The sequence below is a fragment of the Helianthus annuus genome, chromosome 10, assembly GCF_002127325.2.
Source record: "Helianthus annuus cultivar XRQ/B chromosome 10, HanXRQr2.0-SUNRISE, whole genome shotgun sequence".
NCBI classification, from domain to species: Eukaryota; Viridiplantae; Streptophyta; class Magnoliopsida; order Asterales; family Asteraceae; genus Helianthus; species Helianthus annuus.
Window position 1 is genome coordinate 566,572 of NC_035442.2, and position 143,505 is coordinate 710,076.

Genomic DNA, 143,505 nt, shown 5'->3' on the forward strand with positions numbered 1-143,505 from the left:
GCTTCAATTAAAATATCAACTGTATAACGTTAATTAAGACATGTACTGCAAATTAAAGCAATCATATAAGGTAGCATAAATATATGCCCAAAATAGTGAAACTTGTAAAGCTAAGCATCTAGAACTCACCTAGGAGTTCACTTCGTAGTGTTAGTAATGTAAGTGAAATGTAACTTCCCATGCGAGCCACAACTTTCAAACAAGCATACTTTTCACCACATAAACGTTTCACCCACCATGACATTACGTTATTACATAGTCTTCGTTGCAACATACTTTTTGTTACGTGTAACATTTCGTTGGTTCTTACATATCACTGGGGGCATACTATTTGTTGGAAGGCTTGACAAAATGTACCCGGAACCCTAATGTACAACAATGGTGGCTGTGCTAAATTTGGCCCTGATTGATGTCAAGATCCAAACTTTATCACTTGAAATGCATTATAATCGATCTATGCATTAAACATCAAAAGCACGTAACATTTTATGTGATTTTCACCTTAAAATCGAGAGGGGTGAAAACTGATCTTCAAAACTTAAACTTGACCGAAAACATGCTATTTTCAAGCTCAAACAAAGAAACCAGCTTTATAATTTGAAACAAAACACACAACCCATTAGGTTTGCGTCTTGTTTCGAGGGGCTCTCTCTCTTGAAATGATGAAGGTGAAAATGAGGGGAATATTGAGTATGCCCCCTTCCGTGATAGGATTTATTAGGTAAGATTTACCATATATAATTATTTTTCCATGTATTTTGGCTTTCATACTTTTAAGCCCAAGTCTAACTTATTATTAAAGTCAAAATTGGGGCATCACATCCTATAACATTATGTATAATTTCATCTACTCTAAGAACTAATTACAAAATAATGCATAAAATCTCAATATTTGGGTTGATCTTTTGTAAGAACCTTCCATTGGTATCGTTGCATGTCATCATCAGTTGGAACTTCATTCTTCAGTAGAAACCTCAGTAGCCGTAATAAGTTAATGATCTGTGACACCCCAGGAAAACCTGTGAGCGATACAACTTACCTAGCTTCCTCAGTGTGTACGTACCAAATTTCGGGACGAAATTTCTTTTAAGTTGGGGATAATGTGACAACTCGTAATTCGAACCTACTTTGTGTAACGTTATGTGATTATGTGAACCTTATTTAATGAATGTTATGTTGATATGTGCATTGTGTAATATGTGTATATATATTAGTCGAGCCCAAACCGCACAACCGCCACTCGAGCGCACAAGGCCATTTGGGCCGTATAGCTTGTAACCGAAACCATTAGGCAGCCAAGTTGGGTTCGGCCCATCTTGATTGTTCACATAACATTAGGAAGTTGTAACCACCTCACACTTTTACCAAACATCACCTCACACACACAAAACCCTAGCTTTCCTCTCTCTCTCTCGCTCAAACCCGACGGCCATCACCTCGAAGACTTTCTTGTTCGTTGTACGGATCACCTAGTTCCAATCGGTTAGTGTGTTTATGATTGTGTTCATGATTGATTGATGTTATGTTTCATATGTGTAATTGCTCATGTTCATGCAAATTGGATTGTTCTTGATGTATATACCGAATGATTTTAATCGGCCGTATGATTATCATGATTGATTATGTTGTTGAAAGATAGTGTTCTTGATAATCGGATCACATGTATACTTGATAATGTTCATACGATTTGGATTGCATGACCTAGAGTTAGAACCGAACACCTAGTAATCGGCTGTGATATGATATAAAACGGATGTATGTTAATGATTGTGTTTGGTGTTCATGTTATGATTAGGTTTAGGGTTCTTATGAATTGCTAGTAAATGGTTTGGTTTGATCGATCATTAGTTTGGATAGAATCTTTGATTGTGTTAATTGATGAATTGTAAGTTTGGAAACTGTTAAAAGCTTGTAACCGATTTGCTAAATTACGGGATCTCATAACTGATTTCATAAAGTTCCAATTATGCAAGTCAATCGCACAAACATGTGAGATCGTACAAGATTCACCCCAGATCGCACAAGGGATGAATCGCACGAGTACCAGTCACACAAGAATAGTGCAACAGATTATACACATGGTACTGCTTAGCTTTGCATGATCGCACAACACCCTGTTGATCGCACAAGTTAGTGCCGATCGCACAAGGGGTTGGGCCACACACTGTTATGGAATTATGTTACACTACTGGGCCGAGCAGCCCAATCTCCAATCGTACAATCCAATCCGGATCGCACAAGGCCTTTACATGGGCCGAGTATTTTATGTTTGGACTCCTCTTATGTTGGGCTTAATTATAATTGGGACGTGCATGCTATTGGACTACTTATGTAGTTGGGCCGGGATTTGTTGGATCGCACAACATGTTGTGAATCGGACAACATGTTGGGCCGATTTCTTTTGGGCTTATTTTAAATCGTACAAGTTGAAGTTGTTACATAACTGTTAAAATGCTGCCATGTTCTATACGTGCTCGAAACGTGTTAACTTGTGTGAAACCTATACGTGCATTACTTGAGTCAAAACCTGACTTGTGTGGTAACCCTGTTAGGACGTGGTTGACCACCCTTAGTTCAAGAACCTTTTTGTGTATCTGCCGAGCAAACCAAGGTGAGTTCACACAGCCAAGGCATGGGATTCCCGGGTTGGGAATTGGGTTGGATTATTTGAAATGGATAATTACTCGTACTTACGCAAACGCTAGACTATAGACCATCGTCCTCAGGTTAGTCAGGGCACTTACGTAAAACCTACGTAACCTAGTATCTACCATTGTCTCCCGGGTCGGGAGGACACTTACGTAAAACCTACGTAAACTAATACCTACTACTGTCTTCCGGGTCGGAAGGACACTTACGTAAATCCTACGTAAACCCCACACGTACCACTGTCCTCGGGGAAGGGCACTCACGTAAATCCTACGTGACCTAGTACGTATTCCTGTTCTCGGTTTAAGAAGAACACATGGTTGCAAATAGTCTAGTAAGTACAAACATGGGAAGCCCCCATTAGTAAGGATAAACGTGGGAATCCCCCACTAGTAATACATATGACCATGGGAAACCCCCACCATTAGTACATACATGCATGGGAAGCCCCCACTAGATGAACATACAAATTACTGTTATGAACTTACTTTCTGTGAACTCGCTCAACTAGTTGTTGACTCTCTGCTGCATGCCTTGCAGGACCTTAGGTATTTATGGAGCTTGCACAAGGAGGAGCAGGTCGTTGTGGGCATGGATCATGAATGCTTAATAAAACACTTATGACATTTCGTACATTATTATTTATGTTGGGTTTACCTACATGCTTCCGCTACTTAAACAAAGTTTGGTTTTGAACATCAATCATGTCGTGATGAATTACATTATCTACTTTTATTATTAAATGCTATGTTTGATATGATTGATGGCTTGATCCTGGTCATGTCACGCCTCCAAGCGGTGGTACTCCGCGGGTGGATTTTGGGGGTGTGACAGATTGGTATCAGAGCCATTGGTTATAGAGAACTTGGTTTTAATATGGGAAAAACGTTTTTATTAAAACCAGACTATAACCCGAACAGTGCTCTCAACGATCCACAACGACGCTTCGCTCCACGTGCAAGACTCGACATCCTAGGTAATATGGTTTATGTTTATTACCTGCTTGCTAGAAGTACATAGAACTTTGCTCGTAGTACGCTTAGATACACATGACACTATTGCCTGAGAACACCTACGTGCTTACACTTTTCTGTCATCGCACTACTCGCGAACCATTCTCACTTACGCTACTTTTACTTTGAAGAACATGTCTGGACGAATTAACATGACTCAAGCCCAGTTGACGGCTCTCATCAACGAACAAGTTGCTGCGGCATTTGCAGCCGCACAAGCAGGAGGTATATCCTGTAGTCTTAGCACACACTAGGGTCTTTAGATCCTACACTCCTAAACCAACTCTCGTGTTTAAACTTTGTCCTATTCGTACACAATAGGTCAACCCGCACAGCAACCTGTCTGCACATTCAAGAACTTCATGGACTGTCGTCCAAGCACGTTCAATGGCACGGAAGGAGCAGTGGGACTACTCCATTGGTTTGAGAAGCTCGAGTCGGTATTCGAGATGTGTGAATGCCCTGAGGCTCGCAGGGTCAAGTACGCCACTGGTACTTTAGAAGGAATCGCGCTAACCTGGTGGAACGCGCAAGTTCAGATTCTTGGGTTGGCAGCTGCTAACGCCACCCCATGGAACGATTTTAAGGAACTTATCAAAAGGGAATACTGCACGCGTGACGACATCCACAAGTTGGAAGTGGAGTTTTACCATTTGAAAATGACGGGGTCAGAGATTGAAGCTTATACGAAACGGTCAAACGAACTGGCCATCCTGTGTCCAACCATGGTAGACCCTCCAATCAAGCGCATCGAATTGTACCTCAAGGGTCTAGCCTCAGAGATTCAGAGCCATGTTACGTCGGCTAACCTCGACAATATCCAAGACATCCAGCGTCTTGCTCATCGCCTCACGGATCAGGCGGTGGAACAGAACAAGTTGCCCAAACGCATCAGTGCTACCAATTCGGCCGCTACTCCCACTACCCCCAGTGACAGCAAAAGAAAGTGGGATGGGGATTCTAGCAAAGGTTCAGCAACAGTTCAGTCTCAAGCTCAGCAGCAGAAGACTGACCACTACCAGAGTCCTAGTCAGCAATCCTCTGGTGGTCATAGACAGAGAAGATATCAAGGGTTTCACCCCAAGTGTCACAACTGCAACAGACATCACAGCGGCCAGTGCAACAAGGGTCGTTGTCAAAGGTGTCTCAAGATGGGTCACGAGGCTAAAGACTGTAGGAGCCCACGGCCTGCAAATCAAAACCAGCAACCGCAACAACCAGCTCCACAGAACCCACAGCAGCAGCAGCCACCGCGTGGAAACCGGGGATGTTTCCAGTGTGGAGCCGAAGGTCATTACAAACGTGATTGCCCTCAACTGAACCAGAACCAGAATCGCAACAACAACAATCACCAGGGCAATGGTAACAACGGTGGGAACAACAACAACAATGGCAACGAGGCAAGGGGTCGAGCTTTCATGCTGGGGCGAGGAGACGCAATGAACGATCCCAATGTGGTTATGGGTAAGTTTCTCCTCGACGATATTTATGTTACTGTTTTATTTGATTCGGGTGCGGATACAAGTTATATATCTGTGAAAGCCAGTAAATTGTTAAAACGTGCACCAACACCCCTAAGCACCAAGCATGTAGTAGAACTAGCTAATGGTAAGAGTTTAGAAGCCACGCAGGTAGTCAAGGGTTGTAGTATTGTCTTAGCTGGTCAAGCTTTCTCCATCGACCTTATTCCCATAGTTTTGGGTTGTTTCGATATCGTTAAAGGGATGGATTGGTTATCCCAACATCAGGCAGAAATCTTATGCAGCGAGAAGATCATTCGTATTCCCCGTTCTGGTCAAGAACCTCTCGAAGTTCAAGGCGACAAGAGTGGTGCTGTGGTTGGCATCATCTCTTTCTTGAAGGCTCGGAAATGTTTGCGGAAGGGTCACACCGCTATTTTGGCACTCGTTACTGACACATCAGCAAAAGAAAAGAAGTTGGAGGATATTCCAGTAGTACGCGATTTTCCTCAGGTGTTCCCTGAAGATTTACCTGGCTTACCGCCTCATCGTCAGGTCGAATTTCAAATCGAGCTCGCTCCAGGAGCAGCACTGTGACAACTGTGCTCTGTAATCATCGTATTATGTAAAACAATGTCCGTTATCAATAAAACAATATGCTTTGGTGTTATTATGTGTTTTAGTGTTAATATATGTGTATTTGTGTTTGACAATTTTACAATTTGATTCGATTCCGATTTCAAGCTTTAGATCACCTTCTGGAAGGTTATACGCAAACTGGTGCTTAAACGCAATCAGTTTAACGCAACGTACACTCCGGAACTGTGACGTAAGCTAAACATACCCTAAATATCCCTTTCATAACTTAGAAATAAGTTTTGAAGGATTCGGTATGGCGAAAACATGTTTATTTAAATTAGAGAACTAATTACGACAAAACTGCGAAGCGAACATTGGTAACCGCCCGGATAATATTTAAATCCAGAAGATATTCTGTTATGATTGAAATTTTATTCTTAATCAGGTTCATTTTGAAAAATGAATTAAAACGCTTAAGAATGATTATTTTTTTTTCAAGTTTAAGCGCGTACTGCGTGTTTCTGCGCGACACAGTGCTTATACTGCAGAACGCGGACAACGCAGCCAGTCTCAGCAACTGAAATTTATTTCAGTAATATTTTTGGCGAGTTTATTTTTATAGAAAAACAAAAATAATTTAGAACGCCATAAACCGGGATTTAAACGCTAGATAAAATACCCGGTACCCGATTAAACACCTACTTCTATCTAATTTACCATCAAAATTACACATGGACCCCCTTCCCCCCTTGGAATTCACGGTCACATATATGTGGCCCCACCAAAATATTTGCAAGATCTCTAAATATTTTATTTGATCTTTGTTGGACAAGTGGTGATGCATGCTACTTCCATATCTTTCCATATCTCCTATTTATATCTTCATATCAAGCAAGATCAAATTCAATCTCCTTCACTCTCTCTCTCCCTTGAACCGTTCACACCACCACCTCCCATCTTCATCCTTTCTTCAACCTTGTTCTTCATATTCAAGCTCATTTCTAGCCATCTTCAAGTTAGTATGAAGATCTAAAGGGTTTTTCCAAGGTGCATTCAAGTAATTTCAAGCTTTCTATCATCAAAATCTCATCCCATAACCTACTTGAATCTTGAAGGTATAACACTAATGTTAAAATCATACTTTAGATTCTTGGTTGTTCTTGATGATTTGAAGTTTCTCTTGAATCTTAGGATTTTCACTAAACTTGAAATCTAAAAGAAATGGTCTTGAAACAAATAAAAATGGTGGTGATATATATGTATGTATAACCGTACATATATATGTGTGTGTATGAGTCTTGATGTTTGATTTCTTGTTAAGTACTTGTTTATGTTGTTGCTTGTTCTTGAATAATAGTAAAATGCAAGTGATTGATGATCTATATATGATATGTTAAGTGTTCAAGTATATCAGCAAATAAGCATGAATATAGCACATATTTGATGCATCTAAACTCATATAAAATGTTGATATGCTTTAGACACTTGTACATGTGAAGATATGTTGATTTAAAGCTCAAGAGATGATGAAAAATGGTTATATGACAAAAATGTTTTAGATCAGGTTACAACCACTAAAAATGACCTTATTTGGTGTAATATAATGGCATAAAACTTTGACATAGGTTTGGTAGCATTGCATGTTGTACATATAGCTTAAAAAGTGATAAAATATGTGAAATTTGCATGAATTATATGCTCTATTTAAGACCTGCACTATTGTGAGTATAACCATTATTTTATTCAGTAAATAACATGGGTTATGTCAAAATTTCAAGTCGTTTCGATTTGGGACGGTTCGGGTAACGTTTGATGCAAAACTATGCGGTAAAACGGTTAAAAATCGCCTTTTCGGAGGATTTTTATTAAACTGTTTTTGATCAGTAACCAAACTGACATTTTTGATATAAAAACAAGTATTTTAACTTATACTAAGTTTACTTGGTGTTCGGTTAGTCATACGTGACTTCCGACGCTCAAAAATGTTACCGAAACGCTAAAATAAGTGTTTTTCGACATAACTAGAATGGGTTGTTCATAAGTAAATTTAATGTGTCACAATGTGCTATGTGTTTTACAATATGGGTATGATGATGTGTTAGTGTTGACAAGATTATGCGTATTACGCTTGAGTATATGTATATATACAAATACACTAAAATAATCAAAAATAATAACTTTTCGATAAAACTCAAAGTTATGTGAAAATTCTAAGTATCGGAGAAACTTCGGTATTTATGTGAATTTTGATTTTTAAAATCATCCTTACTTTATTTAGGACGCATAAACAATTTGAGGGATTGTGTTAACATTTAAAAACGCACCCAAGGTGAGTACATAGTTCCCCTATTTTACTATTTTCAATTGTTTTGGGGTGATTCATATGTACCAAACGAATTTCAAAGCTTAAACGATGATTTCAAAAACGATTAAGGTGGTTTATGCAAAACTAATAACGATTTCGATAAGGTGTACATGACTTGTTGGTTGTAATTACATAACGAATGACATTCATTAGCATTGATCAAGCCGACCAGTATTAGGTTATGGTACCATAGGATCTGACAAATCCCGTTATTGCACTGCTCCCATGGTTATGTGTGGGGGTTGTGGGTAACGACTGAATCTGATGATTGTTAACTTACCCTTTGGTGGTTTGTTAATACGAAACGAGTTGAACAATAAACGAGTCACACAGGTTTGAATGTTGTTAGCGAGACGACCAAAAGTAGTTTCACTATTAAAACGAATACGATTTTGGGACGAGTTAAACGATTTGAAACGAGATACACGAGGTGAAACGAGTAAACGATTTGGGAACGACTTGGAAACGATGTTAAACGATTTCGATAAGCGATTGGTTTTTGGTTAAGTGTTTGGATAACGAGACGGGTGTAATGTGGTGAAAACATGGTAGATACGCCGATGGTACTTCTTATATATAAGTGTTTTCATCATATTACGTATCGTGGCGTTATTTAGTTCACTTGGGTAAACGATTTTGAAACGATATCACACAACGATGTTTTTCTAAGAGATATAAACTATGCGAGTTTTTAACGAGTTTTTACAAGATGTTTTACAAGTTGGTGTTCTAAAGCAAAGGTTTTTGGGTTAAGGATCATGGCTACGAGGTTTTATAAACTATAACCCACTTGATTCGAGTTGGTCAATTAAGTTGCAATATTATACTCTTTTCAAAACAAAGTTTTTAATAAAGTATTGCAACACTTAAACTAGCCATGAATTCGACACTCCTATAAAACCTATGTACTCGCCAGCATTTCTTTGCTGACTAAGTTTTTACATATGTTTCAGGTGTTGATACTTGAATGACTGCTAGGATGCATGCGTCACATAGGATCTGGACGAGGCCTTAGTGACATAATAACTATGATTGACAATATAAAACTTTTTTATTCTATGTTAAGACAATGCAATGCTTAATATTATCAATAAAACGAAACACTTTTTGTATCCATGGTTGTGAAACGATTGCTTCTGTTACAACACTCCCCGATGTTTCCGCCACGGTTTGTTGTCCTACGTGGTCGGGGTGTGACAGAAGAAAGTTGGTATCAGAGCCAATGGTTATAGGGAATTAGGTTATTAGTAATGCTTTGACCTAGACTATAACTTTAGGACCCTAACACAAGTTTACTTGTGTTTAGATTTTAAAACAAAACCGTCACCTATCCTTAGGTGATAACCACAACGAGAACACAAATCCGAATCTGCTTCGAAAATAAATCATCCGTTCGAGGATGATTGATTACTAGGTTTTGAACCCTCTGTTATATGGTTTTGAACCCTTCCAATTTGATTCATATTTGGCTTAGTGCCTTTTGAATTTTCAAAATCTCGTCAAAGTTTGGGTTAAAATAATGTGAACACGTGCAAACTGGAAGAGTGAATGCCTGTACCCTGAGTTTTCTGTCTAAGGCTAGAGTGTTCGTACAAATCCACATAATCGGACCAGTCACTCTTACCTGGGAACTCTTGGGGTGAGTGTTCACTTATAGGCGAGCATGTCTTCGCGATGCATTATTTTGATTCATTTACTTTGATTAGTCACTGCGTGCCGTTTGTTTGTTCGAGGTAACGAACAAATGATCGCATTCCTTGTGTTTTGTCGATACATCTTTCGCTTTTCCTAATTATCAACCTTACTCGTTTCTCATATTTCCTTGTTAGACAATGCCTCCACGACGTGAAGCACAGTCTTTCACCATTGAAGAAATCGCAGCCCTGGTCTCTCAGCAAGTAGCTGCTGTGCTTCCCGGTGTTGTAACTCAAGTTCACAAGATATACAACAATAACAATAATAACAACAACAATGCGCAGTGTAATTTCAAGAACTTCAATTCCGCTAAACCTCTAAAGTTTTCTGGGTCGCAAGGAGCAACTGCGCTCCTACAGTGGTTCGAGAGTATTGAGAACACATTCAGGCATGTGCAGTGTCCGAATGCACGTAAGGTTGAATTTGCTTCAAGCGTGTTTGAGAAGAGAGCGCTTACCTGGTGGAATGGTATTATGCGCGATAGGGGTGCCGAAGTGGCGTTGGCACAAACATGGGATGAGCTTCGGGCTCTCATGATGAGAGAGTTCTGTCCCCGTCACGAGATTCGAGCTTTGGAGCGAGAGTTTGACGATTTAAAACAAGATGGGGCTGAGCATCGTGCGTATACGGATCGCTTTGAGGAACTCAGTCTATTGTGTCCCACCATGGTTACCCCACCAGACAAAGCAATCGAAAGATATATTGATGGTCTACCCGATTCTATGCTGGATATTGTGACCGCTGTTAAACCCACTACCCTTCGTCAAGCGATCGAGTTATCTGCTACCTTGACTGAATCCCAAGTCAGAAAGGGTAAACTCACCCGCAAGGGTGACAAGAAGAAATCATCTGATTCTGCTAAAGACAAGAAGAAGGGTAAAGGTAAAGAAGGTGAGTCGTCGAAGAAATCAAGGAAGCGAAAGGGTGCACATAACTTTGCTGTTACGACTCAGGCTGAACAGAATGCACCGGCTCAACCTCCTGCGAAAAAGGCGTATGCTGGTACCGCACCTCATTGTGCTCGCTGCAACGGTCATCATGTTGCACAACAAGCTTGTAGACAATGCACAACGTGTGGTAAGCTTGGGCATCTGGCCAACGTCTGTCGTTCGGGTCAGAATCAGATTGTTCAGAATCAAGCTCCAGTTCAGGGGAATGCTGCTAGATTCCCACCGGGTTCATGTTTTAATTGTGGAGAGTTTGGCCACTTCCGCAACAACTGTCCGAGGCTGGCAAATGCTAACGCGAATCCGAATGCGAACGTCAACGCCAATGTGAATCCTGCTCGAGGGCGAGCATACAATTTGAATGCAAACGAAGCGAGGGCCGACAACGAGGTTGTCAACGGTACGTTTCTTGTTAATAATCAACCCGCATCTATTCTTTTTGATTCTGGTGCCGATCGAAGTTTTGTTTCGTTATCTTTTGAACCTTTGCTTGCGATACCTAGAACTAAATTAAGGAAACCTTTATCTGTCGAAGTTGCTACTGGTAAACCTCTTGTTCTCGATTCTGTTATTCGTGAATGTCAGTTGAACCTTGATAACCACCTTTTTCCTATTGACCTCACGCCAATGCAACTTGGGAGCTTCGACATCATCGTTGGAATGGATTGGTTAACCAAACACCACGCTGAGGTGGTTTGTTTCGATAAGATTGTTCGTATTCCTCTTCCGTCTGGCGATGTTTTAGAAGTTCGTGGAGAGAAGCCATCTGGCGGTTTGAAGCTTATGTCGTGTACAAAGGCCCAAAGATATTTAAGAAAGGGATATGTTGCTTTTCTAGCACATTTCACCGAGGAGAGAAGCAAAAGTAAGAGTATCCAGGATATTCCGATTGTTCGGGATTATCCATAGGTGTTTCCCGATGAACTGCCTGGTTTGCCTCCAGTTCGTCAAGTTGAGTTTCATATCGACCTTGTACCTAATGCCAACCCGATTGCGAAAGCACCTTATCATCTTGCACCGTCAGAGACGCAAGAGTTATCGAAACAGCTTCAAGAGTTATCTGATAAAGGATTCATCCGTCCGAGTTATTCACCTTGGGGAGCTCCTGTCCTCTTCGTGAAAAAGAAAGATGGGTCTTTTCGAATGTGTATCGATTATCGTGAGCTTGATAAGCTTACCATCAATTATCGATATCCCCTACCTCGAATTGATGATCTCTTTGACCAGCTGCAAGGTGCTTCGTGTTTTTCTAAGATCGATCTGCGTTCTGGGTATCATCAACTTCGTGTTCTCGAAGAAGATATTCCCAAAACTGCTTTCCGCACGAGATATGGGCATTACGAGTTCACAGTCATGCCTTTTGGCTTGACGAATGCTCCAGCTATCTTTATGGACTTAATGAATAAGGTCTGTAAACCTTATTTAGATAGGTTCATTATTGTGTTCATCGACGATATCCTCATTTATTCGAAGACTCGAGCCGATCACGAGCAACACCTTCGCTTAATGTTGGAACTCCTTAAGAAGGAACAACTTTTCGCTAAATTCTCCAAGTGTGAATTCTGGCTTAAAGAAGTTCAGTTTCTAGGTCATATAGTCAACGAGCAGGGTATTCATGTGGATCCATCCAAGATTGTTGCTATTAAGGATTGGAGTACGCCAACGACACCTACAGAGATTCGATCTTTTCTAGGTCTTGCTGGTTATTATCGTCGATTCATTTCTAATTTCTCGAAGATTGCGGTTCCACTCACAGCTTTGACTCAGAAGAATAAGCCTTTTGAGTGGGGACCCAAGCAAGAAGAAGCGTTCCAAACGCCGAAGCAGAAATTATGTAATGCTCCTGTTCTATCTCTGCCCGAGGGAAACGATGATTTCGTTGTCTATTGCGATGCATCCAACTTAGGCCTTGGTTGCGTCCTCATGCAACGAGGTAAAGTTATTGCATATGCATCTCGACAGCTGAAAATCCACGAGAAGAACTATACGACTCATGATCTCGAGTTAGGAGCTGTGGTTTTCGCGCTTAAGATCTGGAGACACTACCTCTATGGAACGAAGTGTGTGGTTTTCACAGACCACAAAAGTCTTCAGCATATTCTTAATCAGAAAGAGCTGAACATGAGGCAACGACGTTGGGTTGAACTCTTGAACGATTACGATTACGAAATTCGCTACCATCCTGGTAAGGCGAATGTCGTGGCCGATGCGCTTAGTCGAAAAGAGCGAGTCAAGCTTCATTCTGTTCAAACACTATCTGATCTTCAATCTCGTGTTCTTCAAGCTCAGCAATTTTGTGTTTCACAGAAGTTGATGGTTATGGAATTACCACATCAGCTTGAGCTTAAACTCGAGGCAAAAAGCGATGGTTTGCTTTATTTCAAGGATCGTTTGTGGGTCCCGAAACAAGACGATCTCCGCACCCTAGTGATGGACGAATCTCACAAGTCCCGATATTCTATCCATCCTGGTGCTGATAAAATGTACAAGGATCTTCGTACTAAGTTCTGGTGGCCTGGTATGAAGAAAGATGTTGCCTTGTATGTATCGAAATGCCTAACTTGTCTTAATGTCAAGGCTGAACATCAACGACCTTCTGGTTTGCTTGTACAACCAGAGATACCGGTTTGGAAGTGGGAGAGCCTTGCGATGGATCTCATCACTAAATTACCGCGTACATCTAAAGGTCATGATGCTATTTGGGTTGTTATCGATCGATTAACGAAGTCAGCTCATTTTCTCCCGATTCGCGAGGATCTATCTGCTGATAAACTTGCAAAGATTTATGTTGATGAGATTATTTCACGACATGGTGTTCCTTTGGATATCATTTCCGATCGTGATGCTCGATTTTCATCTCATTTCTGGAAAACCATGCAATCTGCTATGGGAACCCAACTAAATCTAAGCACTGCTTATCATCCCCAAACAGATGGTCAATCTGAGAGGACGATTCAAATTTTGGAGGATATGCTTAGAGCATGCGTAATAGACTTTGGTGGTAATTGGGATTCTCATCTGCCGATGATCGAGTTCTCTTACAACAATAGTTATCATGCTAGCATCAAAATGGCACCATTCGAAGCTCTCTACGGTCGAAAATGTCGTTCACCTGTCTGTTGGAACGAGACCGGTGAAGCTCAGCTTACTGGACCTGAGCTCGTTCTGGAAACAACGGACAAAATCAAGAAAATTCGCGATAATCTTGTGACAGCTAGAAGCCGTCAAAAGAGTTATGCGGATTTAGGACGCAGGCCCTTAGAATTTCAAGTCGGAGACCGTGTCCTACTCAAGGTTTCACCTTGGAAAGGAGTCGTGAGATTTGGAAAGAAAGGAAAACTTGCACCTCGATATGTGGGACCATTCAAGATCGTGGAAAGAATTGGGAAAGTTGCCTATCGACTAGAGCTACCTCCAGAGCTTGGAAATATTCATCCAACTTTCCATGTGTCCAATCTGCGAAAGTGTTTAGCTGATGCTGATCTTCACATACCTCTCGACGAGATTCAAATCGATAAAACAATGCACTTTGTCGAGAGACCCGTGGAGATAGTGGACCGTACTTTCAAGCAGTTGAAGGACAAACGGATTCATTTGGTTAAAGTTCGTTGGGAGTCCAAACGTGGCCCAGAATTTACTTGGGAACGTAAGGACCAGATGATGACCAAATATCCACATTTGTTTTCACAAGCTTCCTCTAGTTAAAATTTCGGGACGAAATTTCCTGAAGTAGGGGAGACTGTGACAATTGTGCTCTGTAATCATCGTATTATGTAAAACAATGTCCGTTATCAATAAAACAATATGCTTTGGTGTTATTATGTGTTTTAGTGTTAATATATGTGTATTTGTGTTTGACAATTTTACAATTTGATTCGATTCCGATTTCAAGCTTTAGATCACCTTCTGGAAGGTTATACGCAAACTGGTGCTTAAACGCAATCAGTTTAACGCAACGTACACTCCGGAACTGTGACGTAAGCTAAACATACCCTAAATATCCCTTTCATAACTTAGAAATAAGTTTCGAAGGATTCGGTATGGCGAAAACATGTTTATTTGAATTAGAGAACTAATTACGACAAAACTGCGAAGCGAACATTGGTAACCGCCCGGATAATATTTAAATCCAGAAGATATTCTGTTATGATTGAAATTTTATTCTTAATCAGGTTCATTTTGAAAAATGAATTAAAACGCTTAAGAATGATTATTTTTTTTTCAAGTTTAAGCGCGTACTGCGTGTTTCTGCGCGACACAGTGCTTATACTGCAGAACGCGGACAACGCAGCCAGTCTCAGCAACTGAAATTTATTTCAGTAATATTTTTGGCGAGTTTATTTTTATAGAAAAACAAAAATAATTTAGAACACCATAAACCGGGATTTAAACGCTAGATAAAATACCCGGTACCCGATTAAACACCTACTTCTATCTAATTTACCATCAAAATTACACATGGACCCCCTTCCCCCCTTGGAATTCACGGTCACATATATGTGGCCCCACCAAAATATTTGCAAGATCTCTAAATATTTTATTTGATCTTTGTTGGACAAGTGGTGATGCATGCTACTTCCATATCTTTCCATATCTCCTATTTATATCTTCATATCAAGCAAGATCAAATTCAATCTCCTTCACTCTCTCTCTCCCTTGAACCGTTCACACCACCACCTCCCATCTTCATCCTTTCTTCAACCTTGTTCTTCATATTCAAGCTCATTTCTAGCCATCTTCAAGTTAGTATGAAGATCTAAAGGGTTTTTCCAAGGTGAATTCAAGTAATTTCAAGCTTTCTATCATCAAAATCTCATCCCATAACCTACTTGAATCTTGAAGGTATAACACTAATGTTAAAATCATACTTTAGATTCTTGGTTGTTCTTGATGATTTGAAGTTTCTCTTGAATCTTGGGATTTTCACTAAACTTGAAATCTAAAAGAAATGGTCTTGAAACAAATAAAAATGGTGGTGATATATATGTATGTATAACCGTACATATATATGTGTGTGTATGAGTCTTGATGTTTGATTTCTTGTTAAGTACTTGTTTATGTTGTTGCTTGTTCTTGAATAATAGTAAAATGCAAGTGATTGATGATCTATATATGATATGTTAAGTGTTCAAGTATATCAGCAAATAAGCATGAATATAGCACATATTTGATGCATCTAAACTCATATAAAATGTTGATATGCTTTAGACACTTGTACATGTGAAGATATGTTGATTTAAAGCTCAAGAGATGATGAAAAATGGTTATATGACAAAAATGTTTTAGATCAGGTTACAACCACTAAAAATGACCTTATTTGGTGTAATATAATGGCATAAAACTTTGACATAGGTTTGGTAGCATTGCATGTTGTACATATAGCTTAAAAAGTGATAAAATATGTGAAATTTGCATGAATTATATGCTCTATTTAAGACCTGCACTATTGTGAGTATAACCATTATTTTATTTAGTAAATAACATGGGTTGTGTCAAAATTTCAAGTCGTTTCGATTTGGGACGGTTCGGGTAACGTTTGATGCAAAACTATGCGGTAAAACGGTTAAAAATCGCCTTTTCGGAGGATTTTTATTAAACTGTTTTTGATCAGTAACCAAACTGACATTTTTGATATAAAAACAAGTATTTTAACTTATACTAAGTTTACTTGGTGTTCGGTTAGTCATACGTGACTTCCGACGCTCCAAAATGTTACCGAAACGCTAAAATAAGTGTTTTTCGACATAACTAGAATGGGTTGTTCATAAGTAAATTTAATGTGTCACAATGTGCTATGTGTTTTACAATATGGGTATGATGATGTGTTAGTGTTGACAAGATTATGCGTATTACGCTTGAGTATATGTATATATACAAATACACTAAAATAATCAAAAATAATAACTTTTCGATAAAACTCAAAGTTATGTGAAAATTCTAAGTATCGGAGAAACTTCGGTATTTATGTGAATTTTGATTTTTAAAATCATCCTTACTTTATTTAGGACGCATAAACAATTTGAGGGATTGTGTTAACATTTAAAAACGCACCCAAGGTGAGTACATAGTTCCCCTATTTTACTATTTTCAATTGTTTTGGGGTGATTCATATGTACCAAACGAATTTCAAAGCTTAAACGATGATTTCAAAAACGATTAAGGTGGTTTATGCAAAACTAATAACGATTTCGATAAGGTGTACACGACTTGTTGGTTGTAATTACATAACGAATGACATTCATTAGCATTGATCAAGCCGACCAGTATTAGGTTATGGTACCATAGGATCTGACAAATCCCGTTATTGCACTGCTCCCATGGTTATGTGTGGGGGTTGTGGGTAACGACTGAATCTGATGATTGTTAACTTACCCTTTGGTGGTTTGTTAATACGAAACGAGTTGAACAATAAACGAGTCACACAGGTTTGAATGTTGTTAGCGAGACGACCAAAAGTAGTTTCACTATTAAAACGAATACGATTTTGGGACGAGTTAAACGATTTGAAACGAGATACACGAGGTGAAACGAGTAAACGATTTGGGAACGACTTGGAAACGATGTTAAACGATTTCGATAAGCGATTGGTTTTTGGTTAAGTGTTTGGATAACGAGACGGGTGTAATGTGGTGAAAACATGGTAGATACGCCGATGGTACTTCTTATATATAAGTGTTTTCATCATATTACGTATCGTGGCGTTATTTAGTTCACTTGGGTAAACGATTTTGAAACGATATCACACAACGATGTTTTTCTAAGAGATATAAACTATGCGAGTTTTTAACGAGTTTTTACAAGATGTTTTACAAGTTGGTGTTCTAAAGCAAAGGTTTTTGGGTTAAGGATCATGGCTACGAGGTTTTATAAACTATAACCCACTTGATTCGAGTTGGTCAATTAAGTTGCAATATTATACTCTTTTCAAAACAAAGTTTTTAATAAAGTATTGCAACACTTAAACTAGCCATGAATTCGACACTCCTATAAAACCTATGTACTCGCCAGCATTTCTTTGCTGACTAAGTTTTTACATATGTTTCAGGTGTTGATACTTGAATGACTGCTAGGATGCATGCATCACATAGGATCTGGACGAGGCCTTAGTGACATAATAACTATGATTGACAATATAAAACTTTTTTATTCTATGTTAAGACAATGCAATGCTTAATATTATCAATAAAACGAAACACTTTTTGTATCCATGGTTGTGAAACGATTGCTTCTGTTACAACACTCCCCGATGTTTCCGCCACGGTTTGTTGTCCTACGTGGTCGGGGTGTGACAGAAGAAAGTTGGTATCAGAGCCAATGGTTATAGGGAATTAGGTTATTAGTAATGCTTTGACCTAGACTATAACTTTAGGACCCTAACACAAGTTTACTTGTGTTTAGATTTTAAAACAAAACCGTCACCTATCCTTAGGTGATAACCACAACGAGAACACAAATCCGAATCTGCTTCGAAAATAAATCATCCGTTCGAGGATGATTGATTACTAGGTTTTGAACCCTCTGTTATATGGTTTTGAACCCTTCCAATTTGATTCATATTTGGCTTAGTGCCTTTTGAATTTTCAAAATCTCGTCAAAGTTTGGGTTAAAATAATGTGAACACGTGCAAACTGGAAGAGTGAATGCCTGTACCCTGAGTTTTCTGTCTAAGGCTAGAGTGTTCGTACAAATCCACATAATCGGACCAGTCACTCTTACCTGGGAACTCTTGGGGTGAGTGTTCACTTATAGGCGAGCATGTCTTCGCGATGCATTATTTTGATTCATTTACTTTGATTAGTCACTGCGTGCCGTTTGTTTGTTCGAGGTAACGAACAATTGATCGCATTCCTTGTGTTTTGTCGATACATCTTTCGCTTTTCCTAATTATCAACCTTACTCGTTTCTCATATTTCCTTGTTAGACAATGCCTCCACGACGTGAAGCACAGTCTTTCACCATTGAAGAAATCGCAGCCCTGGTCTCTCAGCAAGTAGCTGCTGTGCTTCCCGGTGTTGTAACTCAAGTTCACGAGATATACAACAATAACAATAATAACAACAACAATACGCAGTGTAATTTCAAGAACTTCAATTCCGCTAAACCTCTAAAGTTTTCTGGGTCGCAAGGAGCAACTGCGCTCCTACAGTGGTTCGAGAGTATTGAGAACACATTCAGGCATGTGCAGTGTCCGAATGCACGTAAGGTTGAATTTGCTTCAAGCGTGTTTGAGAAGAGAGCGCTTACCTGGTGGAATGGTATTATGCGCGATAGGGGTGCCGAAGTGGCGTTGGCACAAACATGGGATGAGCTTCGGGCTCTCATGATGAGAGAGTTCTGTCCCCGTCACGAGATTCGAGCTTTGGAGCGAGAGTTTGACGATTTAAAACAAGATGGGGCTGAGCATCGTGCGTATACGGATCGCTTTGAGGAACTCAGTCTATTGTGTCCCACCATGGTTACCCCACCAGACAAAGCAATCGAAAGATATATTGATGGTCTACCCGATTCTATGCTGGATATTGTGACCGCTGTTAAACCCACTACCCTTCGTCAAGCGATCGAGTTATCTGCTACCTTGACTGAATCCCAAGTCAGAAAGGGTAAACTCACCCGCAAGGGTGACAAGAAGAAATCATCTGATTCTGCTAAAGACAAGAAGAAGGGTAAAGGTAAAGAAGGTGAGTCGTCGAAGAAATCAAGGAAGCGAAAGGGTGCACATAACTTTGCTGTTACGACTCAGGCTGAACAGAATGCACCGGCTCAACCTCCTGCGAAAAAGGCGTATGCTGGTACCGCACCTCATTGTGCTCGCTGCAACGGTCATCATGTTGCACAACAAGCTTGTAGACAATGCACAACGTGTGGTAAGCTTGGGCATCTGGCCAACGTCTGTCGTTCGGGTCAGAATCAGATTGTTCAGAATCAAGCTCCAGTTCAGGGGAATGCTGCTAGATTCCCACCGGGTTCATGTTTTAATTGTGGAGAGTTTGGCCACTTCCGCAACAACTGTCCGAGGCTGGCAAATGCTAACGCGAATCCGAATGCGAACGTCAACGCCAATGTGAATCCTGCTCGAGGGCGAGCATACAATTTGAATGCAAACGAAGCGAGGGCCGACAACGAGGTTGTCAACGGTACGTTTCTTGTTAATAATCAACCCGCATCTATTCTTTTTGATTCTGGTGCCGATCGAAGTTTTGTTTCGTTATCTTTTGAACCTTTGCTTGCGATACCTAGAACTAAATTAAGGAAACCTTTATCTGTCGAAGTTGCTACTGGTAAACCTCTTGTTCTCGATTCTGTTATTCGTGAATGTCAGTTGAACCTTGATAACCACCTTTTTCCTATTGACCTCACGCCAATGCAACTTGGGAGCTTCGACATCATCGTTGGAATGGATTGGTTAACCAAACACCACGCTGAGGTGGTTTGTTTCGATAAGATTGTTCGTATTCCTCTTCCGTCTGGCGATGTTTTAGAAGTTCGTGGAGAGAAGCCATCTGGCGGTTTGAAGCTTATGTCGTGTACAAAGGCCCAAAGATATTTAAGAAAGGGATATGTTGCTTTTCTAGCACATTTCACCGAGGAGAGAAGCAAAAGTAAGAGTATCCAGGATATTCCGATTGTTCGGGATTATCCATAGGTGTTTCCCGATGAACTGCCTGGTTTGCCTCCAGTTCGTCAAGTTGAGTTTCATATCGACCTTGTACCTAATGCCAACCCGATTGCGAAAGCACCTTATCATCTTGCACCGTCAGAGATGCAAGAGTTATCGAAACAGCTTCAAGAGTTATCTGATAAAGGATTCATCCGTCCGAGTTATTCACCTTGGGGAGCTCCTGTCCTCTTCGTGAAAAAGAAAGATGGGTCTTTTCGAATGTGTATCGATTATCGTGAGCTTGATAAGCTTACCATCAATTATCGATATCCCCTACCTCGAATTGATGATCTCTTTGACCAGCTGCAAGGTGCTTCGTGTTTTTCTAAGATCGATCTGCGTTCTGGGTATCATCAACTTCGTGTTCTCGAAGAAGATATTCCCAAAACTGCTTTCCGCACGAGATATGGGCATTACGAGTTCACAGTCATGCCTTTTGGCTTGACGAATGCTCCAGCTATCTTTATGGACTTAATGAATAAGGTCTGTAAACCTTATTTAGATAGGTTCATTATTGTGTTCATCGACGATATCCTCATTTATTCGAAGACTCGAGCCGATCACGAGCAACACCTTCGCTTAATGTTGGAACTCCTTAAGAAGGAACAACTTTTCGCTAAATTCTCCAAGTGTGAATTCTGGCTTAAAGAAGTTCAGTTTCTAGGTCATATAGTCAACGAGCAGGGTATTCATGTGGATCCATCCAAGATTGTTGCTATTAAGGATTGGAGTACGCCAACGACACCTACAGAGATTCGATCTTTTCTAGGTCTTGCTGGTTATTATCGTCGATTCATTTCTAATTTCTCGAAGATTGCGGTTCCACTCACAGCTTTGACTCAGAAGAATAAGCCTTTTGAGTGGGGACCCAAGCAAGAAGAAGCGTTCCAAACGCTGAAGCAGAAATTATGTAATGCTCCTGTTCTATCTCTGCCCGAGGGAAACGATGATTTCGTTGTCTATTGCGATGCATCCAACTTAGGCCTTGGTTGCGTCCTCATGCAACGAGGTAAAGTTATTGCATATGCATCTCGACAGCTGAAAATCCACGAGAAGAACTATACGACTCATGATCTCGAGTTAGGAGCTGTGGTTTTCGCGCTTAAGATCTGGAGACACTACCTCTATGGAACGAAGTGTGTGGTTTTCACAGACCACAAAAGTCTTCAGCATATTCTTAATCAGAAAGAGCTGAACATGAGGCAACGACGTTGGGTTGAACTCTTGAACGATTACGATTGCGAAATTCGCTACCATCCTGGTAAGGCGAATGTCGTGGCCGATGCGCTTAGTCGAAAAGAGCGAGTCAAGCTTCATTCTGTTCAAACACTATCTGATCTTCAATCTCGTGTTCTTCAAGCTCAGCAATTTTGTGTTTCACAGAAGTTGATGGTTATGGAATTACCACATCAGCTTGAGCTTAAACTCGAGGCAAAAAGCGATGGTTTGCTTTATTTCAAGGATCGTTTGTGGGTCCCGAAACAAGACGATCTCCGCACCCTAGTGATGGACGAATCTCACAAGTCCCGATATTCTATCCATCCTGGTGCTGATAAAATGTACAAGGATCTTCGTACTAAGTTCTGGTGGCCTGGTATGAAGAAAGATGTTGCCTTGTATGTATCGAAATGCCTAACTTGTCTTAATGTCAAGGCTGAACATCAACGACCTTCTGTTTGCTTGTACAACCAGAGATACCGGTTTGGAAGTGGGAGAGCCTTGCGATGGATCTCATCACTAAATTACCGCGTACATCTAAAGGTCATGATGCTATTTGGGTTGTTATCGATCGATTAACGAAGTCAGCTCATTTTCTCCCGATTCGCGAGGATCTATCTGCTGATAAACTTGCAAAGATTTATGTTGATGAGATTATTTCACGACATGGTGTTCCTTTGGATATCATTTCCGATCGTGATGCTCGATTTTCATCTCATTTCTGGAAAACCATGCAATCTGCTATGGGAACCCAACTAAATCTAAGCACTGCTTATCATCCCCAAACAGATGGTCAATCTGAGAGGACGATTCAAACTTTGGAGGATATGCTTAGAGCATGCGTAATAGACTTTGGTGGTAATTGGGATTCTCATCTGCCGATGATCGAGTTCTCTTACAACAATAGTTATCATGCTAGCATCAAAATGGCACCATTCGAAGCTCTCTACGGTCAAAAATGTCGTTCACCTGTCTGTTGGAACGAGACCGGTGAAGCTCAGCTTACTGGACCTGAGCTCGTTCTGGAAACAACGGACAAAATCAAGAAAATTCGCGATAATCTTGTGACAGCTAGAAGCCGTCAAAAGAGTTATGCGGATTTAGGACGCAGGCCCTTAGAATTTCAAGTCGGAGACCGTGTCCTACTCAAGGTTTCACCTTGGAAAGGAGTCGTGAGATTTGGAAAGAAAGGAAAACTTGCACCTCGATATGTGGGACCATTCAAGATCGTGGAAAGAATTGGGAAAGTTGCCTATCGACTAGAGCTACCTCCAGAGCTTGGAAATATTCATCCAACTTTCCATGTGTCCAATCTGCGAAAGTGTTTAGCTGATGCTGATCTTCACATACCTCTCGACGAGATTCAAATCGATAAAACAATGCACTTTGTCGAGAGACCCGTGGAGATAGTGGACCGTACTTTCAAGCAGTTGAAGGACAAACGGATTCATTTGGTTAAAGTTCGTTGGGAGTCCAAACGTGGCCCCACCAAAATATTTGCAAGATCTCTAAATATATGTCGATCCACCAAAATATTTGCAAGATCTCTAAATATTTTATTTGATCTTTGTTGGACAAGTGGTGATGCATGCTACTTCCATATCTTTCCATATCTCCTATTTATATCTTCATATCAAGCAAGATCAAATTCAATCTCCTTCACTCTCTCTCTCCCTTGAACCGTTCACACCACCACCTCCCATCTTCATCCTTTCTTCAACCTTGTTCTTCATATTCAAGCTCATTTCTAGCCATATTCAAGTTAGTATGAAGATCTAAAGGGTTTTTCCAAGGTGCATTCAAGTAATTTCAAGCTTTCTATCATCAAAATCTCATCCCATAACCTACTTGAATCTTGAAGGTATAACACTAATGTTAAAATCATACTTTAGATTCTTGGTTGTTCTTGATGATTTGAAGTTTCTCTTGAATCTTGGGATTTTCACTAAACTTGAAATCTAAAAGAAATGGTCTTGAAACAAATAAAAATGGTGGTGATATATATGTATGTATAACCGTACATATATATGTGTGTGTATGAGTCTTGATGTTTGATTTCTTGTTAAGTACTTGTTTATGTTGTTGCTTGTTCTTGAATAATAGTAAAATGCAAGTGATTGATGATCTATATATGATATGTTAAGTGTTCAAGTATATCAGCAAATAAGCATGAATATAGCACATATTTGATGCATCTAAACTCATATAAAATGTTGATATGCTTTAGACACTTGTACATGTGAAGATATGTTGATTTAAAGCTCAAGAGATGATGAAAAATGGTTATATGACAAAAATGTTTTAGATCAGGTTACAACCACTAAAAATGACCTTATTTGGTGTAATATAATGGCATAAAACTTTGACATAGGTTTGGTAGCATTGCATGTTGTACATATAGCTTAAAAAGTGATAAAATATGTGAAATTTGCATGAATTATATGCTCTATTTAAGACCTGCACTATTGTGAGTATAACCATTATTTTATTTAGTAAATAACATGGGTTGTGTCAAAATTTCAAGTCGTTTCGATTTGGGACGGTTCGGGTAACGTTTGATGCAAAACTATGCGGTAAAACGGTTAAAAATCGCCTTTTCGGAGGATTTTTATTAAACTGTTTTTGATCTGTAACCAAACTGACATTTTTGATATAAAAACAAGTATTTTAACTTATACTAAGTTTACTTGGTGTTCGGTTAGTCATACGTGACTTCCGACGCTCCAAAATGTTACCGAAACGCTAAAATAAGTGTTTTTCGACATAACTAGAATGGGTTGTTCATAAGTAAATTTAATGTGTCACAATGTGCTATGTGTTTTACAATATGGGTATGATGATGTGTTAGTGTTGACAAGATTATGCGTATTACGCTTGAGTATATGTATATATACAAATACACTAAAATAATCAAAAATAATAACTTTTCGATAAAACTCAAAGTTATGTGAAAATTCTAAGTATCGGAGAAACTTCGGTATTTATGTGAATTTTGATTTTTAAAATCATCCTTACTTTATTTAGGACGCATAAACAATTTGAGGGATTGTGTTAACATTTAAAAACGCACCCAAGGTGAGTACATAGTTCCCCTATTTTACTATTTTCAATTGTTTTGGGGTGATTCATATGTACCAAACGAATTTCAAAGCTTAAACGATGATTTCAAAAACGATTAAGGTGGTTTATGCAAAACTAATAACGATTTCGATAAGGTGTACACGACTTGTTGGTTGTAATTACATAACGAATGACATTCATTAGCATTGATCAAGCCGACCAGTATTAGGTTATGGTACCATAGGATCTGACAAATCCCGTTATTGCACTGCTCCCATGGTTATGTGTGGGGGTTGTGGGTAACGACTGAATCTGATGATTGTTAACTTACCCTTTGGTGGTTTGTTAATACGAAACAAGTTGAACAATAAACGAGTCACACAGGTTTGAATGTTGTTAGCGAGACGACCAAAAGTAGTTTCACTATTAAAACGAATACGATTTTGGGACGAGTTAAACGATTTGAAACGAGATACACGAGGTGAAACGAGTAAACGATTTGGGAACGACTTGGAAACGATGTTAAACGATTTCGATAAGCGATTGGTTTTTGGTTAAGTGTTTGGATAACGAGACGGGTGTAATGTGGTGAAAACATGGTAGATACGCCGATGGTACTTCTTATATATAAGTGTTTTCATCATATTACGTATCGTGGCGTTATTTAGTTCACTTGGGTAAACGATTTTGAAACGATATCACACAACGATGTTTTTCTAAGAGATATAAACTATGCGAGTTTTTAACGAGTTTTTACAAGATGTTTTACAAGTTGGTGTTCTAAAGCAAAGGTTTTTGGGTTAAGGATCATGGCTACGAGGTTTTATAAACTATAACCCACTTGATTCGAGTTGGTCAATTAAGTTGCAATATTATACTCTTTTCAAAACAAAGTTTTTAATAAAGTATTGCAACACTTAAACTAGCCATGAATTCGACACTCCTATAAAACCTATGTACTCGCCAGCATTTCTTTGCTGACTAAGTTTTTACATATGTTTCAGGTGTTGATACTTGAATGACTGCTAGGATGCATGCGTCACATAGGATCTGGACGAGGCCTTAGTGACATAATAACTATGATTGACAATATAAAACTTGTTTATTCTATGTTAAGACAATGCAATGCTTAATATTATCAATAAAACGAAACACTTTTTGTACCCATGGTTGTGAAACGATTGCTTCTGTTACAGCACTCCCCGATGTTTCCGCCACGGTTTGTTGTCCTACGTGGTCGGGGTGTGACAAGCACCCATAGCTAGAGCACCGTATCGATTAGCTCCAACTGAACTGGAAGAACTGTCGAAGCAACTGCAAGAGCTCTTGGAAAAGGGCTTTATTCGTCCAAGCTCTTCGCCTTGGGGAGCTCCAGTGTTATTCGTGAAAAAGAAGGACGGTACCTTCAGGATGTGCATAGACTACCGGGAACTCAACAAGGTAACGGTGAAGAACCGTTATCCTCTTCCACGTATAGACGACTTATTCGACCAGTTGCAAGGGTCGTGTTACTACTCCAAGATAAACTTGAGGTCAGGTTACCATCAGCTGAGAGTCCGGGATGAGGACGTTTCCAAAACCGCATTCAGAACTCGCTACGGCCACTACGAGTTTCTTGTCATGCCGTTCGGGTTAACGAACGCGCCTGCCGTATTTATGGATCTTATGAACAGGGTGTGCAAACCCTACTTAGATAGATTTGTGATAGTGTTTATTGACGACATCCTGATCTACTCCAAGAGTCAGGAGGAACACGAGCAGCATCTACGACTTATTTTGGAACTCCTACGAAAGGAACAGCTGTATGCTAAACTTTCGAAATGTGACTTCTGGCTTCGTGAAGTCCACTTTCTAGGCCACGTAGTACACAAGGATGGGATCCATGTCGATCCATCCAAGGTAGATTCGATCAGAAACTGGCCTGCACCTCGTACACCAACGGAAATACGCCAATTCTTGGGTTTGGCGGGATATTACAGACGGTTCATCAAGGACTTCTCAAAGATTGCTCAGCCGCTTACACTACTGACACAGAAGGGTGTCACCTACCGTTGGGGTAATACTCAGGAAACTGCTTTTCAGCACTTAAAGGATAGACTTTGCAGTGCACCTATCCTCTTATTGCCAGAAGGCACGGACGATTTTGTAGTTTATTGTGATGCATCCATCCAGGGTCTTGGATGTGTGTTAATGCAGCGCGACAAGGTCATTGCTTACGCTTCGCGCCAACTCAAGGTTCATGAACGAAACTACACGACGCACGATTTAGAGCTGGGAGCTGTTGTTTTTGCACTTAAGATATGGCGACACTACCTGTACGGTACCAAGTGCACAATTTACACCGATCACAGGAGTCTCGAGCATATTCTTAAGCAGAAGGATTTGAACATGCGTCAACGACGATGGGTCGAGTTACTCAACGATTATGAATGTGCCATCAAGTACCATCCAGGCAAGGCCAATGTTGTGGCTGACGCTCTCAGTCGAAAGGACACTCTACCTAGACGCGTACGAGCCTTGCAGCTCACTATTCAGTTCAGTCTTCCTGCACAGATACGAACGGCTCAGATGGAAGCACTAAAGCCCGAAAACGTCAAGGCTGAAGCCTTACGCGGCTCAAGGCAGCAAATGGAACAAAAGGAAGACGGCGCCTACTATGTAACAGGGCGTATTTGGGTCCCACTTTATGGCGGTTTACGAGAGCTTGTGATGGACGAAGCACACAAGTCTCGCTACTCGGTACATCCAGGGTCGGATAAAATGTACCACGATCTCAAAACAACATACTGGTGGCCTAGCATGAAAGCCCACATCGCTACTTACGTCGGCAAGTGTTTGACCTGTGCAAAAGTCAAAGTGGAATATCAGAAACCAGCGGGCTTACTTCAGCAAACCAAGATACCGCAATGGAAATGGGAAGAAATTTCCATGGATTTTGTTACATGCCTACCCAGATCCCAGCGTGGGAATGATACTATATGGGTGATCGTGGATCGACTCACCAAGTCTGCATACTTCCTGGCTATAAAGGAAACGGATAAGTTCTCCACTCTCGTAGACGTTTATCTTAAGGAAGTTGTTTCGAGGCACGGGGTGCCCACCTCTATCATTTCGGATCGGGATGCATGATTCACGTCAGAGCTATGGCAAGCAATGCACAAATCTTTTGGATCACGGTTAGACATGAGCACAGCATATCATCCTCAGACGGATGGGCAGTCTGAGCGAATGATCCAGACTCTTGAAGACATGCTTCGGGCATGTGTTATTGATTTCGGCAACGGCTGGGAAAAGCATCTCCCTTTGGTGGAGTTTTCGTATTATAACAGTTATCACACCAGCATACAAGCCGCTCCAATCGAGGCATTGTACGGACGTAAATGCCGGTCACCTCTCTGTTGGGCAGAGGTGGGGGATAGTCAGATCACGGGTCCAGAGATTGTAGTGGACGCCACGGAAAGGATTGCACAGATACGACAACGCATGGCGGCAGCACGCGACCGTCAGAAAGTCTACGCGGACAAGCGTAGGAAGCCTTTGGAATTTCAGGTCGGGGACCGGGTTTTACTTAAAGTCTCACCCTGGAAGGGTGTGGTACGTTTTGGCAAACGGGGCAAACTAAATCCACGGTACGTCGGACCATTTGAAATCATTGAGAAAATAGGCAAAGTGGCCTACAAGCTAAACCTACCAGCTGAACTCGGTGCAGTTCACAATGTATTTCACGTGTCGAATCTGAAGAAGTGCATGTCAGATGAGACCCTCATAGTTCCTTTTAAGGAACTCACTATCGACGAGCGGTTGCAGTTCGTCGAGGAGCCAGTTGAAATCACGGACCGGGATGTTAAGGTCCTCAAAAACAAGAGAATCCCTCTTGTTCGAGTTCGTTGGAACTCCAAACGTGGCCCAGAGTACACCTGGGAACGCGAAGACCAGATGACAGAAAAGTATCCCCAGTTATTCGAAACCAATGCAACCACTACTGAGGCTGAAGCTACTACTGCGGAATTTCGGGACGAAATTCCAGATCAACGGGGGGAGGATGTGACACCCCAGGAAAACCTGTGAGCGATACAACTTACCTAGCTTCCTCAGTGTGTACGTACCAAATTTCAGGACGAAATTTCTTTTAAATTGGGGATAATGTGACAACTCGTAATTCGAACCTACTTTGTGTAACGTTATGTGATTATGTGAACCTTATTTAATGAATGTTATGTTGATATGTGCATTGTGTAATATGTGTATATATATTAGTCGAGCCCAAACCGCACAACCGCCACTCGAGCGCACAAGGCCATTTGGGCCGTATAGCTTGTAACCGAAACCATTAGGCAGCCAAGTTGGGTTCGGCCCATCTTGATTGTTCACATAACATTAGGAAGTTGTAACCACCTCACACTTTTACCAAACATCACCTCACACACACAAAACCCTAGTTTTCCTCTCTCTCTCTCGCTCAAACCCGACGGCCATCACCTCGAAGACTTTCTTGTTCGTTGTACGGATCACCTACTTCCAATCGGTTAGTGTGTTTATGATTGTGTTCATGATTGATTGATGTTATGTTTCATATGTGTAATTGCTCATGTTCATGCAAATCGGATTGTTCTTAATGTATGTGTACCGAATGATTTTAATCGGCCGTATGATTATCATGATTGATTATGTTGTTGAAAGATAGTGTTCTTGATAATCGGATCACATGTATACTTGATAATGTTCATACGATTTGGATTGCATGACCTAGAGTTAGAACCGAACACCTAGTAATCGGCTGTGATATGATATAAAACGGATGTATGTTAATGATTGTGTTTGGTGTTCATGTTATGATTAGGTTTAGGGTTCTTATGAATTGCTAGTAAACGGTTTGGTTTGATCGATCATTAGTTTGGATAGAATCTTTGATTGTGTTAATTGATGAATTGTAAGTTTGGAAACTGTTAAAAGCTTGTAACCGATTTGCTAAATTACGGGATCTCATAACTGATTTCATAAAGTTCCAATTATGCAAGTCAATCGCACAAACATGTGAGGTCGTACAAGATTCACCCCAGATCGCACAAGGGATGAATCGCACGAGTACCAGTCGCACAAGAATAGTGCAACAGATTATACACATGGTACTGCTTAGCTTTGCATGATCGCACAACACCCTGTTGATCGCACAAGTTAGTGCCGATCGCACAAGGGGTTGGGCCACACACTGTTATGGAATTATGTTACACTACTGGGCCGAGCAGCCCAATCTCCAATCGTACAATCCAATCCGGATCGCACAAGGCCTTTACATGGGCCGAGTATTTTATGTTTGGACTCCTCTTATGTTGGGCTTAATTATAATTGGGCCGTGCATGCTATTGGACTACTTATGTAGTTGGGCCGGGATTTGTTGGATCGCACAACATGTTGTGAATCGCACAACATGTTGGGCCGATTTCTTTTGGGCTTATTTTAAATCGTACAAGTTGAAGTTGTTACATAACTGTTAAAATGCTGCCATGTTCTATACGTGCTCAAAACGTGTTAACTTGTGTGAAACCTATACGTGCATTACTTGAAGTCAAAACCTGACTTGTGTGGTAACCCTGTTAGGACGTGGTTGACCACCCTTAGTTCAAGAACCTTTTTGTGTATCTGCCGAGCAAACCAAGGTGAGTTCACACAGCCAAGGCATGGGATTCCCGGGTTGGGAATTGGGTTGGATTATTTGAAATGGATAATTACTCGTACTTACGCAAACGCTAGACTATAGACCATCGTCCTTAGGTTAGTCAGGGCACTTACGTAAAACCTACGTAACCTAGTATCTACCATTGTCTCCCGGGTCGGGAGGACACTTACGTAAAACCTACGTAAACTAATACCTACTACTGTCTTCCGGGTCGGAAGGACACTTACGTAAATCCTACGTAAACCCCACACGTACCACTGTCCTCGGGGAAGGGCACTCACGTAAATCCTACGTGACCTAGTACGTATTCCTGTTCTCGGTTTAAGAAGAACACATGGTTGCAAATAGTCTAGTAAGTACAAACATGGGAAGCCCCCATTAGTAAGGATAAACGTGGGAATCCCCCACTAGTAATACATATGACCATGGGAAACCCCCACCATTAGTACATACATGCATGGGAAGCCCCCACTAGATGAACATACAAATTACTGTTATGAACTTACTTTCTGTGAACTCGCTCAACTAGTTGTTGACTCTCTGCTGCATGCCTTGCAGGACCTTAGGTATTTATGGAGCTTGCACAAGGAGGAGCAGGTCGTTATGGGCATGGATCATGAATGCTTAATAAAACACTTATGACATTTCGTACATTATTATTAATGTTGGGTTTACCTACATGCTTCCGCTACTTAAACAAAGTTTGGTTTTGAACATCAATCATGTCGTGATGAATTACATTATCTACTTTTATTATTAAATGCTATGTTTGATATGATTGATGGCTTGATCCTGGTCATGTCACGCCTCCAAGCGGTGGTACTCCGCGGGTGGATTTTGGGGGTGTGACATGATCAGTGCCAACTTGTCTTCATTCTCCAATCTCTATTGATTGTTGAGTTTGTATAGTGTATTTCTAATAAATTATTTTATTTTATATATTCGATATACCATATTTTTGTTTATGTTCATTAGATTATTGTTACTAAGAACTCCTCGACCTAGGTAGCAGCTTAGATGAAACAGTGTCATTCTTACTTTATGAATCCCTGGACTATTTCTTGGGGATTTAGGCTACTTTTCAGATGGTCGCCCACACTTATCTTAGCAGCAATACTTACTTGATTACAACTCATTGGTCTAGGTCATCTCTTAACCCTTTATTCACATATGTATCTCGTGCATGGGTGATGCGTGTGTAGTGTAATATATTTTAGGTGTATATTTTAAGCCCTTTTTACACTTTTTAGCCAAGTTTTAAATTTATAAAACACGATATATACTAATACTAAACACACATATGGGCAAGTGCACCCATCGTGAGCGTAGTATAGTGTTGGTATGATACCGAGGTCGTCCAAGGACATAAGAGCTTTTAGTACCGGTTTATCCTCAACGTCTAATCAAATCAAAACTTAGAAAAGGGTTTTTAAACTAGGAAAATAAAGCTAACTAAAATGCTGAAAATAAAAATAAAAGTAAAAACAGATAGACAAGATGAATCACTTGGATCCGACTCGTGTGTAGCGTAACCTTTGATTATTTCCGCACTTTTGCACTTTTTAAGAGATTATCTTAGTTATTGTAGTAGGCCCCTCTTTTGTAGGTGACGTTACCCTCAACCCAGTAGTTTGAGTCAGCAAGGATACAATCCTAAAGGGTCGGATTATTGAAAGATAATTAATTAAGTTATTAATGCATAATGAGGTAGGCCCCACTTTTGAAGGTGACGTTACCCTCGGCTAAGTAGTCTGAGTCAGCAGGGATACAGTCCTAAATAGCCGGGTTAAAGTTTTAATAGTAGTTTACTTATGAGGGGATAAAAGAGTTTGGACCCCCGCCATCCAATACCGGTGGGTATTGAAGGAGGTCCTACTAAATTTGACCCAGGTCCTTTGCAGGATCTATACACTGAACAATTGCAAGACTCTTACCAAACCATTCCCTTAACCCCCGACCAGGTAGCCAACATATCTCCATATAGACCGTGGAGATATGAATGGTGAAAATCTTTTATTTTATATAAACAGTAAAATAATGCCAAGACACCACGGACAAACGATAAGGAAGAACACCTTCAACATAAGAAACTAGTTATTAAAGTCATTAATACATAACCAAATAAAAAGTGCGAAAAGATTAAAAATAAAAAGTATTACACTAAACACTTGTCTTCACCAAGTGATGTAAGAGACTTAGGCAAACATGGCCTTTCATTGTCAAGAACTCTTACGATCAATCTTGGATCCCGAGACGACTCACACACTCTATGATGGACAATGGATGATGGTGGTGGATGATGGTGTTGTGATGGTGGTGGGTGGTGGGTGAAGTGTGAGAGAGGTGGTGTGCCAAGGGATGGTTTGCAAATGAGCCAAGCACCCCTATTTATGCATTAGTTGACCACGCCCCCGTGTCCACTGGGCATGCCCCCGTGTGCAGAAGCGTATCTGTACTATCAAGATTTCCTCATATTCTGCGAAGCTTAGAGTTAACCACCGCCCCGTGTCCGCTGGGCACGCCCCCATGGTGGGTGATAGAAGCTTCTACAGCTTTATCTTTTCTGCTGACACTTGGGCACGCCCCCGTGCTCACTGAGCACGGGGCGTGTTCAGCCTTCTGTTCTCTTGTTTAGCTTGGGAAGATGCTGTCGGGAGACCGGGCATGCCACGTTTGTTCCTTTTCTTGTATTTATGTTAGATTTTGCTGCCTTTTTGCTCCTTTTGTTCATTTGAGCCCTTTTAATGTTAAAAATACAAAAGAAAGACAAAAACATACTTTTTCCAACATTAGTACTAAAAAAGGGTTAGTTTTATGCCACAATTGATGTAATTTATGTGTTGCATTTTGTGCACATCAAATACCCCCACACTTGAATCTTTGCTTGTCCTCAAGCACAACTCTTTATAATGTGGCTTTACACTCCCAAATGGAATGGGTAGAAGAGAAGGTTTTTGGGCTTGTCATAGAGTGTCGGGATTTCCAAGATTCTTTATTAAGTTTTATTTTTATTTATTTACAATCCTATTCGTCATGATTTATTAAAAACATTACATAAGATAAATTACTTATTAGGGCATAACACGCCTTTTTAAAATTCCATTTATATACAAGTTCACATACCTCACGGGGGATCACTCAACACTCGGCCGAAGACGTATTTTAGTGAATCACTCGAGAGTGGCATGGAACTTACTTCTACCATAAGCTTGCCAAGCAATCAATCCTCCTCCTTTTTAACTATACACCTTTGTAAATATCAAGAGGACTTTTGGGTGAAGGGTTAGGCTTGGGCTAAAGGTGGGTGGTTGGGTTAGTGGTTAGTAAAAGGGCGAAAAGCGTAAAAGGCGTCGGTTTTTTGAGGACTTTTTATTTTTCATAACTTTTTTATTTTGATGAAGCATTTCTTTCAAACAAAGTTATTTTTGGTAAAATTGTCTGTTTATTTCTTGTGGCTTCATCATCATTTTTTTTTTTTTTTGATAAGGAAGAATAACCAAGTCATAGAAAAACGGAGCTTTGTTACTAAAATAAAGGGTTTAAAATGAAAAAGAGTTTAGGTGGGTAAAAAGGGTGTTTGGTTTGGGTTAAGAAATGAAAAGGTTTAGGCTCAAAGGGGTTAACTAGGGGGATTTTGGGTAGGTGGTAAAAAAAAGAAAAATAATGGTGTAGAAATAAAAAAGGTTAGTCCTAATGCCTCCATCATTTACTTACTTGGGTTTAAGTTGGTAAGGACCGGGAATGTATTGTCGTGGCAAGTTCTAGAGTTGTAAGAACCAAGCGACTATTCAAATAAGAAACGAAAAATGAGCATTTAGTTTAAAGATATGTATTTGTATGCTCAATAAAGGCTCAAAACTCACTTTTTGTGGGAATGGGTTTTTATGTGATCAAGTATATATATAATCAAATTTTAACTAAACTTGTCATGCCGTTTCATAATTTTCTTATGTTGGTTCTTTTTATCACGACGCTATCAGTTGTAAATTTGTAAAAATATAACCTTTTCAGAATTTGAAATTCCAAATTAAAGCTAGACAAGTAAAAAAATGAATAAGTTTTGAAAAAAAATTGGGGTGATTAGCGGTTCCAATAGAGTTTTGTGTAAGGCTTGTTAACTAGGACTTGCAAGATTCAAGGTTTTAGCATCCCCCCCCCCCAATTAAATTACACATTATCCTCAATGTGTCCCAAAAATAAATTTTTAGGTTGATTGAATGTGTAAAAAGGTGTAAAAAGCAAAATTTTATGTTACTGGGCGTCTGGACACGGCCCCGTGGTGTCCGGGCACGGCCCCGTGTTCAGATCGCCAGTAACAAAAGTTTGTAAAAAGAAACAGAAGCCTGGACACGTGGGCGTGTTCAGCGAGCACGCCCCGTGTCCAGTTACCTGAACTGGGCATTTTCTGCAGACTGTGCAGCACGGGGCCGTGTTGGGCGGGCACGGCCCATGCTGAACTTGCTGTAATGAAGAAAAATTGTCGGGAAGCTCTGTTTTCGTACATGGGGTGTTGGTTCATATTTCCCTTGTTATCCTTCACCATCCCGAGTGTGTTTTATCCATTACAACATCATCCAAACACCAAATTAACTAAAAACCATCATTCATTAAACCATAGAGAGAATTACATAATATTCCTAATAAGCTGAAATTCTAGATAAATGGGTCAATGATAACATAAGAAGTCTAAACCAAGAAGTGCTAGCCTACAATTTATTCTAGTAGCAAAATTTCCGAAAAGATAATTCTCTCGGTTCGAAGCGGCTTGAAGAACTTCCTCCTCCGGATTATGGGTTCCTCAAACGTCGGCGAGCCATTCTTCTATCTCCCTTGGGAGAAGGAAGGCGGGCTCGTTGGCATCGGTTTGAGGGGGTGTAACTTCCACCGGGACATCTTGCAAGTTTTCAAAAGAAGGCTCCGCGGGAATGTCATCCCATCCAGTGGGGTTGTTGACTCCTAATGCTAGGTTCCAATCCTCTTGAGGGAGGATTGGTTCCATAGGAGGTGTTACAAGGATGTTTAACCTCTGGTGCAAGAGGTTAATCTCTTGAAAACTGTTTTCCAGCCCCACCGTAAGATAGTTTATACGGTCTATAAGGACCTCCTCCACCGAAGTCATCTCGTCCAGAGCTTCACGTAATGCCATTACGTAGCGTACGAGAGTTGCTTCAAGTGAAGACCTTCTTTCCCTTCGACTGTTTCGGGAATGTGCAGAGGAAGTTCCAATGTTTTGACTTGACATTCTACGAAAACAAACCAAAGAAATAGTTCATTTTGATGAAACAGTACATTGGAACGGCCCCGTGCTCAATGAGCACGGCCCCGTGTTCATCTTTCTGCTGATTTTTGGAGCAAGGAATCTTGGAGTTTTAAATTATTTTTCCAACTTATGAAGCATTTTTTAGCAGAAATAACTTAAAACAATGTTATACAACTTATTTTTACCAAGATTCTTTGAACAAAAACCCACAAACATCACAATAAAGCTTGGAATCATGGTGATCTCAAGCTTTAATGGAGGTGTTGAAGCAAGAAAGATGAAGAAGAAGGTAATGGATAAATGAGGAAAGGACAAGAGGGTTGTTAGAACCTTCTTTTAGAAAATACCTATGATAGTATGTGAGAAGATCCTTTCAAATCTCTATCCCTGGATGGTCCAAATGTGCAGGATTCTTGGCTACATTTATAGAAAACGACAGCACGCTGGACACGGCCCCGTGTCCAGGCAAGATCCTGACACATTTTGTCCGTATTCTGACAAAAAGTCAGAAAGGAATCTTTTGGTGGACACGGGGGCGTGTTGACCTGGGCACGGCCCCGTGTCGAGAGGTTGTTTTATGAAGTTTGTCTATTTCTAAGGGACTTATCCGTATCGGGTTGTTCCTTACTTGATGGAACAACCCCAAAGTGCCTAAGATACCTTAATTGCTCTAGATTAAGACGAGAACGCAAGAGGTTGTCGGTGAGGGTGATTCCTATGCTAAATGTAGGTGGACAAGTCCAACCCTTTCTCGGGCTCTCGTTAAAGAAGGTGTATGCCGAATCGCTCAGGTCTATGTATGCACCGAAAGAAGTCGATGGAGAGTCCTTCACGGCACAGGGACGACTATCGCCTAAGTCTTTGCTAGAGTTGAAGGTAATATCGGGAACAACGAAGTTGTTTTTTTTTCTAATGCGATCCCAACAATACTTCTTGGGTATTGTCTTGAGATGAATTAAGGAAATCCATCTTAAGTTCTTTTAACCAATTAAGAATTAGATCTTCTAATTGAAATAGTTCATCAAGAAGTATTTCTCCTAGTAGGTCCGGTTGAGAGCACTCGAGGGAGTGATAGGGATTATTTTTACTTTCGCCCCTCTTAAGGCTACAGGAAAACGATATGTCTATATAATGGGGCTTATAGTTTAGAAAATAACATTCTAATTCTTTATGGGAGCCACCACATAATTGACACCACGTACCATAAGAGCGCCGAAAGTAAAAATTATCATTATCACTCATGTTTGTGTCAGAAGTTACCAACCGTCGGGATCTTACGGTTCTGTTTTCAGTAACTGAATCTTGGGCACGGGGCGTGTTGAGTGGGCACGGCCCCGTGTTCAGCTTACTGTCTGACGTAAAACAGGATTGCCAGTTCCAAAGATTGGGCACGGGGTGTGTTCAGCGGGCACGGCCCGTGCTGAGCTCTGCAGAAGCTGAAAAATTAAGAAAATACTAAAAAAAACAGAAAAATTAGAAAAAATGATTAGGCCGTTGATTCCTAACTTTCTTAAAATCCTTGTTTCCCCGGCAACTGCGCCAAAAACTTGATGCGTGTGTAGTGTAATATATTTTAGGTGTATATTTTAAGCCCTTTTTACACTTTTTAGCCAAGTTTTAAATTTATAAAACACGATATTTACTAACACTAAACAAACATATGGGCAAGTGCACCCATCGTGAGCGTAGTATAGTGTTGGTAAGATACCAAGGTCGTCCAAGGACACAAGAGCTTTTATTACCAGTTTATCCTCAACGTCTAATCAAATCAAAAGTTAGAAAAAAGTTTTTAAACTAGGAAAATAAAGCTAACTAAAATGCTGAAAATAAAAATAAAAGTAAAAACAGATAGACAAGATGAATCACTTGGATCCGACTCGTGTGTAGCGTAACCTTTGATTATTTTAGCACTTTTGCACTTTTTAAGAGATTATCTTAGTTATTGTAGTAGGCCCCTCTTTTGAAGGTGACGTTACCCTCAACCCAGTAGTTTGAGTAAGTAAGGATACAATCCTAAAGGGTCGGATTATTGAAAGATAATTAATTAAGTTATTAATGCATAATGTGGTAGGCCCCTCTTTTGAAGGTGACGTTACCCTCGGCTAAGTAGTCTGAGTCAGCAGGGATACAGTCCTAAATAGCTGGGTTAAAGTTTTAATAGTAGTTTACTTATGAGGGGATCAAAGAGTTTGGACCCCCGTCATCAATACCGGTGGGTATTAAACGAGGTCCTACTAAATTTGACCCAGGTCATTTGCAGGATCTATACACTGAACAATAGCAAGACTCTTACCGAACCGTTCCCTTAACCCCCGACCAGGTAGCCAACATATCTGCATATAGACCGTGGAGATATGAATGGTGAAAATCTTTTATTTTATATAGACAGTAAAATAATGCCAAGACACCACGGACAAACGATAAGGAAGAACTCCTTCAACATAAGAAACTAGTTATTAAAGTCATTAATACAAAACCAAATAAAAAGTGCGAAAAGTTTAAAAATAAAAAGTATTACACTAAACACTTGTCTTCACCAAGTGATGTAAAAGACTTAGGCAAACATGGCCTTTGATTGTCAAGAACTCTTACGATCAATCTTGGATCCCGAGACGATTGACACACTCTATGATGGACAATGGATGATGGTGGTGGATGATGGTGTTGTGATGATGGTGGGTGGTGGGTGAAGTGTGAGAGAGGTGGTGTGCCAAGGGATGGTTTGCAAATGAGCCAAGCACCCCTATTTATAGCATGAACAGTAGCTCGGGCATGGCCCTGTGTCCATTGGGCATAGAGATGGGCATAATAACCGGTTCCAAACCCGACCCGTTAGAACCTACCCGGAACCGGTTCCAGTCCCAACCCGGTATAAAGCATACCCGGTTCCGGGTTTAAAAAACCCGATGGTTCCTACCCGGTTCCTTTTTTTAAAAAAAAACATAAGTTCCATACCCGGTTCCAACCCGTACCCGGTTCCTACCCGTACCCGGTGTCCATGCATACCCAGTTCCTACCCGTACCCGGTTCCTATTCGTACCCGCTTTGCATGCCTACCCGGTGCCACTTTAATTTTTGAAGTTTAATAAAGCTGGGCTTGATTGTTTCAAGTTTACAAGCGCACATAACAGATTATTACTTAATTCAGATTCAGCTGCCAGACCCATCAAGCAAAGCCCATCTCTCCCTAATCGATTCTAACGGTAATAATCATCATTTAATACAAATCTGACCGTTGGAACCGGTTCTAACGGTAATAATCACAATTCAGCCAATAGCCAGTACCCGGTTCTGCCTATAAAAAGTTTGCAATTTTTTTAAGATTATCACACATCAATTCTCCCTAATCTTCTATCTTATTCTATAATGGCTACCAAAAATTCCAAAGTTACAAACTCCAAATCCGTCAACAATGGTGATCAATCCGCTCCATTTGTCGTTGGAACATTATCCCACAATCGAAATATTGAGGTGTGGTGTAATTGGGACTTGGTCGAGTTGAGTGATGGTTCGCAAAAGGCCCAATGCAAACATTGTGGCTCCTTGTTAAGCAAGGACTCTAACTCAACGTTAACCAAGCATGTTAAGAAGTATTGTAAGGCATTAAAGGAGGCGACACCCGGTCAAGTGCAACTCTCAAAAGACGGTACGATATTCCGTTATGAACATAACGTAACTCGCGATAGGATGGCCAAGTTGGTGATTAAAAAAGTGTTGCCGTTTGGACACTTTGACGACCCCGATCTTACCAATCTTATTAGAGAGACGCTTCAACCACGCTATAAACACGTAAGTCGTCGTACTTTAAAACGCCATTGTTTGAAGTTATGGGAAAATGCTAGAAAAGATTTAATTGTTTGTTTTAAAAATTTAAAAACTAGTGTTAACTTAACTAGTGATGTGTGGTCGGCTCCACATGGTTTACCCGAATCGTACATTTGTGTCACCGCCCATTGGGTAGATCCCGATACATGGCAAATGATGAAGCGTACGATTGCTTTTGACGAGTTTCCTTCTCCTCATACGGGAGAAAATATTTATAAAATTATAAACACCACAATAATAAAATATTCTTTAGAAGATAAAATTTTTTCAATATCATTTGACAATGCTTCAAACAACACATTGGCGATCGAAAAATTAAAGTTGAAGTATAAACCGATTGTTGATGGTGCATTTTATCACACTCGTTGTGTTGCACATATTATTAATTTAGTTGTGCAAACCGGGTTAAAAGATAAATTTGTTTCGGATTTTATTAAAGCTTTTAGAGTTATGCTACAAGATGTTTTCAAAAGTGGAAAAGAAAGATATCAAGATTATAAAAAACTTTGTAAAGATGTTAACCAAAAAATGATTGGACCTAATTGGGATATACCAACTCATTGGAATTCAACTTGTCATATGTTTGAAATGGCTTTAAAACAAATGGGCACTTTAAAAACATTTCATACAACTTTAAGTGATGATTACCAAGTCGACCCTTTTCCCGACATTAGTTGGTCAAATATTAAAACATTAAGTACTTTTTTAAAAGTTTTTAAAACATCAACAACGATGATTTCGGGTGTGTATTATCCTACAAGTTCTAGAGTTTTATCCGAATTGTATTTGATAGCAACGAACTTTAAAAACTTTGAAAATTCAAGCGACATGTTGAGGAACATGTTGAAACCTATGATTGAAAATTTTTAAAAATATTTTTTGGATTTACCACCCGTTTTTCTATGTGCCGCCACTTTAAATCCAATTTTAAACATGCCGGGTGTTGAAGCTATTATTGAAGAGATTTACGACAAGTTGGATATGCACGAGGAGGATCCAACATTAAAAGATAAAGTTAAAGAATCTTTCAATTCGAATTTGTCTAAACTTTATGACCATTATTTAAAAAAGTATGGTGACAAAAATCATACGAATTTGTTTACATCTCGGTCTTCGACCTCAAACGATGAAACGGTTAGCGACCCTATTATAACAATGTTGAATGTCGTGAGAGATGAAACGGCAAAACAACAAAGGGGTAGTGAACCATCAAGCGAACTCGGTAGATACAAAATAACTTCTTACTCGCATACTATGACCTCCGAGGAATACAATAACTTTGATATTTTGTCATGGTGGAAATCAAAAGAATCGGAATTCCCGATTTTAGCCACCATGGCTCGTGATATACTAACGGTCCAAGCTTCCACGGTAGCTTCGGAAAGTGTTTTTTCTCTTAGTGGTAGGGTGTTATCTATTCGAAGGACAAGACTAACACCGGAATTGTTAGAGATGGCAATTTGTTTAAAAGATCATTTGGACGTCGTTGACCGTGTACAAGATAAAACAAGTCTAGAAGACGAAGTGGAATTGGAGCACAACATTATTGACGAAGAGGAGGACGATTCAACCGAAGTAGAGAGTAACGATTCGGACGACGATTGCACCGAAGTGCCCGTACCAAAGCGTCCCGCAAGTGAAAGTGTCGCACCCGCCACTACTAAACGGTCGAAAAAATAAACCGGTTCTGTTAATTTGTAATTCGGTTCCTGTTAATTTGTAATTCGGTTCTGTTTGTTTTTAATGTAATCGGTTCAACTGTTTTTCACAATGACTTTTTTTTAATGTAATCGGTTCAACTGTTTAACATCAAACATAATGATAATTGAAAGTTTTTCCATAAAGTTTATAAAAAACATAAAACATAAACATCATACATAATCTTAAACCAAACAAACCGGTTACATAAAACACCTAAACTTTAGACGAGCCGGTCCCGGAGCCTTCACCCTTTTCACTTTTTTTCGCCTTTGTCAAAGGACAATGTTTCTCGGTGTGCTTCTTTAGCGTCGAGTTAGCCGACGCCTTCATAAATTTGCCGCAACCTTTGCATCTTGCCATCTCGTGGCTATCGGACATTAAACATAAATCAAAGTTTTTCCATATTGTCGGGTTCCTTTTTGTTTCCAACACCATAACTACTTCATCGTTGCATGCCATATCTCTAATCCCTTAGCACTGCTGTGTATGAAAATGAAAGTTGAAACTATGATTTTGGTAGAGTTTGAAAGTATGAAAATATGAAATTGAAACATTGAGTTAAATAAAAAAATCGGTTATAATACGACAACCGGTTCCAGTAATTCCGAATTCCAACATATTGCTTTTAATATTGATTTGACTGGACATGCAGAGAGCATCCGGTTCCATGCATCATGTCGGCTTTTTCTTCACATATACGACAGAACCGGTTCCGACCCGACCCGATTCCATACTACCCGTAACCGGGTACAATAGGTTATGGTTTTTTGGGCAAATACCCGGGTATGAACCTGAACCGGGTTTGAGAGGAACCGGGTACTGTCAACTTTGAGAGGGACCGGGTACGGGTAGGAACAGGTTCCGAGTTTTAAAAATACCCGATTATGCCCATCTCTAATTGGGCACGGCCCCGTGTCCATCCTCATTCTCTTTCTTCATTAATTGCAGTTTGTCTGCATTAGTTGACCACGCCCCCGTGTCCACTGGGCACGCCCCCGTATGCAGAAGCGTATCTGTACTATCAAGATTTCCTCAGATTCTGTGAATCTTAGAGTTGACCACGGCCCCGTGTCCGCTGGGCACACCCCCGTGGTGGGTGATAGAAGCTTCTACAGTTTTGTCTTCTCTGCTGACACTTGGGCACGCCCCCGTGCTCACTGAGCACGGGGCGTGTTCAGCCTTCTGTTCTCTTGTTTTGCTTGGGAGAATGCTGTCGGGAGGCCGGGCATGCCACGTTTGTTCCTTTTCTTGTATTTATGTTAGATTTTGCTGCCTTTTTGCTACTTTTGTTCATTTGAGCCCTTTTAATCCTAAAAATACAAAAGGAAGACAAAAACACACTTTTTCCAACATTAGTACTAAAAAAAAGGGGTTAGTTTTATGCCACAATTGATGTAATTTATATGTTGCATTTTGTGCACATCAATGGGTGATCCAAGGGTTCCTATGGGTGATCCGTTGTTATGTCGCAACACAGTTGGTGCTCTTTAATATATAGTGTTGAGTCGGCTAGAGATTACATATGATGTGAGTAAGACGTCTCATTTTCTTCCGAGACCTATAGAACATCACTAGATAACCGTTAAGATGATTCTACATTATCTTAAAGGTACTTCTTTTCATGGATTGACTATTAGTTGATCCATGCTTATACTAATTCAGAATAGGTTAGGTTTCCGAATATTGATGGTTTACGACTATATATTGTGTGTTTCTAGGACCTAATCTTATAAAATTTGAGTTCTAAGAAGCAACAAAAGGTGTGGCTCGTTCTAGCACTGAGGTTTAGAATCGGGCATATTGTAGAAGCTCATATTTTTGCTGAGCCTTATTGGATTAGGTCATTGATTCATGAGCGACTCCTTTTCTTTGTTGCTCGGTGCTACATTTTTAGCAACACATCTATGTTTCATCGGCGAAGAAAGCATCTAAAAATTGATTTACACTTCATATTTGTGACATGGTTATTACGCTAACACTCCGAGGTTGATATGTTCCTACAGCCGCCATGCTTGCTAACAAATTGGCGAAGGGTGAATTAGTCTTAACTAGTTTATCTATTTTTTCGGTCCAAGTTTCAGTTCGCTGACGTGTTTAGCTTGTGAGGAGATGTGAGAAAATCAATTAGTGTGTTATTGTATTTACATTAGTTACCTTTTGTTTACCTTTTGTTAGTAGTTTGTTGGCACGGGGCGTGTTGAGTGGGCACGGCCCCGTGTTCAGCTTACTCTCTGACGTAAAACAGGATTTCCAGTTCCAAAGGTTGGGCACGGGGCGTGTTCAGCAGGCACGGCCCATGCTGAGCTCTGCAGAAGCTGAAAAATTAAGAAAATCCTAAAAAACAGAAAAATTAGAAAAAATGATTAGACCGTTGATTCCTAACTTTCTTAAAATCCGTGTGTCCCCGGCAACAGCGCCAAAAACTTGATGCGTGTGTAGTGTAATATATTTTAGGTGTATATTTTAAGCCCTTTTTAAACTTTTTAGCCAAGTTTTAAATTTATAAAACACGATATTTACTAACACTAAACACACATATGGGCAAGTGCATCCATCGTAAGCGTAGTATAGTGTTGGTAAGATACTGAGGTCGTCCAAGGACACAAGAGCTTTTAGTACCGGTTTATCCTCAACGTCTAATCAAATCAAAACTTAGAAAAAGGTTTTAAAACTAGGAAAATAAAGCTAACTAAAATGCTGAAAATAAAAATAAAAGTAAAAACAGATAGACAAGATGAATCACTTGGATCCGACTCGTGTGTAGCGTAACCTTTGATTATTTCCGCACTTTTGCACTTTTTAAGAGATTATCTTAGTTATTGTAGTAGTCCCCTCTTTTGAAGGTGACGTTACCCTCAATCCAGTAGTTTGAGTTAGCAAGGATACAATCCTAAAGGGTCGGATTATTGAAAGATAATTAATTAAGTTATTAATACATAATGTGGTAGGCCCCTCTTTTGAAAGTGACGTTACCCTCGGCTAAGTAGTCTGAGTCAGTAGGGATACAGTCCTAAATAGTCGGGTTAAAGTTTTAATAGTAGTTTACTTATGAGGGTATCAAAGAGTTTGGACCCCCGCCATCCAATACCGGTGGGTATTAAAGGAGGTCCTACTAAATTTGACACAGGTCCTTTGCAGGATCTATACACTGAACAATAGCAAGACTCTTACCAAACCATTCCCTTAACCCCCGAGCAGGTAGCCAACATATCTCCATATAGACCGTGGAGATATGAATGGTGAAAATCTTTTATTTTATATAAACAGTAAAATAATGCCAAGACACCACGGACAAACGATAAGGAAGAACACCTTCAACATAAGAAACTAGTTATTAAAGTCATTAATACATAACCAAATAAAAAGTGCGAAAAGATTAAAAATAAAAAGTATTACACTAAACACTTGTCTTCACCAAGTGATGTAAGAGACTTAGACAAACATGGCCTTTGATTGTCAAGAACTCTTACGATCAATCTTGGATCCCGAGACGACTCACACACTCTATGATGGACAATGGATGATGGTGGTGGATGATGGTGTTGTGATGGTGGTGGGTGGTGGGTGAAGTGTGAGAGAGGTGGTATGCCAAGGGATGGTTTGCAAATGAGCCAAGCACCCCTATTTATTGCCTGAACAGTAGCTCGGGCACGGCCCCGTGTCCATCCTCCTTCTCTTTCTTCATTAATTGCAGTTTGTCTGCATTAGTTGATCACGCCCCCATGTGCAGAAGCATATCTGTACTATCAAGATTTCCTCAGATTCTGCGAATCTTAGAGTTGACCACGTCCCCGTGTCCGCTGGGCACGGCCCCGTGGTGGGTGATAGAAGCTTCTACACCTTTGTCTTTTCTGCTGACACTTGGGCACGCCCCCGTGCTCACTGAGCACGGGGCGTGTTCAGCCTTCTGTTCTCTTGTTTTGCTTGGGAAGATGCTGTCGGGAGGCCGGGCATGCCACGTTTGTTCCTTTTCTTGTATTTATGTTAGATTTTGCTGCCTTTTTGCTCATTTTGTTCATTTGAGCCCTTTTAATCCTAAAAATACAAAAGGAAGACAAAAACACACTTTTTCCAACATTAGTACTAAAAAATTGGTTAGTTTTATGCCACAATTGATGTAATTTACATGTTGCATTTTGTGCACATCAATGGGTGATCCAAGGGTTCCTATGGGTGATCCATTGTTATATCGCAACACAGTTGGTGCTCTTTAATATATAGTGTTAAGTCGTCTAGAGATTTCATATGATGTGAGTAAGACGTCTCATTTTCTTCCGAGACCTATAGAACATCACTAGATAACCGTTAAGATGATTCTACACTATCTTAAAGGTACTTCTTTTCATGGATTGACTATTAGTTGATCCATGCTTATACTAATTCAGAATAGGTTAGGTTTCCGAATATTGATGGTTTACGACTATATATTGTGTGTTTCTAGGACCTAATCTTATAAAATTTGAGTTCTAAGAAGCAACAAAAGGTGTGGCTCGTTCTAGCACTGAGGTTTAGAATCGGGCATATTGTAGAAGCTCATATTTTTTGCTGAGCCTTATTCGATTAGGTCATTGATTCATGAGCGACTCCTTTTCTTTGTTGCTCGGTGCTACATTTTTAGCAACACATCTATGTTTCATCGGCGAAGAAAGCATCTAAAAATTGATTTACACTTCATATTTGTGACATGGTTATTACGCTAACACTCCGGGGTTGATATGTTCCTACAGCTGTCATGCTTGCTAACAAATTGGCGAAGGGTGAATTAGTCTTAACTAGTTTATCTATTTTTTCGGTCCAAGTTTCAGTTCGCTAACGTGTTTAGCTTGTGAGGAGATGTGAAAAAATCAATTAGGGTGTTATTGTATTTACATTAGTTACCTTTAGTTTACCTTTGTTAGTAGTTTGTTGGTTAAAGTAGTTGGTTTATGTTATATATAAATAGTTAAATGTGCATATCGGATTGAAGTGTGAAAAACCAGTGTTTTCAGACCTGGACCGGGCGGCCAGTCGGACCGGGAACCGGAGGTTGAGTCGGTCCGGGTCATGGTATCGGGCCGGAAATGCATTGAACCGGAGTTGAACCGGCGACCCGGCGGTTGGACCGGGAAACCGGCCGGTCGGACCGGTTTTTAGAAGGGTTTGACCGGTTTTTTATATATTTTTTAAGATGTAACTCTATTAATTTTTATAATATTTACGATACCTTCCGATTCTTACGTCTGGTCCGATCGAACCATTGAACCGGTAAGAAGACTGATTCGACGTCCGGTCCGGTTCTGAAAACATTGTGAAAAACAACACAAAGTTGGACTTTTAAACATGACTGAATCATTGGTGGTGTGACATGAAAAAGTAAATGTAAAATAAAAAAGAGGAGAATAAATAATATAATTAGAGGTGAGGTGTGGGTTTGGAAGGAAGGGGTCCTGAGGTGAAGAAACAAAATCCAGCTAGCTATAATTGTCTGTGCCAACTTCTCAGATGACAAAAATGGTAGCAGCAACAAGCAGTGCCTCAGCAATGCAGTTACCAGCCCCCCACTTCACCTCTGCATCCGACACACATAAAGACAAACCCATCCTATTCAATCATTGTATACACACGTATTACTATTATAAATAAATGGATATGGTTATGAATGTATCATGTATGTATGTGTTCCTACTTGTGATGTGTGTGTAAAAGACATATTATAGGGGGGTTTAACGGTAGCCCCCGACTCAAAACATTTGCACCCTTAACTAATTAATGTTGCTTTTGAGTAACAAACACTCCATACTAAATAACTTTTAGTTTAATATTAGCAAAACATGCATATATATATATATATATATATATATATATATATATATATATATATATATATAGGATTAGGTTCAAACGTGAACAAAATCCCAAGAGTGAACTGCGTGAACTAATCTGGGCCCTTTATTTTTATGATCTTGAGATTAAAGTTAGTGGCATGATGGTAATTATTTGGTTAATTTTTTCCATTTAATTAAATACAAAAAGGGTATATATGTAATTTCCATATTGAATTGATTGCATAAAGCCCGTTTCTCTCTCACAAATCATCATATTCAAACTTTATCAACATCTAACTTTCTCTCTCCCCTTCATCATATCGCATAAACTTTCTTTAATAAACTTCTCTCACACATACAAACACACACAGTCCAGATCTAGATCTACGAGGCAGTTGATAATTATTTTTTCTTCCAGCAAGAATCCTCGAACCACATGGGGGCCAACACACATATAAATTACACATTGCAATTCATACCCTCATAGCCATCTCCTGATTATCACAAAACCCTGTTTTCCGATTATCACCATCTCCGGTAATACCTCACCCACCATTCACCGTGAACCCACAACCAACTACCGCCGACACCTTCGATTCACCTCCGGCGACTTCCGAGCGACCATTCACCATCCCCGATTAACATCAAGTTTCAAAGCTTTTTTTAGTTTTCAGCATTAAGTGAATCAGGTATGAAAGTTTATATGTTTTTATTGTTTTATAGAGATGATTATTCGTATGTGATTGGGAATTTTGAAGATTGTTATTTGGTATTTAAGCTGGTTATTGAAAAACTATGTTTGAGTTCAGAGATGGTCAGGGGCTTTAAGAATTTCGATAATTTCGATATACTTTTGATTTTTTTGGATGAAGAAGAATGGTTGTGATTATATAGGGATAAATTTTAATGGATCTCGGTTTCAGTGCTAATCGGATTCATCATTTTTCGGTTTTTTTTTTGCATATTTTTGGTTTCGTTATTAGCTAGTTTTAGGGTGAAATAAATAGGTTTGAATAGGCTGACTATCTGTTTATGCATACGATTAGTCCAAATTGCTATTGAGATGATGGATTTTCTTTTATTCCTTAATGAATTTACTTATTTTGCAGAATCATGTCACGCTACCATGAAGATGATGAATATGTGGCAGATGAATATGAAATGGAAGATTTAGATGATAATATGGATTATGAGACTAATGACAGAGATATTGGTTCAGACTTTGATGGGGATGAGTACGAGTACATGGTTTGTTTTAAATCCCTTGGAATTTATACACATAATGTTAAAATAATGTTCAAAATAATGTTAAGTTTCAATACACTGCTTAATATATTTGTTACATTGATTAATAATATCAAATATACTGTAGATTAATAAGATATTTGTAATTGCATTTTTTTTAATTGGGCTGTGTTTACTTTTGAGTCATTCTCATCAAAATTAATATAACTAATTTGTTTTTGCAAAATAGGTTGGATGGATTTATGGTTCACTTACAGAGGATATCCTTACGGGCTTCAAGATGCATTGCCACGGTCGGGTTTATCAGTATATTATGTTCCGAAGAGGGTTGCATCAAGGTTTCTGCTCCCATTAATCTTTCGGATTGTCTTCACCAAGTTCTTAGGAGGGCTGAGTTTTTTGTTCAATTTTTTGATGTTACACATGTGTATTCTGATTTTGCTCTGTTTTAGTGTGATGTACATGTGTATTTTGATTTTGCCCTCTTTTTAATGCGATGTGTACATGTGTATTGAATGTTGATGTACACCTGTGAATTACTGTACACATATGTACGATGCTGAGTACACATGTGTACTGTTCTATTTATATCCAAGTACACATGTGTATACCGTTGAAAGATGAAGGTTACCTGGATCTTAAAAATCAAAATTTGAATTCTTGTGATGAAATCTGAAATAAAAATTAAAATTGAAATCTGGTGATTTGTTGTTTGTTTTGATAATTATCTTATTAATAAATAAAACATAATGTGGATAATGAATTTAAATTAGGAAAGATGTAACTTAATTCAATTATTAAAATAATGATTTAAATCTAATTTTTTATATAATTACAATCCTACCCTTAACAACTAAAAAGGAAATCAAGGGTCCAGATCTGTTCACGCAGTTCACTCTTGGGAGGTTGTTCACGCTGGAACCCTACCCTATATATATATATATATATATATATATATATATATATATATATATATATATATATATATATATATATATATATAATATATATAGTGGAACTTGGTTTTCCTAGTGTTTCATTCAAACTGTGTATAATTAAATAAGTCTTTGGGTCCATCTATATTATATTAAGTTAACTGAAGATAATGTTAATGTTATATAATATTATATGTTTTTATATCTATATTTTAAGGGTTGGAGCATTACAAGTCGTTTTTTTCTTTCATTGTTCTGTAAAAACAATTTGACACATAAGATACTTGAATTAATAGTTCTTCATATACATTTACTTGTGCATTATTTTTTCTAGTACAATATATTAGGTTAAAGAGTATAAACTCAAATCTGATTCGCATGTCATTTGTTATAGGCAAACAAAAATGTATTTTATAGAGAATCGGATACTCAAATATCAGTTGTGTAGCATTAATTATGAAGGATAACTGAATGATATGTGTGTACAAAATACATATATGTGAATTTTGTTAATTGCAAAGAAAGAATTAAAAAAATTGCAAAGCACGGACGTGAATTTGGTTAGGTTTGACGGATGTGGAGAATAAGTTGATTGCCCACATGGGCTTGACGCTCCTGATTCAAATGATGCACAAGTCTAAGTTAATAATGTTTTCGAATTATGGAAGTCTAATAATCAGGTTATAAAATTCATACGTGAATTCAGATAATCTAATTGTTGATCGCATAAATACATGTGAAAAGGAAAAGAAAAACAAAAAACAAAAGATGGTAAAAAGCTACTTACACTTGACTATTAGTAAGCATGGTGTTTTCCTTATTTTTATTTGGGATGAATCTCCACTTTCAAAGGAACTATAATATAATTTAACGTTGCCTTTGCATATTATGATATTGTATTTTATATACCTTCAAGTTTGTTGTTTATATAACTAATGTTAAATTCTTTAGAGGAAAAAAAGTGAAAAAAAAATAATTTGAAATTCCTATTAGGATACCTACCTAAGCCTTGGCTAGTTTGCTAATTGTATACATCTAACTCTTGTTTTTGTAAGAAGTCATCTAAACCTTTATATGATTTGATTATTAGCTTAAAATTGCTTATGAAACCTTATTGAATATTGAAAATACTAAAGAAATAGAATTACTAGGACAGGAACATTATGAGTATTCTATCCCCTAGTATGCTCTCTCACCATAATCTTTTTCTTAAAATTTTGCAATTCTTTTTAAATACAAAATACACAAACAATTATACATGTAATTTTAGCCGGAGAAGTGTTTTTGTTGTGTAACTTTAAAAGAAAGACTCAAAAGATTGATGAATAAAAAAAAATGGATTTTTTTAGGTGTGTTCTTGCTCATACATGATTAGGATAAAGAAGACATTAGTAAGGAACAGCAAGAAAATACATGGAGATGGTGATAATTATCATGTCTAGAAGGTTGTGATTGAAGTTGATGAACGAAAACTTGCGCTAATGAAAATTTAATGATCCAAGTATAACAATCGTTTTGACAAGCAATATGAAGTTAATCCTTAGTTGCAAGTTGATTTTCATTTGAATTAACTTGTTGGGACTCATTTAGTGCTTAATTCATTTGAATTAACACGTTGGATTGTCTTAGCTAGCTAGGTTCATAACCTTTATGCTATAAGCTTGTGGTTTTAAGTTTGTTTGTTTATTTATTTATTTATATTTTTCTACTTATTATTATTAGTATACATTTAGCTGGCTCATGAATGATGTCGACATGTAAACGAATGTTACTTCCCTGGCTCATAAGGGTGGAGGGCCGTTCCTTTCATGGGCCCTAGTCCCCCTCTAATCTTGTATTGACATGTTATTTTTACCTTAAATTACTTCAACACCGTTAAATCAAAAGCACTACTCTTTTTATCTACCCTAGAACCAACGGTCATACCCATTTACCATTCACATAGCTTATAAACTTAACCCGCCCAAAATACCTTAGAGATTAACGACGGTATACCCGCCTAAGATAAGCAATCGATCTTGACCCTTAAGGTAAGTAACCTAGACCCCTTACTCCCATGATTCCCCTCCACCTAAATTCTTTTCCACTTTAAAAAGAAACTCATCGGATAAAAAGGCAAGTTATCTATTTATTTATAATTAGCTTATGTGGAAGACGTATGCTTTAAACACTAATCACATTAATGCAAAAATAAAAAATGTGAGTCGTGTCGAAGAACACGCAAAAATTAAAAAGAGCCTAGAGTCGAACCAATGGGACATGATAGAGATAGACTTCCCAAAAATAATCAATCTGCAGCCGCCCCATTCTCATTTCCATTCACTATACCACCGTTTTAGTATTATAATAATAATAATAAATATAAAGTTCCACATGACCTAAAATATAAAAGCATTCATGTTATCTCTTCTTATAATAAATTTGATTGTGGCATCTCTCTTTTAAATATTATATATCCCTTCAACTCATGTTTAATTTATGAAAAAAAAAAATCTACAACTTATTTTATTTTTATAAAGTAACGCTTGTATACATCAAATATATAAAAGCACCTCATTATTGATTCTTTTGGGTACCCCCACATTGAGATTTTTCTTTATTCTTTTTTCTTTATTAGTATTCAAAAAAATGAGTCTGTTTTAGCTAAGCTATTATGAGTAAATTAATAGGCCGGTGTATTTAAATTTGAAAGTTTATCATCTAGAGTGAGCTGAGCACTTTTAGTAGGAGGCATATGTTTACGTACGTAGGTGAGTTTATTATTAAAGAAAAGCAGCTACATGCTATATATATATAGATCGTAAAATCAGCTGGCACACTATTTTCTTTTCACTAACATACATACATTATATATGTGTCTTTGTTTTGTTATCAAACTTAATTATTTGTCTAACTAAAAGAAGAAGAAGAAGAAGAAGAAGAAAATAGTAATGACTGACTATATATGGAAGTACGGATACATTGAATTTGAGTTGCTGCTGCTATATATAATTGGCCCTTTCTGTTTTGATATATATACACGTTTCTTTCTACAGGGTGTGGTTATGATTCTTATGGTACCCTCCACGTCAGCACCATGTCACTCATTTTTAATCCACCATTCAAAATCACTACCCTAAGGTGTGGTCATAACTCAAACCACTATTCTTTTATTTTAATTTATTTTTGTGAAAAAGGAAAAGGAAATATTGAAAAAGGAAAGGAGGCTCATGGTTGTTATGGTTTAATCAATATCAACCATGGTGGATGAGGTAAGGTGGTGGTGTAGCAATTTATTAATGGTCCTACATGACGATTGATGACCTAAACATGCCCCCAAGAGAAGCTATATAAGGTATGGTTCAACAATATATATAGCTTAGCTTAGCTAGTCAAAAAGGAAAAGATTGTAGATTATTAAAGCAGTGTTTGAATGCAAGTGTTGAGTGGTAGCTTTTCATCTACTCTTAATTATACATACATACATACATACATACGTGTCAACATCGGGTCGATTCTCTAAACTCATTATTGGTCGGTCACATGTAAGCAGCGACACAACATTAAGTCAAACAAACAATCAAACGACCGACCGACTTCCTAATAATTTTTAAACACGCGTAAGATCATCCTAACCTAAATACGGATTGCTTGCTTTACTTCCAACCCAAGTTTAAAGAAAGCAAAAGTAAAGTGGTTTGTTTGACTTTCAGGGTTTGACTGTAGCTGTGGTCGGTCGGTTTCCAATATCATTTTATCACATCATATACCTTTAGTTGGTGTTAAAGTTCAACACCGCCACTTTTTATTTAAAATATATATGTCTTCATTAAGTAGCTGCTACATTACATGTGTTGAGCAACAAAATCTGTGCTATATTAGGTAAATAACTTTGTACTATCATTGTTTGTTTGTTTGTTTGGTACAAAAGAACCGTCTGTTGAGCCATGCACATCAACCAATGGCCCATGCTTACAAGCTTATCACTTCAATATTATATATTTTCATTAACCATTCTTTGCTCACAATAAGTAAATGCTAACAACACCCTTCCATCATATCATATACTTAACTCACTCACTCACTATAAAATCTACAAGCAAACTAAAAATATGGCTGGCAATTCTAACACGAACACGATAACATGACACGGACCTACAAGAAGTTAACAAGTTTCGTGTACATAACAGATCGGCAAAATAAGACATGTTTAATTTCATGTCGTGTTTGTGTTTACCTATTTCATGTTTGTGTCTATCGTCTTCGTGTCTTAACAGGTCATGTTCATGTCTTAACAGGTAACGTCAGGCACGATATGACCTGTTAAGACTTAAAACCATTATACAATACCTGTTAAGACATGTTAATGGCTAAATATCAAACACGTAGTAATAGGTCGTGTTCATGTCTTAACATGTCGTGTTCGTGTCTTAACAGGTTGTATGATTCGTTGGTAAATTTTTCGTGTCTTAACAGGTCGTTTCGTTTAACCTGTTTATTACCAGATTCGTTCATGTTCGTGTTTGGAAAATCTGACACAATAAGATTTCACGTCGTGTTCATGTTTACCTGTTTCAGGTTCGTGTCTTATCGTGTTGGAGTCTTAACAGGTCGAATTGACACGATATGTCATCCCTAACTAAAAACAACTTAATCCTACCCCTACCTGATCCATCTACACAAGCATATATATACACCAGACCATACATCCTAAATCAAAACAAACCTATAAATTCCGGCAAGTAAAAGTATGGTGGTTAAAAGTGATAGCAGTAAGTACCTTGACACCCAAACCTTACAACTCACAATGATTACATGCTTGCTAATAATAAAAAAAAACAAGTTAAGATCTGTTTCTAATCCTCAACATCATCATCATCATCATCATCATCATCTTCTTCCTCTGGAAGCTGTATTTCATCCGCATCCTCAACGCCTCCTCCTCCTCCTCCGTCTTCAACTGCAAACCATACAAACTCAAAACCACATTTTATGTTTCAATCTACACCTTATATAACAATGATTGCCTTACCAGAAAACCACTTCATTAACATCAGCTGACACATCTTTTTCTTAATACTAACAATCAGTAACTGGATCATTTAATGATCCAAAAAAAAAAGAAAGCAAACAATTCATACCTCTGGAAACTGAAGATTCTGCCACCTCACTGTCATCAAGAACATATGGAAGTTCTAGAAACTCTAGCAAAGCTTCTGTTTGAGGATTACGATTATGCCCTACATACAAACACAATACTTTCTGAATACACAACCTGTTTTATAACTCAAAACACAGGTACTTTAGTTAATAAGATATATACCAGAAAAGGAACCACTAGCACCAGTCTCAAAAGAATTATAGCATGGAACCGTGCGCACAAACTCAAAAGGTTTAGTCCCTCTAGATTGCAGCTTACTTCTAACCCACTGACGACTATCTTCCATGTCAACTTGTTTACCCCTACAACAGCCACCACAAAGTCAACTACTTTTTGTGCAGATAATTTTTAGAAAAAAAGGTCATTCGATGACATTACCCAAAATACGATCTTTTCATAGTCAGAGGAAAAATAGAATTGTATCTACGAGTTATTGCTAGCCACTCTTCATCATACTGAATCTCATATGGCCCAGGCTCCGATTCAACTTCAATAATCTAAAAAAATCAGAAATCACAAAAATTAGAATACATAGAAAATATAGTTATGTCAAGTCGGGGTGTGAATTTCTAACACGACACGAACATAACACAAAATTCGTGGATTCTGGATTAGTCTAAACAAATTCGGGTCAGTTTCTGGTCGACCCCTTAAACATGTTTAGTTAAACGGGTCACATTTGTGTCAGCCCATCTGATTCGTGGGTTGACCCTTTAATTCATATATTTATTTTTTACTTTAATATGTGTTTTTGTGTAATAGCATAAACTATTTAGGTAATTTTAATGCCAAAATTAAAAGCTTATAATAAATTGGCAGTTTAACATAATTGCTTACTGATATATGCAAGTAAATTTGTGATTTTAGAGTATAAAAGATAAAATGCCATTTTCGTCCCTGAGGTTTGGCCATTTTGCGACTTCCGTCCAAATGTTTGTTTTTCGCATCTGGATCCAAAAGGTTTGAAATCTTGTTATTTTCATCCGGCTCGTTAACTCCATCCAATAAAAGATGTTGGACCTCAATTAAACCCTATTAGAGACTATTGGGTCCAAACAAATACCCAAATCTGAGCTGATTGGGCTGAAGCGTCACTTCAAACACATGGCGCTTCGGGCTTAAAGCGCGCTTCAAAACACATCACGTGATTTGTTGCTTCAGAGCAAAAAAAAAGTGATATTCCTAACGATTCATCGCCTCACGCTTTAAGCTTGCTTTTTTAAACCAAGAATGAGCGAACACAAATTTGAGCTCAAATGCTCAACTTTATTGAATATGTGCATTTTGCTTCTTATTGAATTCGAAATTGGTTAGTAAGTGGATTAACTTCAGTGATATAGACATCTTATATGTCCAATTTAAGATACACAAAATATTTTCGCCCTGATTGATAGAAAATGCGGAATTGAGGGCAAAAAAATAAATTCCCCATGATTAAGTAAAACTTTAATCTACTTATCTCAAACAATGATCTGATTGCTAAGATAGTCACTAATATTCTAATTACAATTAAAAAAACCTTTTAAGATTAATTGCAATCAATACGATAATTTTAAAATTTAACTTTTTAGCTCATCTTGACTCAAACCCCCATCCTAACCCTTTTTAATTGACCCATCCTGACCCATCTCCCAAACCAATCCAACTTGCCCATTTTGACACCGCTAGAAAAAAAAAAAACAAATAAACAAACAAACAGGAACCCAAAAATCAATTTTCTTGATATCAACCAGGAAAATAAACATCATCATAAAATCAATCAATTCAAACTCATTGATCCAACCAGGAAAACAAAAATATGAAGCCAGATGTTAATTTTGTTAAAAACGACAAAATATTGAAATTTGAGCAGCCATTTAAGGTTAGCTATTGAAACAGATAAAACTGGAGCCAAACTGAAACTGAACAAACAGAGAGTCACAAAACGAATATAGCAACAGAACACACCAACTGATACAAATGTACTTTGGATAAAACAGATAAGACAAATCATCCAGGAGCGTACTTTCAGTTCCACAAAAACTCAAAAATATCTTTTGAACAAAACAATGGACCTGCCCGTGGGGATGTTGAGCAAGTTATAACATGTAACTGAAGCCTGAAGAGTTTCGTTTATATTCATACTAACAATCTATGTAAATCAAATTCTTGTCAGTTAGGTTTTGATATTATGTTATTATATGAACTACATCATGTCTAATTTACTAGGGTGCACACTAAAGCTGAAATCTCAACTACATCCTTATACTACCCCATGGTTATAAAAGCACATCAATCACCACATATTAAACTGTAGGTTTGATTTCATTTTTTGACTATATGCTTGGTTTTAAAAAGCGCGCCTAGGCGCAAGGCGCAGGGCCTGGGGCTTTTTTGCTTCTCGCCTTGTGTAATTACAGGAAGCGACCAAAAGGCACATTTTTTGATGTTTTTTTGTGGGCTTTTTGGCCTGAGGGGCGCGCCTCTTGTAACTTAGGCGTTTTACTGCATAAAAATGTTGTACCTTGGGTTTTTCGACTTGTACATGTAATTAAAATGGTATAAAAGCCTTACTTATAGCTATATTTTGGTTAAAGGAAGCTAAAAACCTATGGGATATGTATGGGATATATAAAAAAATTATATAAACATGAAAACATCTTGCGCCTCGGGTACGAAAAGCCCACCGGTTTTGCGCTTTGCGCTTCGCGCCTCAGTTTTAAACCTCGTCGCTTTTGTGCACCTCTCACTTTTTAAAACCAAGACTATATGACATACATCTATCATGCAATTGCGGCCATGAACCTAGCACAGCAGTTTCTCCAGAAATCCACAATTTAGCGGTTTTACGGTAAGCATAACAAATTGGCTTATTAATATTGGTTTTATACATGTGTGATAATTCTCCAACCCAAATGCAAAGCTACTGATGAACTATTTTGATGTGGGCACTACCATAAATAGTGCGACTTAGTTTCTATATTATACTTTATTCATCATCTTTGTATGTACAGATGTGTGCACAATGATCATATCTTACTTTTGGAAATATCAATGCACAAATCCATGTGTTTAAACGAGGGTTTGATTTTATGGAGTGGAGAACCATAACCCTTTAAACGAGGGTTTGATTTTATGGATCACAGAAAGCCAGTTGCCACTAGGTGTAGCGAATGAAATATTTGGGCCCGTTAAGAATCCTTATTATATTATTAGATACAACTCAGAAACCGAAATCCCTACTGGGAGAAAACAAGGCTGCTTGATCTCCTTTGTTACTGAATTTGCAGATTATGCTCTAAATAGCAATAAAATCTTTACAAAATAGGGTATGACGCATCGGGTGTAAATGATGAAGAGTTGTCTGAAGATTTAGAGTTTTCTGATGACGAGAAAGAGACCGAGTACAAGAAAATGCTAAAAATATCAAAAAGGGGATCAAATAATCATAATATGAAAAGGCATAAGAAGTCAAGACACAGAAATGGTGATTCGCAAGTCAACAGTTGCTCTTCTGGTGTACCCACCAATGGAGTTTGGCCAAACGGGTTGTCGTCTACCAAGCCTCAAAATAACGGGCTTCCTTGTAATTACAACCATTTATGCAACAGGGTTTTATTCAAAATCTTGGCGTGCCGAGTTTACCTCAGTTATTGGGTTAACGGGTTGAGTTCGTGTCAAGCCGCAAATATACGTGCCATGTTCGGGTTCATGTGTCTGACACGATTTCCGTGTTCATGTAATCTTTTTGGGTTCGTGTCACGTTCGACCTACGAACGAACCTGACCAGTGTAGCAGCCAGCCCTAATGTCACAAAAAAAAACCAAGAAAAAATGTAAAACCGTACCTGCAAAAATTTTCGTCCAGGGATACACTTATCGAGTGCAAGAAATTTTGTTACGGGACCTTCATCGCCGTGTTGAACTAAAGCAGCAAATTTGCAATGCAGGTGAGCCGAGAACCAGTAAGGCGGTTTTAACTTTTCTAGCAACTCTGCAGCAGGTTTACTTCCCAAAGTTCTATCCTGAATCTGTACACAAGCTTTAACAGGATTACATGATTAATACTGGCAACCTAACAACCACAATTGTAGGTACCTAACATAATATAGTTACCTCCTCCTTGAAATAAGGCTTATCGCGTACAAGACGTTTCCAGTTTCCATGGTCAGTGATACCAACGGGCCAATCATGTGAAACAAATATATCGACAGGTTCTTCAATTTGCATGAGTTTGTGAACATCGTACTCGCGTACATGGTATACTGACTTGATATCCCTATCATTATATGGAGGCCTTTCGAAATGTCCTGTTTATGAATGATAAAATTTATACTAGTTTGCTTGGTTTTAAAAAGCGACGAGGTCTAAAACCGAGGCGTGAAGCGCAAAAGCGGCGGGCTTTTCGTACCCAAGGCGCAAAGTGATTATATATTTTTTTATATATATCCCATAGGTTTTAAGCATCCCTTATCCAAAATATAGCTATAAATGAGGTTTATATATGATTTTACCTATAAGTACAAGTCAAAAAACCTATTGTACAATAGTTTGATGTTCAAAAACAGCATAGAAACAGCCTATGTACATGAGGCGCACGCCTCAGGCCTGAAAAACCACCCAAATTTGCGCAGTTACAATATAGCGTGAATAGTTGTACATTTTTGTAGCTTTTAACACTTTACACAATTCATGCAGGCAATTAACTAACCTAAATGATAATGGTTAGACTTGTAAATTCCAGAAAGACCACCAATGCGAACACTTCCAAACTTGACGACGCCTGCAAATCCCAAGAAGTATATATGTGGTGCTGCCCATCCTCCATAGTATCTACATTAGTAGCTAATATGTTAGCGATCTACTCATCTTCAGCAGCATATCAATAAAATGTCATTAATAGCCTTCTTCAATAGATTACCAGGCAAGAATTATAAGAAATTTAAAAAAAAGAGAGAGAAATGCCAAAATCGTCCCCCAGGTTTGGGCGCTTTTGCGTGTTACATCCAAAATATATTTTTTTTTGTAACTGGGCCCTGAGGTTTGAACTTTATTTCCATTTCCATCCAAATGACTAACCCAGTTGGCCAGTTAAAATGTAGCATTAACTCAGGGGCAATTTACCCATTTATTCTATGGTTTTTTTATTTATTTAGATTTAATTGCCCGGAAGGTCCCTGTGGTTTCACGTTTTTTCACGTTTAGTCCCCACCTTTTAAAAATAGCAGGTATGCTCCCTATGGTTTGTTATTTTATTACTCGGATAGTCCCTGAGTAGATGTAAATTAGTTTGGAAATAGCAGGTATGCTCCCTATGGTTTGTCATTTTGTTACTCGGATAGTCCCCTGAGTAAATGTGAAAACTGGGGTCTCTATACTTCTATGTCAAAATCAGGTTAGAAGCTTATTCCTCTGTCTCCCTTTAATTTGGGTTTAATTTTCACCTTTTCAGTTTGATTTCATTGTGAAACAGGAGCATACAGAAGCTGCCGGTTTATACTTTTTAAGGTGAGACCTCATGTTTTTGTATAATTATATATATAAAATAATGTAGTTTATAAAGTTCTTGATACCATATTTAAATCAAAAAATCAATATTGAAAGCTGTGTTTTTTAATAATCAGTGTTTTAATCTTCATATCCAGGTGTGTAATATTGGTATTTAGTGATTTGTTTTATAAACTTATGCTTTATGGGGCTAAATTGAATCACTTTGTGTTGTTTCATTGTCTTTAAAATTTTGCATACAAGGTGCTCGATGAAAGGTATGTGTCAAAGTTCTCCTGAGTATAGGAAGAGTACAGGAAGTGACGGTCGTGGAGTAATAGGTCAGTTAATTTGGAGACTTTATGTGAATACATGTTACCACAAAATGATTTTTTTAATTTTTTTTTTTTTTGTTTTCTTGTTGTGGATTAGGTGTGTTGGAGGCTAATTTTGTAGAACCAGCTCATGGTAAACAAGGATTCGAGCGCACCATTGTTCTTTCAAGACTTGAAACACGTCTTATTCAGATGCAGAACACATATTGGTATGCTCTATATGATGATTACTCACATATGTAAGGCCTGTGAGGTGGATAATTTGAACCGTGTATTATGAATTGCCTATCTGGGTTATGTTTATCACTACCGGGTCAAACAGGCAGAACAAAAAAGACAAGATTAAACAGGAAATTGGTTAAATGGGTTGAGCGTCTTACCCAACGTGTACTTTTAACACATAAAACCTCTTAAATCAGTCTATTACAAAGTTTAGGTTATTAGTGAATGGTTTAAAATATTCAAGATGGGTTACATTTGCTTCAGTTTCGGAGGTAATTACTATATGTATAGCAGCCGTTTTTCAAAGCAAGTTTTTTGCTTTATTTATTTTGACAGGTTGGGTAATGGTTTATAATGGTCTCATTTTCAGTACGGGTCAAGCATTCTTCTTAGTTAATGTGCTAAAAACCTGTTTTTTTAAGGTTGTCGGAGAGGTGTGCCCAAAGTTGTTACCAAATGTCTTGTGTGAGTACCTATATGATTTATCCGAGAAGTTCATGAGTTTCGCCAGGTATATATACATACGCCTTTTCTGAAGTGTGTTTCTGAAGTCAGTTATATGGTAAGTTTGCCTCATAGTTGTCAATAGCGGCTATAGCGACCGCTATAGCGCGCTATGTAGCGAAGCGACCAAGTGTCGCTATTTGGGTCATAGCGACCAATAGCGTGAATAGCAACAGTTAGGGTTTTTTTTTTTTTTTTTTTTTGATGTAAATAGCAATTAGATATAGCTATAAAATAGCTGGATTTATAGGTTTTTGTTAAATTTACGTGTAAAATAGCATATATACCAAGGTATTTTGATGTAATATACATATAAAAATTTTCAAAATTCTTTTTTCTACTGTATCGCTATTTATAAAATAGCGGTCGCTATTTGTCCCTATTCGCTATGTAGCATATAGGTCCCTTGTCGCTATTCGCTATTAACAACTATGGTTTGCCTTTTCTACCTTTCAATTTGCGTATAGTCAATAGGTTATGAACATATAATTTGGCAGTGATGTTATTTTAGATTACTTACTTAGTGGCCTTGCTGGATGTATAAAAGTTTAAAACCACGTTACTCTATAAAAATCAACCCTATTGGGATTTTCTTTTATATATATACCAGAAAAATGTTGGCATGGCTGAATGATTTGAAAGTTAGTTGGTTTCTCTAATTATTATCAAATAATTAAAAAAAAAAGACTTCCCCAAACTTTTAAATAATTTTGTTTTAAGTTTTATTCTTCATGTAAGTAAGGCCTATTTATTTTTTTGCTTTATAGCCTCTGTTGGTGGCCCACGTCAGCAATTTAGATTGGTTGGAAAAATTGTAAGTTCGATCTATTTAGATTATTAACTTGATAAATGAAAATAAGGTTCTAAAGGGTTTATGGTATCTTCATCATGAGAAATAGGGAAATAGGGATGAGAATTTGGTAAATTTCAGGTACCATACCATTTGAGTACGAATACCCACTTTTTGGCGTTTTCGAGATCGGTATTTTTGGTTCAGTATGGTATTCATCGATTTCTACCTTCAAATACCAGTAGTGTACCGAACCTTTTTGGTACCGGTACCCAATTTTGGCGATTTCGATTTCTCTTTATGGAAGGGTGTCTTTTCAACAGTGGTTCATGCTAAAGATCTCAAAACTCAGAAGAAGTAGCTATAAAAATCATACGCAACAATCATATAATTCGTAACCTTTATATCTAATTAGCGATGCACTAAAGTATAAAGCGTTGATCAGTTTTATTTGTCTGTCTGTTTTAAACAGGTATAAAGCTGGTTTAGAAGAGTTGGTGATATTGAAGAAATTAGTCGGTGCTAATCTGGAGGACAGACGTCATTGCGTTCGGTTTCTTTCCAGTTTCAAGTACCGGAATCATCTTTGTTTAGTTTTTGAATCTCTACGTATGAATCTTCGTGAAGTTTGGTCGTAAAATTAACTGATGTAAGGGCCTATGCTTTTCATCGCTCTAAACATCTTAGAAACTCTAGAGTCCTTCATACGGACATCAAGCCTGACAGCATGCAGGTTAGTACTTTTGAACTTGCGTTTTTATTTTTTATCTTGTCACTTTTGCTATTGAAGATGTCACGTGTGTCTGTTGGGAATTTGGATCCAAGGATGAAATTGGACCCTCAGTATCAATATTAGAATAGCAAAGTGGGTAAAAAGTTATGGATTTGTTTAAGTTTACTCAGAGTGGATCGACTGTTTTTGGTGAATTTATCATAATTTGGTTTGGTGAAAATGATATAAGAAGTATCTGGGAATGAGGTAATTAGAAAAGGAGGGTTACTTTGCCACTTTGGATCACGATAGATTTGAATTAAGTATCAGCTGTGGTGTAGAAAGCAAGATCATTAGCCTTAGCTACCTTGTATAGGGGAAGTATATTGTACGCCGCGAAGGACTCCTCTCTTATTCAGAATTTCTAAAATGGATATGAAAATGATTAAAACTTCTTATATCTGATGCGCAGAGCCACATACATTATTGTTATAAATTTGCCATCAAAGACAAGTCATATGTGTCCCGGGCGTTCACTTATGATGTAAGTTTGTTTTCTTTACTCTGAATCGATATATAATAATCTTATTCTGAGTTTGTTGCATTTGTGTTTTAGGTAAAAAAGTTCTACCTGGAGGATGTACTTTTTCTTATGAAAACAAATGCTCGTTCTCTTGACCCCACTTCAGAAACAAACATTAGCGAGAAATCCAATTAATCGAAGAGTACAAACGTGCCCTTGATGAGGCTATTAATATAGCTTGGTCAAGTGATGAGCTGGAATCCTTATTAGACATTGTTTCAATGGGTCAGCATTCGGTGACAGGTGTCACACCGTTAATGGTCTTTGCTAGAAAAGGACGAGACGGTGATATCTGCATGCTTCTTTCCTTTGGTGCTAATTGTCATTTACGAGATAAAGAAGGAAAAACCGCGCTGTCATGGGCCGAACAAGCGGATTTGACAATTTTTAGTTTATCGGAAAACATGAGTGAAGTAACTTTTACGTTGTAACCTACAGTTGGAGCTGAGCTGATGCAGATGAAGATAAAATTGAATTGCTACTAAAGGAAGTCAAGGGTAAAGATATCACAAAGCTAATTGCTTCCGGAAGGGAAAAGCTGGCTTCGGTTCCATCCGGTGGTGGTGGTGTTGCAGTTGCCGCTGCAACTGGTGGCGGTGCCGCACCTGCTGTCGCCGCTGCTGAGACAAACAAAGAAGAGAAAGAAGAATCTGATGATGTAAGCTTCTTTTACTTTGTCTTTGATCCTGATTCAATTTAGTCGGTTTTTTTGGATCATTCGCTTACTTTTTTTGTTTATTTTTTCAAGACATGGGATTCGGTTTGTTCGACTAAGTGATTCAGCCACCGTGTGAGAAGCATGCTTTCATTTTGTTATGTTCGTGTATGTTCACTTTGTTTTGTCATAAAGTATTGGTGTTTTTTAGACATTGCAAAATTTTTGGATTTCCAAATTTTGTTAGTTAAAGATATTATGGTTGCACATATTTCTAAAGTGTTTTTTGGGCAACTGGAGGAGTCTACCTTTTCTCTTTTTGTCTATTTATTTAAGATTATTTTCAACTATCTTTTCCAAAATTTTAAGACTCTAAATCTGTACTTCATGTCTATAAAATTATGTAATTAAAACTAAAAATGTTTTTTTGTTAAAAAAGAACTAAAAATTAAAAAAAAAATCTCAATAATTATCTTCGTTTTCATCACCATCATTATCAAATGTCTTTCACAACCTAGCAAGATTACAGAAACTATTGTCTGTTCTCTTTGTGTTTGGAACCTTTTGCAGAAACCTAGCTGCTTATGAGACACTGATTTGGTTGAAAGGTTTCCAAGTTGCAAACTTGCTATTGATTCTCTTGTTATTGATTCTGCTGGTTATCTTTTCAGGTTTCTTGCATTGTTCTTGATTTTATAATTAATTTACCTTTATTATGTGTTTGGCTTGTGTATTAAACTTTGAGCGGATTTTGACAATATGAGCTTGCTCGAGTAAAGTTCATGTATGGCTTCAGTTAATGAATAGAGGTGGTTGGTTGTAGCAGAGCAGGTTAATACTACCATTTATGTAACGTGCCGCGGCAACGCGCGGGCATTCCCACTAGTATATACATATACACACACATTTATATATACACACGATTTTTTTTAATTTTCTTTTATACCTTTAAATAAAAATAATAATAAATTAATTATAATAAGTGTGTATATCTAAATGTGTGTGTGTGTATATATTTATAATTGTTTTTATTGTTTTTTATTTAATGATAGAAAAAGAAAATTTAAAAAACAAAAAACAATAGAATAAATGGGTAATTTACCAAAATCATCCCTAAGTTAATGATGCATTTTAACTGGGTTAGTCATTTGATGGAAATGGCAATAAAGTTCCAACCTTAGGGGCCCAGTTACAAAAAAAAAAAAAAAAAAAAAAAAAAAAAAAAAAAACAATTTTGGATCTAACATGCAAAGCCCAAACCTCAGGGACTATTTTGGCATTTTACTCTAAGGGTGCGTTTGGTTCACAGGAATTCAATGGAATTTAAGAGAATTGGAATCCAAATTTCATCTCTTAAGATGTTTGGTTCACGGAATTTGATAGAATTGGAATCTCAAGTCCAATCTTTATGTGTTTGGTTGACAATGGAATTGGAATTGGAATTTGGCATGAATTCCTTCAAATTCCTTTAACCAAAGGAATTCAAAATCCTTTATATATGTGAAGGAACTAAAGTAAATCCATTGGAATCTTCGACCGTTTCGACCCGCACCATTTCGACCTGTATTGTTTCAATCGAACCGTTTTGAGCCATACTGTTTCATTTGACTCGAACCGTTTCGCCCAAAGACCAGTACAATTTCAACTCGAACGGTTTCGATCTGTACTGTTTCCATCCGAACCGTTTCGACTCGTACCGTTTCATTTGACCCGAACCGTTCGAACCTAAGACCCGTACAGTTTCGACTCGAACCGTTCCAATGCGAATCGTTACGACCCGAAGTGTTTAGACGTGAACCATTCGACCCGTACCATTTCTACCCGAACCGTTTCGACCCGAAGTGTTTAGACGTGGACCGTTCGACCCGTACCGTTTCTACCCGAACTGTTTTGACGCAACTCATTTCGACTCGACCATTTCGACGCAACTCATTTCGACTCGACCATTTCTACCCGTATCGTTTCTACCCGAACCGTTTCGACGCAACTCATTTCGACTCGACCGTTTTGACCCATACCGTTTCCACCCAACTGTTTCGACCTGTACCGTTTCGCCCCGAACCAGGGGTTGTGGGTGTCTGGTGATGGATTCCAATTCATTTGACAACCAAACACATAAAAAGTGGAATTGAGATTCCAATTCCAACAATTTCCAATTCCAAAACATTCGGCCTAAAAAGAAAAAAGAATAACTCACAGTTCCCAGAGGTAATTGGATGCTTCATGGTTTCCTCCGATGAATATAGTTGGAAAGGGGGCAACTTTTTCTCCTGAGTAATACTTCCAGAAAGAATTCATGCTCCTGTATTTCGGTGGTACGCTTAAGCTTTCCAAATCCTTCTCGTTCCTAACGGCCTGCTCAAAGATATATATCTCAATCTTTCTGCTGGAAATAACTGAAATTATAATTGGAATTAGGAAAGTCTAACCTGGAAATCACCACAACAAATTAGAAGATCAATTTTTGTCCTCTCAACTTGTTGTAAATGCAAGAGAGTTGCATAAACATTATCCAGATCCCCGTGCATGCATCCTTCTATGGCAATCTTCATTGATATCTATCTATTAAATGATATACTTATTATTAGTAGAACTAGAAACAACCAAGCTGCTAATTTTTATCATTAATCGATAAACAGGAAGGAAGGAAGAAACTAAACAGTATTATTATTAATCTTTCATTGTAACAATGAATGATATGTGGCGCAATCATTATGTAAAAGAAGAAGAAGAAGATGTCAAATTTAGCGCTTACAGTAGAACTAGAAAGCAACAAAAGTATATGTAACACATGATTGATTGTTCAATTAAGCCAAACAAACAGCTACCCATATTTGGCAGGCAGGCAGGCAGGCAGGCAGGGCTGGTGCAAAGTATGTATACCTTACTTAATTTAAGAATTTGTGTCTGAGCACTCAGTATGTATAATAGAGGATAGGAATGATTACCAACCAACTAGTATTTCTTTTCTTTCTTTGATGGATTGAAGAACACTAATTTAGGGTTTGAGACAGAGATGTTGGATGATGCTGATAATGAAGTGAGCAGGTGAATTGATTTTTTTTGAAAAGGAATGTGTGTGTATAACTGGATAAGTTGGCAAGCGGCGGCCATTGACAGTGGGAAATGGTTGAACATATATATACAAATCAAATCAAATCAGAAGTAAACTTGAAAGAGACACACACACACACCATCTCTGAATTCATTATACCCTAATTTAATATTAACTGAATATTACTAACTACTAACCTGGTGCTGCAATGGGGAAGGCAACGGGGGAGTGCTCTGCTCGAGGATGCTGTACCTAATTACCAAATTAGGTTTTAGTTGTTAGTAATTAAAGACTCAAGTTGGGGGGTTTGTTCGGAATAAATATACTATTACTTCCTCCACCCCTGGTGGTCTGGTAGTAAGGGTTTTTATTGCATTGCAAACACATGGATGGGGAAGACAAGAGGCCTAAAATCCCACAAATTTACCTCACAACCATAACTTTTTCACATCATACACTTTTACATACGCATCAGCATTTGGTACCGGGTATTGTCGTACCGGTACCGGTACCCACTTTCTCCATTTTTCGATATCGGTACCGATATTTTACAGGTAAAACACCGGTACCAAACCGGTATATTCGGTACCACTACCGGTACCCACTTTTCCCGTTTTTCGTTACCGGTACTTTCGCCACTTACCAAATCTGTTTTTAGTATGTTACATTGTGTACATGTACATGTGCACACTTAGGTAGTGTTTGGTATGCAGGAATGAGAGGCAGGATAGAATAGACTATTACGAGGGAATGAAAAAACATGTATTTGATTGGTCAAGGTAATGGAATAACCCATTAGATATGACATTACATTCCCTCAAATTCATTCCATCCATCACCCCGGTTTTTTTTTCATTCCATTTTTTCTCACCCTTCTTCATCAACATCTCGCCCCACACTACCACCACCCGCCACCACCACCACACACCGTTGTTGCCAACACCCGTCGCCGACAACCGCCACCCCGTGCCGCTGCCCAACCACCCTCGCCGTCACCTTCACCGGCGCCAACGTTGACCACTGCGAGCACCGTCAACACCTGTCGCCGATAACCGCCACCCCGTGTTGCCTCTACCAGCCACCGCCACCCACCGCCACCGCCGACCTCGGCCACCGCCTGCCACCACCTCCGACTACCGCTGCCCACCGCCGCCGCCGCCGCCACCCACCACCGCAGCCTACGCTAACCACCTCCACTTGTCGACGCCCTGCCACCATCACCGCCCGAACACCGCTACCACCCGCCACTGCCACCGACCACCTCCGCGCATGCCACCACCACCCACCGCTAACATCCCACCACCGGCGCCGTCACCCATTGCCGATTTTATTCCTTCATCTTTTGTTGCCTACCAAACACAAGGTAATGATTCATTCTATTCGCATATGATAACCAAACAAGACCATGGAATTGTAAATGATTCATTTCATTCATTTGTCCATTCCATTACCTCGTCGATTCCATTCCCTCACCCATTCCATTACCTCATACACTTATATTTATGCATTTGTCACACTTTTCACATTTTTTCATCCTTAAAATAATCATTTAGTTCTTATGCGATTGCGAAGGGTTAAGTTGGTCGGCCCAAACAACATCCTCATTTATGATTGAAAGTAAACATGTTCAATCTTATCTTCAATAGTGAAGGAGGATTGTCTCAGTTCCTCTCTACAAGAACAAAGAGAAACTTAATGTTGTGGTAATGATAGGGTTAAGCTCACAAGTCACGGTGATACTATGAAATTATTGGTAATGGTTATTGAGGCAATAATTCTATTGGAATATTAGGATAACAAACTGATTTGGATTTATTGCAGGACGGTTCACTACTACGAAGGTGATGCGCCCTTTAAGGAGGCTGGTTGAAAAGTATAAGGAGAAAAAAAGTGATATTTTCATATGGTGTTAATCGAGCCCGAAAATAACGTATCACGTTGACTGATTTAAGATAGTAATGAGGATATAGGGATTTTGTACACATATATTGAAATCATAAGGTATATGGTAGTGTTAAGACAAGTGTTGAGACGTGAACAAAGAATCAAACCGGTACAACTTGGTCAAGTAAATAACTATGTTGAGTCCAAAATAATATGAAAATATATTTAAGAAGTATTTGATTTTAATGCTATGTGAGTGAGTTGTTAGGAAAATCCACATGATTTAAAACCCACCTCCTCCTTTTCTCCTAGGGTTCAAAGTAGCAAATCCAAAACAATTTTTGATTAAACGCATCTTCTTCCTTCTCCAACCCCAATCAAACGCACGCGGTTACAACCTGGTGGGTGGTACCTCCTCACTCCTCTTGTTCTTTTTCCAATTCCAATTCCAATTCCAGATCCATACCACCATCATCATCAAGTAAGAATTCCATTCCTCCATTTCATCACTTGCAATTGGTAGGATCTAATTATTAGAATAGAATCATCCATGGAGCTGATTAGATTAGATTGAATCTTGATTGATCTATGGCTTCCATTCGAAGAACACTATCTCCATATCACGATCGTTCCCATCAAAATGGTGCTACCACCACTCCCTTTTCACTCAATTCACCTTCACACAAGCACAATTCCACCACTAGATTCGCCTCTCCTCTCTCCACATTCGGCCTCCCCCGAAAGGGCTATAGAACATGGAGGAGATCACTTTACACTTGTGTCTTCTTCTTCTTGCTAGGCTTTTTCTTAGGTTTCGCACCCTTCGGGGAGTTTCAAGAAGAAGACGCCGTTAGGAGTCGTGATTTCTCCTTCGAGGTCGTCAACCGCCCACCCGCCTTAGATGTTAAACAGGAGGACATTGTCGTTGATAAGGTGGAACTAGCTAATCTCAAGGAGAAAGAGAGGTTTGATTATCAGGTTGCTAGAAAACAGCTTATCGTTGTCACCCCCACTTATAACCGAGCCCTTCAGGCGTTTTACTTGAATAGACTGGGGCAGCTTCTGCGGCTTGTGCCTCCGCCCCTTCTTTGGATTGTTGTCGAGATGAATGCAGCTTCTACGGAAACCGCGGATATTCTTAGGGGAATGGGAATTATGTATCGCCACCTGGTATGCACCAAGAATCTTACCGATATAAAGGACAGGGGCGTGCACCAGCGGAATAGAGCACTTGAACATATTGAGCATCATAAGCTTGATGGAATCGTTTATTTTGCAGATGATGATAATGTCTATTCACTACAACTGTTTGAGTCAATCAGAGAAATCAGGTAGATCGTTTGTTTGCTGTTGTTATATTCTTCTGTTTTCTATGTTATCATGTGTGTGTGAATTTTGAGATGCTGCAAACAAGGTGGTGTGTGTCTGTTACATATACGGATTACTTTTGCCATCGTGTGTAAACTCTAAAATGTAGTATTTTGTTTGGTTTGCTTACTGCAGCCGTTTTGGCACGTGGCCAGTCGCAATGCTTGCACAAAGCAAAAACAAGGCAACTTTGGAAGGCCCTGTATGCAACGGAAGTCAAGTAATCGGGTGGCACACAAACGAGAAGAGTAAAAGACTTCGAAGATTTCACGTTGACATGTCGGGGTTTGCATTCAACAGCACCATCTTGTGGGACCCAAAGAGATGGAAAAAGCCCACCTCAGCTTTAATTCGTCAATTGGACACCATCAAAGAGGGATTCCAAGTATGCATAATCTTTTCGTCTTTTCCTAACTAACAATCACCCTTAAAACCTCGATGTATGTTTACAGGAGACAACATTTATAGAACAATTAGTGGAAGATGAGAGTCAAATGGAAGCGATTCCATTTGGATGTTCGAAGATCATGAACTGGCATCTTCATTTGGAAGCTCATGAGCTTGGTTATCCTAGAGGTTGGTTGCTTCAGAAGAATATGGATGCTGTTGTGCCCATTGAGGAAAAACAAGGGTCATAGAGAGGTACGTATAACTTCAGTAGCATATTTAGTTATCTAATAAGCATTCACATTTTTCCTTTTACACATCGAAACAATTGATTAGCAGCAGGTAGATGTGGACCAATGAGTCACACAAATGCGTATGTGAACGGAGCCCAGAAGATTGATACCTGACAAAGATTGTGTAACTAGACAGAGTAAAATGCCATTTTCGTCCCTGAGGTTTGGTCAGTTTTGCGACTTTCGTCCAAAGGTTTGTTTTTCTGCATCTGGACCCAAAAGGTGTGAAATCTTGCCATTTTCATCTAACTCGTTAACTTCATTCATTTTTCTCTGTTAAGTCAGGGGTATTTTCGTCTTTTTTGTTAACTTAAAGGGCAATTCAGTCTGTTTTCACTTTATGTAAAAAGACTGAATTGCCCTTTAAGTTAACAAAAAAAGACGGAAATACCCTTGACTTAACAGAGAAAAATGGATGGAGTTAACGAGTCGGATGAAAATGGCGAAATTTCAAACCTTTTGGATCTAGATGTGGAAAAACAAACCTTTAGACGAAAGTCGCAAAACCGGCCAAACCTCATGGATAGGGACGAAAATGGCATTTTACTCTATATTTAGATTATTAATTTGACACCATAAATATGAAAAATAAATAAAAAGTAAAATCCCTTCAGTTCATAAAAATGAAGGCCAAGCAAAAACGGTTAATTGTGTTTCGAATCTTATAACTGCTAAATATTAAGTTTTACATTGCTTTTGATCCAAATGTTTGGATTATTCATGGCGACAGTTGCAAGGGATAGGATGAACATAGGAATGTGAGACTTGTATTGTTGTATATATGATTTTGCATTAATGAGAGGAATTTTGTTGATGTTTTTGTGACAGAGATGATGGATGGTATGTGAGACAAGCACATGAGCAAAAGCAGCAGGCCTGCGTTTTTTTTAGAAGTAGTGGCAGCTGGCGAGGGAGATGTAGAAAAGAAGGAAGTTGTATCTCTAAGTCAAAGTTTGTATGGTCTGCTTGCTGCTTATTCTTTGACTGACTATATTATGGGTTTTGGCCATTGCCTTGTGAAATTCTTTTTTGTTAAACATGTGAAAATCTTTGCCTTGTTTTTTGTACACTAGACGGACAGACTTACTTGTTATATATTTTCTTTCTTGTTTTGAAGAATGGATATGGATATGGATGGATAAACTTTTTGCAGATTTGAATTTGAGCATATATAGTGATCATGCATACTCATGATTGATTTACTTTGAACTCTGAGGTAACAAACAATTATTATTATTATTTCCTGCAACAAAAACACAAATTGACACCAAAAGCCGTAAGTCTAAATGAAGAGTGACTGATTCACTTTTGGAACCACTGTATTTGACTTAAATGCTGAAACACGTGTTTGAAATGCAAAACAAGCAAAAGCAACCATCTTCTGTGTTCAATTACAGTTGGTGTTTATATATTGTTCTTCGGCCAAGTCCTTCAAATTACTAATTCTTTGGATTGGACCACCAGAAATTCATGTCCTAACCCTTAGTTATTTATTAAATTTTGTACTGTGTTAGATTATGTAACAGCCTGATATTTAACCTAATGGTATGTATGATCACGTGTTCAGTTACAGTTGGTCTTGATTTCGTTTCACAGCCTACACTTTCTGACTCAGCCACCTCCACCATACAAGTCCACTGCAATTCTGACGCCCAACCGTTACATCCATGGTTGATGGCGAATAATGATAAGATACCTATATGCTACATAGCTAACAGCGATAAATAGCGGATGCACTAAGTGATATCTAATTCATTCTCGATTGTTGTGTCTATGAGCATGAACCTAAAACATCTTCTTTGCATGTTCCAATATGGATAAGAAGGTCATCCTTGTATCTAACAACTATCACCTCTACATTGCTATTGCTAGTCATGTTAATTTTGCAAACATCAACATGTCCATTTTAAGTCATTTGCGTCTTGAGCGTTCCTTGCACATTTACAATTATTATTAAGGTATTCATTGTGTTACCTCTAAAAACCGGTTACAAGTACTTTTTATTGATTATTATTCCAGTTACAAGTAGTTTATTGATGATTATTCTTGTGTTACTTGGCTCTATTTCAGGAAAACCCAAGTGTTTCCCACATTTATCAAAACAAAATTGAATGTTTGAACTTTTAATCTTACGTGCTCCAATATTCATGGATGCACCAACCTAAAAAGGCATAACCTACCTCTTTGTTTAAAACAAATAAACAACCCTTTTTGGTTGGGCTGATGCAATCTTAATTGCTTGCTTGCTTTCTTTCTGATTAACCAACCCTTGATTCATTTTCGTCACAATCTGCCCTGCACTCAGATATTTGATACCACGTTTGCCCTCAACTCACTAAATTAGATTACAAAACAACCTCGTAAGAGAACCCGGGCTCGTCCATTATTCTATCACGGAAGAGAAGTTCAACGCGTGGAACTTTCATCTCCCCCACCCCGTGGACTTGCTATAACGCGTTATTCTATAACGCACTTCCATTTTCGTGATATTTTTAACGCGTTATTGTTTTTGTTTTGTGAGTCTAATTGTTGGTTGGGGGGAAATTGTTGGGTGTGGTGGTGAGTGATGACCACCCCGACTAAAAAAGGTTGTGAATGATGGAAAAATGGTCGATGACATGGCGGAACTTGATTGGTGCTTGTGAGTGATAGAATTCTATCACTAGTGAACCACCCCCCTCCCCTAAGGCTATGGGGTATGGGGCTTGGGTTGGGGGAAAACGCCCAAGCCACCACCCCGGGTGGGCTTGGGTTGGGGCGTGGCCCTTGGGGCTTGGCTTTCAAGCCGAGCGTGGGGCGGTCTTGACATCCTAGCTGGCTGCCTCCCATTCGCTCACCCCGCCATGTCATAGTGGCCATTTGAAAGTTTGAATTTTAAATTCAAACCGTTTGGGGGAAAACCCAAGCCCAACCCATGCCCCGCCATACCCCGCGGACACGTCACTAGGCGGTGGGGGGCTCCCATTCCAGGTGTCAACAAATGCCCCAACCCAAGCCCAACCCAAGCCCCACCATACCTCACGGTCTAATTACTAACCGAGTTTATGGAAACACCAAACCGCATAACTGGAGCCTACGTATATCATCTCTTATAATTCAGTTTTGTGTCTAAACCAATACTACTAATGTATACACATATCATTTACCGATACATTTTTATATAAGAATTTAATATTTTGTCCCATCTATATATCTATTTTCTTAGACATAAACACAACAATTTCGGATATTTTATGGCATATTAAGTGCTTTCAAATTTTCAGCTGGATTCAGTGGCGGATCTAGGAGGTTTTTGGGAGGAACCCCCTTGGTTTGGAAAAAAAATGAAAAAATTAGTGGAAACCTTATACAATTTGGAAAAAATAGTGAAAATTAGTGAAAATCTATCAAAAGGATCCCGGTAGAAAAAATCCTGAATCCGCCACTGGCTGGATTTGTTTTTAAATTTTGATTTACTTTTGACATTACTTAGGCTATAGGGTGTGGTCATGACCATCATGACCCTCCATGTTAGTGTCATGTAACCCACCATCCAAAATCACTACCCTAAGGGTGTGGTCATGACCCAAACCACTAGCCGCTTATTTATTTTAATTTATCTTTGTCTAAAGAAAAAGGAAATGATTTGTTGAAAAATGGAAAGGAGGACCATGGTTGCCATGGTTTAATCCATGCAAATCATGGTGGATCAATCAAAGAGATGGTGTAGCCTTCTATTCATGTTCCTTTGTGGCAAATCATAACCCTCACACCCTATAGCCTTATTTGAAAAAATCACCATTCTAGCCATTATTTACCAACTAGCTTTTCTAAATTAGCCTCGACATTAGTTATTTGGAAAAATCACCGTTCTAGCCATTATTGACCAACTCACTTTTCTAAATTAGCCATGTGGCGTCTTTTTGGGAGAGATCTCACTCAGCTGGGTTTCTCATGCATAATGTTAAGAAGTTTTAGTAATCAACTAATTAAAAAACGACACGTGACAATTTTAGTTTGAAGCGGCTGAGAAACTCCACAACGCCGCAAAGTCAGTGGAAGCGTCTGACTTGAGCCGCTTCCATTGGCTCAAGACGACTCAGAGTAAAATGGCTTAAACGGCTCAATTTTTTGGCTCAAACGACTTAGACTTATTGAGATGTTTGGATGAGCCACTTCAGCCCATTTTTTAGGCCCTTGGATGTTTCAACATTAGTTAATTTTTTTGTTTTTCTTTTTTTTTTTTAATTTTTAACTGAGACGTCTGCATGTTAAACAATTGAGCCGTTTGCAACTTATGACGTCTGAAACATCGAGCCAGACGTCTAAGCCGTCTTGAACTGATGGAAGCGGCTCAAGCTAGACGCTTCCACTAACTTTGCGGCGCTATGGAGTCTCTCCGCCGCTTCAAACAAAAAATTGTCACATGTCATTTTTTAATTGGTTGTTAGACCACCCGTAGTGGGGCGTGATTTTTAAAAAAATTGAAAAAAAAAACGCCCCAAAACGCCCCCTCCATTACACTAGGCGTTATTTAAAAAAAAAATCAGAAATTTGATTTTGGCGTTATTAAGAAAACGCTGCATAGCTCCATTTGATTCTTGCATGTGGCCAATGGGAGAAGAAGTGGGTTTGACTAGCCAATGATCATTTAGTTTGCTTTTTTTTTTTTTTTTTTTTTGTTTAATAATTGGAAGGGGTATTATTTGGGCATTATTCCCACTACGCCACTTTTGCAATAACGCCTCATGCTGACTGAACTGCCACGTGTCGGATAATACCCCATGGTGGGGACATTATTTTCCTTAACCCTCAACATTATGCATGAAAGGCCTTAACTAAGAACTCGAATAATTTAGAAAAATGGATTGATGAATGGCTAATTTGGTGATTTTTCCTAGTTATTTTCTAAATATCGTTGTTTGATCGATAATATTCCAATTCCCAAAGAAGTTTCATCTACTTTGTAGTAATCTAAATAAATTAAATTAAAATTCAAAACAAAAACCCCTTTTTAATTATGAGTGTGAATAGTTGCCACGATTTGAACAAAAATTGGTGGTGGAGAAAGACTTGAGAAGATCTCCATAGCGAATCCCTATCACAACTACCCAATCCCTTTCTTTCTAGTTCTTATCTTTTCCACATTTTCTAACTTTTTTTATGTTAAATTATAGTTTTTTTCAAAATACCCATTTTTTATTGTTTCGCCATCACACATCATGCGATCCGTTGCATAAGTGTTGAAGTTGACGGTATAATAATAACAACAATAATTGATTTTTTTGTAATTTAGTTTCATGTGTATCACATAAATTTACACAAGCAAATAGATACGTATATGGTTTTGACTAGTTATAACGATGTGTACGATTTTAAGTCCAATAACTGTTTCTTACGATTCTCCGTATGAAAACGTAAAATAAATTATATTGAAAATGAGGATTTGTAATTTTAACTTCAGTATTTCTTATGTTTTTGGTAATGTAAAATAATAATGTAGACTTATGAGTTATTTTCATCAACATTATTGAAGTAAACATTTTTAAGTTTAATAATTATCATTTTTATGTTATGCAAACCGGATTTATTTTTCCATTTTTCAAGATAACTAATTAATTATTTTGTTTTCAGCAAATTCTTTATTTATCTTATGTGATACGAATATTTGTATACTTTTATGAGATTTACTTTTTTTTAACGGCTAAAGAGTTTTTTCCTTTTAGCACCGGTTTAATATCCTTTATAAAATTTAGTTAATTGGTAAAAGGGTTAAGTATTAATAGTTATATCAGAACCCTGGGCTTATAGCTCAGTGGTTATGGAAATGAGGGAAGACTTTTGACCGAAAGGTCTCAAGTTCGATTCCTGATCCACCCGGGTTTTACCGGCTTTGCATTGTCGTGCCCTCGGGCGGGTGCAGGGTCGGGTTTTCCCCGGAACTGGTGGCATGGTGGGCTAGGGGCTCCGTGCGTGCAGGTTGGGCTGCCGCGGGCTACCTTTCGGCCAATGGGTGCCGCGTACGGAGTACCCGGCGATTCTTATGTTGGACGTTCAAAAAAAATTAATAGTTATATCAGGATGACTAATGTATGAGAAATGACTCGACAATCATGATTACTTATTTACTACTTTTTAACCCACCTACATCAAAAGTGATTTGATTGTTTTTGTATTTACAATCAAACCATAAACTTTTTTTCTTTATATAAATATCATTACTATAAATTGGATATATAATTTAATTTAATTTGCTTATGCTTCAAGTTAATTACTAATAGTTGAAAACTTAGGTCTAAAGATTGTAATAAATATATATCACATTGCCAATTTAAAATTTGAATAGATATTGGCAATTTTAATTTTTGAATTTTATATTAACAGAAAAGATACATGTGTTTATGGCTGTGGTTATGGTCAAAATTAAACGACTTAATAGGTTTTCTTATTAGAATAGTATGTAAAAATCAATAGAGTAAATTGCCAAAATCTATGAGGTTTGGTTATGTTTGTCATTTTCATCTAAAACAATTTTTTTTTGTACAATATAGTCCTTGAGGTTTGGACATTTTTGCCATTGTCATCTAATCATCTAATTTGTTTTATTTTTCCTATCAAATATTTGGATGAAAATGACAAAAACAATCACAAATCTCAGGAACAACTTCGGTAAAAAAATTAGACTTTTAGATGAAAGTGAAAAAATATCTCATGACAATTTTGGGAATTTACTCGAATGAAAAATAAAAAGGATGGAGGAATGAATGGGGATTAGATATGAGAGTGTGGATGACACCAATCAGAATTCACTGAAATCCCTACCCCGGGGCCCACTCCATCCATCTGTTTGTTGTGTTGTTATTTCCTTTCCTTGGTCGCCAATTACACACGCCCATTCATTCATTCATTCGCCATTTGAAGAAAGAAACTAAGTTAGGGTAGGGAGGGTTTGGAAATGGCTGCATTCGCTGGTGCCAAGCTTGAATCCATCTTCCACAGCAATGCTACTGCTGTTGCTGCTTCCTCTCCCCTATCTACTCACTTTCAAATTAAGCCTCCTCATAGAAGAACCCAGAGAGCAGCAAATGTTGTTAGGTGCGATTCATCATCATCATCATCATCATCATCAGATGTGGTCGTTTCATCCAATGCCTCCAGTCTATCTGCCCTTCAACAGCTCAAAACCTCCGCAGCTGACCGTAACAACTATTTCTTTCTTTCTTTCTTTCTTTCTCTACCTTGCTAATTGCTTCATTTACTGGTTGTTGTATATTTATTTATTTAATCATAAAATCAAATCTCGGTTTTAGTTATTATTTTTCAATTCGACGACTTAAATTAAACAATTTATTATTACCTGAAATGAATTCAGATCAACTATTCATGTAGTAAAATTGGCTTGGCTTGGTTTGGTTTGTTAGGGTATACCAAGGAAAAGAGTAGCATTATAGTGATTGGGCTGAGCATCCACACCACCCCTGTGGAAATAAGGGAAAAGCTTGCAATTCCTGAAGCAGAGTGGCCCAGAGCCATCAAGGAGCTCTGTGCTTTAAACCACATCGAGGAAGCTGCTGTTCTCTGTACCTGCAACCGCATGGAGATCTATGTTGTAGCTCTCTCTCAACATAGAGGGGTCAAAGAAGTCACCGAATGGATGTCCAAGGTACTCTCCACCCTATTATTATTATTTACATCCCATTTTTCATACCACATACACTGACTACTATATTATTTATTATTCTGCCTACAGACTGGTGGGATCCCCGTTTCCGAGATTTCCGATCACCGTTTTCTGCTATACAACACTGACGCCACACGCCACATCTTTCAAGTCTCCGCTGGACTCGAATCCTTAGTCCTTGGAGAAGGTCAGATTCTTGCTCAGGTCAAACAAGTGGCTAAAGTCAGTCAAGGCGTTGCTGGCTTCGGTAGGAACATTAGCGGTTTGTTCAAACACGCCATCATGGTTGGGAAGCGGGTCCGGACCGAGACCAGGATCGCAGAAGGAGCCGTTTCCGTTAGCTCCGCTGCCGTTGAGCTGGCACTCATGAAGCTTCCTCAGTCCGCCCATTCCACAGCCCGATGCTTACTCATAGGAGCAGGCAAAATGGGGAAACTTGTGATCAAACACTTGGTGTCCAAAGGGTGCACCAGAATAGTGGTTGTGAACAGATCCGTAGAAAAGGTGGACGCGCTTCGTGAGGAGTTCAAGGATATCGAGATTATTTACAAACCAGTTGGTGATATGATGACATGTGCTGGTGAAGCCGATGTGATCTTCACAAGCACTTCGTCCGAAACACCCTTGTTTTTGAAAGAAAACGTGGTTGACCTTCCTCCCGTGGGACCCGATGTTGGTGGGAAACGTCTTTTTATCGACATATCGGTGCCTAGAAACGTGGGTTCGTGTGTTAACGAAGTGGACAACACGAGAGCGTACAATGTGGATGATTTGAAAGAAGTGGTGGCTGCTAACAGGGAAGACAGGTTAAGAAAAGCAATGGAAGCTGAAGCGATCATTGCGGAAGAACTGAAGGTGTTTGAAGCATGGAGAGACTCGCTAGAAACGGTTCCTACGATTAGGAAACTAAGAGCGTATGCTGAAAGAATCAGAAGTAGTGACCTGGAGAAATGCCTGCAGAAAATGGGTGATAATGCAAACAATAATGCTAAAAAGGCGGTTGAGGCATTGAGTCGGGGTATAGTGAACAAGCTTCTTCATGGGCCGTTGCAGCATTTGAGATATGATGGAACGGATGACCGGACCTTGGATGAGACCCTTGAGAATATGCACGCTCTTAACAGAATGTTTAATTTGGAGACGGAAGTTTCTCTTTTGGAAGAAAAGATTCGAGCTAAAGTTGAACAACAAAAGTAAGCAAACACCCACAAATGAAATGACGATTGTTTTTTTTTGTATTGAGGAATGAACGTTCTCCCAACTGTGTTATTGATTCATAAACGTGGTTGTTGATCTTTGTAATTAATTAGATTACTCTTATCATATGTACATTATGATGTTTTCCCGATCAGAGTGTATGTATGAAAGTCAATACTTGATTTCGTGCCTCCATGTTTTCTTAAATGTTGATTCTTATTTAAGATGTAATGCTAGCAATGATGAGCCATGTAGATGTGATTCCAGTTGATTGGTTACTGGCTGGAAATTTCTTTGCAATCATAAAAGGTTGCCATCTTCTTTCATTCAAGACTATATAGAATCAGAAATTTCTCACATAATGGGATCTGGCCCACCCAGCAGTCCTTCCAGAAGAGAATCTCCTTGCCGTTATCCACCACCCCACGGAAGACACTCTCCAAATTGACTCCCCAATCTGTCAAATCTTGTGAAATACGGGCGACTTGTTTCCAAGGACCCGGCATAGATAGCTTGGACGGTATGCCACTCCACAACCTTGCGGTGTGATGAATGCTCCACACAACTTTCCTCCAAATGCTATTTTTATCCACCTTAAAACGCCACCACCTTTTGGCAAGCATGGTGACGTTTGCTTCTCTAAGTGACCCAATCCCAACACTTTCAAATTCTTTCGGTGCCATTATATCATTCCATGTCACCCATGTCGTTTTTTTATGATCCGGAGTCGCCCCCCAAAGAAAGTATCTATGCATACGTTCCAACTCTTTAATAACTTGGATAGGGGCTCGAAAAGAGAAAAATAGTACGCTGGGAGGGAGTTTAGGACAGACTTGACAAGTGTAAGGCGTCCGCCAAAAGAGAGGGTGTTGGCTTTCCATAAAGAAAGTCGTTTCTTGAACGTCTCCACTACCAGTTTCCAATTTCTAACAATGTTCATATTAGCTCCAACTTGTAATCCAAGGTACTTAAACGGAAAAGTACCCGCCCTACACCTTAAGATCGAAGCCATGGAATGCAATTGCCCAGCCCTTGGTCCCCCAATCCGTCAAATCTTATGTTACTTGTTGTATTGGTTTTCCTATTGGCATTATATTATGATTTTGGTTATAAAGTTGTTCCTAAATCATTTGCAGCCAGCTGCATATGGAGAAGCAATTTTCAACTGGTAGACTTTAATCCTACTGGCCAATGCGAAGTTGAGCTAGCTAAAGTCTTCCTTTTACATGTAGAAATATCTTTTGATCAATCTTGCATGCTAGATTGAAGGAATATTTTGTTCTTATATATGATATTACTCTACAATACACTGGTATTAGGCTACTGCTTGGATTTGTCTATTGTACTCTCCATTCCACATCCACCAGCTCAGACTCCAATCCTTTCACAAACTCTTCAGCCGACGTCAACTGCATTAACAACCCCCGAGCCGAAGCCAACAAATGATGAGCTGTAGTGAGCTTATTATGTTCCACCAACAGCCACGACTCAGCCACAGCTCGCGTGGCAATGAACAGGTTTCTCAGCCGTTCGATCATGGACGAGCTAGACTGCGCCCTCGGAACCAGCAACGACTTTTCTCCACCGTAGATCACCTCTTGTGTAGCCGGGTCGTTATAACAACACTGCGCCGATAACACGTGATGGGATCCAGTTGGGACCCGCAATTCAACTAGCACTTCCCTTTCCTCCTCAGCGTATAGATCACCGAACCGGTGTTTAACACCACCGGCTTTCCATTGCATGAATAAACCAACACCGGCTTTCCATTGCATGAATAAACCGCTGTGATCTCAGCCGTAATTTCTTGAGAGAACTTCAGGAATCAAGAGCCTATGGCTCTGATACCATGTCAATTTTTGGTAATCGAGAATTCAACCTTTACTAAAACTTTTCAAAAATTGTACAAGAATCAAACTGGAATAGATAAGAACTTTCAACCTTACCAACAGAACATCGACACGATGATCTGTTACTCTCTGAAACGACTTAACGGACTGATCTAACAAACAAGATCACAAAGCCCTAAATCCAGTTTACAACGAGGTGCGAGAGTTAAAATAATCTCTCAGTTAATGAACTAGCCACACTCCTTTTATATCAGCACCAAGGTTGAGCCCATTGATCAAAATAAGCCCATGAATGAATATCACATGTCTTCAGCCCATGAAGTCTTCAATTAACAGCCCATGAAGACTATAATCAGCAGCCTATCTAACTAGTCCATGATCAACCCATTAGCACTTGGAGGATGCGTCAGGCCGTGTCCTGGCCCAGACGTGAACCCTGTACACTCTTAGCCATAGCCCGTAACTCTCTCCAACGGTCCAATATTGTGTACATGCAACAACAAACACAAAAAATAAGTAGATAAAAGAAATAAAACTTATGCTATAACATGTGTTATAAAAGTATTAAATTGTATATGGATTAAACTTATGACATTTTAACAGACTTCATCTTATTCTTATATTCCTTAATCAGTGTATTAGCAGCTTTTGTTTTGTTGAGCTAATCACCTCTACTCATTTAGCGAAAATAAAACCAGTCAGTCAGTCTTTGAGTTCATCGGCTTATATTTTGAAAACCTTGATGGTTGAAATATCCGATTTATGAGTGTGCCTTGGATGTGAATGTATGCAATTTTTAATTAGAACTAACAGTTGACAATGAATTGATTGGTATATGTATGCTTACATGTAACCAGTGCGTGTTTTGATGATGGGTTGGACTCTATCAAGTACACTTGTAAGTACCGGTTATAATCAATTTCATAAATTTTAAGATGGGATGATTACACAGCATTATGTGAACCCGTAACTAGAGTTTGTTATGTTTTTCTTACAAGTTAGTTATTAGGGTTATGTCTTTAGTGTTTTGAGAGATATATAATAGGATGATGATACCTTTAACTTAAACAAAAGAAATAATGGTTTGTGGTGATAGTCCTCTTCTCTTGCCCATACTATTTGGCCCCTAATGCCAAAGGTACAACACAAAATTATTATGAGAGGAGTATCAATAATACATACCAAATGGATGGGTACCACATGACATGCATGCCACGATGCCCTTTTTTATAACACGTGACTCATAAATCACTTTTACAAGATTTGCAACGTGACATCAAACACACATAATGTTATGTATATTTACAACAAATTGGTACATATTATGAAAGGAATCAGTGATGTGTATCCCGTATTGACTCGATGCTAGTTAGGGCTAAGCCCGAGTAGTTAAACCTTTGGGTGTTAATGGACCCACCTAGAGAACTCGTCTATGAAGGTGATCAAATACTCCATCCAGCTTAGCAATCTTTGTTTCACCAGACCAAATACATCCAAGTGAACCAACTCAAGTAGTGAAGTACGTAGTTTTGGAGATTGCTTGATCAGATGGTTGCTTATGTCCCTTCCCAATTTGACACCCGGAGCTGGAGCATACCTCATCATAATTACATTTAACTTTGGTAACCTGATCATTATTTGCTCCTCCATCATAAGCCCGAGTTTATTATAGCCAACATGATGAAGCCTTTGGGGCCATTGACCCATGTTTTGGTACGCTGTTCTTCTTCTTTTCAACGTAAGAAGACTACATATCTTGTTGGTTTGATATGCCCAAGTGATGACATTCGAAAACACTGCTAGTGACGTCATATTTAAAAGGTTACACCAAGAGCAACGACTATATGTAGGTTGTTATTGTTAAATAAACTTGACATGGAATGATAAGCGACATTCATTAATTATGAATAATAAGTCTAGGTAATTTTACTTGTTATTATTATTATTACGAAATAATAACCATATCATAATCATACTAATAAATAATAAACAAATGCGTTTGTGGTTTTTTAAGATTTAAAACGATTGTAACATGTCGATTTGTAAGTTTGGGTACACTCAAAACAAACGTGATGCGTTTCATAAATCGGTCCAATCATACCACCAAGTAGGCAAGTATCATACATATATGGCCGTGGGCTTTTCAGAACTTTCTTGGGCTCATGAGCCATTAGCTACTTTATAAGAATTGGACATTTGGATTGGACGGTTGGGCCTCAGTTGTGAAAGTTTTAATTTAAATAGATGTGTTGAATTGGATGGATTAGTTCTTTCAGTTTGTTAAATTGGATGGATTTCATTTGATTCCCTACTTGGAGCATATAATAAACTAGTAGGAATACCCGCGCTACGTTGCGGGGTTTCGGTCGATATCTATTTTGGTTCAGTATACCAACCGAAAGAAATATCGACACATATTTTACATCGAACAAAAACCATAAAAATAAATTTAAATTGGACAGGGGGACGAATTGATTTTAAATTAATTGTAAATGAAAACGTAAATGTTATCTTAAATATAGCTTTAATGAAAAGAAACCTAAAACTAAAACACTAAACATAAAGAAAACTAAAAAATAAAAATTATAAAGTCTAGAAAAAAATCAAGAAAGAAACAAAAAAGTTAATTAATAGAATAATAACACTATCCACATAACTTGCTAATTGTAATTTGCGTTAAAGCGTAGACCAACTGAAAAGATACACAAAAATAAGCATGAAAACGAATTATATTTGACCCATATTTCCGAAGAAAATTTACGTCGAATCATAAACCAACTTAAATTTATACCGAAGCTTGCATAAAAATAAGCACGTAAGAAAATAGTTACGGCGTGTCGAAACGTAAAGTGACTCGAATTTATAGTGTTTAATGTAAACGTATTATATTTTACTCGACGTGTTTCCGAACAAAATTTAAGTCAAAACGTAGACCATTTGAACACATACATAAAAATAAATATGAAAACATATTATATTTTAACCTGCTCATTTATAGGAAAAAAATTACATCAAAACGTAAACCAACAGAAAATATACATAATAGTAAGCATAAGGAATATATTATATTTGACCCAACTTATTAACGGGGAAAATTTACGTATATACGTAAACCAATTTAAATTTATAGAAACATGTATATAAAAATAAACACGTAAAGCTTGATTACAAAACTTTTATAAAGTTAAGAGGTTGAAATTGTTAACGCTGAAAGTTAAAAGAGGTAAAAGTTTAAAAAAATAATAAAGACAAAAAAGAAAAAGTAAAAAAAAAAGCAAAAAGAAAAAAAAAACAAGTTACTGTACAAGCCCTTTGAAATTGTTAGGATATAGAATTAACATAATATTTTAAAATTGTGTTTACATGTTTATATATTTGCGACAGATACGTGATTAGTATTTTTTTTTTTAATTCACTACAATGATTTATCAACTAATATTTTTCTTTCTTGTTAATTGTGTTTTGCATCATACTTATTGTACATGGTACGCCTTTGAAGATTCACAATGCAAAACTTCAAAAAAGTTGTTACGTCACCTCTCTTCACCAGAATGCTTTGCTTCTCTCACAGCAAAAAGTAAATAAAAACAAAAAAAAAAAAAAACAAAACGAGTCAAAAATGCTCCTCCCCCTCTTTTGCATAATTTGTTTCTGGTCGTTTTTAGCAAAAATGCATCTTCACACTCTCCCCACCACATCAGTTGCGTGAGTTCAAAAACATACACAGAGATGCTTTTATTAGTTCTAAGTTGTCCCTCACATTGGGATGCTCTTCTTACTTCTAAGTCTTACCTCATATTCGTTAAATATATTCCATCTTCCTTGTGAGTTAGCTGTCAAATCAAATTTATTACACACGGCATCAACCATGATTATTAAAACGAATAATTATAAGATAAGAACGTAACAAAATAAAGAATTAATCTCATATTATTAGAAGACGAATTGGGTAATAAGTAATTTTTAGGCAAGTGTGGATAGAATTAGTGGAGGTGTGCCTTTTTTAATCGACATAGTCCTTTGATTTTTTTATTGAGTTAAAATCTTACAATTTGGGCTTAATTAGGCCATTTGAGTTAGAGGTGGACTTTAATTACATGTTCAAAGTTGTAGTAAATCAAATGTTTATATTTTGTAAGTTTAAATTTGAATGTGAGCCAAATATCTAAATAGACCGTAATCATATGACCATTTTGACATTAATCTTAATGATTAAAAAATTTTATAAATATAGAAGATGATAATCGTCCATAAACATCTTTTTCTTTTCTACAGTATCGTTGTTTCAAGAGGTTAAGATAAACAAATTAAAAGTTATTTTAGCCAAATAAACGGGCGATTGTAAGCTCATTAAGATAAGCGAGTCAGTTCAGCTTGGTTCATTTGTGTTTAGTTGAGATAAATTATGTATATGAGATTTATATTCGTACATATGTAACCTTTAAATTAAATTTTTAGGGGCCCGTCTCGAAATTTTATGAAGGGTTGGTGTCAAAACTTTATGGGGTCAGTCAAGATTTTAACATATACAATACAAATAGTTTTTTTTTCTTCACAGGGTGTGACTGACCCTTATACAATAGCACTAGGTTCGCCCCGCTTGTTTCATGTTTTAAAGTTACATGACTCAGTTCAAGCCGACCCGAATCAGAGCTAAAAAAACCATTATACAGCGATAAATAAATGAACCATTTCCGTCACTCATCGAAAAAAAATTATGGTTCTACCACTAATTTTTGAATTATGTGAGTACAAGTAAGGTAGAGGCATGTGCCCCTAGTCATACAAGTCCAACACGTCTTTTACAACAGTAAGCTAGCATTTTGTATTTTTTTTCATAGATGTAAACAACTTTTATTCGGTGTCCCATTTAAGATTTTGTCTATCAACAAATTGTTGTATTGGTTGAATATGGAAACATCTTTGCGTATACAACATGAAGGGTTAAAACAAGAATTTGGATGCCCCGGTTTCATGTTGGGTTTAAGTTTTCAATGAATAAAAATGAACAAATTGTAATGAAGGAAAGGTATATGTATATATAGTTTGTTAGTTACAAACCAATTTAAGTATAAAACTTTGATATAACACACACATATAGATCTGTTTTCTTTTAGGGAGAATTTCATACAATACAACTCTTTCGGAATAAGGACAACAATGTGATTAAATTCGATTTTAACACTTTTAAGAACAATGTTATTGTACTTAGTACAAGTTTTGATGTATAAACAAGGGTTAAGTTATTCTATACAGACTCCTAATTGTAAGAAGTGTAAAAAGGCTTTATAGAGTGACAAATGTTTAATAACCTAAAACCTAAACCTAGTACATCATCACCCAAAACTTCAACACCCACCCCACCCGCCACCACCCAAAAACCTAACCCCCCACCCCCCACCCTCCCCCCCTCCCCCCCCCACACACACACACAAAAAAAAAAAAAAAACTATTGTATTTAGTACAAGTTTTTTTTAGTGAGTTGTTTTAAGAGCCTTTATACATTTCTTATTTTAAGGAGCCTTTGTATTTGATTCTAATCCGTATAAACAACTCTTCTTTACAAATTTGTCCCATTTAGTCTACATTAATTTGCATTTGAGAAAGTATTAAATATTTTTTATATTTATTAATCCCTATTTAATGACATGAGCTTTATTTATTTATTTAGGGGTAACTTTGTAAAATAGTAACCAAGTTTTAAAAGTGTTCCAATTAGGTCACTCAAGTTTCAAAAGTGTTCCAATCAGGTCATTCAACATTCATTCTTCATTAAAATTAAGGGTTGTTTCATCAATTTCATAGGTAACCGTGGTGATGTGGATTTTTGTTTCTTTTTTCTCTTTTATTTGATGCTAACGTCGAGTGATGACGTGGATTGTAACTTGTTTTTTTTTAATTTTTAATGTAATTAAATGGTTTTTATTTATAATAAATATAATTTCATATATTAAAATAATTCGACATGAGCATCTTATGATCCATTTTTTTCTTGACACATGGAAAAAAGGACATGACTCGATTTGATTGTTAAGTTATCTAATCTGGACAAAAACAACACCAGTGACCTAATTAGAACACTTTTGAAACTTGGTTATTATTCTGTGAAATATTCCCATTTATTTATCCGTATTTAATGACATTAAATTTTATTTATTTTTATTTTACCATAATTTTAAATTTAAATTTCGTTTATTCATTTTCTTAACCTATATTTTTACAATGAAATTTTAGGGGTGGCAAAATGGGTGGGTTGGGTAAGTTTGGGTAATGGGTTAGAATGGGTATGGGTTAGGATGAGTTTATTAAGAAATGAGTTACGATGAATTTAGGTCAAGATGAGTTTTTATTAAGATAGATTTGGATATGATAGGCTAAAATTAATCACTGGCAAAAAGATGACAAATGTGAACAACACATTGAAACTAACTAACAATAAATAAAACAGCTGAAATGTAACAATTACAAATATACAGTAACAATTATAACAAAAGTATAAAACCTACAACTACACTATAATCCTAACTTCCATCTTTTAACAATTCTCTTCCAATTTACAAATAAGTGCAGATATTAGGTCTATATTCGCAGTGGCGGATCCAGGAATGTTTTTCAAGGGGTTCACTTTTTTAAATGTTCCAATATCATATGTCCGAACATAAAAAAATATGGGTCGGTTCGACGGTTCGGATCGAATAAAATTCATCACATAATAAAAATACAATACAATAATGAAAAAAACAATGTCATGGTTTTAAAACATGTAATATAAATAAGACGATCTTTACGGAAAAAAACATACCTACAGTTAGTCCCTACCCTACGAGGTTTCATCTTTTGAAAACGTTGCATCTCAAGCCCCACCCCCTCACGCAATCATGCCACCCCACGTCCACCTTCTTCCCCATCTCAAGCTGCCCCACGCCCACGAGCCCCCACCTCGCACCCCCTTTGTGGCAGTGTGCGCTCCCCGTGGCCCATTGAGATGGCACCTTCCATGCCCTCTTTGAAGCCCGCACCGTATAGCCTAGGGGATGTGTTTACTTTAAGTATCAAATTATCAGTTTGGATAACAGTTTCAGACAACTCTCATCATGAAAGACAAATAATGGAACCTTAAAGAAAGCCCTTTTTACCATATCTAAGTCTTCACCACTCCAACCCTACTGAGTTCAATAAGAGCAACATATCAAAGATAAACTGCTCCTAAATTCAATAGCCCCTAATCTCCTAATCTGACCTAACTTAATACTAATCATAAATTTAGCAAAATCAAGAAATTCAAAAGAATTAAAAAAGAAATTACCTGAAATTCTCTCAATTATTTTTACCTTTACGAAGCTCAAAAGCATCAAGATTCAAAAACATAGCAGAGAAAACCAGCAAAATAAAACCCTAACTCAAATTACTCATCTTTAATAATTAATATCTCCAATTACCCTTAAATCTATGAACCAAGATGAATAAGAAAAGCCCAGAAGATATTTACTTAAATGAGCAAAGAGAAAGTAGTTGTTGGAATTTGATGAAGACCCTTTTTCTTACAAGTTGGGTTTTGAAATAAAAAGGGGGAGTTGCTTTAACAAACTGGGAAGAAGAGGCGGAGAACCTCTGAGAGTAAACTTTTGAATTAAAAGAAAAAAGATATAAAAACGGAAAAGAAGACTTTAACTAGACTCGAACTCGGAACCAGTAGAATAATCTACGCGCATATTTACCGGTAAGTGACTCTTTACATTTGTTTATCAGGTTCCTCTACAAAATATTAAAGGGGTTCCTTTAAAATTTCTTATATAACTTAACACTATAAATTACGAACCGAACGGGTTCCTAGGAACCCCCTAACTAGCTCTAGATCCGCCCCTGTATATTCGAATTCAATACAAACATGATAACGATTAACGAAACCCTAAGCCTAATAACTTACAAAATGATTAGAAATTCGAGCTACACGCACTGTACATACAGATAAACATATGAATTGAACCGCATAAGGAGAAAAGAGTTACCGGTTGAACGGTCGGAAACCGCCGGTGAGCGAAGGAGCGGTGGCGGAGCTGCCGGTTGGATTTGCGGCGGGCTGGCGGGTCGTGTGCAGAAGCGGTGGTTGATGGTCGAAGTATGGTGGCTTAGACGTGCTCCAAATACGGTGTTGGTTGAGAGGCGGAGTTGTGTTGGTCGGAGATGGTGGAATGGAGGTTGTAGGATGGTGGTAATTTGGGTAATTTGAGCGTGGGAGATGAGAAAAAAGAAGAATGCGTTGGTTTTAGGGTTTACCCAAAGAAACCCATCCTGACCCACGATGTTATTTTGTTATTTTTTAAAGTTACCCATCTTGACCTTCTTAACAATTCTTGTTAACCCAACTTAACCCATCTACTACAAAAGTAATACCCATCCTAAACCAAAATTGAATGTATGGGTTGATTTTGCCGGGTCTAGAAATTTATAACACAATTTTAATTTTAAATATTATTTATTCATTTTTCTTAACCTACATTTTTACAATTACGTAATTTTTCATGCTTTCCGAATATATCGTTGTTAAGTGTGTTTTCTCTACGTTTAGATTTTCAAAGACAAGTAGCTGCAACGTAAAAAGGGCGTTATCTCGTCGCTTAGCATGGGTATACCAGGTTATATATTATTTACAAGTTTGGTGAATAATAATTTTATTTTTTTTAATAATACGAATTTTATTTCAAACAATATTTAATTCTTTTGTTTTTTCTAATAATATTTGATATTTTTTCAATAATAGTTATATATATAGATATATATATTAATTGTTACCCATTTATGCATATATTATAAATAAAATACGTTTTAACACGTTAACATTTTGCTAATTTAGTTTTTCTCTGATTACTTGCATTTATTGGCTTAAAAAAACTAAATACATAATAGTTTGATTTTTTTTATTTTATTGAAAACGAGGTTGTGTTCGAAGCAGTCCTTTTTGGTATCATAGGCTAGATCAAGAGTCAATGTCATGATTCAATACCATCCGAACAACGTCGATACCAGTATAAGTATTATCGAAACCGGTATGGGTATATACTTTAAAATATATACACCTTTAGTTTTTATGTAATTTGATTTTCCTTTGATAAATCATGTTCATTATGTTTTTATGAAGTTAAATACGTGACTGTGGTTAATACTTTTTTCCCATCATTCCTGTATAAACTTTGTTAAAAAGAGAGTTTTATTCAAAATAGTACCATGATGAACCGATACCAACATCAATACTGATATAGTTATTATTGGAACCAGCACTGATATAATTATTATCAGAATTGACACTTGGCACTGGTATTCTTTTTTATGGTTTTCAATGTAAAACAAATTCTTTTGGACATATCACGAACTTAAACCGAGTGTTGGTACCTGTAATACCCCGAAAATTCCGTCCAATTATGTGACGACACGTGTCCAATTCTCTAACTAATCCCGACTATATGGAGGGAGAAACCTCCAACTAACCCCGATTATGTGGAAGGAGGAAGGACCTACACTGTACGTCACTAAAACTTGTTTTGAATCTCTGACTAATCTACTCTCTGGGAAGGGGAGAGAAATTATTATTGAGTGTTAACTAAAACGCGTCCCGGATCTCCGGCTAATCCCAAGTACGTGGAAGGAGAGGGACTAAAAGTGCCAATTGGCGAAAGATGTAAAGTCCAAGGACTAAATATGAAAGATGTCAATTTTGAGTTCTGGAGGTCCCATACGACCGCAAGGACTTACCCCTTACGGTCCGTAAGCTTGTTTAAAAGTTCTGCGCGCTTAAGGTCCTTACGGACCGTAAGCTATAAACCCTTACAGTCCGTAAGGGACTGCCAGTGGCAGTTTATGCTTGCTGCCCAAGTATTTCTGCCATGTTGCCACCTATATCGCATTATGCTACCCTTGTGCAGCTTCTAACACCTCATTGCACACCTGGGATGATCCTAGAACAATCCCTAACACTTGGCATGATCTCCTTTCAGTCATTCAAGTATTAATAGCCATGGAACCTCCCTCATTCTTTGCTCATTCATACTCTCTTCTCTCTAACTCTCTTGGAGCTCTCCTCGGGACAAGAGGACTCCCATTCAAGTTCTATTCTGCTCAAACACTTCCAAGTTAGTGTTTCTACTTAGTCTTTTTCATTTATTTAGTTATTTGAAGTTTAAATTCAAACAGTTGACTTTAGCTTCTGACCATTTTGGTCAGTGGCGGATCTAGGATTCCGATCAAGCGGTAACGTTTTATAAATAGGCGGTAACGAAATCGAAAAAACGTCAAATTTTTACAAAATTTACACTAAAAACGTCAAAAAATTTCCGACCAAGCGGTAGCGGAGGCTACCCCTTGTTACTACATACATCCGCCCCTGATTTTGGTCAAGGTAAAGTTCAATCCAAACTTTCCTACGTGATCATAATAATGTTGGTATGATCCCTCTGTGATCATACCATCGGATAATCACGTTTACTCGTTGAATTGTTAAGTTGAGCATATTACGTAAAAGTTGATTTTTCGCCTAAAATGCATAAATGGTTTCTATAACTTATAACTCAAATGTTTTAACATATATCCAAATATTCGTAGCACTTATTTCTTTATCCATAGATTTTGTTTTAATTTTAACTTGAATATAGTTTTTTCTTTTATTATCTGTATGTATAGATATCATAATATATTGTTTTTAACTTTTTATAATTTTCAATAAATATTGAAATGTTTATCTGAGATTGAAATTGTAATTACTTTTTGGCATTAACTTCTTTTTAATATGTGATGAAGTATTTATTTTTGGATACATGTGACTTGTTTCATTTTAATTAATTTCATAGTTTTTATACGAATCTACTCGTGTACATACATAATATACTATATGTTGATAATATACACATATGTAACCATTTTTGAATATAATACACATATGTATAAAAGTCTGTACGCATGTGTATAAACTAACAGTTGTGTATCTAGTATAAACTGATAGTTAGCGAGGCTATACACATATGTATAAACTAACAACTGTGTATCTTGTATAAATTGATAGTTAGCGAGACTGTACACATGTGTATAAACTAACTTTTTACATATATGTCATAAGTTATTACACATATATATAATTTGACTATTACACAAATGTAAAGTACTCTTAACATGTATGTAATCATAAAAATATATATAATAAATGATATAAGTGTCCAAAATATAAATATATTTATAAAATGATTGTTCATTAGAAGTTCTGAAAGTTCTGGAATTATTTAGAGTTCTGAAAAATATATATTATCAATTTTCTAAAAAAATAAATAAATAGTAACATATAAAAATATAGAAAAAGAGAATAAAAATCCATTTTAAAAGTGTCTTTCTTAAAGTTTTTAAGTATCTATTAAGTTACTAGTATTAAGCTTCTGCGTTGCAGCGGTTGTCATAAAATTGTGTTAAGTAGTAGCAATAGTATAACATTGTCAACAACCACCAACACCGGAAAAACTCGTAAAAACAGAATAAATAAAAACGGGAAAAAAATAACGCCGAGCGAAAAGCAGACGTAAAATCTTTGAATCACACACGCTCGTTGCTGAGAAATTAAACCGAAACGTAAAACATAGAAAAATAACTAAGTCCATCCAGGACCCGCATGTTGGACGAACTTGTCAAACGCAGAAAAATAGATGTGACGCGACGGGCCAGTCAAACGGGAAAAAATATACAAAAAAATGTTGAACCACACATGCACGTTGCAGCGTTAACTTACAAAATTTAGAACGAAACGAAAAACTTGGGAAAGATGAAAGGATGGTGGACCAAAATTAAAAATAAAAAAAGAGTTGGGATTAAATTGCAAAAGATGAAAAACTTTGGGTTAAAAGTAAAAAAAACAAAGGGTCTAAATTGCAAAATTGAAGCTATTTATTAATTTTAGATAAAAATAAGGATAAAAATAAGTGATATCTATATATATTGGTTATTAATTAATATTAATATTAAAAGAAATTTATTAAATAAATATAAATAAAATTTATGAGGTTGAAGGAGAGAATGCCATGTGACATTATTTGGAGTCTTTTATTAAAAAGAGAATATTTTAGAATGAAAAACTAAAAACATAAATAAAAATCTCCCTTATTTTAAATGTGAAGGCGGTTATGCGCATGTATTCACACACATTCTATATACAAATAAAGATCATATTAAACAAGAAAACCCAAAACACGAAAAAGTGTTATGAGAAGTTTGGACCGTGAATGAACAATTCAAAAGGGGGTGGCGGCGCAACTTGTTGCCCGACTGCCTGCCATGGCTTTGTAATTGTCTTTTTTTCGTGTGGAATGAACATTCAGCATTCAAAAAAAAAAATGAATGGTAAAAATGAGTGTATGTGTTTTGCGTAGATGTTAGTTATTGATGAAACAGTGGTTAACCAAGGAAAGTTAATTTACTGGTCTCGTCAAGTAGGGTTAATCCCTTCTTTCCGAGGATTGGTGGCTGGATCGTCCGCTGATCTGTCTCCTGTACAAGGAAACACACCGTGACTCGTAACAAGGAGGATTGGGTGGGGGTGCTCCTTGTTACCACTCTTCGGCGTGAGAATCAGTATTTGCTTGAGAGCAAAGTGTGTGATAGTAGTAAGTGTGAGAGTAGAGAAGCGATACCTCAAACCTGGTCCGGGATGGGTATATATAGCCGAAGAGTGAAGGAGGGTAATTAAGTGGCTAGACTAACAACGCGCAGCCCTTTGCAAGTATGTCAGGCGCGTAGGTCACGGAGGTGACGCCACTTCCCACTGTGGCTGTCAGTCTGTGTGCCAGCGTTGCTTACGTGTGGGCTGGACAGATGACTGCTATCAGTGCCACTTGCCGTTTTGGCTACTTAAGTCAAAGTGTCAGTCCCACTTGCGTCGTCAATAGGATGCGGTGCTGGGCCGCATCGCTATCTGCGGTAACCGCAGTTGTTTTCGCGTCCCTTGTCTTGACGAAGGTATGTATAGGATGCGGTGCTAAGCTGCATCGCTATATGCGATAACTGCTGTTGTTACCGCATCCCTTCTCGTGACGAAAACAACCGTTTTCATACACAAGGTAAGTCTTCTCATCACTTGACCGATTGGAATCGTCAACCGCGTTCACGCGTGCCCGCACGGACGCAGATAAGTCCTTGCTGGTGAGAGTATTTGATTAGGATGATGGTCACTCGCGATTGCTTTAGTGCGAGATCTAGGACCATACTAGGGATGAGATCGGTACGATACCGGTACCGTACCGGTACCGATACCGTAAATACCGTTACCGAAATTGAGAAAATGTGGATACCGATTACCGTACCGTATTTATAGATTCGGTACCGGTACGATACCGGTATCGGTACCGGTATTTCGGTACTTTACCACATTGGTACCGCTTTGGTGTCATCCATTTTTTTTACCTAAAAAAATATTATGTGCAAGCCATCCATCCATTATTAACTGAACTAGAGTAATATATAGGGGAATGTAAAAAAAATGTAAACATATTAAACATCCATAGGTTCGACTTTTACCAAATTCCGAGTCACCATCAAGTTCGACAAAAGGGGTTTCTTCAACAATAGTGTCGTCTCCTTACACAACCAAACACAAAGATATTAAAAATCTAAAAACAAGAAAAGATATACTGATAATTTATAACCAAACCATTAAAAAATTAACTTTCTTCAATGGATTCCATGTTTTTTACCGATGATTATTAAATTCGGTATTAATACCGGTATTTACCGAAAAATACCGGTACCGATACCGTTTTTTACCGATACCGAATTTCGAAAAATCTATTACCGATACCGGTACCGTTTATGATCGGTACGGTACGGCATCGGTACGGTACCGGTATGGTACCGGTACGGTACCGGTATTTCGGTAAAAAATCTCATCCCTAGTCCATACCCTTTCAGTTATGGATGAGACGGGTAGTAACCAAAGGAATTGGTGTCATTGCTGACAAAGGAAAATAACTGATATACAATGATGACAAAAGAATTTCGTTCCACCTTTTCAAAAGCAAATTAATAAAATTAGCCGAATACATTGCCCTTGGGTGCAGTTGTTCCATGCCATATCCCGTCCCACTTTATATATATGGTTTTTACTATTCCATACTTTTTTTTAACGACAAACAACAACATTTTATTCATCACCGAACTTTTAAACAATACAATGATTAGTAAACTACTAAGGTGTTGTTTGTTTTTTCAGACAAAAACTGTCTGCAGTCTGATTTCAGCTGATTTTATATCTGCAGCTGAAGATATGGTCTGAAGGTCTGCAAGCTAAAAATATAATACTGTTTGTTTTATAAACTAGATATGTCTGTATAAGCTGAAAATTATTTAACTATCATAATTATCATAGTTGATAAAAGTCATTTAACATTCAAGTTACATAAAAAACCATAATAGCACCAAGTATCAATAACCTAAAAAGTAGTAAAATAAGCTCAAAGTACATTGTTTTGCATTAATTCTTGTGCTATTTGATCTCGAAGTTGACTCATAAATTCACGGTCCGCTGAACTTCCATGTCGTGGTACTTCTTCTTTTCTATTTTCACCACCATCTTGTACATGTTCATCTCCATCTTGAAGGTGTACATTTGGGTGATCACATTTGTGCGATTGAAATTCCTTTTCACCACCATCTTGTACATGTTCATCTCCATCTTGAAGGTGTACATTTGGGTGATCATATAATATAAACTTATTATATTATGGTAATACTAATACTAATATCAAAGATTGTTTGTTTGTTAACCAAACAAATGAAACGTAACATACTGCAAACCCACATGAATTAAACAACCAAAGTAAATAAAAAAGTAAATCAAATGATGATGTTAGTGTTGACTTGTTCCACAACAGTTCAACCAAATCAAAGACTAGATTACAAAACAAAATGAAAACAAGAACAGATAAATCATAAACCTAAAAAGTAATTTCAATTTTCAGCAACCGAATTGAAGCATAACCCATGAGAAAAATATCAAGACCCACATGAATATAACAGCAGCATAAATCAAGAAACTCACAATATCCAGATAAATTGAAACCTTTATATGATTTGGGTACTGATTGAAACTATATGAAGGGCATGTTTGGCTAAGCTTTTTGAAAACAAGTTATTGGCTTTTCCACCCTAACCCTAGAAAACGATTCAAACCAAAACCCTAACCCTAGAAAACGATTCAAACCGAAACCCTAACTCTAGATGATAAAGATGAACCTGTGGAATCGATCGGTGATGGTGGGAGCCGGCGATCTGTGGCGACGATCTGTGGCGACGATCTATGGCGGCAGGAGGAGAAGTGAAGAGTCGTCTGGGGAGCGTGTGTCTGGGGGCGTATATGTGAAGATCTGATGTTTATGAAGATATTAGATATGTGCTTTTTTTTAAGCTAATAAAAGCCCCTTTCAGATCTTCTTTTTTTTAAAAAAACAAACAGTCTTTAAGCCCTTATGTCTGCCCGCCTGCAGACATAAGCTCTTTGAAGACATTTTAAGCAAAAACAAACACACCCTAAGTCAACCACCTTTACGTCATCACCTAGAACATAATAAAATTACATACAATCAAAAACAATATATTGATTAGTTATCTCTCCAATTCAAACCTCACCCGTTTTTCTCGTTCTATGTTTATCCGTTTTGCTCGAAATTTTACCCACATGAAGGAAATTGCTTGGATCTCTCCGAAGATTGCTTCTAAGTTTATTCGTTTTCCATCGAAGATGTGCTCATTACTTGCTTTCCAAATCTCTCAACAGGTTGCCAAAAGATTACTTGTATAAATTTTTCTTATGCTTATCAACCGTCTCGTTCTTGTGAAAGTTCAACAGGTCCTTTGTGCTAGTCACATGAATCTGCTGTAGTCTACACCATGTGCTTATCATTTGCCATATTTGCACAGCCACATAACATCCTGTAAAAAGATGATCGGCGTCATCTTCTTGATCATTACACAGTTTACATATCGATGTGCCCGATAAAATTCCTCTTTTCTTTAATCCTTTCATAGTTGCTAACCGATCCTGAACTGCTCGCCACACAAATATGTTACTCTTTTGTAGAACCAATTTGACCCATACAAGTGGATAAAACGGGATAGCGTATATGTTTAGTAACGCTCGAGATGATGCTACCGAAAATGTACCGTCTTTTGCTGCTGCCCAACTTTATTTATCTGCCCGATCATCCGAACCGATGGTCTGAATAATTTTCAAAAGCTGCTGCAGTTACTATTCCATCCTTAACTTGGTATTATATTTAAAGGCAAAAGATCAAATACAAATAATCTTAACATACTAAACATACAAATTGAAGGAAAACCCAAAAAGACAAGGTGACACTTTTGTAATTACCACCAACTATCAAAGTTATAACCAAAAATACCTAAAAAAACACAAATTTTTTTTTAACATTTTTTATTAAAAAATCGCTACATTTCGTTAGCAAAAAAAAAAAAAAAATTTTTTTTTTGGCTGCTACTAAAAGTAGCGATTTTTTAATAAAAAATGTTAAAAAAATAAAATAAAATAATTTGTGTGTTTTTTTTATTTTTTTAGATTTTTTAGGTTTTTTGGGGGGTTTAGTTTTTAGCATTTTAGCTTGGGTGGGTGGGTGGGGGGGGGGGTTAGGTTTTTTTTAGGTTTTTGGGGGTGGGGGGTGGAGGGGGGGTTAGGTTTTTTTAGGTTTTTTTTTTTTGGGGAGGGGGGGGAGGGGTTAGGTTTTTTTTTTAGGTTTTTGGGGGGTGGGGGGGGGTTAGGTTTTTTTAGGTTTTTGGGGGGTGGGGGGGGGGTTTAGGTTTTTTTTGGGGGTGGGGGAAGTGGTTAGGTTTTTTTAGGTATATTTGTAGAGTAACTTTGATAGTTATTGATAATTACAAAAATGCCACCTTGTCTTTTTGAGTTTTCCTTCAATTTATATATTTAGTATGTTAAGATTATTTGTACAAGAACTTTACCCTATATTTAAACCACTATATGCCTTTCGTAATGCAGTTTTAGATAGATCCGTCCGTACTTGAATGAATTTTAGTGAGGTAGTGTGAGTGTTGCTTTTTTTTTTTTATTTTTTCTTTCTAATTATTATGTGAACATCGATATATATAGTTTGCTACTTTGCTTTAACACCCAAACTGCACTACGATGTTGACACCTATCATGTACATGAGTACCTTGTTTGCTTTGTAAGTGGACACACTGTGTAAATTTGGATTTAATTTATTTTATAAAAACAAATGTTTATGGTCACATATATTAACACTAGCTAGGAGAATTTTTGTATGTAGCGAAGTAAATGTGACTAGTTTCTTCTTTAAAACAATCCAACTTTATCCCAACATGAGACCATAAGTTAAAAAGATAAAATAAAGTAATTAAATATTCTGCAAATAATACAAGTATATTTAATATTTCTAAGAGACATGATTACCCAAAAGAAAAACTCAACAATCAATCGTGTCACAAGCAAGAAAGAATATGATTAAATGGAATGTCGTCGGTAATTTACTTTGTCACTTGCAATATATGGTCCCTCCATTCCTTTTCCTTTTCCTTTTGTGTTTGTTACAATTATAAGACTAAAGGGTATGGGGCCGGCTGAGGCCTGGCTAGGACCGGCGACGGTCCCCCACACCGCCCCCATGGGCTTGGCTCGGCAAAAGCGACTCCCCACAGCCGGAGGAGACGGGCCTGCTTTCTCTCACAATAACCTATACATACATACATATATATATATAAAGGGGCTCATCCCCCACCCCCTAGGTCCATCCTCTCTAAACCAAGCCTACATGGCGCTGACGTGACGACCCATCCCCTTGGGAATGAGACTCTCCATACCCTTTAGCCTAAGTTGATCACAAGATCATCAAGATTAAAATAATAATAATAAAAAAAACATGATAAACAAGGAAGGAATATATTTTAAAAGTTAAACAATAGTTTTTTACTTCTTAGGCTCATCATGCTATAATGATCATCTATATAGTTAGTGGCCTTCAATAGTGGGAATCCGTACAAGTCCATTTAAGAAACCTACGTTAGTTAGATGAGTTTTCAAAGGTAATAATATACACACTTCCCTGTAATCTTATTTTCACACCCCCTAATGTATACGGACTGTATAAAGTTATACGGCCCGTATAGAATGTTTTTGCACATAAATAAATGTAATGGAATCTTTTTTTTTTGTTTTACATGTATACGAGCCGTATAACATTATACGACCCATATACATATGTATATGAGCAATATAATGTTATACGGCCAAATGTGTTTATTTTTTGAGGTTTGATAAGGTTTTTGGGTTTTAAGATCTGTATATGGGCCGTATAGTGTTATACGACCCATATATATATTTTTTAATTTTTTTATTTTTTTGTGTAAAATCGAACAACTGTTTAATAAATTTTAGTAATTCTTTAGATAACGTTTTCAGTATCCGGAGTTTGTTGGTTTGTTTGTAGCTAGGGTTTAGAATGGTTGAATATTGTGATTAGAACACTGTACACTACATGTAAACACAGTTTGTGATGCAAGGATCTTCGAATGCGGTATGTACGTTAAGTACGGATCCTACAACTGCATTTGGAATAAGAAGTCCAACAACTCGTTCATTATCTATGGTTGTCTCAATGCACACAACACGCAGTCGTTGATGGGCTTTGCGGGTCTGTTCGTAGCTAGGGTTCAGAATGCTTGAATATGGTGATACTAGAAAAGGAAAAACACTACCATAGGTGAATTCTCTTGATGAAATCGCAGGCTGATACATAAACCCTATATGATTTCCCCCCACCTTGTACGGCACATTCATTTATTTTCAATTTTTATTTACTTCATACCCCATCACGTTATCTAAAGAATTACTAAAATTTATTAAAGGTTGTTTGGTTTTACACCCGATGATCGTCTGTTAACTACCGGATGGAGTACTTTCGTGATCTAATCATATCAAGTATTCACTACATGGAGCAGATAACGGTTTGTTGTGTTGTTTGTAGCTAGGGTTCAGAATGGTTGAATATGGTGATATTAGAACACTATACACTCCATTTAAACACGGTGGCTTTGTGATGGGAACCACATACTCGTGTGTTGCAGTTTGGAAAGATGACCAAATACATATTTTATATTGAAATTTGCGAGCCTTCAAATTATTCTCAGACAATTCCTCACAACTGTCCATGTGAAAGTTAGGGTTTGTTGGGTTGTTTGTAGCAAGGGTTCAGAATGCTTGAAGCATTGATTTAGTTTCTGTTTGGCACCTTCAATCTCCATTACATAATTCATTTAGTTTCTATTTGGCACCTTCAATCTCCGTTGCATAATTCATTTAGTTTTTGTTTGGCACCTTCTCCATCCATGTATGTTGCAAGTTAAATCCACACTCAATGTATAGAGCTGCAGCAACAGATTCAACAATATCGCTGATCTGGAATTGGAGAACCGTTGTGTCTAATCATCATATCAACTATTCAGTATAAGTTTTTAGATGGTATTTGTAAGGTTTGTAACAACTTTCCTGCTAATCATTCTCAGACAATTCCTAACAACTGTCCCTGTGAAAGTTAGGGTTTGTTGGGTTGTTTGTAGCTAGGGTTCAGAATGCTTAAAGCATATTATATAACTTTTTAGATGGTGTTTGTAAGGTTTAATTACCTTGTGTAACTTAGATTGACATCTATCATTGACATCTATATACGGAATGAGATTCTTCGAGAACTAGAAAATGAGAAAATACGGAACGAGAGTCTTCGAGAACTAGAAAAGGAGAAAATACAGAACGGGATTCTTCGAAAACTAGAAAAGGAGAAAATACGGAACGAGATTCTTTGAGAACTAGCATAAGGAGAAAATACGGAACGAGATTCTTCCACTAACTAGTCAGCAGTCATTACTTCTTAATGATGAGCAGTTAGTCAATGACATGATAGATAAAATGCGGAAATGTTGAAGTGCAAGAACGAGTATGAAGATAAGTTAAAGATAAGTCAAGAACAAAGAAGAACACTTGAAGAAAAAGCAAGAACTTGGAAGTATTACCTGTTCTGTAGCTCAACCTTTTTTGTTGTCTGTGTATTTGTATTCAGTCAATGAACTTTGTTTGAGTTAGTTAATATTTTTTTTTGAAATCAATGGGTAGATAAACAAAGCCAAGAAGAGTAACATTACCGATCAGTCCGTTGATGAAAAGCTTAGAAAAGAAGGATGAAATATCGGCAGTTAGCTCGAAGATGTGATTAAGGTAAGCGTGCCGTAAAGTTGCATCTGATTTTTAAAACATTTCCCACTGACATAATATTTTAGAAATGGCGACAACTGATGTAGTGAATAGATACAATCCTATTGTGTTTGTAAGGTTTGTAACAAGTTTGCGGCTAATTGTACTGGATCTTGTTTGTTGTCTATGTATTTGTATTAAGTCAATGAACACTGTACACTACATGTAAACACATTCGTCTTGTACACACCGAGACCGCTTTGTTAATTTTAATGAAGCAACGAAGATTGAAGGTGCCAAGTAGAAACTAAATGAATTATACAACATATCCATATCCCCTTGGTAGTTGTTACTATGTGACACATGATAAAAGCGCTTCTCTAGACAAATGTCGATAGATGTTGATCGAAACACGCCGTTTAAATCGGGGGATGAGTTGATTTGATTATGAAATAGATAAGAAGGATGAGATCGGAACACGACAAAATTAACCAACCTTCTTCAACAGTCGCGGTACAACCGGGAATTGCAAACCACAACCATTTTTGTCAATGGGAACGGTGGCTATGGGAAATACAAACCGCAATCGTTTGTGACTATGGGAATGATGGCTATGGGAAACACAAGTTTTTTTTTTTTGAGCTTGATGGATGTCCGTTATCTCAACGCTTCTCCTTACATTACTGATTTGGAATTGGAGAACCGTTGTGTATTTGCTTACTGATTGTTGAAAAGACTTGTTGAAATCGAAGAAAAGAGTAAAAAAAAATGAAATGAGTCGTGTTAACGCAAATGCAATACTTACAAATAACCAGCATACATTGATTATGGATTTAACTTGCAACATGCATCAAAGCTTCATGCAACCGAGACCGCCTTGTTAATTTTAATGAAGCAACAAAGAATGTGCCAAACAGAAACTAAATGAATTATCCAACATATCCATATCCCCTTGGTAGTTGTTACCATATCCATTGATGTCCAATTGACGAACACGAATGTGTGAAATGGAATTTATTTAAAAGTAAAAAAGAAAACTGAAATCCATTTTCCTTGATAGGAGAAGCCGTTCGATTTGATGGTTCTGAACACTACATAAACTGCCAGATCGAATGGTCGTTATTGACGCAGACTCTTGATAATCATTGTGAACATGAGAACAAGAAGCTCAAACAACCACCAAACTAGGACATCAACATCAATTAATGTCCAATTGACGAACACGAATGTGTGAAATGGGATTTATTTAAAAGTAAAAGAAAACTAAAACCAATTTTCCTTGATGGGACTATGTTATTATTGAAAGTTTCAGACACTGTTGCCGACATTTCACATGTTTCATTTAATAAATCCAATTTAGTCAAAGAGAAAAAACACTCAGACTCTTGATAATCATTGTGACTTAAAAATAAGAAGCTCAACACTCAGACTCTTGATAATCATTGCGTATTTTTAGCAAGCACGACTGATGATAGATGACTTGCATTATCAGAAAAACTCAAACAAACCACCAAACTAGGACATCAACATCAATTGATGCCCAATTGACGAACACGAATGTGTGAAATGGGATTTATTTAAAAGTAAAAAGAAAACTGAAACCCGTTTTCTTTGATAGCAGAAGCCGTTCGATTTGATGGTTCTGAACATTATATAGACTCCCAGATCGAATGGAAAATGTGTGAATATTAACCCGTAAAAAATTCATATTTATACGGGTCATATACTATTATACGGTACGTATAAAGACATCGTATACGTTGTATATGACCAAAGTTTGTTTTCACATGGTGTATACGAGCTGTATAAGGTTATACAGCCTGTATAAAATAATATAAAATGACAAAGTCTGCGCCCATAGACTTTGTCAGTTTATTTTATTCTATACAGGCCGTATAACATTATACGACCCGTATACACCATGTGCAAACAAGATTTTACCATGTGTTAATATTAACCCCTTTTTTCAAATATGCATTAAAGTTTTAAATCGATAACACGTACTAATGATGATGTATACAATAGTTTGGTTTTCTACTACACAAATGAGCAAAAGCGACAAAAATTTGCATCTGTCAAACATGGTTGCAAATAGAGGCAACCATGTTAGAGACCGAGTGTTTTTCGGTCGTAAAATGGTCACAAATGAAACTGAAATAATTTCGGTCGCAAAAGCAGTTACTAATTTTATAAGGTAATAAATAAAAAAATAAATTGGAATTAGTCACAAAAGCGGTCGCCAATATAGCAACCAAAATTAGTTAGGTTGCAAATACGTTTGCTAGTTTTATAAATAAAAAAAAAGCAAATAAGAACTAATCTGGTCCCAAAATCCCTCACAAATATAGCAATCAAAGTTATCTCAGTCTCAAATATACAACCAAATTTATTTCAATCACAAATATAGCGACTGGTTTTATTTTAATCTTAAATATGGTCGCTCTTTTTAGATGTGGGTCATAAAAACGGTTGCAAATATAGCTAGCAAATTATTTCGGTCGCAAACACAATCACCAATTATAAAGTAAAAGAAAAGATTTAATAAAAGCCCGGTCGTAAAAAGCCCGTAAATATGGTAGCCATTTTTTTAAATAACTAATAAAATTATAATTAAAATGATCGCAAGTATAGCGACGAAAATAAATGGCCACGATCCTACTTACCATAAATGATTCGGTCACATAAATGTTTACAAACCATATGAATAAACACTGAAAACAAATTATGGTATCAAAAACAGTCATAACTAGTCTCAAGTGTAACGTTTCGTATTTTTCATCATTTTTCATTTTATTTTAATTAGTATTCTATTTTCAATCTTTTGTAATTCAAGACTTGATCATAATGGAAAATGTATTTTATATAATTTTTTTGTCTAATTATACTTGCATAATACGTAAGCATTCAAGGATACGCATTTTTAAACCGAGCCATACATCGAGATCATATTTTATTTAAAATATTATTCATACATAATTTAATATTACACATACTTGCATACACTTAAAAAACCCAAAAACATGCTTAACTATGTGTTTTGAGCATCAAAAATCCAACAAAACCACCACAAGGACCAAAAATGAAATTTCCCTCCTCCTAACTTCCAACCAACTCATTTAAAAGTACAACCAACTCATTTAAAACCCAAACCACTTATCCCACTTATAAACATCAACACCTAACACCTTCTAAAACACTTTCACCACTTCTAAATCACTCTCAAATACTCTCTTCTAATTCTTCCACTTTTGGTAGAAAGTTCAATAATCAAAATAGTGAGATTTGGTCTTCCTTTTTACACTTTTCTTCTTCTTATTCCTTGGATAACCTTTAGGAGTATTACCACATGTTTACCATGGTAAACAAAGTTGGTATACCACTATTTTTGAGGTCCAAGTGAGGATTTTTGTTAAATATTTAAACTTGTCTTAACATTACTTTGTTTCTTGGAACTTTTGCACACCAAACCGAGTTACCAACACGTTCTATTGTTGAAATACTTGTGTTAAGGTATAATTCCAGAAACTCTGAGGTCACACACCTCGATTTTCTTAATCTTGTAAAGCTCTATGTATACTATAGTGAACAAACTACACCAAGTCTCCAACCATAACAATGCTGGAAGCACTCGTCTAGTTATACTCACTTGGTTACTTAGTGAATTAGATAGTTATTTTGTGTTCTTCATACTTGTATTCAGGACCATCCGAATCACCCATGTGGTGATTTTGTGCAATGGTGAAAATCTTAAGGTTAGTGGATTACCCTACCTCTAATACATGACAAATACATGACTATAATATACTTAATAATATACATATACAATACTTCCAAAAACCAAACCATAATATCAATCGAAACCATGGTTTAATGTTATGTGTTAAGGTGGAAATTATCTTAGTATTAGACTCCTTATTTCAGACTTCTAATGGGTGTAAAACTCATGAAAAACACAAACTAAAATAGTGTCCAAATAAGTATCTAGGCAAGATATGTTTTATGTATTTTCATACTCATAAGTTTCTCATTTATATTCCAATCCTAACATCCTCATACTCATACACCTTTGTTTACCATTTTAGGGTAAACTTTAGTCACTCCATTCTTCAAGACCGATTACTCACGTTTGTGGAAATCTTCGCAAACCGTGAGTTCATACTTGACCCATTTTACGCTTTAAACACTATTTGGGTTGCAATATGTATCCGTATTACAATCACAATCACAATCACACATACAATAAATCTTATGCAAACACTCAATCCTTAAACATGTTTACTTGTTATGCTACTTGTTTATACATACTAGGACAAATCTTATGCATGCTATCTATCATTAACTTTAAAAAGTCTCCCATAACATGTATAGCGCTATAAGATTAGCACACCGCCCCGTTTGTTGGGTCATTATTAAGTATTCAATCATTACGGTCTTATTCACTTCGGCGATAAGGTTACGTTAGTGGAAACTTTGGGTTGATATTTAGTCTTGCATGCTAGTATTATTATATGACTTAGTATACAATTATCATATGGATTTGAGATTTTATTCATACTTATATTATTTAGACAAATAAGTAGGCTCATGAACATAATTTGTGTTGACGAATATTTTATACATGTTGCAGGAAATAATTGATGATGATTTCGCAAGAAAAGACTTAGGGTCGATTTAGATACTCAGCTAGTTTTAATTTATGCATTTTAATATTGTTATACATGAACAATGTAATGCTTGATTTAGTGAAATGAAATGAAATTTTGAATTTTAATTTATTATCGCAAATTTAGTGTTACGTTGTATTTGAGCAAGATGTTTCCACCATCTGTTGGGGTGTGACATTAGGCCCCCGTGTTGCGGTGATGGGCGTAAAACAATGCTACCAGCATTGCAGGGGGTAAAACCATGCTAGGTAGCAACTAAATGATGACAAAAGCTAGGAAAAGCATAAAATAAAAACATGAATTTCTAACACCAATTGATTCATGTAAAGTAAAACGTAGGCGAACTTGAATGCAAACCGACACGTGTCAAAAAGTCGAGGGGGTAAAAAAGATGTGAGGGACCAAAAGTGACCTCCAAACAACGTGCTAAGTGTTAGGGCATAGGTTTTACTAATTGTGGATCATATATCCTGAGGTGTTTCCAATTCCTGGATCAATTATCCTTAGTAGATGGTGCAGGGAACCTGAGATCCTTATCGTTACTTATGGTTTCTAACAATCGTTCTCTATGTTTTCTAATGTTCATGTGCAGGTTATGAACGATGTGGACTAAGTCTCAACCGGAATCTCGGGCATTATTCGTTTAAGATGCTGCACGTGATAATTCTTCAAACGGTCATGGGGCTTGAACATGGTCTTCCAAGAAAATCGGACTTAGTTGTTAGTTTAATTCAAAAGGGGTTGATCAAGTATTAGTTAACATAATCAAATTGCGAACACACACACACATATTCGCATGCACTGCAAACCAGAGCTCTCATAATACACTTAGCATTCGATTGTACCACACTTGATCAACATCCAAAGTTGTAATCTTTTTTTTTGTGCAATATAGTTGATAGTGATAGTTTTCACTATACAAGGTTTTTATGCCGGCGATCTACTAGTGATCAAAGGCTTTTCCTCATATAAATCATTGTGTTCATCATTTCATTCATCAAGCATTCATTTTACCATTGTTCATCACCTAAGCACTCTACCTCACTTTACAAATTTGGTTACATTATCATTGATCAGATTTTTGACCAAAACAATTTGGCGCTCACCGTGGGGCAAGTGGTGCTTCAATTCTAAAGATTTACGTTCATTTCTGTTCATTCAAATCAACTCCATGGCCTCTCAGGGAAATCTACTTCAACTGCCATGCCAGCGGTTACCTCATCTCAAACCACTATGTCGTTGCCTCCTATGTCCCCACCATTCCAGAAGAATGTTGAAAATTCTCAAAATAAGACATCATCTGTCTTTCAAGGATCCAAAACTTTTGCTACTGTCTCCTCTACTAATACTGACAATGAACTTCTTGTTTTGTATTCGTAGATGAAAAGTTACATAGAGCAGCAGGACAAGACCAACCAAAAGATCTTAAGTGAGATTGAAGATATCAAGAAATAAAAGAGGCCAGCAGAGGATCAGTCTCCATTGATGCCTAGGGTGTTGGATTTTGTTACTCCAACATCAATAGCTCAGCAATCCAGAGGATCCGTCATTCAGTCTCAAGGATCCTCTATCAACCAACAAGGATCACTGGCGATGACTCATCCTCAAGGATCCTCTATCCACCAACAAGGAACACTGGTGATGACTCAGCCTCAAGGATCCTTTATCCACCAACAAGGATCACTAGCAATGACTCAGCCTCAAGGATCCTTCCCGCGTTCGGAAGGATACATGGAGATGTTCCAGCCTCAAGAATCCTATTTCAATCATCAAGGATCCCCAACTCGAGTTCAAGGATCCATGGATTACCCACCAAGACCTTCGACTCAGACCTTTCCTAGATCCAATGTCTTTCAGGATCACGGATCCTCAGGGAGACAATCAATGAGAAGTTCTGAAATCCATGATGGGGATTTCATCCCCATGCAGACTATTACTTCCTCAGGCCTCACTATATCATTAGACATGTCTTATCCCAGATACCCTTCTGGAATACCATCTTTAAGTCAACCAAGAGGTAACAATTTCCATAATACATCTTTGGATACTAACTATGGTTTTATGCATGATGCAGGAATCAATCAGGCCATGGCAAGGGAGTTGCAAAAGCTCAAGGATATGATATCTAGCATCCTAGGAGTAGTCAAGCCTATTTCTGAGATTCCAGACAGAAGTCATAATATATCATATTTTTCACCACCAATATGCAATGCAGAGATACCTAAGCGCTTCCAAACCCCCAACATGAAGTTATATGATGGTACAACTGATCCAGAGGAGCATGTGGCACAATACAAGGAAAAAATGGAGATAACCCCCATTACTGAAAGGTTGAAAAAGGCTTGCCTGTGCAAAGACTTTGGATCCACACTCAATGGATCAGCTTTAAAATGGATGCTAAGTCTTCCTCCCTATTCTATAACTTTATTTTCACATTTAGTTAACCCGTTTAATAACCAATTTTCCTGTAGTAGAACATTTGAAAGGTTAACTAGTGACTTGTATAAAATTACCCAAGCTCGTGATGAATCCCTTAGGGATTATGTTACTAAGTTTGGGAGAGAATCCTTAGACATCCCAAATCTTGATATTGCAACTGCTGTCGAGGCATTTAAAATGGGTTTGCAAAAGGATTCTCCCTTTTATGATGACCTTGTCATGACCCCATGCAGGAATTTAGACGAAGTTAGAAATAGGGCATTGAGATTCATCAGATTAGAGGATGACAAAAGAATTCAAGACAGGTTTGGTGGTTCTACCAAGCATGAGTATAATGACAAGTAACAAGGATCTTTCTATAAGAATAACATATCCAAGCCATACTCGAAACCTGATAATCAAAACAAGATGAAGATGAGGAAGAATATCATAGGATATCTAAATATTGTTTCTCTGTTGATTATTATGAACGAATGCTTGCTTTGCAGAACTTAGGTGAGAAGGCAAGGTGGCAATTCTATCATACCAATGGCACTTTAATACTCATTAACAACGCACATTCATTCACAAAACACAATCATTCAGGCATAAATAAGTAAACACAGGGCCATTGTTTGGAAGACAAGGTTTTGCATGAAATCAAATGAACAAGAATATCAATCAACGTATAATCATAATCATAATCATTACCTTTGATTAAAACTAGAAGGATTGAAGATCAAAGATTGATGTGTAAGGAACTTGTGTAGCCAGGAATGATTAGAGATGATGATTAGAGAAATGATAGAAAAAAATGTCGTATGATTGATTTGAGAGGTTTTAGGGTTATTAAGGTTTCTAATTTATCCATAATGCACCCCTAACTATGCAACTTTCACATGAAGCACATGACAACATGTAATTTACAATTAAAGCATGTAGTTCACGTATTTGTTATGCAACACATAAGTTTCGTATAAACCATCCATTTATAATTATTATTCGTGTTAGTCACCAACGTTCGAGAGTTATCATGTGTGTGTTCCGGTAATTCCCCGAATTACCAAAGTAGACTCATTTAACTAACCCTAGTTAAATGCAGTGCTATGAATGTATGACTAAGTTAACTGTGGTTAGGTAAAAGTAGTTACCTGAAGTTGTGGGTTGTCACACCCTAACTGTGGAGTTTCCACAATTAATGTGCCCGAAACGCATTAGTGATATTTCGGGAGTGGCATGTCTTATGAACCCAACATCCCAACATCTATGATGTCCACAAGATGTGAGATTTCCTAGGGTGTTGCACTTTACCATCTAGGTTTTTTTTTGAGTGATATCACCATCTAGGTTTTTTCTTCAATTCAAAATTTGATTTTGATTTGTTCTTGATCGTTAGGGTTTTTGTTGCGAGGGGGGATGTGGTTCATGAGAGGGAGAGAGAGTTTGTTCACGATTAAACTACACCTTTATTATTGTTTTGCTCAGTCCAATTATTTCTTCATTTGGATTCTATTTAGTTCACATTTTTTAAATCTTTTAGTTCTATTGATTTAATCATTCTTGACATAATTCACATCATCTATTGAATTTCTCCATTAGCTAACAATGTTTTCTACGGTTGTCGTCTTTCAAGTTCTCGATGTCAATAGTCCATCAAGTTGTTAACTTTATACTTTTATTCATTGATTTCTCATCGACGAGTATGATTATTGTGTTTGCTAAGTGTAACATCCCGAAAATACAAAACTTTATATTTAAATTATAAAGTTTAAATAAACAAGAATTTATCTAACTAGGAAATTATAACCTAGTTAACTATGAATCTATGAATAACTAGAAATAAGGTTAGATTAACCAAAACTAAATATTAAACAAAGTGGATGGACCAATGTTGATAATCTTGAAACTATTGTTATTATTTTGTTTAATAAAACAAACCAAACACCTCAAACTGAGGTTCTGGTCGATCAACAACAGGAAGGGGGCGACACCCACACCTCCAAAACCCTAACATCTACTAAAACTATCAATTGAAGGCTCAAATCCTGTTATAATCGAAATCTGAACATAGAATCGTGATCTCCTCGTCAAGGAGGTCATAAGGTATGTCAAATTAGGTCGTTTTGATACAACCCAAATTCTTGCATGTGATTGAAATCGAAGGTTGAACTTGATAATGTGTGTAAAACATGAAATTGGAAGTAATGTGAAGTCTAGGGACAAACCCTAGATGATTTCTTGTCAAAATCTTGCATGTTAGTTGTAAGGATCAAAATCACCATAGTGGGTGATTAGTAAGTTAGTAGAACTTGATAAACACTAGGATTAAGACTCTTGTTCTAGAGAAAATTGAAATTGTGGGATAATCTCTGAAATTGTTGATGTTAAAATATGTGTGTATTGTCTAATTGAAGTTAATTTGAGTGGTAAATTCAAGTTATGAACTTGGTTTAGATCATGTAGAAATCTGACCCGCAAGGTGTTTGATAAAACGCCTAAATGAGGGTTAAAATGTTAAAGATTGCTAAAAACGCAGATTTGCATATGTTATGAATGAATGCGTTAAAGCTTATGAAAGAGAGTTCTAATCTTGTTATGAATTGAACTCTTTAGGCAAGGAATCCGGAACGTCAAGTGGACACGCCGGAAGCGATACCCGCGGAAAAGGTGTGCCCTAAAGGTACGTGACTTTATTCTTGTTGTATTATGTAATAACGTTTAGTTTTAATGTACAAACGATGTCGGATTGTAATTGATGTGTTTGATGTATCGTTAAAGTGGCGAAGTTCACTAGATCATCAAACGGGTCAAAATAAACATTAGAAATTTGGTTTGGTATGATAATAAAGTGATGGTTTTCACTAGATAGCCAAACGGGTCAAAATGTTGCTTGAAAACGAATCACATGAGTAGAGACTTAAAAGTCTCATGTTGTGCTAGGTGATAGGTGGTAATACCTCAATAAATTGGTTATGATATTATAAGTCTACGAACCCGGTATATCGGGTCAAACAATAGAAGTTAATAGAAGGTGTCGTTTGAAACGGGATGCTTGAATTCCGAGAAGACAAGTGTTTAGTTCGGAGAAAACGCGAAGCCGTGGTATGACGCGTATACTCCAAGGTTATAAGCCCGGGAAATTGGGTAACTATGTCTAATGTGTCCTTAGGATGGAAATATGGAATCATGTACTTCGTTAATGGGTTGAAGATATTGAAACAAAGAAATTGTGAGCCGAACATCGGTATCTCGGTTTCCGTGATGTGTAATTTATATGGTTGGATCCGTAATCTTATTACAGACTTGTAGGAAAAAGAATCGACTAAATCGGACTAATGAGTAAAAAGTTATAAACTTTTTAAGTTGAAAAATAGTTAAAGGGCAAGAATGCAGAACCCACCGTAACTTACGGTTCCACCGTAAGTTACGGTGGACATCAAAAGTTTACGATGTGAATCTACTGATTTACGGTAGGAACCAGGGACATTCCAGGTTCACCGTAACTTACGGTGACACCGTAAGTTACGGTGGAACCCAGAAAATTTATATTTTGTTTGATGCCTTGCGTTGTTAAATTTCGTTTATACGTAATGTATTATTGTCAAAACTAATATTTTAGTGTTTGACCTTAGGTATGTATCAAGCCCTTCCGGATGGTGATCAAGTACATGTCAAGAACCGAACACGTATTTTGAAGCTTCCGCACTAAACTCAATTTTGTCTAAACTTTAAACATGTTGTAATTTCTTTTGTTGATCATGTTTTTTTTTAAATCCCTTAAACTAGTGATTAGTTTACTAGCAAGGGTTACTTTAAACTAGTTAGGCACTTTCTTGGATGTGATTGGTATTATCACAAATGTGTATGGTTTTAAACTCGAAATGTTTTTTTGTAAACTTTGAATCTTTATAAAGTTCTTATGATCATCCTTTATTACTGTTCAAATTATTAAGGGTGTTACAAGTTGGTAATCAGAGCCCAAGGTTGTTAACAAGTGTTCGGTTCAAGCTTGATCAAACATCCGGTAAGAGTTAATTGTTCTAAAGTAGAGTTACTAAGTATAAAAAGGGAAGTAATGAATGGAAATGCATGGGAAGAGCATGTTAACACACTCAAACCCGGAAAGTGCATTAAATAAGAACGGTGAAAACAAGCTATGAACTTGAACAAACCGAAGTGAATAAATCATACGTCATAAATGAAATGTTAACGCTTAATGTAAATATTTCAGTTAAAGATGACGGATAAAGGCAATGATGATGCGGTGCCAAGAGTCACCGAGCAAACGAGAGAAGTGATTGCTGAAGAGGTAGGAAAAGCAATCGAAAACAGTTTGTCGGGTTTCATCGACAAAATCCAAACCACGGTATTATCAGTGGTGGAAGAAAGAATCAAGAAATTGGAGGATAATACCAATTTAGCAAAAGAGAAGTTAGGAGGACGAAAATCTTGTTCTTATAAAGAGTTCATGGCGTGTAAACCGCCCATTTACAATGGGGAGGTTGACCCGATCATATGTCAGCGATGGTTAAGCGATATGGATGGGGTGTTCGAAAGGACTCATTGTGATCCGGATGACTACGTAGCCTATGGCACGGGTCAGTTAAGGGGCCAAGCTAAAGACTGGTGGGATAACAAGAAAAAGGAAATTGGAAGCGAAGCGGCTAAGGCTATGACATGGGATGAGTTTAAGACGCCGTTTTTTAAACATCACAGTCCCAAGGCAGTCATTAACAAGATTAAGGAAGAATTCATGCAGCTTCGACACAAGGGTGAATCTATTGACAAAATCACGGGAATATTCATGGATAAGATGAAGTTTTGTGATGAGTTGATAACGAATGAGGAGCAGAAAATATATTATTATTATAATATGTTGAGCGCCGAGTATAGGGAGTTTATGACTCCTTCAAAGTATGAGACTCTCACCGAAATTATAAATGTTGCTCGGGAACGGGAGATAGAGTTGAAGAAACAGATTGAAAGAGGTGAAAGAAGGGCTCAGATAGTCAATCCAAGCCCAACGAAAAAGGCGCGTACAACAGAATCCTCAAAGAAACAAGAAGGTAAAGGCGGGTCATCAAACTGCAAGATATGCGGGAAGGGGCACTAAGGTGAGTGCCGGTTCAAGGACAAACCGTGTCCTATATGTGGGAAGACGGGACACACGGCTGCATTGTGCCTGGGAAAGGTGTCGGTGTGTTATAAATGCTACCAACCGGGTCACAAGAAATCTGAGTGCCCGGAGTTCGTTGGAAAGAAAGATGACAAGAATACACATACTGAGACACCAAGAGCAAAGGCGAGATCTTTCCAGTTGACAGCAACGGAGGCAAAGACAGAGCCCGATGTGGTCTCAGGTATATTTGCCATAAATTCAATTCCTGCACATGTGTTATTTGATACGGGTGCGAATAAATCTTTTGTTTCATATAGATTTATTCGACATCCTTCTTTTGTACTAACAAAATTGCCTATGCCATTAGAGGTAGAAATAGGTGATAACAAAAGTTTTCTTGTATATGATGTATGTCGAGATTGCAAAATAAGCGTTGATGATGAGGAATATTTGATAGACTTGATCCCTATGTCAATGGGAGAATTTCAAGTAGTGGTAGGGATGGATTGGTTATCCCGACATCATGCAAAGGTGATATGTTTCCGCAAGGAGATACAGTTGACATCTCCAAGTGGAAAGCAAGTCACCATTTATGGCGAAAAAGGGGGCAGTCCCGTTATGTGTTAAATACTAAAGGCCCACAAACTTATGAGGCGCGGATGTAAAGCATTCATGATATACGCAAACGAACCTAATAAAGAGACGCCAAAGATGGAAGACGTACCAGTGGTACGTGAATACGCCGATGTATTTCCGGAAGATTTACCGGGAATACCGCCAGTACGGGAGGTAGAATTCGGGATCGAATTGGTTCCGGGCGCAAAACCTGTGGCCAAGGCGCCGTATCGACTCGCGCCATCAGAATTGCAAGAATTGATGTCACAAATCCAAGAATTGCTCGACAAGGGATTTATTCGGCCAAGCGTGTCTCCATGGGGCGCACCGGTATTATTCGTGAGAAAGAAGGACGGGAGCATGCGTATGTGCATTGATTACCGGGAGTTGAATAAACTCACGGTAAAGAATCGATATCCGCTTCCTAGAATTGATGACCTATTTGACCAATTACAAGGTGCAAGTTGGTTCTCAAAAATCGACCCCAGATCTGGGTATCATCAGTTGAAAGTCAAAGAGGAGGATGTACCGAAAACGGCTTTTCGCACACGGTACGGACATTACGAGTTTCTCGTGATGTCCTTTGGGTTAACTAATGCACCCGCGGCTTTCATGGATCTCATGAACCGGGTTTGCAAACCCATGCTAGACAAGTCATTGATAGTGTTTATCGATGATATTTTGATATACTCCAAGAATGAAGCTGAACACGCAAGTCATTTGCGTGAAGTGTTGGAGACGCTCAGGAAAGAGAAATTGTATGCGAAATTCTCAAAATGTGCCTTCTGGTTACAAGAGGTGCAATTTCTTGGGCATATTATTAGTGCAAACGGAGTGCTAGTAGATCCTTCAAAAATAGAAGCTGTGTCAAGATGGACTCCACCGAAGAATCCTTCGGAAATTAGAAGCTTCTTAGGGCTTGCGGGTTATTATCGGAGATTCATACAAGATTTCTCCAAAATTGCTTCGCCGTTGACCAAACTAACCCGTAAGGATGAAAAGTTTATTTGGGCTGAGGATCAAGAAAGGGCGTTTCAAACGCTGAAGGAAAAATTGACCCATGCGCCGGTGTTGACATTACCGGACGGAACGGAGGATATGGTAGTTTACTCGAATGCATCGCATTCGGGACTTGGCTGCGTTTTGATGCAGCGGGGCAAGGTTATAGCCTATGCCTCGAGACAGCTAAAGGCTCATGAGAAGAGATATCCTACCCATGACCTCGAGTTGGCAGCAGTGGTGTTTGCCTTGAAAATATGGAGGCATTACTTGTATGGGGTGAAGTGCACTATCTTTACCGACCACAAAAGCTTAAAGTATTTCTTCGATCAGAAGGAATTAAATATGAGGCAGAGGCGGTGGTTAGAAACTGTCAAAGACTTTGATTGTGAAATACATTACCACCCCGGGAAGGCTAACGTAGTGGCAGACGCATTGAGCCGAAAGACAGATTATATGCCTATTCGAGTACGATCGATGCAATTAATTATGACATCGGGTTTGCTTGAACAAATCCGAAAATCTCAAATTGAAGCAATCAAGGAAGAAAATGTGAAGAAGGAAAGGATAGTTGGGCAACTAAAAGACCTGGAGGATGGTAATCAAGGATTGAAAACTCGATTTGGGAGAATTTGGGTTCCAAATACGTGTGGGGCCAAGGTGCGCCTACTTGACGAGGCCCATAAATCTCATTATTCAATTCATCCGGGGGCGACCAAAATGTATAATGACATAAAACAAAACTATTGGTGGCCCGGAATGAAAAGAGATATTGTGAAGTATGTGGAGAAGTGTCTGACTTGTTTACAGGTCAAAGCGGAGCATCAAAAGCCATATGGTAGGTTGCAACCGCTGGATATCCCAGTTTGGAAATGGGAACAAATCACGATGGATTTGTTAACCAAATTGCCCAAAACCAATCGCGGATTTGATGCCATATGGGTAGTCGTAGATCGACTGACAAAAAGTGCTCACTTCATTCCGATTCGTGAGACTTATACATCCGAGAAGATGTCGGAAGTGTACACCAATGAGATCATAGCACGTCACGGAGTGCCGATATCCATTGTGTCAGACAGAGATACTCGGTTTACCTCTAAATTCTGGCGTGAATTTCAAGAGCAAATGGGAACTAAACTGTACATTAGCATTGCTTATCATCCGCAAACGGATGGGCAAAGTGAGAGAACGATACAAACGTTGGAAGATATGTTGCGGGCTTGCATCATTGACTTCGGGGGTAGTTGGGATGTCCATCTACCCTTGGTCGAATTTTCATATAACAATAGCTATCAGTCGAGCATTAAAATGGCCCCGTATGAAATGCTATATGGTAGAAAGTGTCGAACCCCAGTGTGTTGGGGAGAAGTGGGACCACGAGGATTAGCACATACTGACATAATCCGAACTACGAATGAGAAAATTGATGTGGTTCGAGCTCACCTAAAAGCAGCTCAGGATCGACAAAAGTCGTATGCGGATAAGCGAAATAGACCTATTGAATTTCAAGTTGGCGATAAAGTAATGCTGAAAGTATCGCCATGGAAAGGAATTATACGGTTCAGAAAAAGAGGAAAGTTGAGTCCGAGGTTCATTGGGCCATTCAGGATCACTGAACGGGTTGGTAAGGTAGCATATCGCCTTGAACTACCGGAGGAGTTGAGTGGAATTCATAACACATTCCATGTGTCACATCTCCGAAAATGCTTAGCAGAAGAAACTGCTCGTATCAGCTATGATGACATTGAGGTGGATAACAGCCTCAACTATGCAGTGAGACCAATTGCAATCTTAGATCAAAAAGAGAAGAGTCTGAGGAACAAAGCAATTAACCAAGTGAAGGTTAAGTGGGAGCACAGGAAGGGTGAGGATACTACGTGGGAATCTGAAGAGGAGATGAAACGGCTCTACCCTAAACTATTTGGTACGTACTACGGTTTCGGGGATGAAACCCTTCTTAAGGGGGGTGGACTTGTAACATCCCGAAAATATAAAACTTTATATTTAAATTATAAAGTTTAAATAAACAAGAATTTATCTAACTAGGAAATTATAACCTAGTTAACTATGAATCTATGAATAACTAGAAATAAGGTTAGATTAACCAAAACTAAACATTAAACAAAGTGGAGGGACCAATGTTGATAATCTTGAAACTATTGTTATTATTTTGTTTAATAAAACAAACCAAACACCTCAAACTGAGGTTCTGGTCGATCAACAACAGGAAGGGGGCGACACCCTGATGTGGAAAAAGTAGTTCAACTAAATAAACTAAATTACCCTAAATTAAGACTCAAGTAATAAAAATCTAGACTCTTTAACCTGACTAAACTACTCACCGGCAAGCGTACCGGTCGACTCTAGCACAGAAAAGTAAGTCCGGATGTCGAACCCACAAGGACTCTATGAATCACGTTAACGACTCAATTTAGACTAGACACTGACTCGACTAAACGAATATTGTGTTTGGGGGGGGGGGGTTTACTAAAATCCTAAAATTATGATTAAATTGAAATTAACTAAAACACGAACGAAAACTAAGGTTTTGTTTCAGGTGAGATTAAGGGCTACCTAGACTTGAATCCAGTTTAACTACGAATGGACTTCTAACGGTTTTATTGTTGTATGGAGCCGGGATCGTTAAATACTAAACCTTAAGGTATATCAAGCTAAGACTTCCCGACCCTTCTCAGGAAGAAACCTAGGAAACCCTACAAGGCTGTTATGATTACCGACTGTTAGATTTCCTCTCAGTCCTCTAACGATTCTAAAAGTGCCCTAATACGACTATCTACCTCTCAGCGCGATAATCTAAGGCAATTCTAGGTTCTGACTTGGTTTACTAGACACAAATGCAATTAGGGAAATAAGATCGACTTCTCTCAAAACCTATCTTAGATATATATTACACTGCGACCTAATAACTAACTCGAGCCTCTCAGCGACAAGTTAAGCAGAACACTTGATTTTGTTAAATTACCAAATATTACTTCTAAGGTTACTTACGCGTTTTCACCCTAAAGGATTAATGATCTATAACGTGATATAGACACTCACCTAAATCAAGAACCCTAATATAACCCTATTACGTGATAAAGACTGTCACCAAGGATCATATGAAGTAACAAGCAGTTATAAAACAATTGTCAAGTATGCATAAGCACCAAATCAGAAAATCTAGAACAATTTACTTTCAGAAATCAATCCATAAGCGAACAATAATAACCGTTAAAAGATCCAAACATAAATTAAACCTTCATCAAATCTAGGTAGTATCTAAGTTTAGCCAAGAAACATGTTGTTCAAATCAAACAAAACAAGTTCAAAACAAGAATTCATCATAAAGTATTGAAAACACGAAAATAAGGAACACCGGGAGATAAAACCCGAAAGATCTTCACTCTCACGATCCAAGCTTCAACCGGATGATTCCCGTTAGCCAAAATACTCCGAAAAGCTCAAAATCTCCTCTGAAATTCGTCCTAGGGTTTCTTGGTTCGCAAAATTAGGGTTTTCAGTTAAGTTTCTTGGTAATTAATCAGTCAAACCCTAAACCCAGAAGTCAAAATCATTCAGATAGGGACCCTCGCGTGGCGCGAGGGTGGCTAGGCGTCACGCGGCGCCTCTAAACTCAATTTCTTGATTTTTTAATTCTTTTCCGAATTCCAGCTTCTCCGACGCGCGTACGAATCCCGTTTTTCTTCCGAACTGCTCGTTTTTACTCGTTTTTCAACACTTTAAGCTACGGGACCTGAAATCAAAGCTTAACGTCAGCAGTATCATAGTTCTAACCTAAAACAGACTCAAAACGACTGAAAACTGACCAAAATATACACTATGAACATATGTACTTTTCAGTACATCAAACATCCCCACACTTGCTCTTTTTTCGTCCTCGAAAAAGAATTATGCAACGGAATCATAGATGAATAAACACTCGGGTCAAAAGTATAGGTACAATTAATTAAAACCAAAGCTTGCGTTAGCTGCGATTGCGAATATACTTTATCCACTCTAAACCCGAATCCAATCCCAAACCCTTATCATGTGAATTTAATTTAAGTGCGGTCAATCCACCTAGGGTCTCACACTAGAATCAACAGTCCACCTACTTCCAACTCAAGCTTATAGGACTAAAAGAACGATCATTTGACCAATTCCTAACCGTTTTATACCAAGATAAAGAGAGTTTGAAATCAAATCTATATATATATTTTCATTTTTTTTTCAGCTTGCTTTTTTTTTCAAGTTCATTTTCGTGAGACTAGACGATGCTTTCCCTAACCCAGCGGTATTCCGACTGTAGAGTCGCTATCCCCAATCACAGATTACATAGGTTTCGGTACTTTTATTCGGCAAGTCGATTTCACACATCCCAGAGGCATTCCGGCTGTAGAGTCGCTATCCCCAACCACAGATTACATAGGCCTGTGTTACTTTCATTTAGTTTCTAGCTCACTTTTATTTATTTTTTTTCTTTTTTCAGCGAGATATGATAAAAAAAACTCTAACTATCTTAGCTTATAACGGCATCCATTATACTATTTTTGCCAGTTTTAGCTTCCCATATTTCCCAGGCGAGAACCCACTAGCAGACCGACAATTAAGGTATATTAACTCAAAGGGACTTAGAACCAAAACCCGGGCCTATCCACATATCCCAAACTAGACGCAAACTTGGTTTATTTAGATCTCATATTATAATTATTTGAACCCGAGCAAAAATTCATTTTTTCTATCATTTTCCGCTTTATTTTGCAAACTTCTTGTTTCAAAAGACATTTTCTAATTTTTCAATTTTTTTTTTAATAATAAAGACTCAATATTTACATGTATCCCATCCCCACACTTAGAGATTTGCATTGTCCCTAATGCAAGAACGAAAACACAGAGAGAGAATTGGAAAAAAAAACTTAGCTGGTTAGGACAAAAGTCAGTGCCAGCTGAGTGAGTCTTGAATCCAACTAACGATCGTATAGCATTTCCTTCGCGATCGTTGCCTAGTCTGCTTGGGTTTATCAATACAGCAGTTTCGAATTCACCCGAATGGAGATTGAGTACGGGTGGTGCAATCCAAACCTGCACAAACACAGCAAAACAAAACCCAAAGCAATACCAATTCTAAAAACAAACTGACTCAAAAACTACTACTTCTAAGCAATAAAGTTACTCACAAGCGAGAAATTACAGAAATCATACCTTGGATACGGATTTGGCAAGAAAAAGGAAGCCTTGAACTTTCGGTGCACGAATTTGTCCAAAAACGCGAGAATAGAGCACGAATTCGGGACTTAAGGGTTGGAGATGTGGAAAGGTCCAAGTTAAAATGATTTAAAACGGTTCGGCATGGCGTCGCGTCGCGTGACGCGTAGTGTCCAGGGGAGGGCCTCGCGTTGCGCGGCGGGGTCGTTTTTAATTAAATTTGAACCTTTAGCCCTCGCGTGACGCGAAGGGCCTAGGCGTCGCGCGAGGGTCCATTTTTGGCAGAATGTTTCGTCTGATTTCAAGTTTCATGCCTTAGAAAAATTTTCACAAATTTCCCAACCCATCCAAAACCCTCAAAAATGTTTCTAAGTGTCTAAAACACTTACCTGGGACCTCTTTTTCCATGCTTTCTCCGTTCCGTATCGGCGATGAAACCTGCAAAATTCTCAACAACACAAAACAAACACCGAAAAACTACGACAAAAGACTCAAAATCTACAAACTCTACAAGTGTGCTATCAACTTTTCTAACACTCACGGAGGATCATATAGACGCAGCTCACATCCATACCAAACCTCACGGGCTGTAGCACCATCATACCTACTATTATCCGAATCTATCTGAACACCCGCATGCCTATCACAATCTCTCAAACCATCATCGGCCGATTTAAACTTATACATTCCAAACCTAAATTTGTCCCCACACTGAGCCTTGCTCAGTGCTTCTATCTTAGATTCTAAGCACTTTACCCTTTTTTCAAAATCATATACTCTCCTATCGGGTGGATCCCCACACTTGGGTCCTATCGCTTCCTCCAAACTAGGACCGCTTACCACCTCTTTCTCACTTCTCTCATATTCCTCCAACAACCTACCCTTCTCTCCCTCCTCTAACTTAGACGAAATAATGACGGGAAAATCAGAACCCTCACCTATGAAAGCGTACTCTAAGTGGGATGGAAGAACCTTGAGTTCTAATGGGGCGGGTTTCTCTAATGGTGTACTCTCAACCGCACTTTTCACTTCACTCAACTCTAGCACTTCGGGGACCCACTCGTTCTCTTCTACTTCCTCACTCTCATTTGCAACCTCCTTTACCTTATCAACTACCTCATCTAACTTACTCTTAACTAAATCGGCTCCACTAATATAGTCAAAGCAATGGTCAACACAAGATAAGGAAGACTCTATGAAATAGACCGAATGACAAGGACTACAAAGATCATCAGAACCACTAGGATGTTCCATGGAGCGTGCTATCTCGAAACTAACTCTCTCCTCACCGACTTGGAGTGTGATTTTTCCTTCGAAGACATCGATGATAGCCTTGGCGGTACACAAGAATGGGCGTCCTAGAATGATGGGAACCTTTTCGTCGGCTTCCATATCAAGAACGACAAAGTCTACGGGGAAGACAAATTTATCCACTTTGACTAGAAGGTTTTCAATAATGCCTCGTGGATACTTAACGGACCTATCGGCTAGCGACAAAGACATGCGTGTAGGGGACAACTCTCCTAAACCTAACCTCTCATACAAGGAATATGGCATTAGGTTTATACTCGCTCCTAGGTCGGCTAGGGCCCTACACTCGGTATCACTCCCAAACAAGCACGGGATGGTAAAAAGGCCCGGATCCGTCAATTTTTCTGGAACCTTGTTCAACACTACGGCGGAACATCCTCCACTAAGGGGGATGTTAGAAACCTCTCCTAACCTATCCTTGCGTTTTAGAAGGTCTTTTAGGAATTTTGCATATTTCGGCATTGATTGAAGAGCTTCTATAAAAGGAAGGTTGATCCTAAGCTGCTTAAAGATCTCTAAAAATTTCCCGTACTCTTTGGAATAAGTTTGATTTTTAAGGCGGGAAGGAAACGGAGCACGGGAAATATTAACAGTGGGTGATGGAACGACTTGAACGGGTTTCTTTCCTACACTCTTCTCACTCGAAGGACCCCCGGTGTGTGCGGTACTTTCTGGGATTAACCTAGGTTGCACTTTACCGGGCGTCTCCATTTCAATCTCCTCATCTACGGGGTCCTCATCTTCTTCCTCGACACTCTCGGGTCTCACTACCTCTCCTAGAGTCCTACCACTACGGGTCGAAATTGCCTTCACACTACCAGATGGGTTTGGCTTTGTGTTGCCCGAAAATTGGCCAGGAGGTCGTTCTTGCAACTGGCGTGCAATATCCCCAACTTGCCTTTGAAGGTCTAAGAAATTCGAATGATTATTCTTTAAGAGCGTAGCATGGTCCTCTAAGGTACGTTGGGTAGCCTGATCTCTAACCAATAATTGAGAAAGAAGGTCCTCTATCCTAGACAAACTACCATTTGACCCCTCATTCCTAGGTTGAACCTCTTGGTTTGACCCCTCACCTCTAAACTGCCCCCCTGAACCTGAACTAGCAAATTGACCTGTTTGACCCGACCCCCCACTAGAATAAAAACCTGGCCCCCTACTTTGATATTGACCTGACGGAAGACCAGGGGGGTTACCTGAGGAGCGATAATTATTAGCACGCCAATTAGAGTTACTATTGTTGAACGGGTTAGTTGGACCCCTATTTTGACCTGCTAAATACTCGACCTGCTCTAGGGTGATGGTTGGGCAATCTATGGTGTCATGTCCCCCTCTACAAACCTCGCATCTATCTACCTTCTTCTTAATTTCTAGCAACTCTTTGGTGATATAGTCAAGCTGAGATATTACCTTTGAGTCTGAAACGACTTGATTCACTCCTCGAGAGGATGAGGAGGTAATCACAGGATTGGAATTCCTGCCGGTAGCACTATGATCTATATCAGCATGAGCGAAGCTCTCAAAGAGGTCGTTGCAGTCAGCCACAGTTTTCTTTCCCATTAGGTGGCCTCCGGCGGATGTGTCGAATCGGGCCTTGCACTCAGGGGTAAGACCATTATAAAATTTTCTACTAAGGCCCAATCCGACAGTCCATGTTGGGAACAACGCGAGAGCAATGTTTGAAACCTCTCCCATGCTAAGTGATAAGGTTCGTCAGGCTCCATTCTGAAGGAATGGATCTGATCTCGAAGGCGGGATGCCTTCGCAGGTGGAAAATACTTAGCAAGGAAGGCATCTCTAAGTCCAGCCCAAGTGGTGTAAGTACCTGCCGGCTGCGAATCAAGCCAGGTGGCTGCGCGGCCAGCAAGCGAAAAGGGGAAGACTTGGAGATAGCGGGCATCAAGATTCACACCTTCGATACCGAAGGTGCTACACAGACGGGTGAGACGGTTGATATGTGCTGGCGCGTCTTCATCATCACGACCGTGAAACTGACAAGAGTTGTTAATGGCAGTCATGATGTATGAAGGAATTTGCCAAGACTTATCATTGGTGATTTCAGGGAGGGTGATGGGTGAGTTTGCGGTAAAACCCGCGGTGGAACGCTGGTGGACAGTTTGGTTTTCGGCCATTTGGTGAACTGGTGGTGGACTAGGGTGACGGGAGGGTGGTGGGGAATTGTGGGGTGATGACTTAGGGGTAAAGTCGAAGTTCGGTGGTTTAGATGGAAGTGTAGAGTCAGAAAGGGCTGAAGATGAAGTTGGGGGTTTTCGAACCTGAGGGATTGGTGTGGAGACGGAAGACTTGTCAATTGGTGGCTTCACTGGTCCCTGCGAACGCGTGTGGGGCATGAACTGCAAAACCAAGAACAAACAAGTAAAACGACTCCAATAAAAGACTCAAAGAAATACGAAAAAGACACTAAAAGTACTTGGACTCCTACGACTCACAAACACACAAAAAGCACGTAACGAAATCAGTTGAAATCCAAACAAAGCAGTTAACGCAATTGCCAAGAGTCCCCGGCAACGGCGCCAAAAACTTGATGTGGAAAAAGTAGTTCAACTAAATAAACTAAATTACCCTAAATTAAGACTCAAGTAATAAAAATCTAGACTCTTTAACCTGACTAAACTACTCACCGGCAAGCGTACCGGTCGACTCTAGCACAGAAAAGTAAGTCCGGATGTCGAACCCACAAGGACTCTATGAATCACGTTAACGACTCAATTTAGCCTAGACACTGACTCGACTAAACGAATATTGTGTTTGGGGGGGGGGGTTTACTAAAATCCTAAAATTATGATCAAATTGAAATTAACTAAAACACGAACGAAAACTAAGGTTTTGTTTCAGGTGAGATTAAGGGCTACCTAGACTTGAATCCAGTTTAACTACGAATGGACTTCTAACGGTTTTATTGTTGTATGGAGCCGGGATCGTTAAATACTAAACCTTAAGGTATTTCAATGCTAAGACTTCCCGACCCTTCTCAGGAAGAAACCTAGGAAACCCTACAAGGCTGTTATGATTACCGACTGTTAGATTTTCTCTCAGTCCTCTAACGATTCTAAAAGTGCCCTAATACGACTATCTACCTCTCAGCGCGATAATCTAAGGCAATTCTAGGTTCTGACTTGGTTTACTAGACACAAATGCAATTAGGGAAATAAGATCGACCTCTCTCAAAACCTATCTTAGATATATATTACACTGCGACCTAATAACTAACTTGAGCCTCTCAGCGACAAGTTAAGCAGAACACTTGATTTTGTTAAATTACCAAATATTACTTCTAAGGTTACTTACGCGTTTTCACCCTAAAGGATTAATGATCTATAACGTGATATAGACACTCACCTAAATCAAGAACCCTAATATAACCCTATTACGTGATAAAGACCGTCACCAAGGATCATATGAAGTAACAAGCAGTTATAAAACAATTGTCAAGTATGCATAAGCACCAAATCAGAAAATCTAGAACAATTTACTTTCAGAAATCAATCCATAAGCGAACAATAATAACCGTTAAAAGATCCAAACATAAATTAAACCTTCATCAAATCTAGGTAGTATCTAAGTTTAGCCAAGAAACATGTTGTTCAAATCAAACAAAACAAGTTCAAAACAAGAATTCATCATAAAGTATTGAAAACACGAAAATAAGGAACACCGGGAGATAAAACCCGAAAGATCTTCACTCTCACGATCCAAGCTTCAACCGGATGATTCCCGTTAGCCAAAATACTCCGAAAAGCTCAAAATCTCCTCTGAAATTCGTCCTAGGGTTTCTTGGTTCGCAAAATTAGGGTTTTCAGTTAAGTTTCTTGGTAATTAATCAGTCAAACCCTAAACCCAGAAGTCAAAATCATTCAGATAGGGACCCTCGCGTGGCGCGAGGGTGGCTAGGCGTCACGCGGCGCCTCTAAACTCAATTTCTTGATTTTTTAATTCTTTTCCGAATTCCAGCTTCTCCGACGCGCGTACGAATCCCGTTTTTCTTCCGAACTGCTCGTTTTTACTCGTTTTTCAACACTTTAAGCTACGGGACCTGAAATCAAAGCTTAACGTCAGCAGTATCATAGTTCTAACCTAAAACAGACTCAAAACGACTGAAAACTGACCAAAATATACACTATGAACATATGTACTTTTCAGTACATCACACCCACACCTCCAAAACCCTAACATCTACTAAAACTCTCAATTGAAGGCTCAAATCCTGTTATAATCGAAATCTGAACATAGAATCATGATCTCTTCGTCAAGGAGGTCATAAGGTATGTCAAATTAGGTCGTTTTGATACAACCCAAATTCTTGCATGTGATTGAAATCGAAGGTTGAACTTGATTATGTGTGTAAAACATGAAATTGGAAGTAATGTGAAGTCTAGGGACAAACCCTAGATGATTTCTTGTCAAAATCTTGCATGTTAGTTGTAAGGATCAAAGTCACCATAGTGGGTGATTAGTAAGTTAGTAGAACTTGATAAACACTAGGATTAAGACTCTTGTTCTAGTGAAAACTGAAATTGTGGGATAATCTCTGAAATTGTTGATGTTAAAATATGTGTGTATTGTTTAATTGAAGTTAATTTGAGTGGTAAATTCATGTTATGAACTTGGTTTAGATCATGTAGAAATCTGACCCGCAAGGTGTTTGATAAAACGCCTAAATGAGGGTTAAAATGTTAAAGATTGCTAAAAACGCAGATTTGCATATGTTATGAATGAATGCGTTAAAGCTTATGAAAGAGAGTTCTAATCTTGTTATGAATTGAACTCTTTAGGCAAGGAATCCGGAACGTCAAGTGGACACGCCGGAAGCGATACCCGCGGAAAAGGTGTGCCTTAAAGGTACGTGACTTTATTCTTGTTGTATTATGTAATAACGTTTAGTTTTAATGTACAAACGATGTCGGATTGTAACTGATGTGTTTGATGTATCGTTAAAGTGGCGAAGTTCACTAGATCATCAAACGGGTCAAAATAAACATTAGAAATTTGGTTTGGTATGATAATAAAGTGATGGTTTTCACTAGATAGCCAAACGGGTCAAAATGTTGCTTGAAAACGAATCACATGAGTAGAGACTTAAAAGTCTCATGTTGTGCTAGGTGATAGGTGGTAATACATCAATAAATTGGTTATGATATTATAAGTCTACGAACCCGGTATATCGGGTCAAACAATAGAAGTTAATAGAAGGTGTCGTTTGAAACGGGATGCTTGAATTCCGAGAAGACAAGTGTTTAGTTCGGAGAAAACGCGAAGCCGTGGTATGGCGCGTATACTCCAAGGTTAAGCCCGGGAAATTGGGTAACTATGTCTAATGTGTCCTTAGGATGGAAATATGGAATCATGTACTTCGTTAATGGGTTGAAGATATTGAAACAAAGAAATTGTGAGCCGAACATCGGTATCTCGGTTTCTGTGATGTGTAATTTATATGGTTGGATCCGTAATCTTATTACAGACTTGTAGGAAAAAGAATCGACTAAATCGGACTAATGAGTAAAAAGTTATAAACTTTTTAAGTTGAAAAATAGTTAAAGGGCAAGAATGCAGAACCCACCGTAAGTTACGGTGGACATCAAAAGTTTACGGTGTGAATCTACTGATTTACGGTAGGAACCAGGGACATTCCAGGTTCACCGTAACTTACGGTGGAACCCAGAAAATTTATATTTTGTTTGATGCCTTGCGTTGTTAAATTTCGTTTATACGTAATGTATTATTGTCAAAACTAATATTTTAGTGTTTGACCTTAGGTATGTATGAAGCCCTTCCGGATGGTGATCAAGTACATGTCAAGAACCGAACACGTATTTTGAAGCTTCCGCACTAAACTCAATTTTGTCTAAACTTTAAACATGTTGTAATTTCTTTTGTTGATCATGTTTTTTTTAAATCCCTTAAACTAGTGATTAGTTTACTAGCAAGGGTTACTTTAAACTAGTTAGGCACTTTCTTGGATGTGATTGGTATTATCACAAATGTGTATGGTTTTAAACTCGAAATGTTTTTTTGTAAACTTTGAATCTTTATAAAGTTCTTATGATCATCCTTTATTACTGTTCAAATTATTAAGGGTGTTACACTAAGAGTGAGTGCTTGATTATGTAGATATTATGTTCGATGAAATGCTTATGAAAAATATTGTAATTTGGAATGTTGTGAAACACCTTTACAACCACTGCATGCCACTATGTAATCGTTATTAAATATTTGGCAATGGTGGCCTACTTGCCCTAGCTTTAAGGAAAGCGAAAAACGTTTATTTCATGGTGTAGTTTGTTAGATTTAATTATTATATATGTTTATGATGTTATAGTTTTAAAATAAAAAGCTTATATTGGATTTTTGTTGGGGGTATTTTCAAATGTGGATTGCTTACAACTATTAGATCAAATTTAAAGAACAATTGAGATGTGTTCTCACATTCCTCATTCTTCTGCGGTTCCACCCCCCCACCCTCCACACACAGAGTATCATAAAAGTTAATTATTCGAAAGAAGATACATGTAATAATACTATATTATAGTTTTGCTTTCATTTTTTTCTAGAAATTATACTTTTTGTTCTACCTATTAACCCATGGTGACATTTTCGATCGTGGGAATACATAGTTATTACAAAGTTTATTAACTCTAGGTTGAAATTACTATTTTACGCCATTTAACTTCACCTTCCTTTTCTTTTTCCCTTTCTTGCCTAATTTTCTTGTATCACCGAGGAGAAACCCTAACCATCTAACGACCACACTCCGTCGCTTTTGGTGAAGGATAACAAATACTAGCCGACCAACATCTCAGCCCCTTTCTTTGCCTTCTCTACCCCAAATTGCTACAACTTTTTCATCAGTTGCCAATAAACCAACATATTCAAAAAATGAAACCACTAAGTGTTATAATGTACCCAACAAATTGTTTAACATAACACTAGAAATCCAATCTAAGGACTCGAGCTCTACAGGGACACTTCATACATACAGGGGCGGATCCATAAAGGAGGGAGTGGTTGCTTAGGCTACCCCTCAACCATCGGCGGAACTATCACCGGCGAACTCAACCAGAAACTTTTTCTTAGTTTGAACCTCGAAATTCCGTATGTTTAGGTATTTAGATCTGAAAGATGAGTAATTAGTAAAGATACAATTAATTTTTTTTTTCCTGTTGTTCGTCGATGGCGAGGGCGCTTGTAAGCTTTGGAAACGTAATAGAAGAAAGAAGGGATGTATTTAAACTTAATATATATTTTATTGTCACGACCCCAGACCCCATCCTGGACGGAATCGGGAGCCGCGAGCAGTCCAGTGGTACCGGTGATTATTTTTGAAAAATATTGCAGCGGAAATTTCATCAGGACCGTGAGTTAGGAAAAATATCAGAGTTTAAAAACACCGAATTTTATTTATTATATAGATGGGATAAACCCATGTTTACAAAGGTAGCTTTAATAAAAACGATATTTCTTAATTTGATTTAATTAATAAAATAAGCCACTTCTTGATGCCTTTCAGTGCCGGATCCAATTCTTACTTCAATCTACCGTAATTACCTGAAACGCGTTTTAAAAAGGTTTTGTCAGCGGGAAATACTGAGTGAGTTCATTCATTTTAAATAAATGACACGTTGTTATAGTTTACAGTATTAAGAGAGATTACAATGTTTTTATCAACCTATTATCAAGAATAGGTATTTGTCACTCGACCGTATCTGTGACTGTGGTCATACCACTATTGGGTCCCGTCGCCCCGATAGTGACGAGTATCTACATTTTAGGTACGCCCACCTAAAGTGATAAAAATAGTAATGTGCACAATACCCCACATACCGGCTGTAATTTGGTGATTACATAAACTTAATCCCTGTAATTATAACTTTTGGAAAATAACTTGGAGTATTGTAAAACAGTTGATAAAAAGAGAATGACTCACAGTATAAACATGCAGTATTGATTTAACAAGCTTCTTGATTCTACTCCTTCTGATAATTAAGCATATACTTTATTATTTTGGATATTCTGATGATTTAGCATCCATTTTGATTGTAGGTGTATATTTGGGAGTATTCGGATGGTTAAACATATAGTTTAACAGAATGGAATACGTATTTGTATAAAACCCAAATCAAACCTAACGATGATCACGAGATTCGAACCTTAACGAATTTCACAAAGTATAGTCTTATTCAGACAGTACTTTGGTATCCATTTAATGAACTCACAAAGTATAGCACTTTGGATTTCGTTTACCGAAATTCACAAAGTATAACACTTTGGCATTCGTTAGATGGTTCATGAATCAATCGGACAAAACATCGTTTTGGTGATTATTGGTTAGAACACCAACGTATAGAGAGAAGAATAGAAGAAATGAACAAAGGAAAATGAATCCTAAGCTTCCTATTTATAGGTAGATTCATTTCTTAGCTAGGAAGTTTCCTTAACTATTAAGTAACTTATCCATTTAACCATTTAACTAATTAACTTAGCTTAATTAATCTTGCTTAGCTTAATTAATCTTACTTAATCTTAATTAATCTTGCTTAGCTTAATTAATTTTACTTAATCTTAATTAATAGATTAATTAATCTACTCAGCCAACCTAACTACTAAGTTTATTTAACTGTTAAGTTTACTTAGCTATTAAGTATTCTAGCAGTTCCCTGATTACGAGTTCTAATTTCTAGACACAATGGAACTCGTATTAGTGTATTAACTCAATTCAACTTTAACGATAATCACGAGATAGACACCCTTACAATGAATGACAAAGTGCGATACTTAAACATCCAGCGGATTCGCAACGAATGACAGAGTATAGCCCGAGTTCGGGCGACACTCAAAAATCCTGTCGGAATCACGACGAATGACAAAGTATAACCCGAGTTTGAGCAGCACTTAAACATCCACCGGATAGTTTCAATCGATCGGATAAGGTATCGTACCAGTGATCAGAGTTATTACCCTAATAACGGGCAGAGTTTAGGGATTTAGAGGGTAAAATCCCGAGCTATTATTTACAAAAATAAAAGCTGACGGAAAGAAAAGAATTGAACAGCGATTGAGTTAATACCCGGCATCGTAACAGCACCCCGCTATACTAATTAGTGATTTGTGTGTTGTAAAGTGAATAACTCGACGTCAATTTAGAAATTGAGCGTCGTTTGAACAGCATAAATCGAATGCCAATGTCTGCTATTTATACACGAAAATTGATATGCTTATGGACCGTAAGCAGTATCCCTTACGGTCCGTAAGGGATACCTAATCACTATAGACTTGCCGCGTGTGGGACTAGCCTGGATGAGTCAACAATTTCGAAAATTTAGATTTTGACAACGTTTAATAGGGATAATCGTCAACTAGGGTTTACCCCCCTGAGTTTTAGGGGTCCTGATCCTGATTACGATTGTTCTGAATTTTTTTAGGGTTTATGCAGAATCACTTGGGTGTCTCACTTAGGGTTTCCTTATTGGATAATCATCATACTAAGTATTAATTTTAGTGAGAGTTGTTACATCCTCCCCACCTTAATAAAAATCTCGTCCTCGAGATTTGGACTATGATATCTTCTTGGGGTTATGTTACTTCTTTTAATTAACAATATATTACGGGATAGAATCAAACGAATGACGTATGAATAGGGTTTATTATTAGCACAGGCTACAAATTTATACGGGTACTGCAGAGTGCTGTAAGAATTCAATTATTATGGTGACCGAATAAATTCACCATTTTTGAAATTAACTTGGAGTTTCAAGGAAGCGAATCTGGATATTTCAAAAGATGAGATGTTCAAATGAATGAGATGAAATGATATAGTTTCCAAGGTGATTAGGTTTAAGCCAAAAGATATATGATCAATGAATGTGAATATTTACAAGTTGTAAATGACTTTAAAATAATAGAAGTCATTGTCAAAGGGAACTTACTTTGATTGTCAACTGACTCGGAATCAACAAGCTCGAATGAAATAGAAGTACGAAAATGTTTTGTCAACTAGGAAAAACCAATGGGCTGACATTTATTGAATTACAAGGATACACCAGAATATAATAGAGTTTAGTGTATCTTTGTCTTAACACATAGTTGTATTAAGACCACTTTCAAGGATGAGTCAAGCGAAAGGTATATATAGATTAGCTCAAGCTACAAGTCTATACCGACGCCACAAGGTGAAATGATTCAATAATTGCGGTGACCGAACAATTTCACCGTTTTTAGTAATCAACTGAAAGCTTTAATGAAGTAAAATTTAAGATATTCATTTCGAATAGGATTTTCAATGGATGATGGTAAGACCAAATGATTATTATAGAATTTTAGATCAATGATGAAAGAAATTTTAGAAGTACACCGGAATATGATATGAATTTTGCGTACTCTTATCTTAACACATAATTATATTAAGATTGTTTAAGATAATGAGCCAACCGAAAATAAATAATTTCGTACATCAGGTATGAAAAGAAGATTAGCTCAAGTTTCAAATTAAAGAACACGTCACCCCAAGGTGTCGTAGTGATTGAAATAACAATAACGGTGACTGAATGAGTTCATGAAATCAAATGAAAGTTCAACGAAGTAAATCCGAATGTTTGATTCAAAGAATCTAGTAGGATTTTTGATTGAAGTTGAAATAATTGAATAATGTTTTTCAATCAAAGATGATAAAGCAATAAAGATTACGAAACGCTCTATTGATAATGTAAGAATCATTACGAGATATACTGAAATATGACAAGAATTTGTGTATCATTATCTTAGCACATGATTGTATTAAGATTGCTTTTTATAGGATAAACCAACAAAGCGGATTCAATACAAATTAAATCCGTATATAATGTGTGCAAACGAAAAGTATAAATAGTTCCGTAGGAAACGACTGATAGTAATTTAGCACAAGTTGTAAGTTCATACCAACACCACAAGGTGTCGTATTGATTGAAACTAGGTGATAATAGAAGTGATCAAACAAGTATCACCGTGTTTTGAATTTAAGCGAAGGATTCATCAAGTAAATCTGAATATTTGTTTCAAATAATTTTCATAGGATCTACAACTGAAAATGGAACGAATAAACATTATTTTTGAGCGAAGAGGAAAGGCAATGAATATCACGAAATGTTCGCTCGATGGTGAAAGAACCGTTAGGAGGTACACCGGAATATTTAACACGAACTGGGGTACCATTATCTTAACACATAATTGCATTAAGACGGATAATACATAGATCGAACAAGTGGATTTAATATCAATACACAATAAATAATTAAATAATTAAATCCGAGCATGGTGCGAGCAACGAGATTAGCGCAAGCTTCAATTTGGGAAACCGTCACCACAAGGTTATCGTGATCAAAGAAATGATTTGATGAATCCGAAGACCAAACAAGCCTGTTATGGTTCAAAACAAATGAAGTGCTTGTTGGGATTTATTTTGAATATGATAGCTGCAATCCATCATATGGAACCTTGAATTGAATACGTACTACAAGCAAGTTCAAACAGTTGAATTTGTTTTAAACAAAACGAGTCCAAGAAGTTCTGACATGGTTACCGCAAAAACCATGTATACCATTCAAAAGAAAATCGAGTTTTTCAGGAAATTCATTGATTCAATATCAAAGAATTATCGTTTTGCAAAAATGCGGTTTACAATGCAAAGATCAAGTACAGCAAAGCGAGATTTGAACTTTTGATAAAACAACAAATTGGAATGAAGTCCTCTTAGGGTCTTCATAACTCAAATGAACCACATGCACAACAAACAGTGCATGTGTAACGCGTGGATTTACCAAGAAATGAAATAATTGCTACTATGAAAGAAATCCTCATGGTATGATGACCATTTAGGGGAAGTGGAATTGCGAAAGTCAATTCATTAGATGCAGAAGTCAGGATTTCAATGAAAGAAATATAAGAACTTTATCTGGAATTTTGTGTGATAACCGTTGTTAAGTGACATTACTAAGGAATGTCGAATAAGATGAAATAGGGGATTGTATATGACTTCTTTTGCACTGTCAAGAATTGGATTTAGACTACACAACGATTGTTGTGAAATCTTGTTCTATCATACCTCAGCAAGATTCATGTCATTTGTAGAATCATGTAGCAAAGTCCCTCTTTTTGATCAGTAGTTCTCCCACTGACGAAATTAGTATTGGTGTCGTCGTGCCCAATCATATTTTCCAAAGGTCTTGCCTCGAAAGTCGTGTGTGATATACTTCGACGTCTGTGGGCGTATAATTTTAAGTTTCATGTGTTTTCTTGTGTACTAGCACAACTTTACATGCTTCTTATTTGCGTTCATAATTTATGGCGTTAATAATTTATGGTAACGCATTGGTAATTCTTATATTTTTGATGGTGTCCCAACTTAATGGGTTTCCATTGGTATTATTGTCGCTCGAGTTATGAGTTAGATGATCAAACGAAATAATGTTTGACATCGGAATTAAAGATATATACAAGAGATTTCTGATAAAGAAATCTAGATTTATTACTGACACATATGCTTGTGTTTTATTCTTTATTTGACTTTTGGAATTCCTTATAGATATATATATATCTATATAATCATATATTTCACATGTTGTAATATACATACCCTTAGTAAGGTTAATGTATTTAACAGATTCATATTTCCAAAAACAAGTCAGATATCAGGTCATGATATTATTTAGGGAAATCTTGTCACTGATTGGACATATTATTTACCCCGTCTTATCCGCTTCGCGCCGGAAAGGTAACCTCAGTATATCCGGACAAGCTGGAGAGTCTGCTACACCATACCCAGTCTTGCCGGAGAAAATTTTCTATTTCCCATAAATAGTATCTTTTCAAGATTTTAAAAGTGCCTCTTTTATTAGGACTTTTATCCAGAATCACGGAAATTTGTAAACATATCTTTATTCTAGACCAAATAATATCAATAAACAAGAATAAATAGCAATTAAGTGCTATTGCCTGCTAATCTTCATTCTTATGGCATACCAATATTCATCACATTATATTTATACAAGTAATTTATCTTGAAGCTTATATTAAGGCAAAATTCTTTAAGTTCGAGTCTAAATATCATCCGGAGTGCTATCAGTTAATATTAAGTTTCTAATTCTCCGTTTAAACTTAGGTATTATTATAACACCTAATTGCGTAAACAAGTGGCCTAGCTTATACTAAGGCATCTTTTCTTATGTTCAAGTCTAAATGTTATCAAGTGTGCTACTAGTTAATAGCAATCTCCTAACTATGTTATTTAGGCTTAGGTATTATTATCACAACACCTATTGGCTTAAGTCAGTGGCTCTGATACCACCTTTACTGTCAAGACCCCAGACCCCATCCTGGACGGAATCGGGAGCCGCGAGCAGTCCAGTGGTACCGGTGATTATTTTTGAAAAATATTGCAGCGGAAATTTCATCAGGACCGTGAGTTAGGAAAAATATCAGAGTTTAAAAACACCGGATTTTATTTATTATATAGATGGGATAAACCCATGTTTACAAAGGTAGCTTTAATAAAAACGATATTTCTTAATTTGATTTAATTAATAAAATAAGCCACTTCTTGATGCCTTTCAGTGCCGGATCCAATTCTTACTTCAATCTACCGTAATTACCTGAAACGCGTTTTAAAAAGGTTTTGTCAGCGGGAAATACTGAGTGAGTTCATTCATTTTAAATAAAATGACACGTTGTTATAATATACAGTATTAAGGGAGATTACAATGTTTTTATCAACCAATTATCAAGAATAGGTATTTGTCACTCGACCGTATCTGTGATTGTGGTCATACCACTATTGGGTCCCGTCGCCCCGATAGTGACGAGTATCTACATTTTAGGTACGCACACCTAAAGTGATAAAAATAGTAATGTGCACAATACCCCACATACCGGCTATAATTTGGTGATTACATAAACTTAATCCCTGTAATTATAACTTTTGGAAAATAACTTGGAGTATTGTAAAACAGTTGATAAAAAGAGAATGACTCACAGTATAGACATGCAGTATTGATTTAACAAGCTTCTTGATTCTACTCCTTCTGATAATTAAGCATATACTTTATTATTTTGGATCTTCTGATGATTTAGCATCCATTTTGATTGTAAGTGTATATTTGGGAGTATTCGGATGGTTAAACATATAGTTTAACAGAATGGAATACGTATTTGTATAAAACCCAAATCAAACCTAACGATGATCACGAGATTCGAACCTTAACGAATTTCACAAAGTATAGTCTTATTCAGACAGTACTTTGGTATCCATTTAATGAACTCACAAAGTATAGCACTTTGGATTCCGTTTACCGAAATTCACAAAGTATAACACTTTGGCATTCGTTAGATGGTTCATGAATCGATCGGACAGAACATTGTTTTGGTGATTATTGGTTAGAACACCAACGTATAGAGAGAAGAATAGAAGAAATGAACAAAGGAAAATGAATCTTAAGCTTCCTATTTATAGGTAGATTCATTTCTTAGCTAGGAAGTTTCCTTAACTATTAAGTTTACTTAACTATTAAGTTTCCTTAACTATTAGGTAACTTATCCATTTAACCATTTAACTAATTAACTTAGCTTAATTAATCTTGCTTAGCTTAATTAATCTTACTTAATCTTAATTAATCCTGCTTAGCTTAATTAATTTTACTTAATCTTAATTAATAGATTAATTAATCTACTCAGCCAACCTAACTACTAAGTTTATTTAACTGTTAAGTTTCCTTAGCTATTAAGTATTCTAGCAGTTCCCTGATTACGAGTTCTAATTTCTAGGCACAATGGAACTCGTATTAGTGTATTAACTCAATTCAACTTTAACGATAATCACGAGATAGACACCCTCACAATGAATGACAAAGTGCGATACTTAAACATCCAGCGGATTCGCAACGAATGACAGAGTATAGCCCGAGTTCGGGCGACACTCAAAAATCCTGTCGGAATCACGACGAATGACAAAGTATAACCCGAGTTTGAGCAGCACTTAAACATCCATCGGATAGTTTCAATCGATCGGATAAGGTATCGTACCAGTGATCAGAGTTATTACCCTAATAACGGGCAGAGTTTAGGGATTTAGAGGGTAAAATCCCGAGCTATTATTTACAAAAATAAAAGCTGACGGAAAGAAAAGAATTGAACAGCGATTGAGTTAATACCCGGCATCGTAACAGCACCCTGCTATACTAATTAGTGATTTGTATGTTGTAAAGTGAATAACTCGACGTCAATTTAGAAATTGAGCGTCGTTTGAACAGCATAAATCGAATGCCAATGTCTGCTATTTATACACGAAAATTGATATGCTTACGGACCGTAAGCAGTATCCCTTACGGTCCGTAATGGACACCTAATCACTATAGACTTGCCGCGTGTGGGACTAGCCTGGATGAGTCAACAATTTCGAAAATTTAGATTTTGACAACGTTTAATAGGGATAATCGTCAACTAGGGTTTACCCCCCTGAGTTTTAGGGGTCCTGATCCTGATTCCGATTGTTCTGAATTTTTTTAGGGTTTATGCAGAATCACTTGGGTGTCTCACTTAGGGTTTCCTTATTGGATAATCATCATACTAAGTATTAATTTTAGTGAGAGTTGTTACATGTATTTATATTTTTTTTTCACTTTGATCTAGGAGATAACATGGTGGGCTATTAGCCCTAGTCTAGACCCTTCAACAATTAGTTTTGTTTAATATACATTCTCCTATTTATTAAATTTCCAATCTTTTGAACAGTAGAAATAAGAAAAAGTTATAATAATATATATGATTTTTTAATAGTTTTATTATCTTCTTTACTTTTTAAGTTAGATAAGCTTTTGTCAACCGATACTGGTATCGAAAATACCAGTACGGTTATCGGTACATAAAGGTAAAAACCGACACCAGCCTGGTACAGAAAACACCAAAAGTCGGTATCGAATTGATTTTGAAAATCTTTTAGTTCCGGAAATTCGGTACTGCTACCTGGTACCATTTGATATCCCTAATCACGGCTGTCGTACGAACAATAACGGTATCGTGCAACTTTTTTTGTTGATTTTCTTCAACTTTTAATGATTTCTTTTTTTAGTTTCAGGGGTAGGGATGAGCTCGGTGCCAACCAATACCAAATCGGTACTGGTACCGAAAATACCTATTACAGTACCTGTATATGAAGGTAAAAACGGAAGCGAACCGGTACCAGGAACGCCAAAAGTCGTACCGAATTGGTACTTAAGATCTTTCGGTTCGGGAAATTTGGTACCGGTACCCAGTATCATTTGCTCATCTCTGACCACAGGTTTCATACGAACAACGTTATTACCATACAACTTTTTTAGTTGATTTTCTTTTGGTTATCTTTTAGTGTTTTTTTCTATATTTTCTTTTTATTCTTATCAGCGGTTTCCGTGCGCAACGCGCTCGTAGTGATTTCAAAACACATGTAAATACAGACTAAACAACAAAAGACGTTCGCCGCAACGCAGCAATAGTAAAAAACTAGTTTGTTTAACTTAATTAGTTGGATATTATTTTTTTATATTTATTTTGTATTATCAAAAATATATATGTTCCTTAATTTATCATTTCAATTAATATTTTTTTTTATTTTATTTAGTTGTTTCTCATACCAATGTGTAAAAAGATATAACAATGAAATCAAAAATTAAAATTGCTGATATGAAGTTAAATTACTGAAATTGTGACTTTACATAAACTAATTAATAGTTATTCAATTAGCATTTGATAGCAAGTTAGGATATATAAAAATATCAAAAGGCCTCCTTTGCATAAACCATTTAGTTAATAAATTAATATAGGGAAAATGCCACTAAAATGTAACTAAATTTGTCAAGTGTCTCAATTAAATCATCCAAACTTTTTTTGTCTCTCTAAAGTCACTAAACTTTAATTTTATGTTCCAATACTGTGTAATTACCAGGTTATCAGGTTACCATGTTTTTCTTTTATTTTTTATTTTCTTTTTAATGTTTATGTGGATATTATTTATATTAGGTGGAATTATAAAATAAAAACATATTATAACCTTTGATGATCAGGTTATTTTGCAAGACGTACGACATGAATATTGCTTTTCTTATTCATAATTAACACAAGTTTTTTTTATTTTCTATTCATAAAAAAGTAATATCCTCCCAAAACCCTTTAATATAAAAAAGTGTTTTCGTTAATCATTCAAAAAGTACAATTTTTTGCTTAAAAAAATCCAATCGTAATAGCATACATTTTATTAATTTTAGAATAAAAAATGATTTTTCAATTTTTTTAGATAAAAATCCATGTCATTAATTTTATTTTCCATATCATATTAAAATTTAAAAAAAGATAATAAAACTTGACACATCATTATTAACCTGGTAACCTGATAATTACATAGTATTAGAACATCAAATGAAACTTGAGTTATTTTATAGAGACAAAAAAAGTTTCAATGACTTAATTGGAACACTTGTCAAAGTTGGTTACATTTCTACGAAGTTACCCCATTAATATACACAAACGAATGTAGAATATTACCATTACAACCCTTGAGTCGAAAACGCCTAGTTCCTTCACAACCCTTAACTTTGTTGGCGAAGTGAAAATTAGTGCAATTTTTTCTTCTTCGCTTTTTGTATCGAATACCCCTGAGCAAATATTATAATACCTCTAGATCCATTTTTTCGGAGATACCCCTAAATTTTTCTTCTAGTTCCGTCACTGCTTGCATACCTTAGTATTGTAGTATAAAAATACGTTTTTCTAATTAATAACACCATGCTCGAACAAAGTTGCCATAAACAAAGTAATTACACTAATCTCTCTTTTTTTTTTTTTTTTTTTTTTTTTATCAAACTACACTAGAGTATAAAGTTTTTATTATGTGGTTAAAACACAAATCAAAGTCTTTCCAATATTTAGCTTTTCTGTGGACAACTTAATTAATGCTACAATACCAACATTTGTTATGACTATATAGTTGATCTTGAACGCATGTATTATCCTCGCAATGAATTTATAGACTCACAATGTAGAAAGATGGAGGCTCTGCTACCTCCAAAGTTATATGATTGCTTGCAAGGAACTTAAAAACACATATAATGAATTAAACGAAGATTAATTCTGGCAATGTGATGAAAAATGTTTGTCGTAGGCGATGGGCTGAGGGGTGGGATGAGACAAAGAATAAGAGCTTTGTTTTACTTATAACTAACAATCAATGTAATAAAACTTAATGTCGTCATTTTTTTTTAAAATGATCAAAGATGTTACATACGAGTAAATATAAGAAGTTTAAATTCCAAAAACTTGAGAACATAAGCGTAATATAATCTTACCACACAGATTATCTTTTTCATGAAATTTATTTTTACGGGTTAATACGATTTATGTTCTAAGAAAAAAAATAAAAGATAATGACAGTATGAAAACAAAAATCATCTTACCTTTACCTAGCTAGCTTTTTTTAATAAACATTATAATTTTCTGTTCATCATGGGACTCAAACTCTCAAACTGTTGGGAAGGATAACTATTTTACACACCTAATACTACTAAACCAAAGCCGTTTTGGTGTACTTGGCTAGCTTGTTTAATATATGTTAGTGAACTAGTTTATTTGTTAACTCGGAAATCAAATAGACTAATTGTTGTAGTTAAACGTCTGGTTTGAAGTAATCTCATAAACACACATTGTGGTATTAAGAAGACAAGAGAATGTTCATGAATGAGTGAGTATTAAAAAAAAAAAAAAACAAATGTTATTTTAAGTAATTAAAAAAACATGAAGGATAGATAGTCCATAGATGGTAGGGTAAAAGAAACAAATGAGTAAAATACAAATGGTGGTTTGTGATTTGTTTGAACATGAAAGAAAGAGAGGAAGCGGTTTCCGGTTGTAATAGAAAATATTGTGGGCGGAGGGAGACAGCGCACAAACACAAAGGCGCCGTGGTTTTAAGAGCTTTTTGTTTGCTTCTTTCATGTCACTTTCCTCCTCGTAAAAACAATCCGTTAATTACCGAATCAATTTTGTATCATTGCACCAAATTCCCTTTCCTCCTGGTCGTTCATTCTCGCCATACTTAGATTATTAATTAATAATAAATATATATAACATACATCTAAAACGAATACTAACGTTTGCTAATAAACTCAGGCCTTCAACTTTATCAAAACCTAACATGTGTGTGGATGAACTTAATACTTTTTTTAATAATTAGTCACTGTAAACACTTAGTGAAACAAAAAGTATCTGCGAAAGTTGACCATAAGTTAGTGAACTTGGCCATTAGTGATTTTTGTAAGCAAACTCTATATGTCTCTAAATAACTATAATAAACTTCATATATCAATCTGAATGATAGTAATCACGAATTTTACTCGAAAGTAGTAACAAACCAAGACATCTCAATTATCGGTAAAATTCATTCTTGTCACATCGGGCATAGGATTAAAGATGCTTTATTTTGCTAATTAATTAATTAGTTGATCAATATATTCCATTTGCCAAGTAAATACCCTCTTGCAAACTTCAAAATAATTAACCAGCCAAGTACATGCATTAAAAATAATAATTAATCACCAGAACGGCTTCTGTAGGTATAGATCTAGAGGGGTCTTGATCGACTTAAATAATTAGGGGCCACTCAAAGTTGGAACCAGAATCGAATGAATACTATTTTCATGCCCCTGACTTTAAAAATAAAATATTTATCTAGAGTTCTAGACTAATTACTAAGCTTAACAACCTTAGTGTTCAGGTAAACATATTTATAAAACTCAAAAGTTTATGTCTAAAAGGATAAACGTTAACCAGGTTCACACAATTTTTTTTTTTTTAATATTTTGCTATTATATATGTATACATAATATTGTGCCACTTTCATACACATACATATATGTACACATATTATACACACCTACATCGAATTAGGGTTTCTTAGATTTGGGATCAACAAGCTACCTTCGGCTTATGTTACTAGAATAACTCAGAACTAACCATTGTCAATGACCCAAGCCACTAAAACTACTATTCCATGACAATAGTGTGAATGCCATCCCTCATAATTTGTGGGGTTACAAGAATTTTGATCAAATGTGTAAGACCCTTAGAGAGGTAAATATGTTTTTTTCTTAACCATCTTATTTAATATGTATCTATGTTACAAGTATATTAGTTTTAAGAGTAAATTACAAGTTTTGTCCTTTATTTTTATACTATTTTGCAGGCGGTGTCATTTGGCACAAAAGTTGAAAAGTTTTGTACTTAACGTTTCAAAATCATGCATGTTATGTTCTATAGCCCTAACTTCGTTAGATTTTTTTAGTTAAATCGGGTCACGTGCCTTGTACATGATAGTATTCTTATCATTTCGCCTCCCTGGGGATTGTTGAGTAAATAACTTATATTAAGGGACTAGTTGTGTAAAAAAAATTAAAGTATAAATACTAAAAACCCTGAACTCACTCACTCTCTCTCTCTCTCTCTCTCTTCACCACTACTACTACTACCTCCTACCTTCCACCACTACCAACACCCAACGTCGCAACCTCCAACCACCAACCTTCACCACCTATCGACCACCACCACCATCATTCTCTCTTTCTCTCTCTTAAACCAACCCCTACCACCACAAATTGCAATCACCACCACCAAATCTGGCCACCAAGTTCTCTCTCTCTTTAACCAACCCCCACTACCACCGATCGGAGGTAGTTAGGTATGATTTTGAATTTTAGTTTAAGAAACAAAGGGTAATAGTGATTAGGAGTTTAGGGTTTCGGTAAGAAGTAGAAAGGCGACGATGACCGAGGATTTAGGGATCCATAGCCCCTGACAACGATGATAACAGGAAGATTGATGACTCGATTTTGGTTTGAAGGTATGGTTCTCCGGTAAGTATAGCAACAGTTAATGTTGATAGTGAAGGTTATAACAACAGAGAAGATAATCTAGGGTTTTGGTGAGTGATGTCGGTTGTTATGGTGGAATTTAGTAGCGGTTATTGATGACCATAATGGTGGCAATTGGTGGTTATGAATGGAAGAGTCCGACGGAGTTTTTTTTAGAGAGGGAGAGAGAGTGGAGAGGTATGGAAGAGAAAGAGAGAAGAGGGAAGGATAGAGAGTTAGAGGGAGAGAGTGCAGAGGTTTTTTATTTTTGTTTATTTTTACACAATTAGTCCCTTGATATATGTTATTTACTCAATAGTCCTTGGGAGGTGAAATGACAAGATTACCCTCATGTGCAAGGCACGTGACCAGATTTAACAAGAAAAAATAACTGGGTTACGCTCAAAGGATATACCTTGCAAGATTTGGAAACATTAAATACACAACTCATCAATATTTGCGCGAAAGAATACCGAAACGGTATATAGATAAAGGACAAAACATAAAATTTACTCTAGTTTTAAAGACAATATCTCATTATGAGCATTAAGTAAAAAAGTAAACTTGATATCATAACATAAAGGCAATGATTTTTCGTGGTTCACGTGGACGCTAACTAATCCACTTTACTTCAAATTTTTTACCTTCGCCAGGAGTTTTTTCAACATCTTCTACTAAAACAAGTAGAGTTCCCCATATGACAATTGGTATTCCCTGTTGATGGTCATACAGTCGGATCAAACAAATGAACAAATACATAGATGTGAGGGACAATCGCGACTCTTTTCTTATATTCAAATCAAAACAGGATTTCAATTA

The 143,505-nt window shown here is 37.4% G+C and overlaps 5 protein-coding genes and 1 long non-coding RNA gene across 9 annotated transcripts; 4 read left to right on the top strand and 2 right to left on the bottom strand.

The window, feature by feature from the left end:
• The first annotated feature begins 47,204 nt into the window (after window positions 1–47,204).
• LOC110880514 lies at window positions 47,205–48,743 on the top strand. The gene is made up of 3 exons (XR_002559363.2): window positions 47,205–47,600; window positions 48,021–48,159; window positions 48,386–48,743. It is a non-coding gene; the product is annotated as an uncharacterized LOC110880514 (long non-coding RNA).
• A 5,031-nt stretch (window positions 48,744–53,774) lies between these two features.
• LOC110883764 (lariat debranching enzyme) lies at window positions 53,775–66,990 on the bottom strand. 4 transcript variants are annotated; one of them, XM_022131405.2, is made up of 10 exons: window positions 66,750–66,990; window positions 65,927–66,059; window positions 65,695–65,852; window positions 58,921–59,042; window positions 58,326–58,519; window positions 58,058–58,240; window positions 54,610–54,728; window positions 54,394–54,533; window positions 54,212–54,310; window positions 53,775–54,030 (listed from the first exon to the last, which is right to left on the bottom strand). In XM_022131405.2, the coding sequence occupies exons 2-10, from the start codon at window positions 66,047–66,049 to the stop codon at window positions 53,927–53,929; spliced, it is 1,242 nt and encodes a 413-aa protein (XP_021987097.1). In that variant the 5' UTR covers window positions 66,050–66,059; window positions 66,750–66,990; the 3' UTR covers window positions 53,775–53,926. The 4 variants fall into 4 exon arrangements, 3 of the variants coding, with proteins under 3 accessions (XP_021987097.1, XP_021987098.1, XP_035834918.1); XM_022131406.2 differs by having other exon boundaries at window positions 65,927–66,055; window positions 66,750–66,950; XM_035979025.1 differs by lacking the exon at window positions 66,750–66,990 and adding an exon at window positions 66,253–66,276.
• Window positions 66,991–68,604: 1,614 nt separating this feature from the next.
• On the top strand, window positions 68,605–71,636 carry LOC110883762 (probable beta-1,4-xylosyltransferase IRX9H). The gene is made up of 4 exons (XM_022131404.2): window positions 68,605–69,767; window positions 69,940–70,189; window positions 70,257–70,446; window positions 71,313–71,636. The coding sequence occupies exons 1-3, from the start codon at window positions 69,025–69,027 to the stop codon at window positions 70,440–70,442; spliced, it is 1,179 nt and encodes a 392-aa protein (XP_021987096.1). The 5' UTR covers window positions 68,605–69,024; the 3' UTR covers window positions 70,443–70,446; window positions 71,313–71,636.
• Window positions 71,637–77,080: 5,444 nt separating this feature from the next.
• LOC110883761 (glutamyl-tRNA reductase 1, chloroplastic) lies at window positions 77,081–79,534 on the top strand. The gene is made up of 3 exons (XM_022131402.2): window positions 77,081–77,662; window positions 77,885–78,126; window positions 78,214–79,534. Exons 1-3 carry the CDS (start codon window positions 77,419–77,421, stop codon window positions 79,339–79,341), a joined length of 1,614 nt encoding a protein of 537 aa, XP_021987094.1. The 5' UTR covers window positions 77,081–77,418; the 3' UTR covers window positions 79,342–79,534.
• A 130-nt stretch (window positions 79,535–79,664) lies between these two features.
• LOC110887042 lies at window positions 79,665–80,353 on the bottom strand. The gene is made up of 2 exons (XM_022134950.1): window positions 80,175–80,353; window positions 79,665–80,088 (listed from the first exon to the last, which is right to left on the bottom strand). Exons 1-2 carry the CDS (start codon window positions 80,351–80,353, stop codon window positions 79,665–79,667), a joined length of 603 nt encoding a protein of 200 aa, XP_021990642.1.
• Window positions 80,354–112,996: 32,643 nt separating this feature from the next.
• LOC110887041 lies at window positions 112,997–113,641 on the top strand. The gene is made up of 2 exons (XM_022134949.1): window positions 112,997–113,346; window positions 113,422–113,641. Exons 1-2 carry the CDS (start codon window positions 112,997–112,999, stop codon window positions 113,639–113,641), a joined length of 570 nt encoding a protein of 189 aa, XP_021990641.1.
• The last annotated feature ends 29,864 nt before the right edge of the window (window positions 113,642–143,505 follow it).

Coding starts and splice junctions, on each gene's coding strand:
- LOC110883764 (XM_022131405.2), bottom strand. CDS start 66,049: ATGAAGATTGCCATAGAAGGATGCATGCACGGGGATCTGGATAATGTT. Junction 58,241..58,325: donor AGCCTTATTTCAAGGAGGAG/GTAACTATATTA, acceptor GCTTGTGTACAG/ATTCAGGATAGAACTTTGGG. Junction 54,031..54,211: donor AGAATCTTCAGTTTCCAGAG/GTATGAATTGTT, acceptor TATGGTTTGCAG/TTGAAGACGGAGGAGGAGGA.
- LOC110883762 (XM_022131404.2), top strand. CDS start 69,025: ATGGCTTCCATTCGAAGAACACTATCTCCATATCACGATCGTTCCCAT. Junction 69,768..69,939: donor GAGTCAATCAGAGAAATCAG/GTAGATCGTTTG, acceptor TGCTTACTGCAG/CCGTTTTGGCACGTGGCCAG. Junction 70,190..70,256: donor CCATCAAAGAGGGATTCCAA/GTATGCATAATC, acceptor GTATGTTTACAG/GAGACAACATTTATAGAACA.
- LOC110883761 (XM_022131402.2), top strand. CDS start 77,419: ATGGCTGCATTCGCTGGTGCCAAGCTTGAATCCATCTTCCACAGCAAT. Junction 77,663..77,884: donor CAAAACCTCCGCAGCTGACC/GTAACAACTATT, acceptor TTGGTTTGTTAG/GGTATACCAAGGAAAAGAGT. Junction 78,127..78,213: donor TCACCGAATGGATGTCCAAG/GTACTCTCCACC, acceptor TTCTGCCTACAG/ACTGGTGGGATCCCCGTTTC.
- LOC110887042 (XM_022134950.1), bottom strand. CDS start 80,353: ATGGCTTCGATCTTAAGGTGTAGGGCGGGTACTTTTCCGTTTAAGTAC. Junction 80,089..80,174: donor GGACGCCTTACACTTGTCAA/GTCTGTCCTAAA, acceptor ACGTATGCATAG/ATACTTTCTTTGGGGGGCGA.
- LOC110887041 (XM_022134949.1), top strand. CDS start 112,997: ATGGCGTGTAAACCGCCCATTTACAATGGGGAGGTTGACCCGATCATA. Junction 113,347..113,421: donor ATATTCATGGATAAGATGAA/GTTTTGTGATGA, acceptor CGCCGAGTATAG/GGAGTTTATGACTCCTTCAA.